Source organism: Carex rostrata, chromosome 10 (genome assembly GCF_964058835.1).
Source record: "Carex rostrata chromosome 10, lpCarRost1.2, whole genome shotgun sequence".
NCBI classification, from domain to species: domain Eukaryota; kingdom Viridiplantae; phylum Streptophyta; class Magnoliopsida; order Poales; family Cyperaceae; genus Carex; species Carex rostrata.
In genome coordinates, this window is record NC_135927.1 from 9,946,600 (window position 1) to 10,055,018 (window position 108,419).

The 108,419-nt window shown below is 32.6% G+C and overlaps 10 protein-coding genes and 1 long non-coding RNA gene across 18 annotated transcripts; 3 read left to right on the forward strand and 8 right to left on the reverse strand.

Annotated features, from left to right (window-relative positions):
* Window positions 1-844: 844 nt before the first annotated feature.
* On the reverse strand, window positions 845-2,888 carry LOC144561093 (flowering-promoting factor 1-like protein 4). Its single transcript, XM_078310312.1, has one exon. The coding sequence runs from the start codon at window positions 1,527-1,529 to the stop codon at window positions 1,194-1,196; it is 336 nt and encodes a 111-aa protein (XP_078166438.1). The 5' UTR covers window positions 1,530-2,888; the 3' UTR covers window positions 845-1,193.
* A 15,050-nt stretch (window positions 2,889-17,938) lies between these two features.
* On the forward strand, window positions 17,939-19,302 carry LOC144560702 (uncharacterized). The gene has a single exon (XM_078309950.1). The coding sequence runs from the start codon at window positions 18,120-18,122 to the stop codon at window positions 19,221-19,223; it is 1,104 nt and encodes a 367-aa protein (XP_078166076.1). The 5' UTR covers window positions 17,939-18,119; the 3' UTR covers window positions 19,224-19,302.
* A 1,634-nt stretch (window positions 19,303-20,936) lies between these two features.
* On the reverse strand, window positions 20,937-23,127 carry LOC144560918 (uncharacterized). Of its 3 annotated transcripts, none has more exons than XM_078310134.1 (3): window positions 22,589-23,127; window positions 21,699-21,921; window positions 20,937-21,221 (listed from the first exon to the last, which is right to left on the reverse strand). In XM_078310134.1, exons 1-2 carry the CDS (start codon window positions 23,021-23,023, stop codon window positions 21,703-21,705), a joined length of 654 nt encoding a protein of 217 aa, XP_078166260.1. In that variant the 5' UTR covers window positions 23,024-23,127; the 3' UTR covers window positions 20,937-21,221; window positions 21,699-21,702. The 3 variants fall into 3 exon arrangements, with proteins under 3 accessions (XP_078166260.1, XP_078166259.1, XP_078166261.1); XM_078310133.1 differs by having other exon boundaries at window positions 20,937-21,240; window positions 22,589-23,126; XM_078310135.1 differs by lacking the exon at window positions 20,937-21,221 and adding an exon at window positions 21,252-21,516.
* Window positions 23,128-24,330: 1,203 nt separating this feature from the next.
* On the reverse strand, window positions 24,331-26,663 carry LOC144560970 (uncharacterized). The gene is made up of 4 exons (XM_078310193.1): window positions 26,062-26,663; window positions 25,204-25,301; window positions 24,797-24,876; window positions 24,331-24,683 (listed from the first exon to the last, which is right to left on the reverse strand). Exons 1-3 carry the CDS (start codon window positions 26,462-26,464, stop codon window positions 24,814-24,816), a joined length of 564 nt encoding a protein of 187 aa, XP_078166319.1. The 5' UTR covers window positions 26,465-26,663; the 3' UTR covers window positions 24,331-24,683; window positions 24,797-24,813.
* A 21,762-nt stretch (window positions 26,664-48,425) lies between these two features.
* On the forward strand, window positions 48,426-55,447 carry LOC144560513 (homeobox-leucine zipper protein ROC8-like). The gene is made up of 11 exons (XM_078309730.1): window positions 48,426-48,498; window positions 49,553-49,697; window positions 49,797-49,914; window positions 51,491-51,679; window positions 52,581-53,030; window positions 53,133-53,231; window positions 53,577-53,786; window positions 53,890-54,070; window positions 54,158-54,414; window positions 54,525-54,614; window positions 54,713-55,447. Exons 2-11 carry the CDS (start codon window positions 49,597-49,599, stop codon window positions 55,085-55,087), a joined length of 2,070 nt encoding a protein of 689 aa, XP_078165856.1. The 5' UTR covers window positions 48,426-48,498; window positions 49,553-49,596; the 3' UTR covers window positions 55,088-55,447.
* A 5,172-nt stretch (window positions 55,448-60,619) lies between these two features.
* Window positions 60,620-65,774, reverse strand: LOC144560780 (N-acetylglucosaminyl transferase component family protein / Gpi1 family protein). The gene is made up of 9 exons (XM_078310030.1): window positions 65,466-65,774; window positions 64,389-64,691; window positions 64,095-64,235; window positions 63,908-64,011; window positions 63,450-63,662; window positions 62,705-63,202; window positions 61,461-61,795; window positions 61,267-61,360; window positions 60,620-61,036 (listed from the first exon to the last, which is right to left on the reverse strand). The coding sequence occupies exons 1-9, from the start codon at window positions 65,757-65,759 to the stop codon at window positions 60,901-60,903; spliced, it is 2,118 nt and encodes a 705-aa protein (XP_078166156.1). The 5' UTR covers window positions 65,760-65,774; the 3' UTR covers window positions 60,620-60,900.
* Window positions 65,775-69,443: 3,669 nt separating this feature from the next.
* LOC144561004 (uncharacterized) lies at window positions 69,444-71,773 on the forward strand. Of its 2 annotated transcripts, none has more exons than XR_013513546.1 (3): window positions 69,444-69,733; window positions 69,981-70,952; window positions 71,554-71,773. It is a non-coding gene; the product is annotated as an uncharacterized LOC144561004 (long non-coding RNA). The 2 variants fall into 2 exon arrangements; XR_013513545.1 differs by having other exon boundaries at window positions 69,984-70,952.
* A 5,451-nt stretch (window positions 71,774-77,224) lies between these two features.
* LOC144561072 (centromere protein O) lies at window positions 77,225-80,730 on the reverse strand. The gene is made up of 13 exons (XM_078310280.1): window positions 80,541-80,730; window positions 80,294-80,341; window positions 80,149-80,197; window positions 80,002-80,050; window positions 79,853-79,923; window positions 79,444-79,502; window positions 78,940-79,035; window positions 78,785-78,842; window positions 78,169-78,305; window positions 78,019-78,075; window positions 77,817-77,914; window positions 77,522-77,715; window positions 77,225-77,433 (listed from the first exon to the last, which is right to left on the reverse strand). Exons 1-13 carry the CDS (start codon window positions 80,598-80,600, stop codon window positions 77,363-77,365), a joined length of 1,047 nt encoding a protein of 348 aa, XP_078166406.1. The 5' UTR covers window positions 80,601-80,730; the 3' UTR covers window positions 77,225-77,362.
* A 689-nt stretch (window positions 80,731-81,419) lies between these two features.
* LOC144561073 (uncharacterized) lies at window positions 81,420-87,573 on the reverse strand. 3 transcript variants are annotated; one of them, XM_078310281.1, is made up of 7 exons: window positions 87,299-87,573; window positions 86,426-86,506; window positions 86,054-86,165; window positions 84,912-85,118; window positions 82,664-84,316; window positions 82,028-82,232; window positions 81,420-81,942 (listed from the first exon to the last, which is right to left on the reverse strand). In XM_078310281.1, exons 4-7 carry the CDS (start codon window positions 85,105-85,107, stop codon window positions 81,648-81,650), a joined length of 2,349 nt encoding a protein of 782 aa, XP_078166407.1. In that variant the 5' UTR covers window positions 85,108-85,118; window positions 86,054-86,165; window positions 86,426-86,506; window positions 87,299-87,573; the 3' UTR covers window positions 81,420-81,647. The 3 variants fall into 3 exon arrangements, with proteins under 3 accessions (XP_078166407.1, XP_078166408.1, XP_078166409.1); XM_078310282.1 differs by having other exon boundaries at window positions 86,054-86,168; window positions 87,299-87,568; XM_078310283.1 differs by having other exon boundaries at window positions 86,054-86,243; window positions 87,299-87,568.
* Window positions 87,574-94,703: 7,130 nt separating this feature from the next.
* LOC144560599 (calmodulin-binding protein-like protein) lies at window positions 94,704-96,936 on the reverse strand. Of its 3 annotated transcripts, XM_078309841.1 has the most exons (3): window positions 96,880-96,925; window positions 96,375-96,440; window positions 94,704-95,985 (listed from the first exon to the last, which is right to left on the reverse strand). In XM_078309841.1, the coding sequence occupies exon 3, from the start codon at window positions 95,966-95,968 to the stop codon at window positions 94,910-94,912; it is 1,059 nt and encodes a 352-aa protein (XP_078165967.1). In that variant the 5' UTR covers window positions 95,969-95,985; window positions 96,375-96,440; window positions 96,880-96,925; the 3' UTR covers window positions 94,704-94,909. The 3 variants fall into 3 exon arrangements, with proteins under 3 accessions (XP_078165967.1, XP_078165968.1, XP_078165966.1); XM_078309842.1 differs by lacking the exon at window positions 96,375-96,440 and having other exon boundaries at window positions 96,880-96,936; XM_078309840.1 differs by lacking the exon at window positions 96,880-96,925 and having other exon boundaries at window positions 96,375-96,859.
* Window positions 96,937-99,147: 2,211 nt separating this feature from the next.
* LOC144560598 (uncharacterized) lies at window positions 99,148-103,316 on the reverse strand. Its single transcript, XM_078309839.1, has 8 exons — window positions 103,070-103,316; window positions 102,643-102,871; window positions 102,490-102,554; window positions 102,333-102,397; window positions 101,859-101,945; window positions 101,081-101,211; window positions 100,363-100,468; window positions 99,148-99,835 (listed from the first exon to the last, which is right to left on the reverse strand). Exons 1-8 carry the CDS (start codon window positions 103,252-103,254, stop codon window positions 99,579-99,581), a joined length of 1,125 nt encoding a protein of 374 aa, XP_078165965.1. The 5' UTR covers window positions 103,255-103,316; the 3' UTR covers window positions 99,148-99,578.
* Between the last annotated feature and the right edge of the window lie 5,103 nt (window positions 103,317-108,419).

Genomic DNA, 108,419 nt, shown 5'->3' on the forward strand with positions numbered 1-108,419 from the left:
GCCATTGATTTCTAATTTGTAAGCCCCACAATCTCTCTCCATCGGATAATTGTCCCCTACCTTTGGAAACAAGAAACGGTAATAGATTCATGTATGTTGGTCCATAAGGTCAATATTAAAAACATCTTTCTTGATCATGCAATGCAATCTTTCTCAACAAAGTATACCACGGTCGCTAGCAAGGCACACTCAATCGTTATGAATATCGATCAGAATTCAAGTTAATTAACTCTAGTTAAGATTTGATTTGCTTATTGAGAGATCGAACTCCGGATACTTGGAACTCTTAGGTCAATTTGGATTTAATTATGTATTGTTTAAATTAACTAGAGTGCTGAATAACTAGAAGTAATTCTATTATATGGTGTAAATTATTTGATTAATTACCGATCAATTTAGCAAGTTTAGGGCTAAAAATTACCGACAAAATAACTTGAAACTAATTATTTTTCTATAATAAAATTATAGAAAAGATGTTTCATTTAGGGCTTAAAATATGAGTTTCTTATATTATATCATGAATAGAATGATCCTTCAAACTAAGCATCTTACTTAAATACATAGCTAGTTATGTTCTAGCTAAACTTCAGCAAGTCCTTCCATATATCTGTTCAAATTCTAACCCGAACTCAAATTAGCATAAAATCTTAATTCATTGAAACAAACATGAGCAAATCCTGAGCAAAGAACTAAACTTTGCGGTTCTATCGCCATCATCTTGAAATAACAAGAAAAGATGGAGGGAGAAAACATGCATGCACTAAAAAGGGGAATGGAAAAGGATTAACCTAAAATTTGTATCAAGAAAATCAAAGTCCAAATTATTAGATGAAGCAAAGCTATCTTCTTATTCAACTTAAAATTCAACTTAAAATATTTACAATCAAACCTTTTATACAATCACACCATTAATATTAGAGGCCACACTAGTGCACATTATATGCACTCAAAAAGAAATACAAGCAATCACACCAATAAAATAAGATTGAGATCTTAAGAGAAAAATAGTAGCCCATGTGCGGCAATTCAAGTATTACCACACTATTTGGCCGAAAAAAAGGAGTAATACCACACTAAAAAGGAAATATCACTCTCTTGCACACTCGAACTACTATATAACAAAAGAGGGTGACAAAAAAAATGAAAAAAATAGCTTAATTATGATAATAATTCAATCTATATTATTATCTTGTTCATGCATCGCGCACCTCGAATACATTCCTTGTCTTCACAACAATATCATACATGTGTACAAGGCGAAGGCGAGAGAAATCCCTTGGCAGAGAGATTAAATGCACCGACGACCTCTGGTGGAACTGTAAAAGGTCAGGATCATTTAGGTACCGCTCCCAGCCTAATGGAGCAAGTTTCCTTTCTAGCATGTCATAAGATGTCACAGTTTCATTGGTCGGTACATGGACCAACACCTTTCTCTTGTTGTTAGCATTGCCGCTACTATCGCCACCATCTCCACCGTTGTTACCGATGCAACGTACCACTCCATCCTTGAAAACCCAAACCCCTGACATTTGCAGAGAGATCAAGCTCAATTTTAAGATTTTAGTTTGATGAAAAATAATTGGTTATAATTGTTAAAAGGGGGTTTTGCAGGGAATGAGGAAAGAGGGGGGAAAGGAGGGGTTTATATACAACAGTGGGATGTGTAAATGAGAATATTTTTTGGTGTGTGAAAACAAAAACTGAGATGATGTACTCAAGAGGCCTCTGTGGCTAAGGTGGGCCCCAAGTGATCCACCTCTTATATCTTGATATACAGGCAGATGTTATTTGATTTTGGGAACTTTATATTGTTGGCAAAAAATATGATTCTATAGTGATCATACTACCAAAGGAAACAACAGTCAGAGTTTCAAATCAGGTTTATGCTGGATTTGTGCCAAAGTGGTCTCAGGTCAGGATCAACTTTACTACTTTTAAGTACTTAATTATGTGCTAAATCTAAATTTATTGTATTGACCATATACGCTAGCTAGTCAGAGACGTAGGAAACTAGGTTGTGCAAAGGTATCGTAGGTGATATAGATTCTCACCAAAAGTACAAATCAGTAAATTGAAGTTGTTGTCATATTCACCAAGTGTAGCACATAGGTATCTTGGTTTCCTCAGATTACATGATTAGTGTGTTCCTATCAAGCCTTGTTATCAGGTTTTTAAGCTAGCTTATTGACTTGTAGCTAGGTTCTTTAATGAGCAGAAAACAAATTGGTCAAAAGACAACTTCAGAGCTTCAGTATGTTAAGCACTTCATTTTCAATATAAACACTCTTAATTAATTGGCGGAGGTATATGCACTAACTAGGATGGAAAACAAACCATGCCAGATCATGCTAGACGACTTTGGCACATGAATATAACGAGTCGAGCTTAACTGAACTTAACTTTAGTTTGAGCTTCGTGATCGATTCGTTGCTAAGTGAGCCGAACCAAGCAGCTCGTTAAGAGCTTGTTGTGCTGTGAGCCGCACATAAATCAATGAATTGTGTCGAGTTGGTGCGGTGTGTCGCACATAGACCACATATTGACCTCTTCTCTCTGTGATGATGATGCCTAGTCGCTCTCTCCCTCTCTTCCTTTTCTTGTGATGGAGATTGAATCTTCTTGTTGAATAGAGCTTCATCAGCTCTCGCTCGGCTGTATTAGTCCAATTTAGGATTTGATTGAGAAGGGAAGGGGAAGAAGGAAGCTTTGGGTGAGTGTAATTGGAACTGTCAAAATCAGAGTTCGAAGGAGGCCTGAGTCGGAGGCTGTCTAGCAGGAGAAGGGGTAGAGAGTAACAGAAATGATAGGTCGGATAGCTGATGAGGTAACGATGGTGGCGGTGGAGGAGGTGATTTGGACTCACAAGCTTGAAAGAAGGCTCTTATGGTAGACACGAAGAAAAATAGTAGAGTCGGAGAAGAGCCAACTCATTAGCACCTCGAGCCTCAATCAAACGAGCTAATTAATTATGAGCCTTTTCCGGATCAATCTCGAATGAGTCACAAGCTATAATTAACAAGTACAAACCCCACCTTAAACATGTAGAACTTGACGACCAAAGTAATCTATTAATGATTCCGATCTCATCAAATTAGAAATAACTTTGGACATATTAAGGCAGTTAAAATGAACCAGAGATGAAGTTATTTTCAATTAAATGGAGAAGTCAGATTAATCATCTATTATTATACATTTTAGTATATGGCGATAATGTACGTTGACATGCATCTGTGTTATAACTAATTTATGTTAATGGAGATAAGCAATTGGAATTTTTATAGGGTGATAATGTGGGGACTCAATAATCCTGTGGTATTTGGAGTAATAATTTTGAGAGTTTAATTTGATGAATATCGATCGAGGCAATTTAATCCACAGTAGAAAATTGGATCGAATATGGCTTGAACTAGGTGTTTCACGGGCTGATAAGTGATAACACACTCCGGATGTGTATAATTAATGCACTAATATGTTACTGACTGGGTTGCAACCAAAGAACAAAAAAACAATGCAACCCAGATGCATTGACAACGCATGGGGGGCCAAAGTTGCACTTTTTCAGTTTTACTTTTCATTTGATCATATCCACTTCTTCATTGATCAAGACTAGTAAAAAGTAAAGTTAACTAGGCACACTAGAAATTTCAGGATTTGATGGTTAATTATTTTTTTTTTGTTTTTAGTATTATGGTATTTTTAAAATTTTCAGCTATATATTTTGAAAGCAGCTAACAGTCCTCCAACTCCAGTCCCTCAAAAATTCCTGGATATTTTCAACTAATTCTGTAAACATCAATACTAAATCCTATAAACATCAATACTAAATCATGTAAACTAATTCAACAAATCCTGTAAACATAAAAACGTGTGAAAGCTGTTAAAAACGAGTGAAAACTGTTAAAAACGAGTGAAAACTGTTAAAAATGCGTGACAGCTGTTGGGGACCACCTTCTGTGAACATACACATAACATCCTGTAAACATACACATATTATCCTGTAAACATACACATATTATCCTATAAACATACACATATAATTATGTAAACATACATATTGTACTTGAAATTATAGCAGTTGAAATTATGGCAGTTAAAAACGCGTCAGAACTAAGCTAAAAAAGATAGACTTTTATACACGGGGATTTTTGGGGGACTGTAGCCCGAGGGACATTACATTTTCTCATATATTTTCTCTTAATCATCTCTCTTGGAGTCTGAAAATACCCTGGCCACATCCTCTAAATGCGGATCCCTTTCCTAAGGACGCATCCCCTAGAAGCGGACCCAGATAGGGGGACCTCAGCTAGGCGATGCGACCTCATGATAATTTTCTCTAAAATACGTTATGGAGAGAGAAACTCATTTCTCACAACAACAACTCTCTCTCTCCTAGGTTAGAGCTTCTAAACTGTAAGTTGTTCTTTTCTCTCTTTTTCAATTTTTTATTTTTTTCAGTAGAATAGTAATTAATTTAGATAATTTGCAATTTTAAGTTTCTTTGTATACTCAGATCAAAATGGCTATTGTGGTATCTGTTTACACTGGTGGTGAGGTTTTAACAGGCCCTAATGGAATTTTTTACAGTATCGGACCTGTTTCTGTGATACTGATAATGCCGGGTACTTATTTGGTGGTTCTAAAATTGATTATCTGGGATTGAATTAAGGTCGGTATGATCTTGATATTCATGCCAAAATTAGCATGCCTACTGGTTCAACACATACCTGGTTCCAACTATTTCTTGTTTAGAATAATGGAGTCTGGTAGATACTGTACAACCAGATTATGAGTTTTCTTGGGGTGGGTACAAGGTAATTGAACTATATGTGGAGGTTAACTGAGTCCAGTGTCCCAATCCCTTTGCGAGGTTAATCCGAAGTGCTAATCGGGTTAACTCAACATCCTCAAGTCTGGTCCCTTTCCAAATTGACATGCATTCTAGTAGTGAAACCTCAGTTCAAAGGGACAAGCTGTCTAGTAGTCGCCCCCATCGTCGGTCCAGACCCCAGACTAACCAAAATGCTAGTAGTCAATCCCACCCCCAAGCAGACCATCGTTTTAGTAGCCGGACCGCTCATTGGGGTCATCCTTGTGATCCAAATGAAACCTGGATCCGAAAATACAAGAGGCAGAGGAAAATTGGAGGGATGTTGATCCTGAGTGCATGAGCGATCAAAGTGACCAGGAAGATATTAGGCCTGTACTCGGGCAGAGAAAATTCAAGGTGGATCACGGGTTTCGCATAATAAATGGCGAGTTTGAGCACCCGATTGTAGCTTTCAATGACATATCAGGATTTCAGGAAGCAAAAAAAAAAAAGGGGGGCGCATTGTATAGCTGAGGTCCCCTGTGCCGCATCTAGGGGAAGCGGCCCCCATTTATGACCTGCTTCTAGGGGATGCGGCCTGGGCATTTTTCGAATTTCCAGGTTTTGATGGTTATTTGATTTATTTATTTTTATTATGGTATTTAAAAAAAAAATCGGAGGGAGTAGTGGAGGCAATTTTATTCGAAACCATTTGATCCACATCAAGATTCGTACACAATTGATCTATGCGAATGTTAAAACTGTCCGCACAAATGTTAACGCAAATTGAACGGCTTTGATCAGACATCGCACCGTCCAATCTTAACTTGTCAAAAAAATGAACAGAGACCTCCAGTAACGAAGTATACACAAGACAAAAAGAGTATGTCTACAAGGAAACGCACTATGTGCAACTTTTCTAAAGCCAACGAATATAATTACGTATACGAGTGAAACAAGATTTTGTAGCTAGGCACCGATCAAACATAAAAGGAACGAAGAACAAAATTATTCTTACTTTCACGATCAAATGTAAAATGGACTGGATTTTATTAATTTATTACTGCATGCATATACATGCACCACTAGGGACGGACTCAAAATTTTCATCAAGGGGGCAAATAAATATCGCACCGGATTTAAATAGCTAATCAGGTTTAAATCCATTAACTAATTAGGTATTTGATAAAAAAATATTGCTTTAACTTGTACTTTCCTACACTGTGACTTGTAATTTCTGATTCTTTAACCTATAATTATAATTATCAATCATAATTTAAGAAATTTATTTTAATTTTAACTCTAAATTTATCCCAAATTACAATTCAAACATTCAGAGGAGGGCAAAAAAAATTTCAGGGGAGGGCAAAGTCCATCGGAACATCCCGAACTCCACTAAAACTCAAAATCCAAGGGGGGGCAGCTGCCCCTTGGAACACTGTGTTAGTTTTTAAAAATCTAGAAATCAATAATACGATAATTTTATCATATATATTTTGTTCATGAATTGGATGATTAATTATTTTGTTGCATTGAGTATTATTGCATTTATGAATCATTTCGAGTTAATGACTGAAATTGTAAAACTTCATAATATAGATGATATATACTCTTAAAAGTCTCTAATCAAGGTAATTAGCAGGAACACTAATTGAACACTACAAGGTTAGTATGTGGATTAAAAGATTGTCAAGTTTTATAGACCATGGACTAGAGAATAGAGATGTCATTTTAATCACATAGATATTTGTTCCAGGAACATGGTATTTGACAAACCCCGAATGAAACATTAAATGAAATTGTGTTCGTGTCATTAATGCTTTCATTCAGTGTTAAGTTCTACAGTATGAGGCATTCATCTTTCCTACTAAGAGATGTGTATGTGTGAGTGTTATCTAACGCTATCCATAAAAAGTAGCTATAACGGTAGCACTTCGGTATACATAACGGGTTATAATATCACTGGGCCCCTTGATAGAGCAAGGATTATCTGCTGGCGGTATGATTACAAGAGTAATCATATTTGATCATTTGCTCAAGATCAAGAAAAGATTAAGTTTGCAAGAATGACACACACATACCTTAAAACTGATCTGATAACTATGAGACAAAAGAATTAACACAAGTAAAATGGTTTACTGGATAGTGATATTGTACAGTACAGCATCATTTGTGTAATTGGATGGTCATGATGCATTTTGCTAGGTGCCTCTCATGATTATAGAAGTTAAAACAGTTTTAATTCTATTTACCAATATAACACAGATCCTATCGGGTCACACTGTATAGGAGCTACTCGGAGAATCTTGTTGATTAATTATAAGTTGATTATGATTAATAATAAGATGGTTATAATTAATTATATGTGATATAATTAAATTATAAATGTTATGTAAAAATGGCAAAGAAAAAACAAAAGGTTAATTTATAAGCGTACACGGTACGTTGTATAAAAGTTACTGAAACAACAACCGAGAGAAATATAATTGTTTAGAATGATTATATATATATGATTTGGATTTTAAATGTTAATTATGGATTTGAATTTTAGGCCAAAAGCCCATTAACAATTAAAGCCTTAATTAATAATTAAAGCTCAAATGCAAAAGCCCAAAACAATTCAAATTGATTTTGGGCCAAAGTGCAAAAAGTGAATTTTGCTTCTTCCTCTTGAAATCGCCATCTAGGGGTATTTTGGTAATTTCACAACCTCCTCAAATGCCTATAAATAGAGGGGTGAGGGTAAAGAGAAAATTACTAATTCACTTGATACGAATCGATTCGATAATCTATTTTCTCTCTTTCTCGGTTTTCTTTCGCGAATAGTGTTTCGATTAGAAATGAAAGTAATACGTAATCCACGTATAATATTTTGGGTTGGTGAGAAGTTTATTTGCGAGATTGGTGAATAGTGTTTTCCCAAATTTCGCAGTATTTCAATTTTTGCTTTTTAGTGAATCTGAATAACTGCAAGTTTGTGCTTACATGTTTTCGTCTTTTCTTGATAAATAGTGTTTTGTGAATACTGCGGTTTATAGTATTTCTGGCAATAGAAATAAACTACTCTTCGGCTAGTCCTAGTGGATAACCGATAGAAGCATCAAACCTCTGGTGCTCCGAGGCGAGTCGGTCTTCATTCCAATTGGAATTTGGAAACGATGTATAAATATTGAGGAGGGTTCAAATGCACCCAAATGCACCCTATATTTCAAATTCTTTTTCTCTGTTTTCAAAGTCTGAATAGTCAATCCGAACGTTAGATGCGATCTATATATTAAGATGTGCTTGGAGACCAAATTTTAGATTTTTTAGATTTTTTTTTTTACTATTTATTAAGCTACTTTGAAAATCGCTGATTTTACATTTTCTGGACCATTGGATCAGCGATTTTCAAAGTGGTTTAATAAATAGTAAAAAAATTCTAAAAAATATAAAATTTGGTCTTCAAGCACATCTTAATATATAGATCGCATCTAACGGTTCGGATTGACTATTTGAACTTTGAAAATGGAGAAAAAGGATTTGAAAGATAGGGTGAATTTGAGTGCATTTGAACCCTCCTCATAAATATTATATTAATTTATTTAATTATTAAATAGATTTAATATTTAGAAATCAAATAAGGAGTAGATCTGTAAAGGATTAAAGGGTCCTTGCAATGAAAGACTAGAGAGGGACACTTTCGGTGGTCTTTCCAGCATACCTCTTTAATCCTTAGCTTAAATTAGAAGTAAAAAATTTATTTTATGGTCTTTCCACAGCTTAAGCATAAACGGGTTTTGGCACCTCCGAAACCCAACACACTGTAGATCCGCCCCTGTGCACCACATCTTCTTTCAGATTTAGGGTTTATTAAGGACCGTACGTATATATGGTTCGCATCCCGCTGCTAAGCAGTATGAAGGGGTGAAAAAGGAGTGGATAACGGTGAAACTATATTTATATTCTTTTTTTATTTTTCGGATACAGATATGGATACAGATCGAATCGGATATTGATTAAAATAATATAAAAATATTAAAGTTCATAATGTTTATCTAATTATAATAATGAATAACATAATTTTCTCATAATATATATTAAAATATATGATATATATCTACTATTTGAAATCAGATATCAGATATATATCCACATCTAACTTTTCGAATACGAATCAGATATTATCCATACTGTTTCACCCGTAAGTATGAGTAGAGATATATCTTTAATTAGTATTTGTTTCACAAAGTATATATATACCACACTTCCCAAGCAAGAGCTATAGTATATATTTGGGGAATAAATAACAGCAGTGTTGAAGTCTTTAAAATTTGAACATGCAAGTTGGTGTTCCGTACAAGTGGCACATTATTTTCTCCTAATTTCTTTTTAAGAACGATGAAGCATATTCAAGTTATTAAACTCTAGTTATTTGTTGGCTTTACCAAAAAGTTTAATTAATCTGAGTTTCAACTATACAACTTTTTACACGAAAAATTGTCTTTGTCACTAGACTAAAAATTAGTTCTCATTTTGTCATTATTATTAATTCTTCTACTTGTTATTCAATTATTATCTGCTAAGAAAGATATGAAGTGGTACACTATGTTTGTGTGTGAGAGATTATAAGTTTAAAATCTGAATAAAAGAACTCATTGTAATTATGAAATAGTTGAATAGCTTGACTTCTAACTTGAAAATAAAAAATAAAACTTTCAAGCCGGAGTTTTCAAAATTCACTTGCTTAGCTAATAAAGCAACAAAAAAAAAAAAAAAAAAAAAAAAAGGGCAAACGGAGTTTGATTAATGAGGCGTCAGATAAGACTGATTCCAAACTTTGATGTAAATTACCTTCCATAAATTTATAAAGCGTTATAGACAGCCGAGACAAGGAGTTACTGATCATAGCGTTTGAAAGAACGAGCATGCAAAGATATTTAAATTTATTGCATTAAATGCATGTGACTTGCACAGAAGCGCGCACTAGATGTGTGATCTATACAACACAGGATTTGACAATGGCTTCAAATCAACAATAGTCAAGATTTAATATACAACACAGGATATTTAGGTTTATTTTAAACTAGTGGTGGAGAAGGGTCTATGTAAATGTAGAAGATGAAATCTGAATTTACCAGATCATTCGCTAACCCAGCTGTTCTCTGCACTGGTCTGGACCACCACAACAGGTGAGATTTCATGAAAAGACATATGATTCTCTGTGAGGTTAACTTGGTAGGACACCATTGTTTCCAATTTATGCTCCTATATTAGAACCTAAATTGCCGGCCGGAATCTTTTTTTAATCATTTTGATTTATTTTCATAAAATATTTATCTTACATATAATAAAATGAGTGAGTCTATGGTACTATGCATATCACGGGTTGTTACCGTGCTACGGCTCTATATTCGAGTTTCCAAATCCTAATAGTCGATCCGAACTGTTCATCTTGTTCTCCATATTAATATGTGTTTGGAGACCAAATTTTACATTTTTTGAAAAAATTTTACTATTTTTTTAGATATTTAGAAAATCACTTGATCCGAAAATTCTGGACCATCCAAAAACAGTGATTTTCAATAAATCTAAAAAAATAGTAAAAAAATTTCAAAAAATGTAAAATTTGGTTTCCAAACACATATTAATATGAAGAACAAGATGAACGGTTCGGATCAACCGTTAGGATTTGAAAACTCGAATATAGAACCGTAGCACGGTAACAAATCGTAATATGCATAGTACCATAGACTCACTCTAATAAAATTAACTAATATTATTTGGAGAGGAGGGTCCAACTGATTTCACTTTTTAGTATTTTGCTACACAAATATTAATTAATAGTATCTCTATTTTAGAACTTTAATAACTCAAAATATATAAATCTAATTCAAATATCAAAATGGAACCGTTAGGTGTGAATTTTTTTTTCTTTAATTTGCACATGTAAACTTGGATATTTCAATTTTATTTAATTGGTATCAAGATCTTCCAAAAATGTACTAGTTATTTTTTTATATGTTGATTAGCAATATAAATTTGTATGTACATACAGAAAAAAAAAAAAGATATATCACATATTTTATTTTGATATTTGAATTTTAAAATTTTATTATTAAAAATTAAAAATTAACGACATAATAGAAACACAAGTTTAAGGTAATTGAATCCTCTTTCAATTCTCACAAATCAAACTTACAATAATATCTAAATAAACGAAAACTAATACTTCTCTTTAGAGTGGAAAAATATCACGATGAAACCGATTTCGTCACAGAATGACTCGGTTACTGTATGAAACGGTACGGAACGGTACAGAACGTGTGTCATGTTATGTGTTGTGACTTACTCACGTGTTCTGTACGGTGGTCATCTTTTGAAAATTTGACACGGCACGCAAAAGATTTGATCACAGCACGGCGCATGGTCACGTGTAATTAGGACCATTAAATCTTGATCAAATGATAAATCTTGAATAACTTAACTTAAATTATGAAAAGAAAAGAAAAAGAGTTAAATGTGATCATATCTGACCAGTCATATTTAAACACGGTGTAACTATTCACGTACCGTACATGACCATTCCGTACTCATTATTTTGATCATAACACAATACGGCACTTGAAAAATTAACTTAATCACATCAAGATACATTTTCCACTTTACTTCTCTTTATATTGAATCCAACTAGCAAACGTAATTGATGAACAAACCAATTTGGGAACAGATTTTATCCTTTTATTGCTAGCTAGGTGAATTGATTCTAAATCAAATTTAGACGATTAGTACGTTTGTGTCAAGCAAATGGTCGGTGCATGGCTTCTGATCAAATATATGGAAGCAGTTAACAGTCATCGGCCCTCATTCCCTTAAAAATCTCCGGACTTTTTACACTAATCCTATAAATAAGTTCATTAGATCCAGTAAACTATGAAAACAATTCTATAAACAAGTTCAATGGATGTTCTGCAGATGAAACCGCGTGGTCCCAGATGAAAATGCGTGGTCAATGAACAAAGTACAATTGAAGTACAATCGACAGTTAAACTGGAGACCACCTTCTGTGAACATACACATATTATCCTGTGAACATACAAATATTATCCTGTGAACATACAAATATTATTCTGTGAGCATACATATTGTACTTGAAATTATAGCAGTTGAAAGTACGTCGTTGTCGGTTATGACAGTTGAAAGCGCGCGGCCGAAAAAGTATTCTGAAATCGTGTCGGAACTAAGCTAAAAAGGTAAGGTTCTTATACGCGGAAATTTTCGAAAGACTGTAGCCCGAAGGACGTTACCTTTTCTCCAAATATATATAGTAGTTGACATTATTGATTTATTGTCCCAGTCGATCTATATGGAAATGGGCAAACTCATGATCAAAGGTGATATAATTAGAGCATTTTCGTTATAAAATAACTGCAAAGAAAATATTATATATATGCTGACACGCTCAATGAAGCCAAGCTATACTTTTCAAAAGTCACAATTGGTATAATTTGTCATGGTTAGTCTAATCATAAATAACAAGTTGTATGAAATTAAGAATCTCGTCCTATTAGTTGGTAACTTCAAAGTTTGATGTGTGTGTGTATATATAAGAGTAGAACTAGAGTGTGTGTGTAGAATAGAACTAGAGTGTTCCTAATTAAGCTAGCTTATTAAAGAATTGGTAATTAATTTTAAAATCTATTGAAATAATTTTAAATAATAAATTCAAACTATTGAAAACGATTTACTTCACAAGTGACGCAATTGCATTTTAAATTTATACATTTTTAAATAAATTTAGTATAAAGTCAAGTGATAAAAAACTTATAAATTAAGTTTAGTACGTTCATTTTTCATTGTTTTTAACAGCTTAAGTTTATACTAAATTAATTTTAAAACTTATAAGTTTGATATTTAAACGCATTATTTGTGAAGTAGATTGATTTTAACAGTTCGAATTCTTTATATGAAATTAATTATATACAAAAATAATTTTGAAATTACATTTATAATAAGTTGAAGTGTCTTTATTTGTCTTCTCTATCATGCATCCAAATTAATTATATATAAAAATGATCTTGAAATTACATTTATAATAAGTTGAAGTGTCTTTATTTGTCTTCTCTATCATGCATCCACTAGTTTTCTAATAACAAACTGATAATTAACTCCACTTTCAATTTGTAATTAAAAAGAAATATCTCATACAATTTTTAATTAAAAAGAAATATCTCGGACAAAAGCATAATCCGGAGTTTGTTTACCACATTTATATGCAACTTAAATTTTTATTCACTTAAATAAATTGTTGGAAATATACTACACGTACGTGAATCAGCGACCTGCTGCGCAGTCCAACTTAGTGCTGCACAAAAAATTCGTAGTTCATGATTTGATTCCAGTTTGATATGAAAAAGTTTGTAAAAAATTCGATTTGAAATAGTTTGAAATTAATTCAAATCAAATTCAAACTGGACCTAATTCGTTCGAAATAGGTTCGCGAACTATTCTAGTTTGAAATTCAAAGTAACGTGAACCGTTGATTTCCGTTGATGACTTAAGTTAAACCATAAGGCTGCCCAGCCATAAATTATAACTCGTAAGTCATAACCTTCACTCTCAATTCTAAAACCCTAGATGACTTTCACCTCTCGCTTTCGGCGACTAGTTCCTTGTCGTAAAAAAGTTCGTAAAAAATTTGAAATTGAAGTAGTAAAAAATTCGATTAGAAATTAATTTAAACCAAACTCAAGATAAGTTCAATTCGGTTCAATTCATTTACAGCCGTAGTCGAACTAGAAGATTTAGATTGAGATACGTAAAATGCAATATGTAATATATATAGCTAAAATTTGAATTCAAGTTGCTACTATATATTACAAAATATAATTTTAAATACTAGACTACAAATACACTGAAATTTTACAAGGAAACTGATCAATATATAAATAAATAAATTGGACTATAAGTAGGGGTGTCAATGGCATCCTTTTACCTGTTTGCCCGATCCATATTGTATCTGATAAAACGGGTATGTGTAAGATTTTTTTCGTAAACTTATTAATTAGGTATTAGTACAGGTAAAGATTTTTTTTTCATTATCTAAACAGGCAAGGGTACGGATAAACCCTATTTCATACACATGTTATCCGATCAAGTAATTGTACGAAAAAATTATATATATTATATATATTTATAAGTATTGAAAGGAGTAATTTAATTAGTTTACTTGTGCTTAGTATGATCATAAAAAAAAATTTAATAAAGTACTATACATGTGTGAAATGAATGTATATGTTTTAATGTTTTATTTAATAAATAATTATTATATATGGTTGTTGTTGCTGCTGCTCTTCCTCCTTCTGCCTCCCCTCCTCTTTGTTCTCTTTCTCTCTACACTGGCGGCTCTTAATTGGAACCTCTGAGTGGTGACTATCCTGGTCTGGTTGATTCAGTTCCTGATCCAGTTTGATTCAGTGCCTTCATTGGAACTTCTGAGTGGTGACTATCATGGTACGGTTGATTCAGTTTCCAATCTGATTTGATTCAGTACCTCTACAATGTAGTCTGTCAGCAAGAACAAGACAATCTATGCGAACAAATGAAACAATCACTAGGCTTATATCATTACAGTCAAGCAAAGATGACCAAATTTGTGTCCACAAGATGCACGTATTCCCTGTGCGTTTTTAGTCTATTTATAGCTACATACTATCAAAGACACTCATTGTCTCATCTTATGTAATAGCTAATTTGTAACTCTTTGTATCAATAAAATTGTCTACGGGCTTTCAACCAAAAAAAAAAAAATTATTATTATTATTATTATTATTATTATTATTATTATTATTATTATTATTATTATTATTATTATTATTATCCATTATTTACTCGCTACTATTTTGTTATCTCACATAATGAATAAGAATAAAATACGAATAAGATAATTTATAACGAGTCCCTTATAAGCCGTTGAGACCCCTAACTGTAGGTCAGCCCCTCCTACTGGATAAACTATGTATCTCACTGTAATGTTGTCCGTTACACTGATACCTAGAAATATCAATCACCACTATTCGAGGAATTCATATCATCTGAGGTAACAAAACATTGTTGTTTATATCGAGACCATCCAATCAGAATTAGCACTAATATTAAAGAGACTCGTACATTCCGTCTCGCATTGGATTAGTCCTAATTCTAATCGGACGGTCTGATCTAAACAAACATATTCTTTGTTACCTCAGAGGATATTGGCGACTCCTTTTCAAGTCCTTGCTGAAATCCAGTCAGTTTGTTTTGGATCGGATGGACGAAAATCATACTTTCCTAATTGGGTATATCAACAATGCAAAATGAATCTCTCTTTCCCTGCGCTTACTGTTCTTTCAATAGCTTACCAGTGAAAATGACACTACTGCCCTGTCTCCTTCGTGTGATGTGTCAGTTATTAATTTGTTGATATCAGTGTTGCCCTCTGGTCCAGTAATAGCATGACAACCCTTTTCAGCATGGGTCCATTGAAAGGGCCCTTTGTTGCCACTTTCCAAGGATTGAAAATAACATACTGTAGTGCAAATTAATAGGAATTTTATACTTCGTTGTTAGTTTTCAACTTTTCATCCTCAAATTATTATTATTTTTTTTAAATAGACAATGAATATGTGTATTTTGTACTCTCTTTTTTTAAAAAGCATGTATTTTATACTTAGTGTTATTATAAAGTGTACATTGTACAATAATTATTTGGACGGTATACAATAATTAAGTATACATTTTATTACGGTCCTGACAATTAATGAATGACTGAGTATTCGTTGTGAAATAACAAAATTTCATATTTTGAAAAATCATATACAGTATCTGGAATATTGAGACAAGTTGTGATCAAAATGTGTTTTGATTTGATAAAAAAATATATAACAACTGTGAAACAAGTGTGTGTTAGCCTTGTCTGCATCATAAAATATCCAAATATGCATTCAAGATATATATAAAATATCCATGATGATAGTTTATGGATAGTCATCAGATCCAAAATAATATTTTAGTGACAACGAAAATAACACAAAACAACATTGGAATGCATGACCAAGTTGATATTGATTTGGATACGTACCCTGCTCGGTTAGAAGGTGCTAGGAACTTAGACAGCATAGTGTGGAAGAAGGTGGAAAGGGGAAAAAGCAACTGGTTAGAAGGTGCTAGGAACTTAGACAGCATAGTGTACCCTTACCAGGGGCGGATCTACTGTAGCACAGGGGGGGGTCAGCTGCCCCCGCTGGATTTTCAAAAATAGTGCTAAAAATCTGCTTTTCGGACCTCTGCCCCTCTCTGGAATTCAAATTGCCCCTGTAGCCCATTTTGGAATTCTAATAGACAGAACGGAGCCCATATAAACTCTGAGCGAAACAAATTAGCGGAGCTCAAATAGGCGCTGATCCCAAATAGCGAAAATTAGTTGAATCAAAATGTTTTTATTTTTTTTTTTTTTTTTAATTCAAAAGCAGAGGCTGTCAAGTTGAACCAAAATGTTGATTTCAAATTTCCTATAAATGTTGAATTGTTGATTTTTTTTCAAGTAATTTAGGATTTTTATTATATTGATTGGTATATTTTTTTGTTATGTTGAATTGTACCTAATAAGCTATTGGGTTTGAACCCGATAAGCTATTTGCATCCGATTATTGTCCCGTCCTGACAAAAATCCTGCGTCCGCCCTGACCCTTACAATAACTTCTTTTTTATTTTTAGAGAAAATTGGAGTTCTACTTGGATAAAGAGATTGAAGTGTTGGTTATTTTGATTTTATACAATGTATTAATCATTTTTTTTTGTTTTGACTTAATTATTTGTGTGCTAGCTATATGAAGGCAAATCAGTTTTGCCAACATCTTTATCCAGTCTAATCCTCAAAATTTAAATATCCATAAATGAACTTTTGTTTGGATTTTTACCTCATTATTTTTTACCACTAAATTAAAAACTAATTTTTACTGCCATTTGTTCCGTAAAGAGAATTTTCTCGTTCCTGATATTTGTTTCCTTTGTATCAGAGATTAAATATTTTAAATTTAGTTAGATAAAAAAAAGTTCGTAAATATTAAATATTTTGGTGATTTCATCTTCACTCAAAAAAACATTCCCATATATTCCAAAATAATGATTATTGAATATTATTTCGGAAAAGTGTGGGATTTTCTGAGGTAGATATCATCATAGCAATAAGGAGTTATATTCCTATAACAAAAGACAATAAAAAGTGGCATTTGAGATCTGAATAGTTTGGTCATAGACCCAAAAAGTTGGGCTTAGCCTTTGCCGAATTTTGTTATATTATTATAGAGGGCTAAGATTTCCTGCATAGCCCAATTAGGCCTATGGGCTATATTTTCATAACAAACAATCCCCAACCACTGCCTAAGAGAGAGAAGTAGAACTGTCAATGAAATATTTATCCAAATCCAATTCTTCAATCTGTATCCGCATGAAGGAATCTGGATATGAATTAAAAAATATATATATCTGATAGTTCATTGGATCTGTATATAAATATTGAAAAATTATCTAGATTTGCATTTCAATTTGCATGATCCGAATCTAAAATCCTCAAGGATCCATCAAGTAAGGATATTATCATATTTTTAAATATAATTTCAGTTGTTACAAAGCATATGTTTGAAGAAATTAAATCATAATTAGTCATATAAGTTAGTTTTATTAAACTCATTGTTTCTAAGTATAATCTTTTGAAAGAAAAAAATTTTAAGTACATATATAATATAAAATAATTAGATACTCATGTAATGAATATTTTTTATTATTTTAAACGAGTTAACTAAAACATTATATATGATCCAAATCTATTTGAAAATCCTTTACAATAATATATATGAATCCATATTTGAATCCTAAAAAGTATTGTTAAATATGAATTCATATATGAATCTTGCAACATCTTAATGAATTTACTTTTGAATTATACTCTGATTTCATAAAAAAAAATTGATCTATTGACAGCCATAGAGAAGTAATTCCTAATGCATATGTGCTAAACAGCATTTACCTGGTTGGAGCATTTTCCCAAAAATAGCTATCCTGATAAAACAAAAACACAAATCAAAATCTTACCTGATAATAATAGATGTAGAATGAAACAAGAAATCAACTGGTTGACTTGGTTTCAAACGGCTTTGCAGCTACAGCAACAACAACAAGGCATATTATCCATAAATTGAACCTAAATATAGAAATCTACAAACATATATTAATCCTCTGCATTCCCTCCATAACACCTCAGGAATCTCCCCCATTGTTTCATCTTCATATCACAATGGGGCCAACATCAATGATCCCTCTCTTTTGTTCTCTCCTAATCATCTCGGCCGGTGCCCTCGACATTCTTCAAATCCTCAAGTCCGATTCCAACGATTATAGCACATTTGCCAAGCTACTAACCGACACCAAGTTGGTCGATGAGATCAACAGCCGGCAAACAATCACCGTCCTGGCATTGAACAATGGAGCCGTCGGTGCCATCACATCCCTCCCTTCAAAGCTCCAAAAAGAAGTTCTTTCTCTCCATGTCATCCTCGACTACTATGACCCCGTCAAGCTTGACGCTCTCAAGCAAAAGACCGTTCTCCTCACAACCCTCTTCCAGTCATCCGGCCAAGCAACGGGCCAAATGGGCTTCCTGAACTACACCGAGCTACCGAACGAGAAACAAGTCTTCGGCTCCGCTGTTCCAGGCGCACCGTTGGATTCCAACTTGATTGGTGTTGTTGCGGCCCGTCCATACAACATTTCAGTCCTTCAAGTTTCTAAGGCGATTATCCCGCCTGGTCTCGATGGAGCCGGTAAGGCACCTCCACCTACTCCGTCGGCAAAATCCAATGCTACTAGCCCGACTCCTCCATCTAATGCTACCAGCCCGGCACCAGCAAATGCCGCCAAACCACCTACTGGATCTACAACTCCATCTTCGGGCAATGCTACTGCCCCGTCTAGTGGCAATGCCACTACCCCATCACCTAAGTCAGCACCGACACCTTCAGGTTCTACGGCTGCACCCGCACCGAAAGATTCTGCAGATGCACCAGCCAATAATGATGCAAGCCCACCGACAGATTCTAAGGCAACCCCACCAACTCAGGCAGCAAGCCCATCTTCTGACGAGGCAGCCCCACCTACCAGCGGAGACCAAACAAGCCCAACAGAAGCTCCTTCTGGCAGTGCCACTGAGGCTCCAACAACAGCAGAAGGCCCGGCAACTGATGCTTCATCACCTGTGTCAGCAGATGTATCTGACGCTCCTGCAGATGGGCCCACTGCTGGTGTCCCTGATTCAGATAAGACCTCAGCAGCTGGTAAGGTTGCGGCCCACTCCATCTTCGGGTTGGTAGCCATGGGTCTTGTGCTCATTGGTGCTTTGTAATATATTGATTGATAAATTGAATTGTATGTTCATGAATTATTTATCCGAGTGATCTGACTACTGTTTCTAAAGGAAAGGTGTTGACTGGGAAACTTGTCCAAGGAAAAGAAATGCAGAGAGATTTTTTGGTTGATGTAGTTTGTAGTATGGAAATGTTACAACAATAAAATTTATTCACTGATAAATTGTTATAAAGGATATGAAAATGAATTAGTCTAACAAATCAAATTTATAGTTTTCCGTTAGTACTGCATTAATAAATGAATTTAGTTTTGATCACCATAATATGCATGGTCTAACAGCATTTACTTTAAAAAAATCTTAACAAAATCCTTCAAATATCAAATTTCATTCTCACCCTTTAATCACACATCAATTACAATAATTTAAATAAATAGAATAGGATTTGACTTAACTAAGTTAAATCCACCGCATTTTACTTGATAAACAAGTGATGAAAGAGAGGTCAGATTCAATGCTTTAAGCAATTGTAACAGCCATGAAAAAATGGCCGACCCACACCTCTATATACAAATCCCTAGTAGATCTATAGCGTAACCTTTCAGCCAAAGCCAGATTAATATTCTATAACTTCAGAAATGACAAGGTAGTGAAATGTTTGTCTGGATATGTAACTTAAGCACCTTGATCAAGGCACAATAGAAAAACTATAGGTTATTACAAAAAAATAAACAAAAGGTTTAGCTCAAATGTTCCCATAACATGCAAATCATAAAACTTGAACTATCTCACAGGATTGAATTTGTGCTAGTTTTGCTTAGTCTCTTTTTATTTATTTACAAGAATATAATTTAGTTTATATTAGTAAAGTAGTCATCTTTCCCTTTTTCTTTTATTTTTTTGGTTCCTTTCGTATGCACTTATACATGTACTTTTTGCATGGTTTTGTACGATGTAAGATATAAATCTCCAGGTGGATCCATTAATGAGTTTCCGAACAAACATACCCGTTATCACCTTTGACCCATAATTTCATAACCTCATACACACTCCTCTTCATGTATAAAAGCCACCACCAAACCAAAAGCACTGAAGAAACAAATCATAAACTAAAATCAAATAAAGAAATCATGAAGGAAACAAAAAAGAGAGACATTCCTTCCACTAGTGAGGAGCTCATCAACGGATCCTCGAGGGGGTACTACCGAGATCAGGGCCGGGTTCCGTTCCAGTGGGAGTCAGAACCCGGTAAGCCCAAGAGCCCTGATAATGTTGAGTGGGTCCCACCACCAAGCCCCTCCCCTGCCATGCAAAGCGCACAGCTGACTCGTGAACAGAAGAAACAAAAGATAAGAGAGGAGCTCTGTTTGAGTAGACACAGGTCAGGTTCGTCTCTCATGCCAGTAGAGGGTTGTTTTTTAAACCCAGTAAGGGCAATCCTGTGCCGCACGGTTAAGAGGTGGGACTTGGTGCCGTTTTTCAGATCCGATTGATGATGCAATTATAGAACTGGTACCAATAAAATTTTCAATAGTTACAGAAGGGTTGTAAAGATTGGGTACATTAATTTGGATCATTATGTACTATTATGTTCACATAAAACATAAATCTGTATAATAATGTACTAAATTAATTCTTAACACTGTCTTTGTTATTGCTTGATCATTTGTATATTCTCCTTAGATTCATATGTACTAGTATGTTAATACAATAAAGAACCATTAAAATATACTTGCAAAGAGAAAAGTGAAAAAAGTTAAAGAGATCATAGATTGCCTGACTAATGCATAGTACATGTACACTTAATCTGATCATAGATAATAAGTGCCCACCGAACGAATGTTAATAATTTAATGCACTAATATCCAAAAATCATAAAAAGACCTATTTCTCCAGGAACAACTCCAATTAGAGCAAAAACCGATGCAGCAAAGTTAAGTCCAAAAGGAGCAGCTCTCTGAAAAAAAAGTTAAAGAGGCAGTTGGTAGTTCCTCTTGCCAGAGAATCTCAGAGTGAATGAAACATCCTTAACAAGAGCTGAAATTGTGAACAGGCCCTGCCAAAAAAAAAAATATGATAAAAATATCAAGAGAAAGAAAATAGAGATTTCAGTTCACTTCACTCGAAAAAATATTTGATAGAATAAACAAAAATGTTTTTGCTAATTAATGGAAAGAAAAAGAAGTACAGATTAGTAGGTTAGACAGATATATAAAAACATTTTTTATAGCTAACTTGTAATGTTGGGACTTACTCTATGTGCCAGTATCAGTAATAGGAACATGCCAGAAATGGACAGCCTCATTTAATGACAAATAAAAAACCTCTTTACCTGTATTGAACAGTCAGCAACAGTCAATCCAAAGACAATGTTAGTTGTGGCATCAGGACCAGGTCACTACCACTTGTTATATTAAGAAAGAAAAAACAATGATGAAACCTCTGCCTTATCAACCTGCAACTGGCTTTACATGGAGAATAAACAATAACAACGAAGTACAAATCTAACCATACCTTCTCATCGGTTGACCTCACTTGGCAATGGACGGTTAAATCCACCCCGTCGGTTCATGTATTGCCTTGGCTGGCGCTTGGTCACAGCGCGAACCCCGCTGATATCAGCATCTGGTACATGCTTCCCTTTTGTGGAGTCAAACCCTATAGGTATTCCCATCATCTTCATCATCTCCATTTCCTCTGCAGTCATGCCATCTATTTCATCTCCAGTTCGCCCCGCCTGACATTTCACAAAGGTCAGTTGCTTAGAATTTTAGAATAATTCAAAGGAAATATGAAAGTGATGCATAGTAATCAGGATGGTATTAGTAAGATTTAATTACTATTGAGTGCTACTATAGGTAGAATACAATCACTCCATCAAAGAAAAACAGCTAATTTGGGGGTACCAGCATGTAGCAATCAGTCTGGTCAAAAAAAGTTTACATCTTGTTCGGATTAGGTTGTCTAGTGTGCTGCCTTGTGGTTTTGGTACAATTTGGACTTTTAAAACATATATTTCCGTCCATTTTTCATCCCATATTAGCTCAATACTGGTACCATACCATACTGGTACAAACAATCATTGACAATTATACCTGCCAGGCCGTGGAACTGGTAAAATAAGGTTCGAAAGAAAATAAGGTTACTCTCAATTGAAGAACGCCAGTGAACTTGGCAAAATATTTCTCCCATCAACCAAATAAGAATTGTCTATTGTACCTTATCCCTCCCATTTTTATCCCTTAGTCAGAGTTATTCCGGCATTTCTAGCATTTGGGAATTATCCCAATACTACTACTTAGTAGGATTTTAGCCATCTCTCCTAATTCCTTAACAATATACTATCTATATAACTAATACATTATACAATTAAACAATCATATTGTGTCAGAAAAAATTCAAACCTCAGAGGCCTTATTATCTCCTCCTTCACTGACCGAAGGCGCTGCTTCACCACTGGTTTTCTTCTTCTTTTCATGGTCAGTGCTTTCCTCACGCCGGCTCCTCTTGTTCCGATCCCTATCCCAGTCCCTCTCTTGTGACCTCGACGCAGACCTCTTCCTCTCCCTTTCCTTCTCCCTCTCCCTTTCTTTATCTCTATCTCTATCCCTATCCCTGTCCCTACCCCTATCCCTATCCTTCTCTCTGTCCTTCTCTCTGTCTCGGTCTCGGTTTCGGTCTCGGTCAAGATCTCGGTTTCTATCTCGGTCGCGCTCGCGGTGGCGGTCAGGAGTAGAGGAGCGGCGCCGGTCTCGATCTCTGTCTCGGTCTAAGTCTCGTTCTTTGTCACGGTTTCGGTCACGGTCATCTCGGTCTCGATCGCGTCGTCTACTGGACATGGTTTCTCTTACTTCAACTGAGCTAAGGCGAAGAGAGAACAAAGGAGAGTTCAGAGTAGGGTTTAGCACGAACTTTGCCAAATTTTTGTTCTTTCAATTACCTGCGTGACCCTGAAAAGATTAAAAATATCGCGAAAACAGGGCTACGAAAGCAGAGTTCAGGTATCCGGTGAAATGAATTGCTTACCCGAACTTTTCGGGTAAATATTGAACAAAGCATATTTGGCTTCGTGCAGCGCATGAACCATTTGCAGCGTGGTTTTGATTCAATAGTTAGTGTGCTGCATGAAGTTAAAACATATCTATTAAAATCTTTACCCATTTTTTCTACATAACATAGAAAAAAAAATATATATACAGATCTGTATGGACTATGGACCAATTCATAAATTTTCCCAGCGGTTTCTCCCTGGCCCAGCCTTCTGGGAAAATCAGTGGTTTATAACTTTATATAATTTACACCGGGCTGGTCCAGTGGGAAACAGCTGGAAAAATCCACGGCAAAAGTTAATACATCTTGGAAATTTCTTTTATATTTTGATCAGCTCCTCAGCTTGATGTGTTTACTAGATATTAGCTGTCAAATTGAATTTTATGTATAGAATAATTTATTAGATGTGAATTGTTACTTAATTTTCCCAGAGACATAATATTGTTCTAAATTATGCCAGAGACAAAATACAAAACAACCTTCTACTATTTATCTTCAATGATATATGAATTTGTTCCTTTTAAGGTAACTCAAATTTTGAGTCTGAATCCGCACCGTCCGATCAGTTTTGACACAAATACTAATATGATCTTGGGAATTTTCAAATTAATCCAAAATTAATCCAAATTATGATGGAACGATTCAATTCTAACTCAAAATTTTATTTACCTTAGCAAATCCGGATCCCAAAATAGGATCTGGATCGACGAAAATTTACAGCGCAGGAGAAGATAAGTACGCATGATTCATTGGATTCCATTTGTTAACCATGAAATTTGCAGACAAACAAAAAAGAAAGACAAAAGATTTGGAAAGCGAACATGCACAAAAAGTAACACTAGGCCAAGTGGGCAACTATCAAGTTGTTTGCTACATTCAATTAATTCCTAATAGAAATCATTGATCTAACATCTATATACCCAAATCACAAACACAAATCATTGAGAGAAATCATTGCATACATCCTACACAAATTTCATTGATTTTATTTATTTAAAAGAGCCATTGCATGTATACGCTAATTTTTAAATTTTCATTGAAAAGTTTGATTTGAATCAAACATGCCAAATCTGTCAACTTAAAAAGGCTCAATACCTTTGAGCTCACTTAAAATTGTTTATATCACAAATTCATCACTATTACCAGATAACAGAATGGCACAAGTTCTACATGATCTAATATCAATATACATCAGATCAGAGAATATATTACCAAAACCCTTAAATGACAAATGCTGAACGCCATGTAAATGCTACTTATACAGAGTTAATGTAACTCCAGTTACATTACATGCTAGCAACAAAACAAGCTCTAGAAACTTTGCACTATTTTAACATTGTAAATAAAATTTCTCAAAACCCCTCTTAGTCCTTTTAATTTGGATTTTCCCTTGACGAAGAGGAACTGTTGTTTTATCCAGCAGCTGGAGCTGCATGAAAATTGAGCAACCTGATATAAAAATTAAATAAAATAAAACAAAGCATTCTCATCAGTAATAGATAGTATGAATTCAGCACCTGACTAGTATAATACCAAAATGGGATTACACAAAAATCACTTACTGTTGCAACTCTGAAAATTAGACAGCTTGACCTTTACTAATGACATCCTTTGTCTTACTTCCTTTTATTGTTTCCATCTCCTACAATTATAAAAAATTTAACAAAATTTTAAAAATGTAAAATAAATTGCACAAGCCAAGTTCTGATTTGTATTTAACAAATATAGCTTCATTACCGCCTCATGCTAGAGCAGCATAAGCTTTTCTAATTCAATTCAGGCAGGTCTACTGTGTTGAATCCCACTAAAAATTAGTTTCAGGTTCTTTTATGTTTTATTATTTGTCAGATGAACCAATAATTATTGAAAGCATGAAATCTAAACAAACAAAACACCAGAAGGGAAAGAAGCACTTAAAAAGTGAGCACCCAAAAAGAAGATAATCATAAAAGCTAGGCAAGGAAAGAACCTTAGAGTTGGTCTCATAGTAATCATTAAGGGCCCATTGATACTTTGATTGGTCCAGCCCGAACCAATTCGCCAAGTACTCGTCCAAACTTGAGTGGGCTACAAAAAATATTATTATAATTTAATTTATAAACATGAACTTTGCAAGTATATATTCAGTGAGCAACAAGGAAAAGAAAGTGACATATCAATGCAATTCATGCACCTACCAAGTTTCCAACAAGAGTGAAGTAGTAAAGATAGTTTAAATTTAACCAGTAGCAATGTCTCGATATAACAAGAAATGCACAATTAGCCAAGTTTGGTCTTATATCAAATCAAGGATAATTGGTGCTAATCTTTTTCCAATTCTAGATGAAAACCTACATTCACAAATAATGTCATGTTCCACTAATAGTATAATTCATCAGTTATTATCCATATAACAGACAAATTTACCTAATTACCATTTTGCCCTTCTATTTCTATTACCTAATTGACACAAAAATCATACTTGTCACTTGTCAGGATAAATTATTCACATAGAGAAAATGAAAATAAAAGAATCCACCCATGTTTCTACTTGATAAAATAAAGAAGTTATCTTTTTTTCCCCCTTTTTCAAAATAAATGATGCTGAGCAACTTTTTTTCCATTTCGTTGCAGAAATTACAAAAGGATTACTTTGAAAAACAATGCCCAAATCACCGAATTCAGGAGTCAGGCCACTGAGTAAAAAAGGGATTTAAGGACCCTTTTAATGTTTCTATTGGTAATGCCAAATGCAGTAAAAATCAAGGATAAAAAAGATAATCTACAGGACTTCGCACAATTTACCAGAAACAGAAAGGACCAAATTATAATTAATACTCGCTCCTACCTTCTTGTACTCTGGCGACAGCATCCCAGAAGAATCCAAATGCCGATCCGTGCGAATTTACATCTTTGCCCTTCTCGTACTGTTTAGGCGGCACTTGAACTGGCGGTGGAGCTACAAAAACCTTCTCCTTCACCGGCGAGGACAAATTTGTCTTTTCCGGTTTGCTCACTGGACTCTCTCTCGGACTCGGACTCAATTTCGGACTCGGACACGGACTCGGACTTGGTGTCAGATTTACTTTCGGACTCGCGCTTGGACTTAGACTAGATTTCGGAGTCGGGCTTGGAGACAACGTCGGATTCGGGCTGAGGTTCGGGTTCCGTTTCGGACTGGGTGTGATGAAAACGGTAAGGTTACCGGCCTTGCCGATGAAGGGAGGAGGCGTGGCCTCACGTGAGGCCATGAGGGAAAGAAGGAAAGGTCACGTGAGAGGAGGTGGAGAGAGAGAGTTCAACGGAGGGGTTTCTAGGGTTTAGTTTTGGCGCTTGGAGAGGGAATGGGGACAGGAAAGGACACAAACCATTGAGAAGGAGCGGAGCAGCGGGGAGTGTGAAAAAAACAGCCCTTTGGTATTTTCCTGTTTGAAAGTTGGAAAAAGGAACGGAGAGAAAGACAGATGGGGGTACATATTCTTAGGTGCATGGATAGATTTGGTCTACGGTTAAGGTTGTAGACTATTATGTGATAAGGGTTTTACACTTCAGTAGTGGGAAAATTAGGGATGAGGTTCAAAATTAAAAATTAAAAAAATTTGTTTATTAATATATGATAATTTTGTTATCATTTGGTACATATATCTTGAATCATATAAATTAAATAGATGACTTCTTCTTTGTGTATTAAGATAATTTTTTCATGCAGTTTATCATCATAAGCATAAAAAATTTGCGCACAAACAAAATTAGAAAGTTGAGTGTTTTCTAGACATACATATAACTTAATAAGATAAGACAATGATGTAAAAGCAAATTCTTACCTTTGCATAAAAAATTAAAAATTAAAAATAACAATAACAACAACAACAACAACAACAATTATTATTATTATTATTATTATTATTATTATTATTATTATTATTATTATTATTATTATTATTATTATTACATAAAGTTGTAAATTTACTTTGAAAATTTGCCGGTCACATATTCCTATCGATCTAATACTATATTTAATATATTATTTATGAGGAGGGTTCCAATGCCTCATGTCTTTCATACCTCATTATACCTCATATTTTATTTCTTTGTATTCAAAGTTTAAATTGTTGATCCGAACCATTCAACACATAGTGACAAGATACCCGAATTATACCCGTTTAATTCTTTTTTGGGGTGATGCCGAACAGAACGTCGAATTATTCGGTTGACCGAATTAAACCTGAATAATTCCCGAATTTTACGAACTTTTCCCGAATTTTTCCAAGAACAAATTTTTTTTGGTTTTTTTTTTTTGCTCCCTTGTAGGACTGAGATTTCTGATCCGAATAATTCCGAATCATTCCCGAATTATACCCGAATTATTTTCGAATCACGAATTTTTGATCTCGTCGAACCGAACTCGAATAATTCATTTGTCACTATGATTCAACATGATGTATATACTAAAATATAGTTAGGGATGAAATTTTATATTTTTTTGAAATTTTCTACTTTTGTTAAGATGGGTAGAAAATCCCTTTTTTTTTAACGGTTCAAAAATAATGATTTTGTAGCTATCTTAAAAAATAGTAAAAAAAATTTAAAAATATAAAATTTCATCTCAATGCATATTTTAGTATAACTGTTATGTTGAACGGTTCGGATCGATAATTTAGACTTTCAAAATGAAGATATAAAATATGAGGTATGATGAGATATCAAAAATATGAGGCATTGGAACCCTCCTCATTATTTATATAGTGTATGCATAGTATAACTTTAAAAGGAGGATTGTAAGTAATTACCATCATATTATAATTTCTCTAGAATCAACATGCATTGTAAATATTTGTGTTGCTACTGAAGTAATATTAAAAAAATTCAGATTATGATATTAATATTATTACTATTAATGCATACCAGCGTTGTACTAAATGTGATCTAATTTCCAATTCTCATGACTAATCTCATCTGTTCCAAAAAAACAAGTATGAACCATGTGTTTGATAGTTTTGCTTTCATCTAATTTTTTCATTTTTAAAATACATCGATCCAAAGGACCTTTGTCTTCATGACTTCTGTTTGCACACGGACCACACTTCGACACCTACATAATTTGGACCCCACCGTTGCACCTAAACACTGTTTACTCGATCTACAATAGACCAGGTCTATACAATCATCCACCGTCCAAAGGACCTTTGTCACTCCGGATTCGCCGTTTCGAAAGATTCGTCCAGTTGAGCGTAAAGCAAATAAATTCCATAATTACCCCTCAAGATCTGAGTTATAGCGGGAATGTCACTGCACAGTGACCCCCATTGCGCACATTTAGCTTCCCGGAACAATTGACAGTCAGAATAGTAAGGTTAATTTGGTAAATTAAAGTACATCAGTAAAAACTGTAACTGGAGAAATACCGTAGATCCTCTGCAGCTCTGCTTTCTTTTATGTTTTATCGAGTTGTTCTTTGAACTTTGAACCCGATTGTTCTCGTATAGTCATATGAGTAGAACTAGGGTGCTCTTAAGCTCACCAAAGTGTTTGGTGAGCTTGACTCTAAAATTCATCAAATCAATTTCAAATGACGAATCTGAACTGTTGAAACATGCCTACCTTACGTGTGATGCGTCTACATGTGAAATTTTTAAACATTCGAATTAATTTAGTATAAAATCAAGCGGTCAAAATTAGAAGGTTAATAAATTAAGTCATATGACTAAATCTTAAACGGAAACGAGTCGTTATACAGTGAAATTGTTTATACCGGACACAGAAGATCAGATAACTCGCTTCTAGGCTCTGTGCACTACGGTCTACAGTTCTACACTGACCGACTTCGTCCTTGGTAACCTGAACACTAAGATCAGATCGGCAAGGGATCTTCTGTGTCATCTTATTGGGTGTTCAAATGAAATGTATTATTTCAGTATTATAATATGTAGATGAGGGACTCTGAAGTAGTTTAATTAAGCAGCATTGCACGTGAAACAAGGAATAAAGACAAGGATTAGTTCGGTACGGTCCATTGTCCAATGTGAGCAACTTCAAAAATGTTTTCCTTTCCAAAACGCACATCCCGATCTGTTTTTTAATATTTAGTCGAAGATAAGTAGGAATGTAGGATGTCGGCGTGTACGGTTGGGTCCGACGATGCCATTTCATAATGCATATTAAACTTTTTTTTTTCTATTAAAGCCCTTAGGCACTCACACAAAATACTCGCACGACTCAAATTCATGTTCTTCTGTGAGAGAACGGATGCTTTATCCAACTGCTCTAGAAAGTGAAAAGTTAATCCTGTGCGGAGTTTTTCCTTGCAGAGCTGTGCAGAGTTTTTAATGTGATCTATTCGTTTCGAATCGGACGGATCAGATTAGATCTTGTTCGAATTTTAAAAAAACTCAAAATTTGCGGAACTCTTAATTTAGTCCGTCCAATTCGAAACGAACGTACCAGATTAAAAGCTTCGCACGGAAAAACTCCGCAGAGGATATCATTTCCTAGAAAGTGTTGGCAATTTAAACAGTTATCTGAACCGTTAAATATTATTTATTTATTTTTTTTGTATATCAGAAAGAATGAAGAGTACGAAATGAAATGAGCAAGAGGAAGGAATTAACAAAATCTGCTCAAAATTTCAGATTATGAGTTGTTGAATGAAATCAGAATCATTGTTTCTAATTTATTATTTCTCGTTTTATTCTCTACCAGACCAACGGAAGTTAAAACCTCCTAAAATTTTTCTAATTTCAGCCTAATTAGCAAAAATGAGAAGTTTTTTGTTGTTCATCTCTGCCACGATGTTCGCTCGATCAGAGAGGAAGGTGAGGTTAGTGAAATCGGCACGATCCGATCGGCAATAGGATTCGTAACGAACATTTTAAGATCCACGCATATTAAGGAATTCATATCCTCTGAGATATCTCAAACTTTGCGAGACTTTATAAAAAATCCCAACCGTTTAACTATGTTCTGCACGAATCTCAAAGCAGAGATAATACTGACCCCTACATCACCCCCGAATAGGCACCGGACACGTCGGTCACGCAAAAGTTGAGATATCTCAGAGGATACGCACTCCATATTAAAGTATGTATGAAGAGTGAGTCTATGGTACTATGCATATTACGATTTGGCACCGTGCTATGGCTCTATATTTGAGTTTTCAAATCCTAATGGTCGATCTGAACCGTTCATCTTGTCCTCCATATTAATATGTGTTTGGAGACCAAATTTTACATTTTTTGAAATTTGTTTACTATTTTTTTAGATTTATTAAAAATCACTGTTTTTGGATGGTCCAGAATTTTCAGATCAAGTGATTTTCTAAATATCTAAAAAAATAGTAAAAAAATTCCAAAAAATGTAAAATTTGATCTCCAAACACATATTAATATGGAGAACAAGATAAACGATTCGGATTGACCGTTAGGATTTGAAAACTCGAATATAGAGCCATAGCACGGTAACAACCCGTGATATGCATAGTACCATAGACTCACTCATGTATGAATATTGATGTGAATTGAACAGTTCCAATCAAATATTAGATCGAATTCCGTGTACCAAAACCATTCGATCAGCATCACAATTGTATAAAAAGCATGATGAATAATGATGCAGATTGAATCGGACTGCCTTGGAGGCAAGGCCTGCTGCACTGAGTGACAATTGATGCACCGCAGATGCATTTTGCGTTTTCAGTTTTTTGGTAGAAGCGAACATGGGCTGTGAAACAATCGGAGATGGGAATCATAGTAAATTGTCCTCCGCGGTTTAAATTTTTTTCAGAATTTTTTTTAGAGAGTTGGTTTGTTATTATCAACTACAAACTTATATATTTATTTTTAAAATTTAAATATTCAATCTGAACCTTTCAATATCAATTTCATATTAAAATTACTTGGAGATTAAATTTTATATCTTTTTAGATTTTTTTTTATTATTGTTTAGATATGTATCTAGGGGTGAAAACGGAGCCGGATTATCCGACAGATATCCGCTCCGTATCCGAGAATTATCCGAATCCGAATTCGGATAATTTCCGAATACGGATTCGGATAATTATCGGAAATCCATATAAGATTTGGATTTAGATACAGAGTCCTAAACGGAGTGGATATTCAGATTCGGATAGTTTGGCTGGACCCATATAAAAGATGAATTAAAATTTGCCATAGGTGGGATTTGAACCCTTGTCCTCTCATCTCAAAATCTTTGAATTAAGCTTCAAACCACTAGACCACAACATCTTTTGTTACTATTCATTTATTTGATATATATATTATATGAATAGATTATCTCTCATCTCTTATAAGTTCATTAATATTTATATTTAATGTTTTAATTAATATTTGTATCTTAGAAGTTCATATATCTTAATTATCCGACCATTATTCGTTTTATATCCGTATTCGAATCCGTATCCGTGGACAATCCGTTCCGTATCCGTTTAAGGCGAATTTGGTTTTGAATTTTGATATCCGTTTACTATCTGTATCCGTATTCGTATCCGCTCATTACCCGACGGATGCGGATATGATATCAGCATTATCCGCTCCGTTTTCACCCCTATATGTATCACTGTTGTTGAATTGTTCAAAATTTTCAAATCAAGTAAATTTTTGACGCAATACTGACTTCTGGTGCTATTAGCGTCAATTAAATATACCATCCATTGGAGATGGTGCGGTAGCACTGTTAGTTAGGAAAAAATTGTTTTATAATTATGGCTATCAAAAAATAAAAAATTCAAATCCCGCTTACAACTTCATAGTCTCTGCGAAGATTTCAAAAAAAATATACCATCCATAATATCTTCTAATTGCAATATACCTGATACGTCCTATCCGGAAGCGGATTAAGACGTCTATTCGGTTTATGGAATCATTTTGTTCTATTTTTTATTATGTTTTGCTCATTTTGGTTTGAAGATTTTATATCGTGGAATTTGATTCTTTTGAAGAATAAAATCTCTTTTTGTTTGAGAGAAAGGGATGAAAAGGATTTTGATATTTCAACCAATTTTTCAGAAATATCTGTGTATGGATATACAAAAGTTATGGTATAATAAAAAAAAATACTTCTTCACCATCCATATTTTTTTGCAAAAAAAGGCATAAAATGAATAAATAAAATATTCTTTTTTCTGAAAAAAAAAGGAGGAAAAAAATGAAAAAAGAAATACTATGCTCGTTTCTATTCGGTTTATGGAATCATTTTGTTCTATTTTTTATTATATTTTGCTCATTTTGATTTGAAGATTTTATATCGTGAAATTTGATTCTTTTGAAGAAGAAAATCTCAAAAAGAGTCTTTATGAGACTTTTGTACATGGCCTTATCAATACCATTAAGCAAAAATTACGCTATGTAATTCTACCTCATCAAATTCTTTTTACTGGTGCTGTGACGGCTTTTTCTTTTCTCTCTCACTTGTGAATGCAATTAATTTTTAATAAAACCGAGGAACAGCTAAGCATGCACGATGCATGAATCATCAACAGTTTTCTAGATCTGACGGTAAATTATAATAGAAAGACCTACATAATTGAGACCAGACAAATCTGACATTATGTAATTAGGAAGCTTGTAGAGGTAGATAAAAAGTTTCGGCACTGTATATTGAAGCGAGGCCCAGCCTGGAGATAAGAAGGGAGAAAGAGCACTAAGGATTAAGGAAGAGGCCCCACGTTGTCAGATTTCTTTCTCACTGAATTAACTTACATGGCAACTGGTCAGGGACCCACAGCACCATGTCTCCAGACTCTAGTAATGGAGTAAGAGATGATAAAAAGAAAATCTGCGAAAGAATGGAGAGGACGTAATGGAGGAGGAACAATATAATATGTTATAATAGATTAATTAGAATTTCTTTAAATTGTAGAATTGTGAAATAATTTTCATTAATATTTTGTTGTGGGGGAATGAAATCAATAATCGTTGTTTCTTCTCATGCAATATGCTTCCTGGTCGGTGGAAGGGGAAATGGGGAATAAGAAATGTTTTACATGGTATGTCTGTGGAATTCATATCATCTAAGGTAACTCAAACTTTAAGTTTTGATTTGAACCGTCAGATCTTCTTTGGCACGAATATTAAAGGTTACCATACATTCCACCTCGAGCTGGCTTGGCCGGGATTAGGATCGACCGTCCAGATCTAAATTCAAAATTTCAATTGCCTCAGATGATGCGGATCCTTATCTGTGAGACGGGAGTGGTCAGGGGAGATGGATAGGCATCCTCGGCATTATCGTACCGTTTGCGTTTATTTCTAAACCGTGCGATCAGAATCCAAGAAAACCCAGCCCTCGACTGTAGCGTGCGGGGCCCTTTCATATTTGTGAGGATTTCAATCCACAGTCTAGATCTAAACTCAATATTTCAGTTAACTCAGAGGATAAGAATTTGGTTAGATGTAGGATGGAAAGGCCTGCGCTGAGTAACTCTAAATGGGCCAAGTTCAGGGAATTTTTTTGCTGGGCCCAAGAAGCATTTTGCATTTTCAATCTATTTATTAGAAACCTTACATGGGCCTAAATATAGATTTTTGGAACCAACTCAAATTTTTTTAAATTAAACCAGGACCGTCGACAAAATCACACCGATTTTAAAGCTGTTTATTTATTTTTATTAAAACTGGTTCGACATTTATCAATGATAAATTCGTTGCATCAGATAAAAAATAACTGATCTCTGAAATGATATTTAATTTAGAGTGAGTCTATGGTACTATGCATATTACGATTTGGCACCGTGCTACGGCTCTATATTCGAGTTTTCAAATCCTAACGGTCGATCCGAACCGTTCATCTTGTTCTCCATATTAATATTTATTTGGATACCAAATTTTACATTTTTTGAAATTTTTTTACTATCTTTTTAAATTTATTGAAAATCACTGTTTTTGGATGGTCCAGAATTTTCAGATCAAGTGATTTTCTAAATATCTAAAAAAATAGTAAATTTTTTTAAAAAAATGTAAAATTTGGTCTCCAAACACATATTAATATGGAGAACAAGATGAACGGTTCGGATAAACCGTTAGGATTTAAAAACTCAAATATAGAGCCATAGCACGGTGCCAAATCGTAATATGCATAGTACCATAGACTCACTCTTTAATTTATCTTACATGAAACACAATCAACTGTTCGATGGCAGGAAACCTCCAATTATTACATAATATAATTTAAGAATTTTAAGTAAGAACAGTATGGAATAGTTGCTCTGTCTCATACTCTCATTTGTGCCCTCTGTCCCCACAAAGTATTGAATTTCACAGATCTTTTTGTCGGAACAAGACCAAATGAAATTAATAGGAGCTAAATTTAATAATTTTTTAAGTCCATTTCTGCCCATCTAATTTTAAAAATGTAACAATTAGAGGAAAATCGTCACAAGTTAAGAAAATCTGTAGTTTAAATATCTGCATGATAGTTGATTAATTGACAGTTGGTGGCAACAATAATTTAATGATAGTATTTAAATTATTCTTTCATGTTTCTTTTAGAGATTAATTGAAGGGGAATTAAGGATTTGGACTGGTATTTATATGGTATTATCAATAAATGAATGCTCTCTGTTTGTAGTCAAGTCTTTATCATTAAATTATTATGTTTTATTTGTCGAATTTTAAATTTTAATTTTTTTTTTAATTATTAAGATAATCAAACAAATCTATTATTATTGAATTACCACTCAATTATAATACCTATTCTTTTAAACTAAATCCAAGTCCAACATCTTAATGCCCCTCAAAAGCGATAAGAAAAGCACTAGAAAAATTTCTTTATTTTATTTCGTCGATTATTTTGGATTTAACTCAAATCCAACAAAACAAGGAAAACGCTGGTTCTAAGGTTCAAAGGCGATAACAAATTAAATGCTGCCATTTTGAAAAAAAAAAAAAAAATTAAAAGTATACATTACATAAACTCAATATATTGAGGACTAAGAAGTAGGAAGTGTCAAAATCATGTCATCTAAAGTTTCTTCCTCAGTTTAGAGTTTTTATTTTATTTACTACCAAATTAACAGGTAGCAATATAGAATCAAATGAAATTTTACATGACATTTTTGTATGGAGAAACAGTGCAAATTTGATGTATATATAGTGAGAGCATAAATCTTATACAAATTTAAATTTATATGGAATTCATACTCAATAACCATCAATCACATTCAAAAATAGGTCCTGACAAGTGGGGACCATATACAAATTCAAAAATTTTATAGGGTTATAATTAATAAGAAAAATGTACAGGCTAACACTTAGTCTGTTTATTAAGTTCCAATTCTATAAAAATTTAAATTTGTACATATATATTTCGTACTGCTAATCATTTGACATTTCAAAACTGCACTGACATATATATATATATATATATATATCAAAATTTGTGCTAGCAGACCACAGTTGAACAATGTGAAGTTGATTAAAATTATTATTTCAAAAAATATAGATATATATGGAACAATTCCGTGTAAGTACAATATATTTATTGCTGCCATCAAATTATTTTTCCTTTGCAACAACAGGTCCATATACGCATCAATGTCCCACATTATTATTATTATTAATGCATAACAACAATTGTTGTCAGATAATTAAATGTTTTTCATAAATATATATATATATATATAACCACGTTGGGATTCTATATTATTATTTTTCCTAATATATTACTTATATTAATAATTACAAGTTTGAAATTTAAATGATGAAATACATAATTCATCCTCAAAGCCCAGGATTCAATTAAGTTAGCTAGAATCCTATTTCCTGGTTTTTTATATTTAAGCAAGGCATTCCTAATTTTGATAATTAAGTATAAAAAAATAACACTTTGAATTTAAGTAGGCTGCTAACAATTAATTGCTGTCATCCAGTTTAATTATATATTAAAATGTAAGAAAAAACTAGTCAAAACACTTTAAATATGATTTTTTTAACACTTAAAATAAAAAAATGGCTCATATTTCAATCAACTTATTTAAAATCCAAATCGAAAACAATTGTTATAAAACTAGGCCAATTATATTATATTTGGAAAATGATTTGGCTAATGGAAAAAGTTCCACCTGAGCTTGTCAGTCAATGGAACATATTCTAAGACACAAACAAATCAGAAAATTTCAAAATTTTATCAAACTTATCAGTATAATTTATATGAAATTCTTATTTCATTTTGTTACATTATGCCCCCTTTTTAAATATCATATTATAAATTGTAAGTTAACCATATATAGCACACCAGTTGGCCCACTAATCTTTTCTTAATTAATTATGGAAGCTTACAGATAACCGAAATATAAAAAACAAAGCGAAAAACCAAACAGGAAAAACAAAACGGAAGAAACCAACGAAAAAAAAGAAACAAAAGATAGCATTCTACATCCATTTAATTCTGTTTGGTAGAGTACTTTTAAAAACTGGGATTTGAACTTATCATTTAATTTTTGTTCAATTTCTAATGTCATAATATGTAATGTGGATTGAAAATCATGCGAAACCAAGAAAGACGGCGCTTACTAAAATTAAAGTTTGATTCTGTTTTTGCATGTTTTCTCCTTTTTAGCCAGAATAAAGAAACCAATCAATTTCTTATTCTTTCTCTCTTCACACATTATCAATGAAATTATTTTATAACATCTAACCTTCTATAGTATTTTAGAGGGGCGAAGCCACAAGATTAAATTTTAGAGGGTAAGAGAATGAATATAATTTTATTTTAAGAGTGGCTAGTGTATATTATTATATATTATGATATCATTGTTTTTTCACCCGTAGTCACACTGACTTCAAAATTTACTATAAAAGCTTTAAATAACAAATTCAAATCATTCAAACTGACCTACTTTATGAGTAATTCATTTACCTACAAATTTTATAAAAATTTTGAATTCATTTAGTTTGAAGTCTATGATAAAAAAAATGAATGCATTATTATTAACTTAAAAACAATCTTTTTTTACCGCTTAACTTCATAGAAAATGAATTTGAAATCCATAAATTTTGCATGAAAAATGCATCACTCACAAGGTAGATTTATTTGAAGGTTTAGATTTGTTTTTTTGAAACCTATTTGATGGATTTTGGAGTTCCTGTCACTACGGTTGAAATAACACTGATATCATAGTAGTAGGGGTGAAAACGGTATGGATAATATCCGATCCTTATTCAAAAAATTAGATATGGATGTCCGATATCTAAATATTCGTGTGGATATCAATACTGATATAATTTTACATGGTTTTATGTTTCAATTATCTGTATCCGAATAATAGATATATAATATATATTTTAATATATATTATGATAAAATTATGTTATTCACCATTATAATTAGACAACTATTATAAATTTTAATATTTTTTAACAAATTTTTATATTATTTTAATAAATATTCGATCTAATATGTATTCGTATCCTCTGATATATGCTCCCTATTTGTATCCAGAAAAAAAAATATGAATTTAATTTACCACTATCCGCTCCGCTCCGTTTTCACCCCTACATAGTAGCCATACTCTTTATTTTATTAATGTGGCGCGGAATATGTGTATTTCCAAAAAATTATAAACTTTGATTTCTGTTCTCATATCACAGTCATATTATAAATTAAAATGATAAAAGTTTAGAAAGTAGAATAGCAAATTAGCCTATTTTAAAGATATTACAAACCCTCTAATGATATTCACGTTCACCTTGTGCAATTATTTTCATTTTAAATAGAGTGCTATATATGCTATTTATATTCCGCTAATTGTGAAATGAGTCTTTTATGTTGATTTAGTTAGAAATAAAATATAAATAAAAAAAATAAGATTTAATTTGGATTCATCTCTCTTAAAAAATTAACGGTTCACATTTGACCTTTGATTTTATATTTCGAAATATTAATGCTCTAAAAGTTATGATAATTTGTGGCTTGAAAAATAGTGAATCCTCCAGAACAAAATTATATTACGCATTAAAATATGGATATCTAATTTTTATATACAACCATTTGATATCTTACAAAATTATTCAAGTTTAAAAATTAAAATTAAAGATATATTCTTTATTTCTTAATTTAAATGTGAACTTATTTGATAGACGGTTAGCCTCCCACCAAACCATTTTAAATTAAAAAATTAAATATATACTAAATTTGTCCTCATATATTGTGTCAGTGTAGTTAGTATTGCCATAATTCTTGTTCTAGAAATTTAAACCCTGAACAACATTACATTTTTACTGCATGGGAAATCATAATGCAAAATTACAAAATAGCAACAATAAAACACAACAATTCAATTACAATCCAGGTGTCAAAATTTGAATGGATTCATGTAAATATCCAACAATAGATCTCAGCCTTTTCCTACAGTAGATATATTTTTTTTGTTCAACTGCATGATAATACCTTCTGACAAATTTATAACCAAGCTGTTGAAATTGCAATAATTAATTTTTCAATGCCATTAGATGCTCCTTGAAGTTAGCGTTTTTCCAGAAACAATAAGTTCATCTTTAATTGAACGAGTTTGAATTTTGAAACATGGCGCAGGAGTAAATTTTGCTTGTATCTATCTAACTAATTATGAAGCATCCAAGGAAATTAAAGAACTGAAGAACCATGTTTGCAAATTCAGAAAGTTATTGAATTTTGACGCGCATCTTTTATTGTAGCATAGTATAGTTGTTTATTGTAGCATAGTATAGTTGTTGTGGGAATTAAAATAGCATTACTTTATATTAATTTCATCATCATATCTATTAAATGTAAGGTTCCAGTAAATAAATTTATTATATTTCGCTTGGTTCTAATTAATTATGATGCATTCCAAAGAGCTGGTGTTACGGGTGCAAACGGATCGGATATTATCCGTTTGCATCCGAATCCATATTCAACAAAATTAGACACTGATATTCAAATATTCATGTGGATACATATTCGAATATAATTTTAAATTTTAATTATCTTTATTCGAATAGTAGATATATACCATATAATTTAATATATATTATAAAAACATTATGTTATTCACCATTATAATTAGATAAATATTATGATTTATGATATTTTTTAATAATATTTACTTTTTTAATATATAATAATATTGAAAAATGGATTAATTGATCTGTATTTGTTTAATATCAAATCTTTTTCAGTATCCGTCTAATATCTGATCCGTATCCATATCTAAAAAATTAAAACATACATATGATTTTATCACTATCTGATCTGTATTCGATCGTTCACTATCTGATCATGTTTGAGGGTTTGTCAGGAATTAGAATGAACTTGGACAAAACTGAACTGTTCCCCATTAACATTTCTCCTGCTGTTGCTTCTGATTTGGCTAGCATTTTTAGATGTCAACTCTCTAATTTCCCTTTTAAATATCTGGGTGTTCCTTTGCATAAGAAAAAATTGTGAATCAAAGATTGGGGATTTATTATTGACAAAATTAGTCATAAGTTACAAAATTGGAAATGTCAACTTTTATCTCTGGGTGGTAGATTAACACCAGTCGATGCTGTTTTATCAGCAGTTCCTTTGTATGTTTTGTCTTTGTACTAGATGCCTAAAACTGTTATTAGACAAATAGATAAAATTAGAAGGTCTTTTGTCTGGCAAGGGAATCTATAGAAGATATCATTGTCTTTGCATTTACTCTTCCAAAAAAAAAAATCAAAAGTTGCATTCTTAACTGTGGTTTGTGCAGTGGTTTGGAGTCTGTGGAAGCATATGAATGATTTATACTTTAATAATACTAGAGTATACACAGCTAAAAACTTTATCTTTCGTATCTTATTGGACAGATAATGCTAAGGAAGATATCAAAGCTACTGTGCAGGATTGGATTTCTCAGGATATTGATGCAATTCCTCTTCAGGTTGTAGATCCAGATGATATGTTGATGCTGGAATGGGTGACTAACACTGAAAATAAAGCTTGATTGCTACTTTCCCTTTTATGTTCTTAAAAAACTTATCTGCAAGCTCAAATTTTGTTGTGTTATATGGAGCTTGATGCCAGTTTCTATTAGGGTTACTTTGTTGTGCCTGCGTGCCTATTTTGTTGCTTTTGTTATATCCCATTTGTTGGGATTGGTAGGGCTATCCCTCCGGGTAACAGAGATTGGCTCGTTGAACTCGTTTTGTAAGTTACCAGTTTCATATTAATGAAACGGGCATATGCCTTTTTTTAAAAAAAAAAATTTATTAATGGTCCAGGTGCATTGCCTCCACCGAGATTTGTTATTTTTACCTACTTACCCTTTTATGCCTCCACTAAGATTTTTTTTTTAACCCTCTATATATTCACAATTCTAGATGAGAGCCAAATTTAATAGCTAGCACTTAAAGACTAAAATTTTACATAAATATTAATTTTGAGAACCATTGTATTATAAAATTTATGTCACTGCTATAGTTGCAATTTTGTTGTGATTAAAATTTTCTATACTATATATATAGCACGTAATCCGAATTTTCATTAATTGTTCAAACCGAATCGAACCAATGCAAATTTTATTCATGTTGCATAAAAATAAGTTAAATTGATCAAATAATCCAATCAACCAAATTATAAATTGTAGTTTAATTATATTTACTATAAAGATTGACTCAATTTTGGTGTAAATCTAGAGATGATGATTCATTCTCTAAATTAAATTTTATATTGCCTTTTAATGTTAAGAATCTTTCAGATCTCCTTCTGCTGGAAGAGGAAAGAAGCTTAGACACAACCCAAACTTTGGACCTCCTGGTGCATGGTACTGGGGATGGCAATCCCCCATATCCAATGTTTGGCGTCAAGAAAGGGGATGAAGACTTATTAGATTTGTAGTACTTAGTTTTATGTATGTTATGATATTTTTGTATTTTCCTAGAATTGTTGTCCTTCTTGTGTTCTGGACATGGTAAGATGTTTTGGTTTTTTCTATTGTTTCTGCTTATGTTTTGAACAGCTGTAAATACTTGACATATTTGGTTTTGGTACCAATTTTAGATACTAGGTCAAATATGCTATGGTTCTTGATTTCAATGAAATCGGTGGTAAATGCCACTATTTTTCAAAAAAAAAAAAAATTTACTATGAAGAAAACTTTAACTTGTAACTAGTAATTAATACAATACTAAATGTTAATTAAGTATGTAATCTTACAATACTAACATAGTATTTACTGACCTTTCGATTTATTTGATTCGTGCATTTAAATTATAAATCAAGCTATCAGAATTTTTAAACCTAACCGAATGAAAATGATCAGACAACCGAACCATTATTCAGAATAAAGTTAATTCAGTATACATGTAAATTGAAAGGCTTTATTTATATTGTGAATTGAAGCTAATGATAATTGATATTTTATTCCTTATTTTGAGAAAAAAAAAATACTTTCGTTGATGCTTGCCTTAATAATAAGATAAGGATGTAATAGATTTGCATTAATTATCCTTTCGTAGTACTCATTGATTTGTGTTTTTTGAAGACAGTAATAAATAGATTTGCAGAGGGGCGAAATAGAAAAATTAATGATAAAGGACTTGGCCTCAATTATCCAATCTACGTCTTTATAATATTAATAATAAAAATAACTAAGGAAAACAATGAAAGTAATTATAGTTTTAATATTAACTTTCTCAAAGTATGATCTACCTAGAGAAGTACTGCCTACACGTGTTAATTACTTTTAATTTATATATTGAGTGTTTTATTGGTAAATTTAAAGTGTATTTTTTTTATTGAGGGTTCAAATACCCATGTCTTTCATGTTCATCATGTCTCATATTTTTTTTTTAATCTCTATTTTCAAAATTCAATAGTCAATCAGAACTGCTCAACATGATATTCATGTTAAAATGTTTGGAGGCCAAATTTTATATTTTTTGGCAAACAAATTACTATTAATTTAGATAAATACAAAATCACTGTTTTTAGATAGTTCAGAAACACTGATTTTGTGTCTATCTAAATAAAAAGTAAAAAAATTCTAAAAAATAAATAATAAAATTTAGATTCTTAGCATATTATAATATAAAATTTATATTGAATGGTTCGAATCAATTATTTGAACCATGAAACAATAATAATTATAGGATGTGAGAGACATTTGAACCCTCTTTTTTTTTATTACACGAATCGTCAGTAATTGGTTATTATTTACATGAACTATGTTTTATTTAAATTTTAAATTATGCTAGCATTGTCAACGGTTGGTGAAAGATGAACCAATAACTAACCATATAAAGGATTGGTACTAAAAGGTGACGTCACCACAAGTTATTTAATAGGGGAATTTAGGAAGAAAATTCTATCAAATTTTTTTGTAAACAAAATTGGGACCAAACAAAAATTGAAGTCAATGCTTAACAAAAATACATCAACAATAAAATTCTGTATTAAAAAAAAAAATGGGACCAAACAAAATTCATCACGCGCTTAATTAATTGCACTACTTGATAGGTTTTGATTTTTTTGTAAGTTTCTTGATAGAAATGAAATTTAATATGAATTTATTTGAATAAATTTGATTTAGCATTGAGCTTTTTGATCAGCAATCTTTACCTGATGAGAAGAATTCAATGATGCATATTTCAAAAGTCCCATAAAATTCGTCAAATTTATTATATCATGCCATTAAAATACTAATTAGAGTTTGACGCAAACATACCGAATAAAAAGCAAAATTGAAAACAAAATTATAATTTTCTTTGATTCATGTATAAGTAAATTCAATGGCCCAAATTTTAACACAAGAAATGCAATTAAACAATTACTTTTAATCCATGTATAGGCGTAAATCTTAAAAATAAAATATATCATGGAAATTAGAATTGCGTCAAAGAAAAAAAAAAAAGCAAAATACACAAGAATTAACAATGTGGTCGTCCTTTCAGCCCACCCGAAATTTTTATTAATACCCAAAAAAATTATAAAATTACAAAATCTACCCAACTTTTCAGAGGAATTCGAAATGTGCCCCTTTTGGTAAATAAATAACATGACAAAGCTCATCTTTCCTGTTATTTAGTCACCGAACCCAGAAATTGAGACCGGTGACTAAATAACCGGTTTCAAGAAATTCATCCGGTTCCTAAATAACCGTTTTTTTTTTGTTTTTTTACAAAATAGAAAATTTTTAAATTTTTTTTATTTTTTGTATTAGAATATTAGAAATGTTGAATATATTTCTTTAAAAATAGATGAAATACAATATAATTTAATTTATTAGAAAGACTGTGACAAATAACTCAGATCAACATTTTTCAAGCCGGATTTTTCGCTGCTGTAAGAAAAATTAATATATTTCTTTATGCATTATTGGGAAAAAAAATAAATAAAAAATAAAATGTACTAGAAGGATCACAATATTTTCTGTATTACCTAGAAGTGACTTTTGAACCGCAATCAATAACTCACATTCAAAGCATATTCATTTTTTTTTTCCAATAACACATAAAAAAATATATTAATTTTTTCTTACAACCGTGAAAAATCCGGTCTGAAAAATATTGATCCAGATTATTTGTCGCAGTCTTTCTAATAAATCAAATTATATCATATTCCATCTATTTTTGAAAAAATATGTTCAACATTTATAATATTTCAATACAAAAAAAATTTAAAATTTTTTGTTTTGTAAAAAAAAAGGTTATTTAGTAACCAGATGAATTTCTTGAAATCGGTTATTTAGTCACTGGTCTCAATTTCTAGATCCGGTGACTAAATAACCGGAAAGAGGGATTTTGTCCGGTTATTTAGTCACCGAAAGTGGCAGATTTTGAAATCTCACGAAAACGTGGATAGATTGCGTAATTTTATAAAAGTTTTGGGTATTAATAAAAATTTCGGCAGCCCACGCTATCTAATTAAATATTGCTACAATTCCCAACTTAATTACAAAAAAATGCATTTAATTCTGATTCCTTCCGTGCTGCCATTAATTAATAACAATTATGAGCAGAATTATGACCGGGAAGGTGTGGGATATTTGGGAAAAATTCAAATGAAATAAGTACAAAATCGCTGGCGATTGTGTAGAGTGTGCATGGGTTGTGGGACCAAATATGCTCTACACAATAGCATTTTTTTAATTTTAGAAAATTTTTTTAAAGAACTAAAAATATGACGATATTTTTTCCTTCACATGGAAGGAATTGCTCATTTTGAAAATTTTCTAGTGTGGTTCCTGCCCCAGCGACCTAATAAACATAAACACATTAAAGATGAGGCACGCTAAGGTACCAAATCAAATATGCGGTTTCTTATTGTTATTGAAAAAAATTCGTTATTTTTGGTTCTTTAGAAAGTGTCTATTTCTTTTTTTGAAGATACAAACAACTGACACAACTGGTGCGCGTTTTACATAATAAAAGAGATGAATAGTAATAGATTATTTTTAAAAGTTCAATGTAAATTACTAAATTTGTGAATTTTAAACAGCTTCTTATGATAAAATAAAAATAAAAAGATTCTAAGAAAATAAGAACATGGTTTACTTGTAGGGGTGAAAACGGAGCGGATACGAAGCGGATCGTGATAAAATCATATCCATATCTCTCTCTTTTTTTTCTTTTCTTTTTTCATTTTCCAGATACAAATACGGAGCGGAAATCAAATGGGTACGGATAGGGGTCTGGATCAAATCGAATATTTATTAAAATAATATAAATAATATTACAAAATATTAAAGTTCATAATATTTATCTAATTATAATGGTGAATAACATGAATTTTTCAAAATTTATATTAAAATATATGGTATATATCTACTATTCGGATATGGATAATTGAAACGTAAAGCCATATCAATATCCTTATTCCAACGGATATTCAGATATCGAATATCCACATCTAAGTTTTTGAATACGGATTGGGTATGGATATGGACTGTATAAATATAGAAGAAAGATTCTTGATATTTGCAAAGATGTTTTATATGTAATGTTAAACATACATCTATACATATATAATTTATCAAATGATATACTTGTTATTTGTAATCTTAGCTTTCATTGGTCTATTTTGGCCTAATTTTTTAAAATAATGGAAATACATGTCTATTTTCAGGAGATCAACTTTTAGTTGACGGTGTTTCAAAATCTATTTAATACTTATTTATGTTTAAAGAAGTTTGCATTTTTATTGGAAAAAAGAGTGTGTCAAGTGTTCATTCTTTGTTAACTAAAATTAATAAGGTATTTGCTAAAGACAACTCTTTATCTTTTGTCAGATGAGTTCTTTAAATATTTAATTATTATCCTATAAAACTGTTAGACTAATTCATTAAAAGAAATTATAACAATGCATTCAGCAATCAAATTGATTACCACTAACAATCAGTTCATAAATGTTCATTCATTATGAGGAAACATTATTTTTTTTTTTCAATTACTGTTTATAACTACTTAAGACATTTAAAGGTAATGTATCATTAGATAATTAACTCTAACAAATTCGTAGTTATTTATTTTATTATAAGTACTATTTTAATCGTTATTGTTTTAAATTTTGCAATAAGATCCAATCAAGAAAAGTACTAGAAATGCAGTTTTTAATTAGCTAAATTTTTTAAGTTGGATTTTAATAAATGAAGTTAGTCCATTTGTCATTCATTTAAATTTGTGTACAAGTATAATTATTATTTAACTTTTTTTTTCTCCGTATATATATAATTTTTTTTCAAATTAGAACTGCAATCATAAATTCGCAGTCATCTTATATTCCACGGTATACTATACCATTTCCAAATTACAAGTACTAAGTACGCGTATTTTTAAGTATAATTGTTTCTTTGAAGTATTGCGGTGTTTTTTCATATATACTGATTTGAACTAGGTTTTTTTTTCATTTGAAATCAATCTGATAGATTTTAGAGTTGAGTTTACAAAATGACTTGATGAACTTAAGAACACCCTAGTTCTACTCTATATATATGAAAAAACACTGCAACTTCAAGTTGCAGACATTTCATTTATGTTTGCAACTTAAAATTGCAGCCGTGCCAAAAATAAAATTGTCACAAATTTATATTTTTTTTAGTTTATCTTTTTTACTTTTTGAATGAAAAAAAATAAAGTTTCGGTTCTCAATAACTTAAAATCCAACTTTTTTATATATATATATATATAGAAGAACTAGGGTGTTCTTAAGTTCATCAAGTTTTTTTGTGAACTTAACTCTAAAATCTATCAGATTAGTTTTAAATGACGAATCCAAACCGTTAAAATCATTCTACTTTATGAGTGATGTGTCTACATGTGAAAATTTTAAAATTTTAAAATAATTTTGTATATAGTCAAGTGGTCAAAAGGTGTTTAAAAAATGAATGCATTAAAATTAATTTAAACCTTTTAATTTTGACCACCGGACTTTATATTAAATTAATTCAAAACTTTAAAAATTTCACATGTAAATGCATCACTCACATAGTAGAAGGATTTCAACAATTTGGATTGATCATTTAAAGTCAATTCGATAGATTTTAGATTTAAGTTTACAAAGAAGTTTGATGAACTTAGAAACACCCTACTTCTAATTGCCTATATATTTTATGTGGCCCCCAAAAGTGGGTAGCTGACCAGAAGTCTATTTCAAATTGAAAGGTCAAAGTTGCTATAATTTTTTTTTGTTGTCCGCAACTTTAAGTTGCGAACACTCCATTTTTGTTCGCAATTTAAAGTTGTGGCCGTATTAAAAATGAAATTTCTTAAATCTCGTGATTTCTTTGTTTTTTTTTTATTGAATGGTAAAATAAAATTTTCGGCAATTGAGAATAGTCCATCAAATCTACTTTTGACTTCGATAGGCTCCATAATTGTTTGATATGTTTTAAGATCCGTACACACAAAAATTTGATACAAGCATATACAAATATTAAAGCGGAGTGCACAGATCTTAAAGTGAATCAGACGATCCTGAAGCTCATTAAGTCTAAAATCGTCCGATATTCATCATACCTACTTCGCAATCCAAGCTATTATTTAACATTCACAAAAGATAATTCATTCAAATTTTGAACTTACCATTTCTCATATGAAAATCATTTTCTTTGTAATTAGATCCAAAACTGATTGTTTTGGTTGTATATTTAAGCCATTTGTTATGCATTTTTTTTTTAAAAACAAAAATCAACTCGTTTGCCGACAAATTACCTGTTTTAAAGGATAAATAACAGGATCTTTGAATATAAACTCCTATACTAGACTACTAGCGTTTGAAAAGATGAAGTCAAATGCTAAAGTAGAAGAAACACAAATTTACATTATTTTATTCCAAACAATTCAATAACTCCAAACTGTATTTTTCCATACTACCTGGACTATAAACAGTAAATTCCTGTGGCACCTTATCTAAAATAATTATATATCCATATATATTTTCAAAATTAATCCTAAGTCCAGTCCAAATTTGTATTCATTTTAAATATTCGTATTGATTTCTTAAAACACAAGCTCACAACCTAATTAATCCAGTAATAATTAACACCACGTTGTGATTTGGTTTGTTTTGGGGTTGGATCTCAATAACCAAGAATCAAAATTTGAGGTGTGCTTTTAAATGCCATTATTATTCCTAGAGAATATAGATTTTGGGTTTGGATCCATACAGATCATGATCTCTTAATTGACTCCATTCAGGTTCCTAATGCAAGAAATTTTTGTTTTTGCATATTGTGAATTTTACTCAAAATAATACTACATTGTAAAATTAATTTTATTTTAAACAAGTCATAAAATAATATATGAAATTTTAACGCGTGTATTAAAAAAATACAATAAAAAATAAAGAAAATAAATAGCCACGTTCGAAACTATTGAAGTATATGTTCAAATAATATTTCATAAAATATATATCTTCAAATATAAAAAAATTACAATTATTTTTTACCAAGTGAAAAATATTGTTTCTCTTCGTTGTAAAACACCTGGTTAAACATAAAAACTATATAATAATAATAATAATAATAATAATAATCACGCAATGCTTCCATAAGTCAGATAGTCAAACTAGTGTCCCTCAGTTGTCTAACGGGTTAATAAATTAAGATCCAAGATCCGAACCCGAGAAGTTTTGCTTCGTGTCCCGCCTTAAATGGCTCCAGCTGTGTCACTCCAAAAAAGCCAAAATCAAGAAATAAACGGTAAATATTATTAAAGCAATTCATTTAAGTCTCCTTCAGTTATGCATCCTTTAAAAACCTCTCTTCTATTCTCTTTTTTCTGGCAATCAGACCACACTTCTCTCTTTCTCTCTGCCTCTCATTCCTACATCTCTCTCAATCATTTCCTTTTGGGTAAGTAATTAAATTCATTAACAATTTGTTTTCTCATGTTTTAAAGAGATTGTTGGTTATGCTTTTGGAGTATCAATTAAGACATTTCAGTTGAATATTTTTTTTTTTTTGTTTGACATTGGAAAGTAACAATGACGCTTCATTTTTCTTGTTGGGGATTTTGATTATTTCATTCCAACAATGGAATTTAATGTACTTTTTTTGCCTCCTAGTTCTTTTATTCTTCCCTACACCTATCATTTAGGAACTTCTTTTATAAATTTATTTGATAGTTTTTGTTCTCTCTTTCTTACTTGGGCATAATTATTTCTAGTTTAGCTTAACTGACAAAATTTGTTAAGAATGATAATGGCTAATTGTTTTCCATATTTATATAATACTTCTAAAATGAGAGCTTCTTTTCCATTCAATCAACCTAATGCCCATTCTAGCCAAATTTTGTTCTTCATTTATAAAGTTTTTGTTTCTTAAATAACAATATGCAAAAAGTTTTCATAGGAAATAACTTGTACACAATTTTTTGGCAATTTCTTCTTCAAAATATTTTCCTGTCTTATTCTTGCAATATATTATTTATAGTTTGCCTAGATTATTTCCCAAATTCTTTACTATCCCATGCATCCAAACAGAGATGGGCTTTTATTAATACTGTAGTTCAAATTTATGATTCCTACCTACCTACTGTAAAAGTACAACTATGGACATCTAAACAGCCTCTTTATTTCGATTTGTATTAAAGACAACCCATGTGAACTCTGGAGGCTTTAACATATCACAACCCATCTTATTATTCAAAGAAGTATATATATTGAATGAAATTAGAAATGGTAGGGTATAGCCCAATTTATCCAGTATTAATTATGCACTGGTATACATACTTGTAAATTTTGTATGAAAAAAGTTGAAGTTGGTCTTGTTAAAATAAGTTGTTAAGTTAGATATTTGGAATGAATTACTATAGGAAATATAAATCCTATTGTATATTTCATTTGCTGATATAGTAGACAGTATTATTTCTTGGGTCTGAAGATTTGATTCCATCTCTCTTCTCCAGTAATAGAGAGGCTTCTTCTTAGTTAGAATCTACCAGAAAAATAAATGATGGATTTCGGCGAAGAACCGGATAATTGGTCGAATGGAAATAAGAGGAAAAAACGTTATCACCGGCATACTCCCCGTCAAATTCAGCTACTCGAATCGTATATTTCTAGTCTTTTCATTTCAATACAATTTCTAATAATTTGTATGTATTTTTGTTCCTTTTGTTATTCACTGTTAATATTTTCTCATATTTATAGGATGTTTAAGGAATGTCCCCATCCAGACGAGAAACAGAGGTTGCATCTCAGCAGAGAAGTGGGTTTGGATCCTCGCCAGATCAAGTTCTGGTTCCAAAACAGAAGAACACAGATGAAGGTAACATCGGCTTTGCCCTTTCGATTCTACCCTTGTTTCTTACATTGTTAATTAATGCTAGGTATTATGAAAACGATTTTATTAGCAAAAATTATAGTTGGTTGCTTTATTTTTGGAATAAGGTTATGGTAATATGCATATTACTGATTAACCCGTGCTATGGACTCATATTTCTATTTTCAAAGTTCAAACAGTCGATCCGAACCGTTAAACACGATCTTCATATGAAAATAAACTTTAAGACCAAATTTTACATTTTTTTAGAAACTTTTTACTATTTTTTTGGATGGTCCAGAATTTTCAAAATCAAGTGATTTTCTACCTATCTAAAAAAATAGTAAAAAATTCTTAAAGAATGTAAAATTTACTCCGCGAGTACATTTTCATATGAAGAACATGTTGAACGGTTCAGATCGACTATTTGGACTTTAAAAATGAAGATATGAGTCCATAGTGCGGGCTATTATTGTGTAATATGCATATACCATAGCCTCACTCTTTATTTCATATCTATTTTGTTATTAGATACCACCTGCATAAATATTTCAGAACAACAAGGCCTAATTGAAAAATGATAATTTTCACAGTAGGGATTGTTGCTCCATTTTGTTCTGGTTTCTCTCTTTTTGCTCGACACAGAATCATAAAAATCATGATGTAGGGGTTGCTATTTACTAGTCAGTACTGGTATAAGACTGTACCTGTTCCATGAAAAAACCGATAAAACACTAAAATCAGAGACATTTTGTGTGATTCTAATATGTCTCTTAAAACAAGGAACAATGAACAAAATGAATTGAAATTTTTTCCGATATTTATGGCTTTTATCTTAAATTATAAACAGAACTAGTTTATATAAAAACAATGTTGATTTGTTCAGTCTGTGTTTTATCTTATTAGTACAAAATGGTATTAGACACGTACTATTAATCTTGTTCTTTTCATTGTATTTACTCTTTATGTGTTTAATTTGGTAGAATTTTGGGGTAATGGTTTTGTAATTTAGATATTTATGTTCTGCAAATTAGGCCTGATTCATCACCTTATGAATTATATGAATTATACAGTAACAGTGTACCAGCTATGTTTACTACTGACATGAACCGAGTAAATAATCCTTGTCTGAGCATACTTACTCAAAGCATGAACAGATATATTAATAGAGAAAAAGAGAGACTAAAACGTTACAAAAAAGAACTTCTCAAAGGGCTTGTTACTATTGGGGGTACTGTTAATCATGATTAACCATCCTAAATGACTGCCCCATTTTGAATTGTATCGGTAAATCAAATATTTTGTGTGATTAGCATTTATATATATCTATTGGGAAACACAATTAATGACAATCAGATAAATAACTTCCAATTTCTTGCCACCTAAAAACAGATAACAAACAAATTTTATTTTACATAAATCAATCGGTTATACCCATAATATCCTTGTAAAATATAAGAAATGGAAATTTGATGGCAAAATCAAAAGAAAATTTCCATTCTCTATACTGATCCCTTTTTATTTTGACTTATGTTTTATTTTCTTTTGTTCTTCTTTTACTCTGTACCTGAATTTTTCATAGACACAACATGAAAGAGCCGACAACTGCTTCCTTCGAGCAGAGAATGACAAAATCCGGTGCGAAAACATTGCCATGGGCGAGGCATTGAAGAAAGTATCATGTCCCCATTGCGGTTCTCCTCCCATCCCCGATGACTCCTACTTTGATGAGCAGAAGCTGCGAATGGAGAATACCCGACTGAAAGAAGAGGTTATGCATTTTTCTTATTTTAATTCTTAATTGGGGAAGTGAGTAGAACTAGGGTGCTCTTAAGATCACCAAGCCCTTTGGTGAGCTGTGTGCCTATCTCCAAAACCTATCCGAATGACTTCAAACAATGATCCAAATTGTTGAAACCGATCTACTTTACGAATGATGCGTTTTTATGTCAAATTTATAAATATTTGAATTAGTTTAGTATAAACTCAAGAGATAAAAGAAAAGAAGGTTTACAAGTTAATTTTAGTTCGTTCATTTTTCATCATTTTTTTAACCATTTGACTTTGTACTAAATTAATTTAAAAATTAATAAATTTGACATGTAAGCACATTACTTGTGAAGTAGATTAGTTTCAACGGTTTAGATTTGATGTTTGAAGTCAATTAGATAAGTTTTGGAGTTCTTGGGAAAGTAGAGTAAAGCTAGTATATGCTATGCTCACCAAGAGGTGTTGGTGAGCATAACTCCAAAATCCATCGGATTGTTTCAAACGACGAATGCAAACTTTTGAAACCGATTTACTTAATGTATGATGCGTGCACATGCAAAATTTATAAATTTTTGAGTTCATTTCGTAAAAAGTCTAGCGGTAAAAACTATGAAGAAAAATGAATGCAGTAAAGTAACTTGTAAACCTTCATTTTTTTTTTACCTCTTGACTTTATACTTAATAAATTCAAAACTATTAAAATTTTGCATATAAATGCATCACTCGTAAAGGAGATTGGTTTCAATGATTTAGATTTATGCTCACCAAGAGCTTGGTGAGTAGAGCACATCCTGGCTTTACTCGGCAAAGTAATTAGTTTATATCTTTTCTCCTTCTATGTATGAGTTTTTTTTTAGGAGATTCTTTGTATGAGTTTTAAACTTCATAATTCAAAAATGCAGTTGGATAGAGTCTCTAGCTTGACATCAAACTACATGGGGAGGCCAATGACGCAACTTCCACCGACATTGTCTTTTTCTTCATTGGAACTCACAGTAGGAGGCCTCCGGAACCTATCAGTGGGTCCATCCCTCGACCTTGATCTTCTCACCGGAGGTTCATCAAATATGGCATTTTCTTTCCCTACAGCCATTTCAGAGATGGAGAAGCCGATCATGGCTGAAATGGCCGCCGCGGCAATGGATGAGCTTGTCAAAATTGCTCAGAGCGAAGAGCCTTTGTGGGTTAACTTGGGAGAAGGAAGTGAAGTCCTTAGTCTAGATGTGTATGACAATCTGTTCCCAAAACATGGCAGTCAATTTCGGGGCCCCGATGTTCGAATTGAGGCCTCGAGAGATTCTGGGTTGGTCTGTATGAATGCCACTTCTTTGGTTGATGTGTTCTTGGATTCAGTAAATCTTTCTATTATTTTTTCAATATTTTGTATATATAGGTTATAAAATGTAAAATATGTGTAGCTGTCTTTCTTATTCTTGTATCTGTTGTATTTGCAGAGCAAGTGGATTGAGTTCTTCCCTACTATCGTCTCCAAGGCAAGAACGGTAGATATACTCGCTGACGGGTTGACTGGGAGGAGCGGGTCTTTGCATTTGGTATTAATTGAATTACTTAATTACTATCATCTCATCAGGGGTGCAAACGGATTGGATATTAGACGGATACGGATACGGATCGGATATTAAACGGATACGGATACTGCTTTTTATAATAATGAATTATATATAATGTTTTTATTAATACATGTTAAACTATATCATATATATCTAGTATTCGGATATGGATAATATTTAAAATCATATTCGTATCTGCACTGATATCCGTGTCTAATTTTCGGATACGGTCGGATAATATCTGGCCCTTGCACCCCTACATCTCATATTATCTTGCAATAAATGTTGAAAGAAAAATTATTTTGTGTTTGACATTTTTTAATGTAGATGTATGAAGAGTTGCATGTGCTTTCCCCAGTAGCGCCAACAAGGGAGTTATATTTCTTGCGCTATTGCCAGCAGATAGAGCAGGGTTTGTGGGCAATAGCTGATGTGTCAGTTGATTTATCGAGAGATAACCAGTTCGCAACCCCTTCCAGCACAAGACGGCTTCCCTCAGGCTGTCTCATTCAAGATATTCCCAATGGCTATTCCAAGGTGAAGCCACAAAACTTGCAATCTTATCAAACTCTACATGCTCGTTTGTTTATTAATTCTCATTATATTATTTATGTTGATTAATTTTCATTTTGTGATTTAGATTATTTGGGTGGAGCACATGGAGATTGAAGACAGAAATCTGGTTCATCAACTATACCGTGACCTTGTCATAAGTGGTGTGGCATTTGGTGCGCACCGGTGGCTTGTAACATTACAGAGAACTTGTGAATGGTTCTCTTGCCTTGCGGCTGTTGCAAATTCACCAAGAGACATTAGGGGAGGTAATTATTTCTTATTTAAAAGATTTTGAATTTTGAATTAGACATGATTATTTATTAATTTTAGCTTTAATTATGATTAATTTGCAGTGACTCCAGAAGGTAAGAGGAGCATGATGAAGCTGTCACAAAAAATGGTGAACAATTTTTGTGCCAGTTTGAGTGCCTCGCAAATGCACAGGTGGACAGCCATATCGGGTGTAAATGATGACAGTGTACTGGTTACAGTTCACCGGAGCTGTGGGCCCGGTCAACCCAGCGGTGTAGTTCTTTGTGCCGCCACCTCTATATGGCTTCCCGTTTCATGCGAAAGGGTCTTCAATTTCTTAAAAGACGAGCGTTCTCAGGTTTCCTACTTCAATACCCGTATCCAGTGTCACTTTTTTTACTTAAATCCTATTTAATAGTAATTAATTTGTGATAACATTGTTGACTTATTGTTTTGAATTTTTCATAGTGGGATGTTCTTTCTAGCGGCAACCCGGTGCATGAGGTCACTAGCATGGCATGTGGATCTAATGCAGGAAACTGCATTTCTCTCCTTCGTGTAAGTGTTGATAAAATTCAAATGCAAAACAAATAGTCTTGCATATATATGAAATTATTATACTTGTTATGTTTAATTCATGTTCTGCAAACAAATAGGGTTTGAATACAAGTCAGAACAGCATGTTAATTCTACAAGAGACATGCACCGATGCATCGGGTTCATTAGTAGTTTATTCACCAATTGAATTCAATTACATCAACATCGTGATGAGCGGTGAGGATCCATTGAACATCCCGCTTCAACCCTCATCGGGATTCACAATTTTGCCAGATGTGCGGGTCCCTGGATCAACCTATGGGGCCTCAACAAGCTCAAACTTAACAGGAAATACATATGGGTCTCTAGTAACGGTGGCGTTTCAGATATTGGTGAGCAGTTTACCATCAGCAAAGCTGAATGTCGAGTCGGTATCGACAGTGAACTCTCTCATAAACACCACAGTGCAACGGATAAAGGCAGCCTTGACTTGAATGGACCAAGTTGGTAATTAAATAACACCAATAAGTTGGAAGCATGCAAGGAGAGATGAGGTCTCTCTAAATTTGGCTTTTGATTTTGGTGCTGGAGTTCTGATGCATGAATTGCATGCAGTGTTTTATTACACCCAAGCTTCATTCCCTTTAGTTTTTCTTTTTATATGGAAAATGGGGAGTCAAGAACGCACCATCCATTTTCTTTCCTTGCTGCCATAATCCTCTCTCTCTCTCTCTCTCTCTCTCTCTCTCTCTCTCTCTCTCCAAGGAGCAAGGATGAATGGTTCGGGTATTGACTTCTTGTCCATTAATGTTGAATGTTTGAATCTTTTATTTAATTGAAGCAAGTATTATTTTCTTTTACTATATTTTAATGTCTTATACTGTTATTTATTTTTGTTATTGTATGTCTTCCTATCCTACTGGTAGTTCAGTGGCATTGAGTCTGATAGATGGATCTAAAGTTCTAAACAATTCCAATTTTTTTTAGTTACCACCTAAAAAAAAAAGAATATACAGAGTTAGACAGACCTAAAAAAAAGTACATAATTTTGAAATTTTAGAGGGATATGTATAAATTCCTCCTTTCAAAAAATTTCATTCTTATCCGGAACACTGTTATTATTTATGCACCCAAGCAATGACATGCATATATTATATGCGCGCACTCTCAAACTATATACCAACTATGATCAAATTCTACAAAAATTGTTGGGTAGATAATACATATATAACACATCTATGAGGTGTACAGATAATATCCGGAACGTAAAAATATATATATTTTTTTTAAATGACAACTCTGTATATATATTTTTTTAATGTTAATTAAAAAAATTCGGAAACAAGTCTATATAGTTGAAACTTGATAATGGAATTAACACTTACAGACATGCCACATTTTTAACTGTCTATATTTTTTGCACTCAGAATTATTTCTCAGCGTAAATTAAATTTAATATAATAAACTCGATCAATAGACCAACAAATACAGATCGAGAGTAACAAGCTCTAACTAAAGTACATTCACTATATATATTTTTGTCAATCTTAATTTGTATATACATAATATGATTTTTTTTTTTGTAATACAAAATATAGTAGATACTCAATCGATAAATTCAACATTTATTAATTGTACTGGGAAGGAACTAGAAATTTATGATAGGGGGAGCTAAAATTAAAATGAACAATATGTTGTTGTGGGAATTAAATTCAAGCTCTTTGCAATCACAAAATAAGCTCTAACTACTAAGTTAGAAGTAGACTTGTGATAATTTATAACCACTAGATTATAAAAAAAATTAAAAAAAAATGAAATTCAATTAAATTTCAGTATACATAATTAAAATTTTAAAATCATAGAGTGACTTAGTACGGTGAATGGAATGTAGATCCCCGTGCTGCCTCGCCAACTTACCTCAAACAGAAGTTGCATCAAATAAATCAACAACCATTGTAGTGAGCGCTTTTAAAGCTTGATGATCCTTGGCCAGTTTGTCCAGAATTGATTGGTCTATGTCGTCGCAATAAGTATTGCAGTCATCCACTGCACTGCAAACCGTAGTGACATCATTTCTGATGTCATTTATATATTGTTTGTTGATAATTTCATCAGGAACTGCATTTAGAACCATCAATGCACTACTATACGCTTGTTCACAGCAGCTATAATCCATCTTGATTTTACCATCCGTCGTGTTTCAACCTTCATCTTTCAATTGTGACACAACTGCTGTTAATTTTTTCAGAGCGAGTCTTATATATGGTGATGTCACGGAGTTCGGTTAAATTGGCTGATGCACTCTTTGGATCAGCTTGTAAGGTTGTTATGCAGAAATCTCTCTTTACTTGTGTATCGTGAGCAGATGCAATTTTACTACTTGTTGAAATGGAGAAGAGAAATAAACGATGCGAGAAGCAAGATAATAACTGAAGGAGAACGAAAATTCATGTTTGATGCCATCATTTTGTGAATTAGTTGAGTTTGCTGTTGGATATAATTAATTCAAATTAGTGTCAACGAAAATTCATGTTTGATGCACCCAAATTTTTGTGTACCCAAATGCACCCTATTTTTTTTCTTCATTTTCAAAGTCCAAATAGTCAATCCGAACCGTTAGATGCTATGTACATATTAAGATGTGCTTGGAGACCAAATTTTATATTTTTTGGAATTTGTTTACTATTTATTAAGCAACTTTGAAAATCGCTGATCCAATGGTCCAGAAAATGTAAAATCAGCAATTTTCAAAGTGGCTTAATAAATAGTAAACAAATTTCAAAAAATGTAAAATTTGGTCTCCAAGCACATCTTAATATGTAGATCGCATCTAACGGTTCGGATTGACTATTCGGACTTTGAAAACGGAGAAAAATGATTTGAAAGATAGAGTGCATTTGGATGCACAAAAATTTGAGTGCATTTGAACCCTCCTCATGTTATATATATAGTAAAAAAATTATAAAACTGATTGTGTTCTTCTTTCTATTTTTAGTTGACTTTGGTGAACAGAGGTGTTGGATGTGCCAATTATTTATGCAATTTTTTTAGACAATTTATTTGACCATTAGTTTTAAAATTCATAACAACACATATTCTAAAAATACTCTCAAAATTTAGAGTGTGCCAATAAGAACTCTCAATTTGTCGAAGTGAATGAAACATAATATATTTATATAGATACTCCTTTTATTGTCATATTGCAAAAAAAAAAATTGTGATTTTCAATAACTAAGTTTCATTCGATGTATCAAATATAGAATTCATTCTCTTAATTACTCGGTTTTACAATATTTATTTGTAATTATATGTCAATTCTGAAACTTAATTTGATGAATATGCAGTATGTAATGACACAATATATCTTTACCTCATCTGATCGAAAAAAATTACCATAATATTAAGGATGTAAGTGTAATTCAATTAATCCAAACAATCTATCCGACTCATCTGACATGATTTTAAAGTTTATGGATTTTATATTTGAAGGGTAAACAGTGATTTTTCAAATAGTAAAAAAATTCAAAAAATGTAAAATTTGGTCAACAAACACATTATAACATGGAGAACATGTTGAGTGCTTCAAATCGACTGTTTGAAATCGCAAAAATAACTTAGCCAAACTTGGATTTAATAAAATAAGTTTGATTAATTAATAACCAAGCCAATTTGAGACTTAGTATTTGGTCCAGTGACAAAGACAACGCCCTTCGAAATCCGGACGGAAATCCTATATGAATATTAAATGAGGGATCCAATTACATCATTTTTCGGTAACACCGGATTACACTCTATATTTTCGAAGTCCAAATAGTCGATCCAAATTGTTCAACATGATGGATATGTTAAAATGTCCTTGCAGATCAAATTTTACATTTTTTTGAATTTTTTTACTATTTATTAAGATGGGTACAAAAATTCAATGGTCTGAATATAGCGATTTTGTTAAATACTTAATAAATAGTAAAAAAAATTCAAAAAAAATATAAAATTTGATCTGTAAGCACATTTTAATATATCCATTATGTTGAACGGGTTAGATTGACTATTTGAACTTTGAATGAAAATTAAGAGTGTCATTCGGTGTCACTAAAAAAGATGTAATTGGATCCCTCCTCATATTAAATAGTTGGATAACTTAATTAGACCTCCAACGTTTACTCAAAATAATAATAATAATAATAATAATAATAATAATAATAATAATAATAATAATAATAAGAGGTGGGCTACGGTGAGTTGCGAAGTAAAACGCGTTTCTACTTCACGCCGTATTTTTATTTTGAAAGTCCAAATGACCGATCCGAACCGTTAGATGTTTAATCCATATTGAAATGTGCTTGGAGACCAAATTTTATATTTTTTGGAATTTTTTTACTATTTATTAAGCATTTTTGAAAATTGTTGTTTTGCTGTGAACAGTAAAAAAAAAGAGTAAAATATTCTGGACCATCAGATCAGCGACTTTCAAAATTGCTTAATAAATAGTAAAAAAATTCCAAAAAATGTAAAATTTGGTCTCCAAGCACATTTCAATATGGAGAACAAGATGAACGGTTCGGATTAACGTTTTGAACTTAAAAACCACAAAATATGAGCGTGAAGTAAAATAGTCGCTTTACTTCGCAACTCACCGTAGCCCACCTCTAATAATAATAATAATAAATATATATAAATAAATAAATAAATGAATGAATAAATAACCAAGCCAACCTGAATACAACATTTTCTTCAAGAAAATTTATTTTTATATAATGTAATGATATTATTTTGTATAAATATCGAGTCATCTTGTTTTGTTTAATTGTTTTTAGTAGTTATATTGTAGTCGGTAGAACTATGTTATACTTGAGTTAGGGAGGGGCAAGTGCGTATCCTCTAAGTCTCTGAGATATTTCATACTTTGCATACCACAAAACAAAACAAAACAAAACAAAAAAAAAAAAAAACAACAACAACAACACCCAAAACAGAGGAATTTCACATTTACTCAAGCCACAAAGTCAATCTAGTCTCACTTAGCGGGCCGCAGATTGGCTCTACGGTCCCCGCCAAATGGGGCCGCAGACTGAATAAATGTGGAATTTCCCAAAACGGAGGTGTTTTGGTTTATTTTCTTTTATTATGGTATATAAAAAAAATTTGGTGATCGATGTGTCCCGTACCTATTCGGGGATAACAGTATTATTTGAGCTTTGAGATTCGTGCATAATGTATTTGAACGGTTGAGATTTTCCAAAAAGTCCCGCAAAATATGTGATGTCTCAAAGGATGCCAATTCAGGAGGGGATGGGGGCAAGTCCCGATTCTTTTTGGTTTTTGAAAATGAAGTTCTAAACTAAATATTTACAAAAATATTATATTAATTTCAGAATTTAGGAGGGTTAATTAATTCTGATCCTAAACATTCGGACACAAACGAGAAAGAGAAAGACTAAAGTGATTAAAATTATGAACTACAACCAAACACACTATAAGTGAATACAAGGTGATTTTAAGCATAATATTAATTGTATATAACGAGTATGTTTATGAATATGCAATAGACAATTTAAAGTATATAATGAGACCTAAATTGAATAAAAACATGATCAGACAACCTCAAACACTATAAATACATTCAAGAAGAATTTTATTCATATGTAAAAAGACATAAGATATGATTTATCTATCAGTTTTGATGATCGTACAATTATATTAAAAAAAAAACGAAATTGATTAAAAAGATGAATAGGCACCAAAACAAACTGTAAGTAAAGTCAATGTGATTTTTATACACAATATTAGTGTTATCCATTTGATTTTACAAGAATAATTTATGAACATATAATAGACATAATTTAGAGTGTATAAATAAGTTTTGATGATCTTACATAAAAAATACAGTCTAAATTAATTAAAAATATGAACAGAAATTGTTATTATGTCAAAGACGTGTTGGAGTTTATTCTCAAAGAAATTGTTCATGAGTCCTCCAACCGTAAAATAAAATACAAGATGTCCATATATATGTGCACAATATATATGGTACATTCAGTTGTCTATACTGTAAAAATAATCTTAGGCCTTAACAAGGTAAGCTTTGAGTAAACAATCCAGAACAAAAAAAATGATATTAAAAACAACAATAATATTTGCATAATACATTTTGAAAAGTAATACTCAAAATAAACAAAGAACATAAAAGATAGAAGATATCCCCTGAAATAAAATGAAAAGAGAAGACAACTATCCCTAAATCGTCAATTTCCTAACTGACATCACATAAAGGAATGTATTAGAGTCAAAGTATGCTATGTTCTTCACTTCAGCAAGAACATTCTTTCTTTTGCACAGATCTCAATGCTAGAATTGAGCCATAACATAAATTCCAATATTCATTGAAACCTAATTTCATCCATGGATTGATGGGTGGCATTCTTGTGTTCAAATTTGAAGGTATTCTGTTTTAAAAAACCAATTAATTGCATTAAGGGGTGAGACAATGAAGAAGAAACAAATAAATACTTCTACATGTGATGTTCTTAAGTGAATCCCTTGAAGATGCCTATTTCACAATAAATCATCTTATAGATTAATTAATTTTGCAAATGAGTAATTCTGAAAAGTATAATCTTTGAATTTTTATTTTTTAATGATAAAAGGCAAGATTAAAATACTAGAAGTATGTTACCTATGACCAGTAAGCACACCAAACGCCATTGATTTAGCAAAAGATGAAGAAGCCCTAGAAAACATTTTCTTGTAGTGAGGTCCAATTAATTTCCCTGCAACAAATGCATACATGAATTATAAGAAAAATTTATCAAGAGTAAAAGGTATGTAATGAAATAAAATAAATAAACAAACAACAAATGAAAATATTACCTAGTTTTGCATGATTACTACGGAGAGAAGAAACCACAACCTCATCTGATAGAGATACATTTTTGAACCAAAAACCAGAAGGAAATCTCCTCTTGTTCATGACCCAGAGGAAGATTTCATAATAAGGGGTCACATACATAACAGAGATAAGTACCTCTATGAAGATGCACAGAAGGGTAATTATGGTACTTAAAATGGTGAAAAAGATGTAAAAAACAGATGAGGTGGGGAGAAGCAAAAGGAGGGGTGAAAATATCAAGGAGCCCACTACGTGCTGCTCAACAGTGTAATCATAGCTGTCTAACCTCTGTCTAAGCGGGTTCCATTTCCTCCCACTATAATACAAAAAAATTTAAAGACATATCAGCTTTAGAAGTTGGATCATCAAGTGTAACGTTTTTATGAAGGAGAAAAAGGACAGTTCTAATTTTATTCCTAAACTAAGAAAAAAAAAATCGCAAAGAAAGCCTGGAAATTTTTGGAAACTCATCTACTACAACTGTAAAGAAAAATTATGGAACAAAAATGAAGGCGGGGGGTGGAGGACTAGGATTTATCATTCTAAAACAGATGTTGGGATCAGAAACACGAGTAAGAAAGGAAACAATAAGGATTTGCACCTAGCTGAAAAGAGAGAGGCTATGGTACTTTGCAATGAGCACATCAAGCTGTACTATGGATTAATTTCTTCATTTTTAATGTCCAAACAATCGATCCGAACCGCTCAACATATGATCTTCATATGAAAATAACTTTGAGAATTTTTTTACATTTTTTAGAATCTTTTTACTATTTTTTTTAGATTGGTAGATCACCTGATCTATAGATTCCGGACCATAAGAAAGTAGTGATTTTCTATCTATCTAAAAAATAGTAAAATAATTTTAAAAAATATAAATTTTGGTCTCCAACTACACTTTCATATGGAGATCATGCTGAGTGGTTTAGACCGACTGTTTGAATTTTAAAAACAAAGATATGAATCCACAGTACCACTTGATATGTGCATTGCAAAGTACCATAGCCTCATTCACCTGAAAAAATGCAAGTAATTTTAGAGAAATTTCAGATGTAATTATTTCTCCAAATCTGAATACATTTCAGCCAAAATATTTGTATATTTGAAGCTTCAAAATGAAAATGAAAAAACAATAACATTATCCTACTTTTTTATTTTAGAAAATGAAGTCCTTTTAACATTACACTTGACTTTAGAATTTTCATAAGATCCAATACAGTATTACCTAAAAATGCGCCAGAGAGATGCCAAAGCCTGAATTTGCCCGGAGTATAAAACTGAGACCAACCAGTGAAGACTAGCCACATGTAATGTAGCAAGGTTAACTAAATCCACAAACAGTGAAAATTGCAAAGTTGCACCAAAAGTAACTCCCGTGATTACAAATGTTACAATTATATGCCCCAGAATACTAGTTCCAATAAAATACCAAATTGTCGAGTAAACTTGAATTGCATTTAGTGATGCCATGCCAAGAACCCTAGCCAATTCGGTATTTAACTTGAACCCAGCTGGTACACCCATCAGCCACACACAACCTGACCGTAGAACACTTTCGGTAAAAGTATGGGAAACTGAGAAGATCCATTTTGAAATTAATTTGGTATTTGTAAATAACAAAATTGAAAGCAGAATTCCAAAGGTAATATCTGTGGAAATGCTCGACCAAAGGATGTGCTTCTGCAATGAAGACCTATGGCTGAATTCTACATTTGGAAACAAACTGCACAAAAATAACAAATAATAATAAAAATATTAAGATAATACCAGTGCAAAGTAAAAGAATTATAATCTCACTTGGTATAATACCTGTATGAAATCAGCCAATTTGTCTTTTGATTTTTTTGAAAGTTGAAATCAGCCAATTTGTCTATGTTCAGTATTTTGTGTAAGATCATCTCAGACAATAACTAAAATCTGGTATAACATGTCTGACACCATATCTACAATAAGAGAGAGAATTATTATACCTAGAAGTCTTACTTTGTAGCAAAACTGGCCAATAGAGAAATTGACAGCTCCTAATGTGAACATTTTTGCAGGAGTAAGGAAACAATTTTCCTAGGAATAATAGTCCCTTCCCATAGCAAGTAAGAAGCTTGTGGGACCATTGAATGAAGAGGTATACAACAGTTGATATGGAAGCCACGCTTAAAGCCACACAATGCCAAACCACATCAGATCTGCATAGCATTCGAAAAAACAATAAGCATAGAGGAAAGAAAAACCAATAGTCTATTTTGGAATATCTGTATCATGTTTCTGGTACCTAACTCGTACCAGTCTTAATTTTGTCATGTACTATACTGTCTAGATATTGATATGCTGGTACCATGCCACACATGAACTACAGAGTCATAATTGTAGCCATGCACTATATATTTACAGATAAAAAGTATAAACAGGCATATTTGAGGAAAAAAATTACAATGTTACAAGGAAGGAATGTGGTACTGGTCTAGTGATCCGAGCTTGCTCCTCAATAGACAACTTAACATGGTTTGAACAATTAAGCGCCAAAATAACTGATTCCTTCACGGATGAACATAGAAAAGTGAAAATTCGCAATGAAAGCTAGGTTAATTTCTAATGAACAACAAAGATTGAAACCATACCAAATCGACAACTAGCGGTTTATTCTCAAGGTCTTTAATCCACCTTGGTTTTTTAAGAGCAGATCTCTTTTCTTGTGAAATTCCCCAAGGGTTCAGACTATAATGGCCTTTCCCCAATGCAGGAATTTCATAAAGTATAACCTGAAAAAATGTTTAATAAAATTAAACATTAAACAAAATAAAAAAGAGTAGACGTTCCCGTACTTAATTCATTCAATGAATAACAGAAGTATTAAAAATTAACATATAATTACACAAGTAAAAAATAGAAGAGAAGTTTCGTAACTTACATACGTGGAAATCACAATTTTCAAACAAAACAGCGCCTATTTGCAAATTGTGAACCACTGGCACAGTTATCGCACCTCCGTTGCCGAAAGATACACTTTTTGATTCACTGAGTAATATCTCGATCCAAAAACCACTGTTTATAAGAATACCCCTATGAAATTCTGAATAACCTTCTTTAACATCTCCATTTTGTTCCTTTTCTGATGCAAATGTGGTTTTTCGCATGGTGCAACAGCCAACAAGTGTGAACAATGCCTTATCTTGGAGCCGGTAAGGCATCTTCCCGTTTATCAAAGTAAGGGTTTCCTGAAATGTTAACAAGGAACTTTACACAAATTTCAAAAGAGAGTTAAAAACTATTTGTTACTAGTTCAACTGTTTACCAGCATCACAGCTGAGAGGTACAGGTACTGAAAAAAACCCAAAAGCTGAATTTTCTTTTTATAATTAAAAGTTGGGGGAGTTTCATGTATACCCCTCAAAAACTTTAAAAATACGTATTCCCCCCTCTAAAATTCATAATATCAATTTTACCTTTCTAAATTTCAAAAACCCACAAATTTACCCATTTTATTACCTATTCTGTTAAAACTCATTTTAAATTTATAAAATGCCCATTTTACCCTATTAAAAGATACAAAATATGTAGCCTATTTAAGAAAAATGTCCATCTTCATTGATCGGTTTCCGAGGCAAATGGTTTATTTCTCTATTTCTGATGTATACACAGCAACATTTAGGTATACTATGTCAGAAGTACAAAAATGAATCATTTTCCAATTTATTCAAAAAATATGATGCTGGTAACACAAAGGAGTGGTTACTAGGAAATCATTCCAACAGACCTCCATACAACACTAAGCTTGAAAGAGCATAAATGAAAGCAACAAGCTCGATTTCTACCAGAAAAGAACCCCTGGTTTTAAATCGATGTCTCCAATGATGCATTAGACTGGTGCCAGATCTAGGTTACAAATTATCCAAATGATTCCAGGGCGCGGCACTCTGATACAACTGGACCAGTAACCGGGAAACACATAAAAGAACTACAATTAAACTAAATGAGCATATAAAAATTACCTGAAGATCATCAAATCGGGGAAAAGATATTGAAACTCTACCCAAAGGAATGCGCGAAGCTACAACTAAATCGAGAGTATCTGCGCCATTAAAGCACCAACCGAACAAGAGGCTGTGAAGGGTGGTGGGAGAAGATCTGGGTTCGAGTCGCGATAACTGCTCTGGCCACCAGATTCGACACTTTTTCTTCTCATTTTTCTCACTACTACTATTCGCCATTTCAGATGCATGCCAAGATCGGGAAGTGGTATTAGACGTAGAAGTAGAGGAGAAGGAACTGAAGATGGGACCCATTGGCAATGGAAGCAATTAAATACGGGTTAGCGAAGTCGGGTCATGGTTGGGCCAGTTTTAATTAACTTCTAATTCGTTTGTTTTAGTAGTTATGGGCTTGGGCCTTGGGGCCACTATTTTAGGTTGAGCTGATTATAAAGGGTTGTGTTTGTTGGTGTTGTTTCAGCAGAAATTTTTTTAGTTACCACCTCATTAATTCAGAATTAATCACCACTCAAATTCATATAATATTGCAGTTACCAGTTACCACCCATAGGCATTTGCTAAACCCGGAACGGGTAGAACCCGTTTTGCCCGGCCCGTACCCGTTATCCGTGGTACCCGTACCCGTTGCCCGGGTACAAACGGGTAGACGGGTACGGGTAATAAACGGACCGGACAACCTAATTTGAAAAAAAACCCGTTATACCCGTACCCGTCTACCCGTCTACCCGTACCCGCCTACCCGTACCCATCTACCCGCATACCCGTACCCATCTACCCGCATACCCGTACCTGTTACCCGTACCCGACCCGTTTCACTTCAAAAAAATTTGAATTTTTTTGAAAAAAACAGAAAAAAAAAGGGAAAAAACAGAAAAAAAAAAAAAAAAAAAAAAAAAACGGGCGGACCGGACCCGTACCCGGATACCCGGATCCGTACCCGTCAACCCGCAACGGGTACGGGTAATAAACGGACCAGATAGAGGTTTTGGAAAAATTACCCGTCTACCCGTTACGGGTTTTACCCGTACCCGACCTACCCCTTTACCCGTCCTACCCGTTACCCGTAACGGGTAACCCGGAACGGGTCACGGGTAACCCGTTAGCAAATGTCTGGTCCACCCACATGCTCTCAGGGTGCACATCAAATCTGACTGGTGCGCATCCTAGGAGAGGGCACTAATTCGGTGCACACACTGGGGAGGCGCACCAATTGTTGCCCCAACTGAGAGTGCACACCAATTATTTTTTTTTTTGGGGTACAGGTACAATGAGTTATGTGTTAGTTGCAATGTTTTAATATTCAGTTTATATGTGATATGTAAAAAGCCACCGTATACCGCATATGCGGACTTTATATATATGGATTTTAAATGAGAATTCATATATAAAATCAAGTATACGGCAATATGTAGTATAAATCATTGTTAATATATTCTAAATTGATATTTTTATCACTGTTAATATACTTTATATCGGTAATATACTCTAAACCGGTAATATGTGGTATATAAACCATTGTTATTATACTCTAAACCGGTATTTTATCACTGTTAACATATTCTAAACCGGCAATATGCTCTAAACAGTATATTTGGACCGTATATAGATTTTCTATTCAAATTGCAACCGAATAGAAATATTCGACCGAATAAATCAAATATTACTATACTGGTTAGTTGATATTTTTTTTTTTGTCTCCCAGTTAGATTGAGGAATCCGACTAAAGAACATAATAGACTATCTTCTTTTTTTATTTCATTTGAACGTGGCAATGAGTGAGCGAGAAACGTGACAATTAAAAAAAAAAATCGATCTTAATGAAATGCAAATTTTGGTCAAAATGTGCCTGTGAGATACAAATTTTTTTAGAAACGTCAAACGTGGCAATCCAAAAAAAATGGTGCGCACCCAGCTGAGATATCAAGCGGTGCTCTTTTTTAAGACCGCGCATTAAATTGGTGTCCTCTCTCAGAATGTACACCAGATTTGATATGCGAATTGAGAGAGCGTGGGTGGTATTTTTTAAATTATGTTGATTAGAGTGGTGTTTAATTAATTTTAAATTAATGAAATAGTAACTAAAAAAAATTTCGGTTGTTTCAGAGTATGAACTATATATACTTGCAGCCAAGCTAAGGTCGAAAATAAAAAAAGACTATCGAGAACTATGAAAATGATGAATGCTAATATAAAAGTATCACTAATATTATTATTATTAGAGAAATTTAGATATTTCTATCGTAACTTCTTTAAATAGATATTCTTTCTTTCAAATTTAACTCTTTTGGTACTAATTATTACTATTAATATTGTTGTTATTAGTACTATTTGTTGAAAACAAATTAGTTAAAAAAAATTACATTTTTTTACAATAAATAATTGAATTTATTAAATGGCCGTCAATAATTTTCTTACAAAAGGCAATTTCAATATCAAATAAAAGGGAAATATATACCGGAATTTTTATTAATATCCAAAAAGAAATGAAATTTTAGAAACTATCCAGGTTTTCAGATTTTTTTTTAAATCTACCCAAACTGCAAAAAAAATTTGCAGTTTAAAAAAAGAAGAAGAAGAAACCGCAATATTTTTTACGGTTCCAAACCAATATGAATTTTTGTATTTTTTGATATTATTTTTGAATTAAATATAAATATTTATAATTTATTTATTTTTTGTATTGAAATATTAGAAATATTTTATATATTTCTTTGAAAATAGTTGAAATACTATATAATTGATTTATTAGAAATACTGCTACAAATAACTCTGGATCAACATTTTCATGCCAGATTTTTTGCGGTTGTAAGAAAAATTAATATATTTCTTTATGAGTAATTAGAAAAAAAAATGCTTAGATTGTGAGTTATTGATCCCGATTTAAAAGTGACTTCTAAGTAATAAAGAAAATATTGTGATCCTTCTAGTACATTTAATTTTGAAAAAGTTGTATCTATTTTGAGAATTCTTTTTTAATAACAATCATTAAATAACTTAATTTTTTTTCAAAAATAGATACAACTTTGTAGAAATTGAATTTACTAGAAGGATGACAAAATTTTACTTAGAAGTGGCTTTTGAACCGGGATCAATAACTCAAAATCCAAGCATTTTTATTTTGTTTCCAATAACTCATAAAAAAATATTAATTTTTCTTACAGCCGCCAGCATGGAAAATGTTGATCCGGATTATTTGTAGTAGTCTTTCTAATAAATCAAATTATATAGTATTCCATCTATTTTTAAAGAAATATATAAAATATTTCTAATATTTCAATACAAAAAATAAATAAATTATAAATATTTCTATTTAATTCAAAAAATAATATGAAAAATACAAAAAAATTAATATTGGTTTGGAATCGCAAAAAAATATTGGGGTTTCTTCTTCGTCCTTTTTTTTTGAAATCGCAAAAATATTTACGGTTTTGAATTTCAAAACCTCAAAAAAAAATTTACGGTAATTCAGTTTAAAACCATAAAAAAATTTACGTTTTGGATAGATTTTGAAAAAACATGAAAACCTGAAAAGTTTCTGAAATTTCGTATGTTTATTGGAATGTAAAACCATATCTAATTTGTCGAATATGGATCGAATATTATACGATGTTCTTTTTTTTGCTCAGAAAGATTATGCCTGTGGTATTTCTTAAAAAAAATTACACATGTTCAAAATATGAATTTTCATTTGCATTTTTTTTAGCATGTAGATTAATTAATTGATTAAATAAATTAGTTTTCTACAAATTAATTTATTATTTGAACAAATTTCAATCAATATAAAATAACGGCAAACCCTTATCCTTTCTTTAAAAAAAATAATTTAACCGGAATTCCTCCCCAATTCTCTGATCCTTTCGCTGGAGTGGTCCCAAAACGGATCGGACGGTCCGGAATCATTCAGAGATAGGAATTCTCATTTATACTCCTCCCATTCCCACAGTAGCAGCGACACTAACGTTTTTTCTCAAACCCTCTCTCTTCTTCGGTCTCAAACGTCTTGCGGCGGTTGATCGAAAGGCCTAAGAAAGATCTGTGATTCGATCAAACCCAGATCAGCCTTTCTCTTACCAATTCTTACCAATTTCCTCTAGCCTTGAATTGATATCCTTAATTTTGGAACCAATCTCATGAGCAAATAACGGGTTGCGGAAGCAAGCGTGCAAGAGAACAAACGACGGCGGCCACAACGATAATTTGAAGAGGAACAGGAACTGGAGCCAGCAGAGGTCGGTGATGTCATCCAGTGACGGATCTACAATAATTTGGTAAGACCCCAGCCAAGAAAACGATGGTTAATTGTAGAAAGCAATGAATTTCTGTACCAACAAAGTAAAGAATGAAAGATATGGGTGCCCACATTGCACAAAGCAAAAGCATTTGTTCACCATTTCCTTGTTTTCCAATTATGTAATCTTTGATCCTAGTTGAATTAATTAAAGAAATCTAGTTTGTGAACCACATTCTCCAACTATACTCATTCCAATCTCTCTTTCCTCTTATGCTGAGATTTAGCAGAGCAACAGCAGTGCCATCAAGCGGTGGCTCATGCAGCTCAAGGATATCATGTATGATGCCGATGACGTCATCGACCTATGTCAGATCAAGGCAAAGGAACACCTTGCTGGCTCCAGTTCCCATTCCTTTTTAAATTCACGTTGTGGCTTTCGTTTGTTCTCTTGCACTCTTGCTTTAGCAATCCGTTCTTTGCTCATGAGATTGGTTCCAAAATCAAGAATATCAATTCGAGGCTAGAGGTAATTGCCAAGAGAAAGGCTGATCTGGGTTTGACCGAATCACAAATCTTCCTAGGTCTTCCGATTGAGTTTATCGAGTGGACTCGATCATCAGCTGCAAAACTGATCCCTCTATTGTGCTAGATGACATTGTGGGAGAGAAGTTTGAAGAAGATACTGAGCTGGTAGTCAACTGGCTGATCGAAGAAGAGAAGGGTTTGAGAGAAAACGTTGGTGTTGCTGCTAATTCACCTTCCTAATTGGTTGAATTTGGGAGCAGCTCTTCCAAATTTGAGATTTATTCAGATAATTAATTGTGCTTGCTTTGAGGGGCTTGCCCCGTATGCCAACTCCCCAATTTGGATTGTCTTCCCATAAATGATGCATATTCAATTGTGAGTGTGGGAGAAGATTTCTTTTGGGAGGGTATCCAAGGTAGAGATACAATGGCAACGAGTATGCCATGCCCGCATTTCCAAAATTGAGTGAACTAGGTTTTACAAATGTTCAATTGGAAAGAGTGGCAGTGGAGTAAGTGACAACCAGAATACTTGACGGTGACAATTCCACAAAAGCTAAGAATTGAGTGTAGTGAGGAGTTATTTCTGAAGATGGCAAACCAAGAAGAAAGTGGTTCTGAGTGGAACAGATTCAAGCACATTCCTAAGGTGAAGATTAGCACATGGGATGAATCTTTCTATGCTACTTACCAGAAGACACCATTCAGTTTCACTACCAATATAGGCACAAGGTCAGTAGCTATTTAAATAATTTATAATTACAAAACACACATATGCAACCAAATTGGTACCATATCAGTACGGTCGTGGGTTCTTCTTTGGTTTAATTAATTGAGGCTTTATTTAAAAAGAGCGAAAACCATTTAGGGATGGCTATCTGAAGGAGCAACCTGTTTTGATTATCTAAATCATAACATGGATAGGAAACTTCTATCATTCTTTGTATTAACTAACAAAGTGACGAACTGATAAGTGTTCAATAAAAAACTGAGAGATTGGTCTTTTTAAGCTTTAATTTTAAACATTTGCAGTAGTTGGGAACTTGGGATGCATGAATTCTGATTTCTGTCAAAAACATGTTATTAGATTAGTGTTGTTTACTCATTAGTTATTACCATGCCTGCATTCTGTTGAGGTAAGTAGACCACATAAATTGGGAATCTAGAGCTATCTAACATAAGTATAATGATTCAGCAAACAAATATAAATATAGGACAAGAAACTACAGAAATATTAATTTGAAAACCTGCGAGCAATCCTTGGTTTATGGATTAGTGTGCAGTATATTCTATACTAAAAAGCTGATTTATCTTTCCTGTTTGTGCTTTGTAGGTTTAGCTAAACGCATCAAGGTTGAGATTTGCAAATGAGCAGTATTAAAGGTAAAATAAACCGTTGGAAAGGGGATTTCTGCAAAAGGGTGCTTTTATTTCTAATTTTATATCAAATCTGGTTACACGTGTTGTTTTGTGGTTATTTCTCCTTGGTTGTATCTCTGTAATTTCAGATAGCACAATTGGCTCTGTATAGCACTATTTATTTTTGGTTTTGGTGGTTGTTGGATTTTAATTTTTATCAATAATTGATAGTATAAAATTAACCCGTTATAATATCCAGAAAAATTGACAATGACAGTGATTTAAATTCTTTCTGCACAGCTCAGGTAAATCGATACCTAATTATGGTTAATTAAAAATTGTAGACCATAATTGATGTTGAATCAGTTAAATTTCGAGGAACTTAGAGGCATCATGTGCCAGTAAAGCATTTACCAGCAACTAAAATAGACTACCAGTATACGGATGCAAAGCTTGTATCAATCAAAGTTAAAGGATGTGATGATTTGATTTATAGTCAAAAAGGTTGAAATGATTTGATGAAACTTTGTTCCCAAAATGATCTGCGCGGCGAAAACAATATACTTTCATAGACATACGAACTAGTCAGATTTAGATCATTCATTATAAATGAAAGAGGAGTGGAATCATTCATTATAAGATTAAGTAAATGATTTGCATAATTGTATTAGTTAATTTGGAATTTAGGATCACCAGAATAGCTGCATGAAGCACTACATGCATAATGTCACACCTGACCGTTCACTGAACACGACACATAAATTTACTTCATCTTAATCCAAAACAAAAATTAAAAATTTTATATATACGGAACAGATTATCGTATTGTTATTTTAAAAAAAAACATGAATAAGAATTAAACAGAGAGAAAAGGGAATGGATCCAGCCGTAGCTTCAAGTGTAAGGCTTGGATGTTATGAATAGCATAAGGTCTTCCGTACTATGGCTTCAAAAATTTATCGTATAAATTTCAAACTTCAAATTAAATAGTTTAATAATTAGTTATATAATAAGCTTGTAAGTTACTAATTTTTACTATTTTTGAATTTTTTTTACTATTTTTATGATTTATGAAAGATGGCTTAAAAATCAAAGAAAATTGTCAACATTTTAAGCTATTTTTTGCCATCTTTCATAAATCATAAAAAATAGTAAAGAAAATTTCAAAAATAATAAAAATTAGTATTCTACAAGTTTATTATAAAACCAATTTATTGAGCTACTTAAATCAAAATTTGAAGTTTATATAATAAGTTTTGAAGCGGTAGCATGAATGACCTTATGCTATCCATAGCACCCAAACCTTACTTTTTTTTGGTTAAAAAGACCATTGGTCCAGTTTCATTAAGAAACAGAGTTAATTTATACAAGCTACTACCATAGCCAAAAGGCACCATATAGTTGCCAGCAACGAAATATCTATCTAACATGCTTACAAGCATAAAGCTTGTGCACCAGAAGACTAACAACTGTCATAAAGGCAAAAACCTAAGTCTGAACTGACTACCCTAGATAACTGCATATGGACTAATTCCGTTGACCAACAGCACCCTGTGCAACTCTTTTTGTCATTCGGAGTGAGCTTCACCAGAGCGGTACGGTACCAGTTGATCATCGCCAGGCCACCAAATCCGGAGGGGTATGGCATCCAGCATCTCCTCTGTAGGCATCCAGAGCCGAGCCGCCTCCTGAGTTTGCCCCTTCATTGTCTTCTTGCCTAACCAGTATTGAATTAGAGAAACAATTAGGAAAATAATACTACGGCTGGTTCTTGGTGTAACATGTTGAAAGCAAAGTTCATTTCGGTGTTTCCAAATTGTCCAACAAATAGCACTAAAAATTATTAAGAATGCAATTTGATCATATTTGGTTAAAGTCAATGCAAATTTTAGAACATCTTCTATGGTGTGCCAGACACTAAAGTGGTTTTGACTCTATCCCATCCAGAACTAGACTTGTTTGACAAAGGGACACGCAAAAAACAGATGGTTGGCTGTTTCTATTTGATTACAGAACTGACAGGTAATGGGTCCGGTCATGCCTCTAATATGAAGTACATCTTTTGTCAAAATTTTATGTTGGCATGTAATCCACATAAAAATTTGAATTTTATGTGGAATTGGGAGAGACCACCATAGCATAGCATTTTCAACTAATATGCCTCGAAAATTTAATATGCTATAGAGAGATTTGACTGAAAATTGTCCTAATGATTCCCATCGCCATGCCACCTTATCGTGGGAGTGAGTAAATGAGATGGTGCTAATCAGGTGTAAAATAGACCCCCACTCTTGTTGATTTACCCCTGTCAGAGTCCTTCTAAAGGATACACACTCTTCCTGAGAGTACACTACATCTGTTAATAGGATTTGTTGATTCCAGCAGATGTCAATAAACCTTACTCTAGCTTCAATTTTCAATAAACGGCTGAGATAATTAAGTTGTATTAGATATCATAGCAAACAAATCTGACGCAACATCTCAACGCACCCAGAATCAGCTGTATAATTTCGATCCATCATGAAATTAGAGGACCATTTCAATCCAACCAAAAAACGGTTGTTTTAGTTAGTGACGTAAATTTGTGTTGTCATGACACATGTCATATGTTGTGCTGCTATCAAGTCAGATTTTTATATGTCACGATGAATAATAAATTGTATTTTTTTTCTCTCGCGGAGCTATAAAAACTGTATAAATTGTTGTTTTATGATTTTATTAACAATTAAGAAAACCTATGAAAGCTCGCACTAATTAAATGATAACATTAGATAAATCTTTTTCATTATGCACCACCAATTTAGCTATGAAATCTCAGGTCACAATCAAAATCCTAATCCCAAAATAAAGTCGACTAAATATTTTAACATAGTAGCTTTGGCTTCATGCAGCGCACTAACAATAGAATTAAAAAAGGCAATGCATACGGTTTGTGCGCTGCATGAAGTTAAAACTGCTATGTTAAAATCGTTACCAACAAAGTCCGGCACCATTTCTCTTTTTTTGAAAATCTTCGCAGAAGCTATGAAGTTGTGAGAGGGAATTAAACTCTCGACCTTTGGGTATAACAATTATAGGACTTTTTCCTAGCCAATTGCGCTACCTCCCCTTTCTCAAGTTCGGCACCATCTCGGTGGAGTCCGACGCGTGGCATTGTGGGCCCAAGGCGTGCTTGACCAACCTTGACATGTCTTGGACCTCTTGGTGGGTTGCGATGATGATCTAAAATTCCAAATTCCTACATTAATTATTTTCATTCGTTCGAAAAAGACGAATCTTTATATATTTCAAAAATAAATTCTGTACGAATTTTAATTTGTATGAATCTTGATATATAGTTTTTTTGGACCTCAAAAGAGAATTAGTTTCGAAAAATACAGATTTACTAAGACTATGATGCTCTGTAATTTACATCTATCTAGTCATTTAGTATATTTCGATCAGGGTTCTAAATATCTAATTATAGCTACACAATAGCTGTACTATAGTTTTTTCGGACCTCAAAAGCTATAACGCTATTAATCGTTTTTCTTTTATAATGATTATAAATAGCTAGCTATGGTTGTGCTATAGTTTTTTTGGATCTTAAAAGCTATAGTGCTATAATCGCTATTTAAAACCTTGATTTCGATACAACACGCGTTGAATTTGTGTTAATATATCCATTGGATAAAAAAATCAAAGCACATCCAACGATTGCAGATGTTCAAAGTTAGTCAAGCATGAGGGTAATTTAGTGTAACTAGTTTAAATAAATTAAATTTAGTTTTATTATTATTAGAAAAGATTAAAATAAACTAAATTGTCCTGGCCCGCATATTCTAGTGTAATTTAGTGTAATTTATTTCATTCTAATTTAGTTTAATACTATTAACTTCATTGTCAATATAATTATTTTAATCTAGTATAATTTAGTGTAATTTAGTTTCTTGAGTAGAACTAGGATGTTTTTAAGTTCACTAAAATTCTTTATAAACTAAACTCTAATATCTATTAAATTGGTTTAAATTTTTAAAATGATGAATCCAAACTGTTGAAATGGATCCATTTTACAAGTGATACATCCACATACAAAAAAAAAATTAAATTGTAGAATTAATTTAGTAAAAACTCAAGTAGTCAAAATTGAAAGATTTATAAACTGATTTTAATGCATTCATTATTTGAATATTTTTTGAAAACTTAACTATATACAAAATTAATTCGAAAATTTAAAATTTTCACGTGTAAACACAGAACTTATGTCATAAGGTAGATATGACCAAGTCAAAATTAGGATTATAAATTTATTGGAAAAATCTATTTTTTTTAGGAGGCTGATAATTAACCCCACACCTCCCACCCCGCAATTAACCCCGCACAAAATGCCAAAAAACTCCAGCTGTCATTTTTTTTTCCATAAGGTATTAATACTTACGTACAGAAGTATTTATCTCTAAGAACGAAAGTATTTATCTCTAAGTACGAAAGTATTTAAGGGACCATGCACATTTTTTTCATGGAGGGTGGGGGAATCTCAAATCACATGGGGGGACCATGCACGTTTTTAGAGGTGGGTTTTTTTATCTCATTTCAATCTCGTCCACATTTCTCACAATCTATGAAAAATTTTGCGAATCTAAAACCACGAACGTTTTCTACGTAATTTTCTCTTTCAAATGAGATCCATGATGATATACTTTCGAGCAAGTCGTTACAGAAGTATTTATCTCTCATCGTGTAAGTATTTATATCTATACTTGAAAGTATTTTTTTGCATATAATACTTATAATACATGATATTAATACTTTCATATATCAGTATAAAAACTTATAATACATGATATTAATACTTTCATATGTCAGTATAAATACTTATAATAATTGATATTAATACTTTCATATGTCAGTATAAATACTTATAATAATTGATAGTAATACTTTCATATGTCAGTATAAATACTTATAATACATGATATTAATACTTTCATATGTCAGTATAAATACTTATAATACATGATATTAATACTTTCATATGTCAGTATAAATACTTATAATAATTTATAGTAATATTTTTCATATGTCTGTATAGATATAAATACTTTCATGATGAGGGATAAATACTTCTGTAACGAGTTGTCCGAAAGTATGTCATCATGGATCTCATTTGAAAGAGAAAATTACGTAGAAAACGTTCGTGATTTTAGATTCGCAAAATTTTTCATAAATCGTGAGAAATACGAACGAGATCGAAATGAGATCAAACTAATTTGAAGAGAGATAGAGTGGGGGGATGGTGGGGGGATGGAATGGGGGGGAGTAATATAATTGTTCTTTTTTTTAACGACACGAATTTACATTTCTAGTGAGCATATCAACAACTTTGGTAAAACTTCAACTTTAATGGTTCTTTCGGAAAAACCTAATTTTTTTTTCCATATTAACATCTTTAGGAATAACTTGAGCATTTAATGCTTTCGCATCGGAAAAACTCTAATCCTGTTATTTTTTATACGTCTTGCAAGGTTGTAACCAGAACTTACAAACCATATACTCGGGTTTCAATAAAGAATAAAATATCTCCATTCCACTGCATTTCTATTTTTAATTTTAGGGAACAAAACAGAACTGAAGAAGACCTCCATGCAAATTCAAAGGTGAAATTAGCCAGGTAACAAATCTACGCTCTGATTAGAAGTGTTGAGAAAGAAGTAAGAAATATATACTAATTATACAAATAAAAGGATACAAGGAAACCAGAAAAAGAAAAGTAAAACAAAGTACAAGAAATGCATCAAAATCATTTAATCCCTCGGTATATATGGATAGACCTGTCTTATTGCACGCTGTAGATTTAGCACGATCTCTGCATAAGCTGCATACAGAAAAATAACAGTAACATAAGAGGAATTAATTAGCATAGAAATATTAGCACATTCAAGAAAAAAAAGATTTAAATGTACCTTCAGGTAAGCTCATGGTAGTGAGCGCCTCCTCTGCATAAGTCAGGCGTGAAGGAGAGGAATTGACATGACTGCCTCCATTTTCTCCCAAAATGGAGATCTTCTTGGTGGGATGAATTGGCCATGCTAAAACCCTAGCTCTACTTGGCAGTGTAGATACAAGCTCCGCATATCTGACACTTACAGTTACTTTGCTGCATAATAGGGAAATGAAGTACAAAATTAAGAAAAAAATATATATAATATATTACACAGAGAAAATGAATATATATACTACATAAAATAGTGCAGATACCAGTAATAGTCTTCTAATACAAATTCAATCATGTTATAGGGAAGGCTGTGAAAGAGCTCCGTAATTTGGTGTCCGTATAGCTCCTTTACAAGACACACCTACATATATCAACATAAAAATACAGCTTGAAATTATTTTAACCATGAGATTTGTCTATGATGTTTTTCCTAATATTAAAAAAATGTATACAAGTAATAATTACCTGCTCTCTTCTATCAACATAGGCTTGCAACATATCCCCAACACAATCAATGAATTTCTGAAATCATAAACTAATAACATCAGAACTGAGGACATTGTTTCCAAATATGTTGTCCAAAATTTAGAGGTTTTTTTAAGTCGGTGCAAGTACAATTGCATTAGATGATAAGAAATTGGTTTCGGCCTCTTTGATAGGGAGGAAGAATGGAACTGTGTGTTCTAATACTGTCATTTTCTCGAGAAATGATTTACTCTCTAGCACACAATGGTATGGCTCAAATGGCTCTCCTGTGAAACCAAAATAAACAAATATATAAGATACCAAAAGAAATGCATTAATTATTTAATTAACAGAACAATTGTTCTATGTACAAGTATAAAGTGAAAGATACATTTCATGCTTATCCTACACAAGATTAAAACATTCCATGTTTTTCCAACATTATCTTTTTTAACCCCCAACTACTTATCCTCTATTACTGGTTTATATAAAGAGAGCAAAGAGTACAAATGTACAATGGGTACTTTCCCTTTTTTTCTTTAAAACAAATAGGGGTGTAAATGAAATGTTTCTGCAACATTTCCCATGGGGAACATGAACATTTCAATATTTTTACGAAAAAATGGGAATTTTCTCATTTTGAAGGGAATTCCAAACATTATGTTTAGCATAGATAAATTTTCATTTCTTTAATAAATGCCTCAATATTTCTTAATAAGCATGCATATTTCAGCACTCATATCTAATTCAAAAAACCTTTGCATACCAGCAAAAAAAGTCTCATATAGTATGCCAATTCTTGCGCCATCCAAACAATATATGACCTATTGCACACATATAGACACCAAACTCAGTTCATAAAAGCAATACTAAAAAAATCAAATTCCTACAAAGAAAAATGAATATTTTAGAAAACGGTACCTTGTTCTTAATTCTATAAGCAGTCCTTATTTGCTGTTGATCTGCTGGTACACTTGTCATGCCTCGCAAAGCCTTCCTATCAGCCTCAATATGAACCTAATTTATTAAATAGTGTAGAACTGTGGCTGAGAACCAATTAAGGCCTAATTGCACAAAAATGAGTACAAAATTCTTATGATAATGAAGTTTTATTTCAACAGTTGTATTAACTCGATAAGAGGATGTTTAATTGGGGATAATTACCCAAATGGGAATAAAAGAATGGATTTATCTGATGGCTAGATTTACATAACAAAAACCCTATTTGACTTGATCAAAGCTTAACTGAAAAATCTATAAACATTATTTGGAAAGGATTGAACTACTACATTGCACATCGCTTGAAACCAAATTGCAGTTTAATTTGGAAAGGTTTAAATTTTTATAAAGATTTACATAAAATGGAGGTTCCACTTCAAGTTGCATGCTTGCATTCGGTATATTTGCAAAATAAAAAATTAATACCTTCTCACGAATGGTGGCAATAAGACCATCGTTCCATTGCTCTTCATCTAAACATATCTCTACAAAGTTTCAGACACAGCACAGTTAGAATTACCATATTGTTATATGCTACTAATGTAGTTACATAGCATACCAATTAGGGTTTCCAGTTGGCCCACAACGGCCAACTAGCTGTAAAGTATCAGCATACAAGTCTGGTCCTAATAATACCAGCCTGATAGAGTCAGTAAATAAATCCCAGACTTCAATTACAAATTATACCTCTAACTTATTTAAGACATGCACCCACAAAACATGCAAGTTTTATCGTATTGACCTAAGGATTGCAATTAAAAAAAAAAAAAAAAATACAAGAGACCTTATAAAAGTCATATTATCGGACATTTAGTGTACCTCCTAAAAAACATACCTTCGGCATTGGAAACTCTAGCAGCGGAAAATTCTCTTTGCAATCGCTCAAATATTATCTTATCTGAATCCCTGTTTAAATAAAGATATTGCATAAGAAACTTAATCTGGTGTCAGGTTATTGTAGATAGTGATCAAAGGCGCAGTTACCTTGAAAGGCGTTCTTTCAAGTTTTCGTGTCTTTTCAAAAGAGCTGACACTGCAAGTGACAAAAATTACTTATTTAGCCCAAACTTTACTATAAAATAAAAACAATTGTAAAACGGTCATTAGAAGCATGCTTAGATGAATATATACATCGTGCCCGTGTTGCGTCCAATCGTGTATCCTCTTCTTTGAATAAAACCTAAACAAGAAAAATAAAATCAACACAGCAAATCAATTTCAAGATTATTATTATTTTTAAAATAAATCATAGTAAAAGAAATATGATTTTAATTACCATTTCACTGGATTGTGGATGAGACTTCCTCCTAAACTGTTCAGCATGCTGAAATTGTATTATAAAAAAGAAGTCACTAAAATATAAAAATTGTAGTTTCACCCTTGGATGAACTAAATTAGCAGTCAAGCAGGAATACATTAAACTAACCTATAAACGTTCACTAAAAGAATTCCTTTCACAATATTGAACGGGAAATTTGAAGCAAGAAAAAAAAAAGGAAAAAAAAATGTAAAGAACAGGAAACCTCTAAAGGACTAGTTCTAGCCATGGTTGGCTCCGTGGAAATTTTCTCTGTCGACGCCATCAGCGAATCACCGGAGCCTCTAACCCTAACCCCTCCCTCCCTCTCCCTTTGGCTCTCTCTCTCTCAATTTTCGTTACCTTGCTGTTTTCGCGGTACCCTCTCTTCCTTCCAAGTGAGGTGCTACCCCTTCTTTGATTTCTTTTTTGTCGGATCCTCTCAGGAAAAGGATCCTCTGAGGTAACTGATATTTTTAGTTTCAATCACGGACCGTCCTATCAGAATCCGGGCCAATTTGCCCGAGACTGTAATGCACTGGTCTCATGTGCTAGTGCTACAGTGCTAGTATATAATGAACTGACAGGATTCAAACTCAAAAATTCTGTTACCTCAGGTGATATAGTAAACAGATCATGGACGGTCTCAGCTGGATCCAAGCCATCCATTTTAGATCTGAACATTCATATCAAGTCTGATGTGCCACTGGCCGTATTACTTGGTGACCAACATTCGGGATTAATTTGGGCCATTTGTTCTGTAATAAACGTCCAAGATCTACCGGGACGGTCCAAAAGGAATCCACCCAGTTGGAGAGAATCCAACCCGTCTAGATTAAAACTTCGGACTTCTAAATCGGAAGATATGGTAACGGATCTCGTCAGATCCGGCCCGTTTAAGTGATAGACATTTGATATATTTTTTTTTCGTCTACATCTAGCCCGTTTCAGTGATATATATTATTAGTTTCCTTTGATTTGTTATAATTTATAAATGATCTAAAAATGAATTATTGAAAATGTGGGTTGGGATAAATATGAATTTCAGCTTCCTATAAAAATTCTCCAAATTACATCATACTGCAATAAACAAAGAACAACGGACAACACACAAACATACAATAACAGAGAAATACAATAGAATAAATAATGAAGTAGAAAATTATCTGACATCATCAATGCACTAATAAACAATAACGAAGCATATGAAACACATCTGCCAGTACAAGTCTTTAAACTAAAGAAACCCTACTACCGCCATATAAAGCACCTCCCTATCCTCTCTTATTGTACAAAAAAAAAAAAAATCAAATATTTTAGAATCAAGTCTAATCTAAGTTTCCATCTTCATGCAATTCACAGGGGTAACAACCAGTGGCTTATTGCCTCCGGTTGAACCATCTCCAGTCGTACCAGTAGTTGTAGTAGTGGTAGTGATATGTTCTTCCATACTGTCAGAACCTACCTCTTGATCATCTGCAGCTGTTGGAGATACTGGAGGATCCAGTGAATCCCAGCTCAGGTGTTCTCCAGTTAGAACTCCTGGCTCTTCACTTATCCACTCGTCAAGCAGGTCAATGTTGTCAAGGCTTATTGGATCTGACTGCTCTTTATTTTTCCTCATAAACCTAAACAATGTACACATATTCTGCATCATATGTTTCTTTTATCGTACAATTTTTTTTTTTGTATATATTCATGAAAAAAGAGAACCTTTCACGAAGCTTGAGGTTGTACCGAACAAAAACTAAATCTTCGAGCCGCTTATATTCAATATGATTTTGTTTTTTCGAGATGAGGAATTGGAAAGCATTCCAGTTCCTCTCTCTCCCAGAGGCACTACAGCATTGACTCAATACACGGATTGCAAATCTCTGAAGCTCTGGTGTATCATTTCCAAATTGTTCCCACCATGCAACTACATAAAATTTATTGTAATCAAAATAATAATTATAAGGATGATGGTATGAAAATCAAATAAGAAGGTATGCAAGTTTGAAATTTTGTTGCTGCTTATTTAATTGTAGCTATCAACAGACCAACACCAGTAGTACCAGTTCTTCACATATTTTCTGCTGGAACTGTAACAGTATATTTTCTCCTAAATTATCAGCACCAAAAAGTACCAACAGATGCCAGTAGAGATAACCATTGTCATTGTTATAGTTCTGGTACTAATCAAAGCAAGAAATACAATGACAAATTCATGGTAAGAATGACAACTACCATAATCCCAAAAGCACTTCTGGTACGAGCATGAGAATAATGACTGGCACAAGACTTTGACATGACTTTACAGTACTTGAAACAATACCAGTATTCCAAAATATACCATCCAAGACTACCTACCAGGATTCAGCTTCTCTCTCTGCCGTACCGCAATAGGCAGCCCGAAATCCCCAGCCGAATCCTTGTATTCCTCCAATTGAGCGCTAATCATATCTTGCACCTCATAATCCTGTACTAATCTGCTAATAGTCATGAGCAAACCTCTGGTAACCTCCTGCTTAGCAAATCCAGGCCTGAAATATATACCGGGGTTTAAAAAGCATCCAGCAGCATGCAAAGGGCTACTCAGTTGCTTGTCCCACCATGTGTCAATTACCCTCAGGTATGGCCCACACAAGGAAGCTTTGTTTTTCATCCTGAGGCGAATTGATTCTTTTGCCCCTTCCATGGCCTCAAACAGGTATCCCATTGAGGGTCTCTCATCCGAGTCCACCAGCCGTAAAACTCTGATCAGGGGTTCGGTAACTTTTACTATGTGCTGGCACTGAGTCCAGAAATCTTTATCCTGCAAAACAATTCTTGAAATCTCAGTTCCCAAACTGCTTTTCCCGAATTCTGACTCCAACCATTTGTTGCAAGTGAACATTTGCTTGAGCTCCTTTTTGAATCTTAACAAACACTGGAGGGTTAAAAAATGGGTAGCAAATCGGCTCAAAGAGGGGCGGGTTAAGTCACGGCCGTTAGTGAAATCCCGCCGCATAAGAGATAATACCCACGCACGGTTGTATATAAAGTTTGTTATTTTACGTGCCTTTTTTAGGGTTTCATCAATGTTAGAAAAATATCTCGGGTCAGAGAGATTCTCAAGCATTAGGTCAATACAGTTAGCTGCACAAGGAGACCAGAAGAAGGTACCGTACCGGTCCTGTACAGCCTTGCCTGCTGCCTTGAAATCTTTATCAGTATCAGTAATGAACTGAACCACATTCTCAGGGCCCACATCCCGTACCACCTCGTCAAAAATATCAACCAGGCCGGCCTCATTTTTCATACTGGTAGTGGAAGAAACATCAACTGATTTGAGAAACACTGTACCTCTCGCAGAAAACACAAGAAAATTAATTATCTGAGTTTTCCCATTATTCACCAAACGGTCCACCATTATAGAGCACCCATATATCCTCCAAATATTCCTTATTCCAAATAAATATTCCTTTATTTCGTCATAAACATCCTTTAAAAGTGGGCCCCGCAAGTCATGATAAGACGGGCCTTCAAACCCAGGACCTGCATCTGTTAATGAATCAACCATCTCTTGATAATACCTTGATCTGGCACCATCAAATGGTACCTTTGCATCGTACCACCACCTTGCCATGGCAAGCCTGGCAGCTCTTACCGGGTCTCGCAAACCCGACCCGTTTCGACTAATTGGGGTGACAACTTGTGGAGTGAGGTAGCTTGCATAGCGTTGTTTCTTAGAACGCACCCTACCACCAGTATGTGGTGAAATTACAAAATCGTCCCCATGCTCGTCTTCTTCGGTCTCTTCTCCTGCATCCTCTTGGTCTGGATCCGGGTCAAAAATTGGCGGTTCCACCTGAATTGGCATCTGTGGGTCCGCTTCAAATCTGACAATCTCATACAGGCTCTTTCGTTTCCTCTTTCTCTTATTTTTGTTCTCCATTGAAGAGAGGCTCTCGACTAGCTTTTTCATGTGGTTTCTTATGTCTTCTGGAACCTTCTGACAGATTTCAACCTGTCCCCTGATACCTGGTATGGTATAGTATAGCAGGATCATCAGGTGAGATCTTGAATTTTGCATTTTAAAGTTGGAACGACATGAAATAAGAAAAAATCGGAATTTCATAACATAGTTTTTGAACTAAGCAGATCAGTATTAGGTATTTGTAAATAATATGGTACAGAACCAGTTAATACTATTACCAGAGTAATTGTATTTGAAACAGACCAGTACTGAGGTATCAGAATGAAATCACGTCCGACACAACAGATGCCAAAATGAGAAAGACATCCTCAATAAACAAGTAGAAGTTAATTTGATCTTTTCACTTTCATGTAAATGAGCAACAAATCAAACCACCATTGATGCAGTAAGGCATGATTGCTTTGATTTAGCGTTAGTCACAAGGTATAAAAAAGATGCCTTGTAAACAGCATGGCAGCACTAACACTGGCACCAGCAACAGTACCAGTAAGTAACTGACTGGAATGGTACCGTATGATATCAAATCCAAGAGTAGAAGCTTTAGCAGAAATATGGATCGACCTTTAAAAAACTTTTTAACTTAACCAGAACCAAGTATTAAACTATTAAAACTGGTAAAGTTTTAATAAAGGACTGTACCAGAGAGGTGGTACTTAAAGCGGGTAATGCCACCACCACTGATCTTCTTGCCGCAGTGAAGGCAGATCATGCTGTTTCGTATTCCTGGGATGGGCTCCGCATGGACCCATGCAGGGTCATTCTGCTTTGGTTTTCTGTGCACTGGTGTCACGTTGACCACTGTGGTGTCACCTGTTGATGAGTTGTCAGCTGCCATTGTCACTGGATCTGAAATGAGAGAGAGAGAGAGAGAGATTAGCTTAGCATTTAAAAAAAAAACCAGAGAGAGAGAGAGATTAGTTTGAACTAATTTATAGAAAAAATAAAAGAAAATTTTACGCACTGAGAATTAATGGAAATAAAAAAAAGAAAAAAAAAAGAGAAGTGTTATAAAGCAAAAAACAGATTTTTTTTTTTTTTTATTTACAATGATTATCCTGCCAACGTTACCGGACATTCACTGGAGAGAAACATAACAACAACAACAAAAAAAAATCTACAATAGGAAGTTACAAAATATCGTGCAAAATAATTGCAGTGCTCCAACAACACTTGAGACAAACAGAACAAACAAATAGAACATACAAGGCTTTTACAGGCCTGGTTGCTAATGCAAGGACCAGATAATTAGATACAAACAAAAATGAAAATTCAAGATAAACCCAGCAAGAACAAATATTTGTAAATTTCCTTATATGCACACATCTCAAACTCTATTATCTATATTCAAGCCCTGGAGGCTGATATCTGTGCAGGTGCCTCACCATTGGTACATTGTAAAATCAACATTTTACTGTATGACAGCAAATGAGTTTCACATTTTATCAGTATAAATAATTCAATTTTCAAAGATAGAACTTATCTAACATTCTATGAAGATTATAACAATCAATGAAAAACAGTAATAAGAATCGTGTGAATTGTAGCCATATTGGCGCATTACTAGCAGCAAACCATGCAAAGTTTAATTTGAAGTAATTGGACAGGGAAGCAATTGAACTACTATCCAATATCCACCAGTAACTAGCCACATCATTTGGTACTAATTTTTGGGCTAAAATACAACAAAAGAAAATCACTACATTAATTTTCTAATGAGAAAGAAATGCCTAGATTATATGCAACAACTATTTTCAATAGAAAACAAAAATTGAAACTATTACCTTGAACTGTGGTGATTACTAAGAAAGCGAGAGAGACTGAGAGTGTGCCCCACTTGTCAATGGCAAACAGATACAGAGAAAGAAGAGGATAAATAACTACCAGGATGAATCACTGCTACATAATATAAGATGGGTTCATTAGTCTCCAGTTCAAATATTTATCACACCAGTCAGAAGCTTGGTATCATCTCTGTACCATTGTTATTGAAAACAAAAAAGGATGAAATTTGATACCTAATTTGGTAGTACACACTAGTACCAATGCCAACTGGTACAGTACTAAACCTCACATGAACATCATGGGTATGTTAAGGACAACTAGAATTGAAGGGATCAGAAAATGTAACAGCAATTAATAAAAAGATTTACTACCTAAAAAAATAACAGAGTTTAGTGAGTTTTATAGCGCTGAGCTGGCTGCTTGTCAGAAGCCAACCTGTAAATCCAGTACACCTAAAAGCAAAAGTAGTAATCAATAAAATTAATCAAGAGAAGATAAAATAGAAGTCTTTGGACAAATTGCCTAAAGAGCTTAATATTTATAATGAGAAAAGGCCGGTTATTGTGGATGCACTCTTCTTTGCACAATTCAACAATGCTGAACCAATGAGATTGAGAAAAACATAGAATGTGAATTGATTTAAAAGCACAAATATTTGAAAACACCTTGACAAAAGAAAGAGAGATATATATTTGAATTGCCATGATTCTTAAGTTAATTATGAGAAACAATCATATATCTGGTGCAACCAGGCAAGGTATTCTGGCAGATTAGCAATGTGAATTTCGATTCCAAATTTATGAGGTAAAAGTAAAACGAGGTAAAACAAAACTTAGTTGGAAACTAGTGTTAAAGAACATGTTTGGAAAGCTAACGCTTTTTACATCCCAATTTCCACAGCATTTTTAAGGCAATTTTTCCTCTCTTCTTCTATCAAATTGAGAACAGATCTCATGGATTGGATCTTTTTTTTAAATTCCATCCAAATATCGTATAATCAAGTCCAGGTATTCCAGCGATGATTTCGCGACTATCATATCTCTGGTGGGTTTTATCAGTAATTCGCGAACTTTTCAGGGGCATTGATCAGAACACATATTTTCACGGGCAAAATCGGAAAACAACAAACCCAATTAAAAACCATCGAAAAGAAGACCGAAATAACAACAGAACCGACAATGTAGCCACAGATGCAATAAACAAAAATTCAAAGCAAAATCGTGAATAGAAGAGGGAGGGTTTACCAAAGCTATAACGTGAGCCGCGAGTAGAAAAACGACGATAATAGGCGCAGCTTCGCTGATCTCCATTGCTAGGGTTTCTCTCCTTCTATACTTTTTCTCTCGCCTCTTCAGATCAATTCCTGCATCTGTGTGTGTTATTCAATGCAAGTTGTAAGCTGTGCCGCTTGGTGCTGTGCTCTGTGGTTCGCTCGGAGGAAGAAAGAAAGTACAAAAAAAAAAAAAAGGGGGACCAAATAGGAAATTTTGATTAATTCTTCCCCTTTTTCTTATGTGGCAAATAATTAATATATTAAATGTAAGCCTCAATTCAATTCCCTAAGTTCGTGAATACTTAGGTAACTCAAATTTTGAGTTTATATTTAGAGTGTCCGATCATAATTCGGGTCAATCTGGGCCGAGAAAAAAATGCCCGTGTTGCTTTAATATTCGTGCAAAAGAAGATTGGACGGTCTTAATCTAAAACAAAATTTTGAGTTACCTCAGGTGATATTAATTCCGTAAGGAGTGACTCCATTTTGATCTTGGACGAATCTTAAAGTATTTCCGTGTACTTAAATCTGGTTCGTTTTAATTAGGCTTGGCTGGTGCTAATCTTATCAATCTGTTTTTATTGGGTTTATGGGCTGGGCTGGGCTGGGCTGGGCTGTACTAGGGATTTTACACTTGACACCCTGTAATTAAGTATTTCCGTTATAACAATTATAAGAATACAATTTTCTATCATATTAATCATTTTAGTACTTATTTGTTTAGTTACTTTAAACCCTCTCCATTTCCTCAATACATTCTAATTTTAATTTATAGTTTAGTATTTTTTTTTTTTGTAATTTTTTTTTTCAAAGAGTTGGAATTACTTTACGTCATTATCTTCATTTCAAAGTTTAAATAGCCGATTTGAACCGTTAAACATGACCTCGTTTTTTATTGTATTTGGAAACCAAATTCTATAGTTCTTAGAATTTGTTTACTATTTATTTAGATAAGTAGAATATTACTGTTTTTGGATGGTCCAGTGAATCAATGGATTTTCTACATATCTAAAAGATAGTAAAAATATTCTAAAAATATATCTCCGTATATATCTTAATCATATTTAACTGTTCGGATCGACTATTTACTTTGAAAGCGAAGATATAAACGTAAAGTAAAATATGGCATGTGATACATAAAATAGTTGAAGATGTTGATGTATCATTTTAGTAAAATTGTGTAAATTATTAGTCCATATCAGTGCAGTTAAAAATTATAAGTACCAAATCAACATTTGTCATTCCTTGTAATATGAAGATGTTTTACGATTCAGATAATTAATGCAGATTGGGCTGGATTGAGACGAAAACCAACCCATCAAATCCTTTGGGTGGCCCACATGTCATGTCATGTTAGGATTAATGAAATCTAGAGAGGGACCTCCTTTCTAAATACTGTACTGATGTTGTAAATAAAACAATATTATATATGGTTCGCATCAGGGGCGGATCTAGAATTTTTATCAAGGTAGGGCACTAATTGGATTCAAATAGTTAATCGGGTTCAAATCCATTAACTTATCGGGTATAATATTATATTCAAAATAAATGTCTCAATTTTATTATACAATAAAAGCATACAAAAATTATAAGTACATTGCAATTTCCAATATTACACAACAAATAATGTTACATACTTGACAAAATAAAATAACATTTAAGAAGCAAAGAAAATATTTTTTTGTTAATAATAGAAACCGAACCAAAATATCAATAATATACCATTTTACAGTGGCTCAGAGTTAATATTTGAATGGAATTCCAATTGAGCTTGTGGTGAATATATACATGTATACTTGTAGAATGCCAATTGGGCTTTCGGTGAATAGATAAGATGAAATATATAAAATGGAATGCTAACAGGAAGGTAGACACATAGACAACATGCACATATAGTCACTAAATATTTGGGCTTTCGGTGAGCCCAATTAATTTGAAATCTGAAAAGTTAAATGTCATATATAATAAATCAATGGGTTCCATTGTCAGACTTGTCTTCTTCAGTTTTCTCTTATTTTCTTTATAATTTCTGTTCTACAGCCAATTTTGATCAAAGCAAAGGTATTTATTTTAAATCATATTTTTTCACAAAATAGTGACTAAGTCAAAGCAAAGATATTTTTGAACCAGGGATAGGCACTCCACCAAATTAGGGGTGGGCATAGAAAAAGATTAGTACTAATTCTATAAGAAAAAAAATTCAAATCTAGGGGTAGGCACTTGCCTACCCCTAGGCTTTCATAGATCCGCCCCTGGTTGGCATGGAAATGTTGATTGTGTTTTCTATAGTGCCCAAGAAACTGTTGCCCTTTTATTTCTTCTTTATAGACTTGTATTATCCGACACGGATACACAGGACCAAGACAGCTCACTGCTGGATTCTGCCGAGGACCCTGGTCTTGTTTTAGAAAGGTTGGTTCTAGCTGATCATTTGAGTGACCGTGCAGTTTCTGATGCTATTGATCGTGTTGCTGGCCTTCTGCTTACTATTTCTTTCTCATCAGCTAGTGCCTCCTCTTCTTGTGATATAGCCATTTTTGATCTCATTTAGTATTACTATTTGATGTCATGTTCATATGTTTTTTTTAGACTATGCTGTTAGATGTTGATGGACTGTATGCTCGTTTTTTTTCTAGACCTGTTGTATGAACTCTTTTGTTTTGTAATGAAACTGGTGATAATACCACTTTTATCAAAAAAATATATATATATTATCTGAAGAGATCATGTATTACATTAATTGGATTTTGATTTTCTATATTGGACATGTTTCTTTATTGAAAATATAATGGAATCAAGGTAAATCATTTAACATTCATAAACTTTATTGCATTTGCTTTTTGTCCGTTTGATCTTCTTCTCTGATTATTTGTACGGTCTAATGGTTCACATTTTTTTCTGTTGGATTATAAAATAATAAAATAATTATTTTCATGGATTGTTATATTTTAGTCCCTAAATTAATTTATGCATTCAATTATTATATTATGTGATTCTTATTTAAATTAATTCATCAATCTGCTCTGTCTTAATTTAAATTCCAATTTTTTTCCCCAGTTAGTTGTTAATTGCTCACTAAAATGACAAATTACCATGCATTGAATTATTTATGTAGTTGTTCCAAATATTGCATCAAAATTGACCAACGGCTATTAATTTTAAAACAGTAATAAACAAGAAGTTCTGAAAATTTGTTGAATATTAAGGTAAAATTATAGTAAATTTATCACATAATGAGATATTTTTACTTAACTATTCAAGCGGTATGAATTAAAACTTTACATTCTGAGGGAGATGTAATATCTAAATTACAATTACCAGTTTTTTTAATTTACCAATGCAGAATTTGGGTAAATATTATTGTTGTTGTTGTTGTTATTATCATTATTATTATTAGAGGAGGGTTCAAATGCACCCAAATTTTTGTGCACCTAAATGCACCCTATCTTTGAAGTCATTTTTCTCCATTTTCAAAGTCCGAATAGTCAATCCGAACCGTTAGATGTGATCTATATATTAAGATGTGCTTGGAGACCAAATTTTACATTTTTTGGAATTTTTTTACTATTTATTAAGCCATTTTGAAAATCGCTGAATTTACATTTTCTGGACCATTGGATCAGCGATTTTTCAAAGTGGCTTAATAAATAGTAAAAAAATTCCAAAAAATGTAAAATTTGGTCTCCAAGCACATCTTAATATATAGATCACATCTAACGGTTCGGATTGACTATTCGGACTTTGAAAACGGAGAAAAAGGATAGGGTGCATTTGGGTGCACAAAAATTTGGGTGCATTTGAACCCTCCTCTTATTATTATTATGTAATATAATCGCAAGTGTGTGACCACAATTTACTATTTTATATGAAATATCGAGTTCAATCTATCAAATCCGTATTAACTACATGTAAGGAGATTTGGATAATTATCTTCGCCTATTTATTGCTCTAAAAGCTCAAAAGTGCCGAAGTTAACTGTAATTTGCTATTTTGTAAGGTCAATAAACAAATTCCCAATTATTGCTTATACACAAATTATTGTGTTCTTAAGCCCACTTAGGTATAATTGGAATGGAAACATAATAATAATTCAATTCATTTCAATAGAATATAGTTTTAAAACAAAGATTTGGAATTGAATGTTTAAGATTGAAATGGTTAAATTAAAAGTAATTTGAAAGCAAATGAAACAAGTTATAATTTATTTTAACAAAATTACAGCAGTTACTATTAAAAAAATTCCATCTTTTTTCTCATTCACATTAATTCTCTCCCCTCTCTCTTTTTGTTTCCCTCTCCATTGCTCTCCAGTCCCAATACAACTATTTTTTCCTTTAAGTTGCTCTCCACCTCAACATCCATTTCAGATCAATTTTTCTTTTAAGTCACTCCATATATAAACAGAGTCCAAAATTTAAGTCACCTCAATATAATTGAACAGAGTCCAAAATTTATAAAACTTTAATAACTCAAAATTTAAAACTTAAGAGTCAAAATAAAATCGTTAGATGTGATCTATGTTATTTTCTCTATGTGCTCATAAAAAACTATCACATTTTAATTTTGTTTTTATGTGAATCAATAAGTTCAAAAATCAACGTCTAGAAATCATCCATATTAATGCATTTTTTACAAGCTCTTGATGACAATCAAAATAAAATTGAAATGACATTAAGTTAGTTATTAAGAAGGGAGCAAAAAGCGTGCGATGAAATACGAAGTGCATGTAGAAAGAAAGTAAATGAGTGATTATGCATTGTATATGTGTGACAAATAGTCTTTTTTTACTTGATGCACTTAAGACAACATTATCTTGCATGAATTGTAGATGAAAAGAACTTACAGATAATTATCTATTAACAAATAAAATTTTGATAGCATTATTTTCTAGTTAAGTGTCTCGCATTGCTTCAACACATGTATTTCTTTTCTTGTAAAAAAAGTAAATTAATAATTTTAGTGTACATGCAAATATATTAATATCTAATTTTATAGTGCATTTGGCTAAATTTTTAATCATGAGGATTATAGTAATTTTTTAACCACTAATGGAGCTGTTAAACATGAGGAATTTAATAAAAAAATTCTATCACTAATAAAGCTATACCCGGCATTCAGTTCATTGGTTTTGGGAATAAAAAAAGAAACTTTTGTATTAAATGTACACAATTGATAGATGAACAGGAATTTAGCAGACAAGATTTAAGGCACAATTCATTATTAAAATCAAGGGTTGTAAATTTTAAATCTAGTAGACTGGTAGCAAGGTTTATTGCAAAAATAATGTCTCTTTTATCTGCATAATTGAATAGTTGTTGTGCTGAATCAATTATCAATAAGAGGAGATGCATGCTTCTACTTTAACAGTTCATAAATTTAATTGTGCACACCAATCACGATGCATATCAAACGGTCTATATCAAGCATCGAAAGCACCCTGTGTGCCCTGAATTCGCATCCTCTGAGATATCTCATATTTTGCGTAACTTTTTTCGGAAAATCTCAACTGTTCAAATACGTTAATTTCAAAGCTCAAATGATGCTGCTCCCTACACTATTCTTGAATTGGCACCAGACACGTCGGTCACGCAAAATATGAGATATCTCATAGGATACACACTCGTGTTCGTATCCTCTGCATTAACTCAAAAGATTCTCTTTTGAGTTAATGAATCTCAGCCGTCTGATTTTAAACAGAGCTAATTTGATTTCTACTTATAATATAAGGGTCTTTTAATATTAGTGCGGATCTAATTTATACGAATTTTAAAACAGATCGAACGGTGGAGATTCATTAATTAAAAAGATTCCCTTTAGAGTTAATGCAGAGGATACGAATTCGTTCCCCTTCACATAAGCTCACTTTTCAAGGCAAAACAACATTCCAAGTAGAATATGGCCAAGTGAATACCAGTTTCAGTTTTTAGGCAAAACAACGTAAGACATGTTATTGTTTTAAAAATCTATCATATTGACTTGAAACTATAAATTTAATTTATTAAAATTATTTTACTTCGTCATTGATGCTTTTACATATAAAATAAAATTTATACTATTTTGAGTTCATTTAGTATAAAATTAAGTGGTAAAATAAAAATAAAAATTAAATGTATTAAAATTAACTTTAAAAAAATCATTTTCATTTTTCATGAGTCACGCCTCCGATGTTTTTATGAATTCGGATCCGAACCGTCCATTTTCATCTGACACCACTTGAAATGATTTCGTGTATTTAGAGCTGGTATGTTTTAACTCGACTCTTTTTTTGAAAACTTGGTAGTAACTACTAAGGTTCGTGAGGGGGAATCGACCTCTCGGCCTTTGGGTATAACAACTCTAGGATATTTTTCTAGCCAATTGTGCTACCTCCCCTTTCTCCTGTTTTAACTCGACTCAGCTGGAGCTAATCTTATCACTCTGCTTGTATTGGGTTTATGGGCTGGGGATTTTACACATAACACCCAGTAATTAAATATATCCGTCATTACATTTATAAAATATAATTGTTTCTATCCGTCATTACATTCATGAATTGAATTATTATATTATGTTATCTTACCTATTTACATTAATTCATCAATTACCTATCTCAATTTAAATATCCATCTTTTTTGCTACAGTTAGTTGTAATTGTTCACAAAATTGACAAACGACTCTGCTCTTTTACATATTATGTACTGCAAAACATTTCATCAAAATTGACCACTTTACAACTATTAAATTACAAAAGTAAAATAAACAAGAAGTTCTGGAATTTTGCTGAATATTAAGGTAAAGATATAGAAAGTATATAACGTAACGAGATTTTTAAACTCATAAAATTATTATTATGTAAATATAAAATAATAGCAAGTCCATTTTAATATCAATACTACTTCTCATGTGCGGCCAAAATTTACTATTTTATATGAAAAAAGTAAGAGATATCGTATTAAAAATAAATTATTAATAATTGTTCATTAATTAAAATATTGTGATGATCCACAATATCTTCGCCTATTTATTGTTCTAAAACTCAAAAGTGCCCAAGTTAACTGAAATTTACTATTTTATAAGGTCATACCCAAATTTAATAATTAATAATTTACTAGTTGTATAAACCTCATCCTTTTATCCAAAAGAGGAAAAGCTCTTGGCATGAAATATGAAATTCCACAAATTTTAACCAATCATTTGGTCACAATTATATAAGGAAACTTATTTGACTTCAGAAACTTTTTAACAATGATTGGCTTCAGAAGACAGTTTTGCATTTTACCACAGCTCCATGTATTCATAGTTATAGAACTAGAACTCAAAAAGTTTTAACATCATTAATTCACCAAAAAAAAAAACAGATAAAAGAACTTCAAAAACCATGCTTGACAGGTGGTTCAGTTAGAACTTGGGAAAAAGACTGATTATTAATTAGCTCATGGTTACAAACAATGGTAATGCATATTTTGCAATATTCAACAATGTCAAGGTAACACTCAGAAAAAAAATTTATACAAAACAATTAAAAACCGCCATTTAAGCCGGCTTCTCTAACTTTTCCACCTCGTCCCTTTTCCCCTTGCTTTCACCATTTTGACCGGTTTGATTAATCAGTTGACATCACACTTTCAAAGGCACCCACCAAGGCCAAGACTTTACTTTTTCTCTCTCCAAAGAGCTTGCTTCGTGTCACCTCTATTGCAGAATTACTGATCACAGCTTCTTTCTTCCCTTGTGCCAGAACTGGTACAGCTGGCGCTGGTACGATTGGCACTGGTGCATCAGGCACTGTTACAGCAGGTTCTGGTATGGTTGGTACTGATACCAGTTCAGCTGTTACTGTCACTGGTATCACTTCCTCTATCGCCTCTTTCTCCTCTTTCTTCACCTCAGTTTCTGCATTTGTTTCAATTTGATCCTCATGTTCTCCTCTTATTTCTATTAGCCCCTCCTTTTCTTCTTCTTCTTCCACCGACAATGGTACTGGTATCAGCTCGGTTTCTTCATGCTTTTGTTCTAAATTAGGGCTCAAATTCACATCCTTTTCTTCTTCCATTGGCACCTCAGTCTCTTCCTCTCTGTGTAAATCAACCACTTCTTTTATTAGATTGGGTGCACTATTAACCCTTGATAAGGAAGGCTTGGTACCAGTTTTGGCACCTATACTGGGACTCCTTTTGCTTGTTGGCTTAGCGGTACCTCCAATCTTGGTACTAGTTTTGGTACCAGTTCCTGCAACTGGGCTCCGCCCCCTAATCGGTGCACTAGTATTTGCAACTTTCGTACCGGTTCTGATACCGCTACTTGATCGAGTAATACCAGTTTCAGTTTTCATTTTAGGAGATGGAAGTTTTGCAGATTGAACACTCTCTTTATGAGATTTCTTTGGTGGTGTTATGACAGGGGTGGGATTTTTTTTAGGTTTTGGGGAAATCTTTGCATGAGAGGTGCTAGTAGTAGTAACGGGTTTTGAGAAAGGGGCGGGGGTTGATCGTTTAGTGGTGGAAGGAGAGAGCGGCAAAGGTGCATTATGGTTTCTTCTCGTGTTGGTAGGGTCAGGTTTTCGAATGGATGGTATGGTGGGTCCGGCCGGTGGAGATGTTCTTGGTCTAAGGTTAGGCGCCCTTTTCGGTGCAGTGTCTATTGTAGGCCTTGATGTTGCCATACTTATAGATTTTTAATCTGCAAAAAATATGAAACAAAATAACAGAATACTTAAATATATTTCTGGTACATAACAGCTGGTATCAAAGTAACTGGTTCATTTTTTTTATTGATACAAAAGGTGAAACTAACCATTAGGTGATTACAAATTATACAATCACAAAACTAACCTAATGTCTAGGTAAACAAAATATGCAATGAAGATTTCGGTCAAATTGAAATCTTTTCAAAGGCATTTGAACAAACAGCAATTTTGCAAGGGGTACAGATGCAAAATAGGAAACCTTAAGGATTCAAATAAAATCTGATCCAAGCTACTAACATAGAAATTACTTGCGCAATCAGTGAAATAACATATTCAAACATAAGAAAATGACATAGGAAGAGAAAATTTCTCCTTTGATCACCTTGATTTGCAAAAGAAAAGTACAAAATCAATCCAGTATTGGTAAAATCTGGTCTTATTCAAGGGCCTGATTGGGAGGGGGAAAAGAGAAAGAGAGAGAATTAATTACAAGGTGATGGCATTACAAGAATGCCAACACAAAATTGCAATGAAGCTAGTGAATCCCGAGATTATAGACAGGAAAATTAATGCTTTATCTATTACACAGGTAGGCGTGCACAAGTTGATCCAAATTTAGAAAAAAAGAAAGAAAAAGATTCTGTGCTCCTGTGTGAGACACCTTTCTAAAATATGCAAAAAACCCAAGATCAAGCAAAATACATTAAAGAATTTTGCTTTCCTTTTTTTTTTTTTTGAATAAACAAATGTGACTAGAGTGCTAAAAACAAAATGTGCAAAATAATACGGTAACCAAACCAAACCGCCAAATTACAAACAGAACCTAATATTCGCTTTCGAACGGTACGAAATTGAAAATAGTACGAAAATGAAGAGAAAGCTTTAACCTTTTCGACGCGAGAAATCAGCTCAAATTGAGGAAACAAAGGTTAGAGAGAGAATTTTGTTTCGTGCTAAGGCTGGAGAGAGAGGAGCGTGTTAAATGCAATTAGTATTCCTGAGTTAACGCAAATTTTGAGTTTAGATCGGACCGTCTGATTTGAGTGCGGACGCATATTAAAGATACCGTGCATTACAGACGTGGGTCTTATTGTTTCAGATTCTGATCGGACGGTCAGGATATCAAATCAAAATTTGAGTTAACTCAGAGAATCGGAGTCGTATTTAAGGATGGTAGTTTGTTTGGGGTGGTGGTTGGTTAGAGAATTGGTGACAGGAATTTACGAATAATTAATAAAAAAATTGTGCAATTAGGAAAGACAAAGAATCTTGGATTTAGTGTATAATTTAATGGATTAGGATATGATTGAGGAGTCAATTGATAATTAACTAATGCACATCTGGGGTCCTGGGGCCACAATCTGACAAGGATAGGAATCAAATTAATTGTGTTATTTATTTCATCTTCTTATGTTAATGAAATCATATTAATCACTACTATATGTATATATCTATATTAACCAAACAAACGATGTTATGAAGGAATCATATTTCTAACACTATAATTAATATAATAATGATTAAAAAGTTTTTTTTTTTAAGCTTTCATTATTTTCGACATTTTATAAATTTATGTTGCAAAAAAGTAAAATATTAATCTCTGCGTAAAGAGATGAATTCTCTCATCCTTTGTGCTGAGTTTGTGATTTAATTAAGTATTATTTATATTTTTTTTTGGAATGTCAAATTATTTTAACTTGAATTTTTTATTCCATAATTACCGTAGTTTGGAAATTTAAATACAAATGCTTTCAGATGCCTAATATAATTATGTTAGCCAAAACTAGGGGTGTCAATGAGTACGATATGAGTAGAGTGAAACTATTTTCATACCCATACTCATTAAGAATTGACCTTATCCATACCCTATACATATTCGTTAAGAAAATGTAAAATTTGGTCTCCAAACACATATTAATATGGAGAACAAGATGAACGGTTCGGATCGACCGTTAGGATTTGAAAACTCGAATATAGAACTGTAGCACGGTAACAAATCGTAATATGCATAGTACCATAGAGGCATAGACTCACTCTAATAATTTTATTATTTTTACAAATAAACCATCAAAACTTATCATGTCATACACATGCAATCACAATTACTAATATAAAATTAAAATATAAATATGCAATTAATTCTAAGTAATATTTTTTTTTATTATAGTATCATGATCCAATATAGACAGCGCATTACACACTGCCTGTGTTGTGTTCAATACCGCATGATATCTATAATGATAAGCGCAAGATATGAAAGTATCATTCTTGCCATCTTATCAATTATGTTTCTTGATTTGCGAGTGCTATTATATCCACGCTTCGCTAGTGAACAGCCATATATAATGCACCTTTATCAAGGGACCTAACAGATATCATCGCTTATGCATCATATGCGCATAAGGGATATTTGTCTTCTTGACATAAGCGAACTTCTCAACATAAGTCCTACACAAAGAGATGATGTCATTATAGCTCCTTGTTACAGAGAGCGGTAGACACCAACCACTGATGTGCATTCCTTAAGTAAGAAAATCAAATGTCTCAGACATAAGACCAACACCACATGAACTATTAATGACACAAACATAGAATCCAGACAAGGTTTAAATAACGTTTATTGCGTCATAGCGGACTGGCTAAAAAAACAGCGCTATGCTCAAATAGCGGCGCTATAGCGTTGATAGCGCCATAGCTTTTATGATCCAAAAACGCTATAGTTCGTTATTTAGAACCTTGAATCCATATATTATTCATGTGTGGTCAATCCAATGCCATATAAACACTTGTATGCATCAATGAGATTAAATCGACAACCTGGTTGCTATGATTTGTGAAACTTGATCATCTTAATTTAATCCTCACACTGATCTTACATGCAATTAGAGTTCCTTGCTAATTACTTCGATCGGGGATATTTTAAAATTTGTTATTTATGATAGTGTTTCACAATCCAAGTCCGTAATCTGATGAACTATCGCGTAACTAAATTGAACAAGTCAACCATTCTATGATCAATATCAAAAGCAACATAAACATGTTTGCTCTAAGACACTAATTTCTTCAAAGTCATCTCAACTGATTAGGATCCAAAATCAATTTAAACTTTGTACGAAAACAGAGAGAAAGCTTATGAGAGTTAGTAGGAAGCTATATAATGGATAGTCAGTAGTGACTTGTGCTTAATTATAATCAATGATAAAAAGTTACAATGGTTGGTTATTGCTATAGGTAAATAATACATAATCAAACAAAAATTAACAACAAAATTAAATTAATATAAAATTATATCATATTGCTTCTTCATGGGATGTCCTTGTGTGCTTTTATTCCAACTCTCCTAAGAGCAAGATGTCAAACTTCACACCTATTGGCAATTTGCAACATCCTTCGCATACTATCACTTAAATTGTACCAGTTTTGTCATGTATCAGTGACAGTGACAGTACAAATTAAACAAAAACCTCATCTGAAATTTCCCTGAGAAAATCATACATGGGTCTTCATAGTCTATACCAATCAAGGCTATCAAAAAAAATGTGAAGTACAATTTTCCTATGCCAACAAGTAGTCTATACTGATATATCTATTTCTCACTATTCAATCCGTTATTGTTTTGGAACTCAATTGTCGTCTCATTTGAGAGTGAGGGAGACAAATTTGAATTGGTTTGACTAAAACTTCCCCAGATTAGATTCACAAACTCTGGATGGTCTATGAAGGGGTTCCTGTTATGTTGAAATTTGCTGCACACTCTTTCATTTCTTATTTTTTCTGATTTTGATGGTGGATCGAGCTCATTCCATTTTAAAAGTGAAGAGAGAAGTCCCATTTCATGCCTTCCTACAAAAGGAAATTACTTCTCTAAACAAATTTTACATTCAACATGATCTGTACCGTTCATCGTGATCACCATAAAAATGCACTTGTAGATCAAATTTTACATTTTTTACAATTCTTTTACTAATTATTAAATAGATAAAAAATCACTTGATCTAAAAATTCTAGACCATTCAAAAGTAGTGATTTTCTAGCTATCTAAAAAAAAGGAAAGAAATTTAAAAAAATGTAAAATTTAGTCTGCAAGTATATTTTCAAATGGAAATCATTTTGAAAACAGAGATATTGATCCATAGTACTGACCAATCCGCGCTATGCATGGTACCATAGCCTCATTCATTATATTTTTGTATTATTCAGGGCTGCATTCTCATGCAAATCTATATGCAACATTTGAAACTCAAACCAAGGTTCAAAACTGGAACTTAAAAATTGTCATATATCAAAATTTACATTTAGAACCTTACAATTTTGGAAAAGGAAAAATTATGTCTGATGAAACTTTTTTTTTTTTTTTTTTTGGAACTTACCAAGACTAGGTGAATTTGAAAGTTGCAGATAAGGCGTACCATCTGACTCATTAAATCCATAACATATAGCCATGTACATTAATGACCGCGCTATATCACCCCTTACCTATATTCAGAATTTTAAGATTACAAATTTTCTCAAAAAAACTCAAAAGAAATTGGAGCTCAAAATACCAGTAGCGGTCCTCATCTATACTGTATTTGTACCTGATGCCTAACTTCTTCACTGTACTGTTTGTCATATAGGTCAAAATATGAAAAAATCTAGATCTCAGATATGCAATAGGTGTTGTTGTTACGCGAGTGAGGCTACGGTAATATGCATAGCGTGGATTGGTCCGTACTATGGATAAATATCTTTGTTTTCAAATTTTAAATAGTGATCTAAACCGTGTAATATGATCTCCATATAAATATGTACTTGCAGACTAAATTCTACATTTTTTAGAATTTTTACTATTTTTATAGATAGTAGATAATCACTACTTTTGGATGGTCTAGAATTTTTAGAAGAAGTGATTTTCTACCTATCTAAAAAAATAGTAGATTTTTTGTAAAAAATATAAAATTTAATCTACAAGTACATTTTCATATAGAGATGAACGGTTCGGATCAACTGTTTGGACTTTGAAACAGAAATTTTATCCATAGTACGGACCATTCCGCACTATGCATAATACCATAAACCAAAGTAAATACTTTATTTTTTGAAATAAACCTGAGTAGGTGGAGCCCATTTGTGATGGTCAGATTCAGTGTCAGATGCGGCTTCACGGGTAGCAGGCCTTAGACAGCGTGTGGATGTGGTATTACACTCCCCATAGTACTTGTTCCCTCTTGCAGAGTTCACTAATAATTATTTGACATGTCAGAATTAATTGATCATGTGTACTATACAATCACTGGAAAACAATGACATAAGTCAATTGGAATTTTGCTGAAAAGGCACAAGATATGTAAAATTTGGAAGAAAAAGGACCCACAAGTACCATGAGGACTGATTCCGTGATTCGGCATTGAAAAAATAAGTAAAATAACAACAATATTAGAAACAATTAAACAACTTAGAGTCAACCTTATTTCAACCACCTCTGATTAAAGCACATTAGACCTCACTGTGGTCAACATAATTTTATCGTATGAATCAAATTCTTCACCTCTTAAGTTCTCCTATGAATCCTGAATCACTTGCTTATAGTGGTTTTGGAAAAAATGGCAGAAGGTAATTTCAAAGAAAAACAAAATTAAAAGATACTCTTTATACAAGTAAAGGGTTCTCATTTTTTTTTTTTTTGAAGGTCAGTTAGCAAGCGCTTACCAACTATTCCATTAAAGAAATAAAAAGTGTTGTACATAAATATTTACACCACCGGACTCAGCAAATGTAATTTAAAACATTTACAGAGTAAAGGGTTCTCATTTTTATGGATAGATAACTCGTAAAATATATTTTTTTTCATTAAAAGAAGCTGTTTTAATAGGGGTAAAACATATACCATTCACATCAGCTGGCCGAATGTTATGTAAATCAGTACGAGCTGAGCCTTTCTGTAGGCCATATGACCTAGGCCACAGGTGCTCTCCTGCATTATATACATTCAAGCTTCTGTATAAATTAATATCTCATTTCTGAATCATGTAAATAATTGTTGTAGTAAGTAATATCAGTAATGTACATGTATACTACAGACTTCTTAAGGAAAAACCCTACTATCTGATGAGGTACAAAACACATTGTACCAGAGAAGTGGTCCCAATTTCAATACACTGGTTATGGTACATTTGGAACCAGCCGAGACAAGGAGATACGTTCTTTTGTAAAGCATTTATTCAAATTAAATAACACCATACATAGGAATAGAAGAATGTGCATGATTTTTAAAAGCAAATTAATCACCATACACACAGATACAGTATAGTCTTTTACTGATAATCCAACTGATACTAGTGGTTTCAGATTTAGAACTCACTATTCCATCCTTCTGGTTTTCCTGCTAATTGCTTTGAGACAACTCGTTGTGAATAAATCTCTATCCTACAAATATCAGACAAATTATGAAGGGCAAAAAATTACACGTACAGAGAATTATACAATAAAATATTGAAATAATTTAATATCTCTCTAACACTTCATGGGAGGTCTCAGGATGCTTGAAATCAGCTGCATCTAGAATTTTTATTGCTTCCCAGACCTGTTTATAAAAAATAAAAATAAAATCCATATACTCCAATGAAATTTAGCTTATTTTACATGATCAATGCAATACATAAAACACTTACCTCTTTGTAAGAAATAGAATGATGTGGAGAAACAATGGAGTTTAGCCTCTTTGCTAGATCAACACCTTCTAATCCTTCTAAATCTTTGTAGTATGTACCAACTTCTTCACATGGGTATTTGGATATAGCTTTGGATTTCTCAATTGCATAGGCTATATCATTTACATGTAGAGAAGAAAGCACAAAGGCACCAGAAATAAGCAAATGACACCAATTCTGTAAAGAAAATCTACAGAAACAAACCCATTAGTAGCTAATTTTGATTGTTAAGGTTAAGCCATGTTAGTTGCCACTTCAATTCCAGTTTGAAATGGATAGAGAGTACAGCTTTGCACATATGCCCTCAGAACAGTAACTATTAGGAGAAATTCCATTCTCTAATAGGTAAACCCAGAAAAATAAAAATCATATTCTCAGTAAATTTTACTTGAGAAGACCAGAATTTGGGGCGAAGGAAGGAGAGGCTGATGTCTCTTTTCTGTTTGGAGAGAAGGAAAAAATGAAGTTGACTGAGGAGCTAAATAGGGAATTATCAACTCTAATTTCTCTTCTTTTTTGTTGAAGTTTTGCAAATTGAGGTGGAGAATATACAAGAGAATTGGTAAAGAACATATCTGTTTCGTTTGGTGTCTCGTTTCTTCGGAGCCAATGGAGAAATAAAAACTTAAATGTTGCTCGGAAGCGTATCCTCTGCGGAGGTTTTACCGAGCTGTGCGGTGGTTTTGATCTGGTCCGTTCGTTTCGAATCGGACGGACCAGATCAGATCTTGCCCGAATTTTAAAAAAACTCAAAATTTGGTGAATCCTTAATCCAGCTCGTCCGATCTGAAACGAACGGACCAGATCAAAACCACCGCACAGCATCGCAGGTAAAACCTCTGCAGAGGATAGCGTTTCATGTTGCTCGGCCTCCATTTCCCAAATGAATGGAGTAAAAATTGTTCTTATTTTACTATCATTTTATAGGGAGAATTTCATGTATGCCCTTCAATAATTTTCAAATTGCGTACCTCTCCTTCTAAAGTTCATAATATTATATTTTCCTTTCTAAATTTAAAAAAACACACAATTTTTTCATTATTATTTTCTTATTAAAGCTTATTTTAAATTTAGAAAGTTTTCATTTTATTCTTTATTAAAAATATAAAAAATATGTAGCATGTAAGAAAAATGTCCAATTTTATAATAGGTCGGTTTGCGAGGAAAAATGGTTCATTTTGTTCTTGTGCCATGCACAAGTAAAAATTTAATATTTTATTAAATAATAAAATAGAAAGTTTATAAATTAAAAATGAGTTTTTTAAAAATAAAATTGAATAAATGTGTGAGTTCTTAAAATTTAGAAGAGTAAATATAATATTATGAAGGAGGAATTTCACGTATACCCCTCAAAAACTTTAAAATTACGTATTTCTCCTCTAAATTTTGAAATTACATATCCCCATCTAAACTTAAAAAACTCACATATTTACCCATTTTATCCGACAATTTTATTAATATCCAACTTTAAATATATTTTACCACTTCTATCCAGGCTTTTGGATTTTTTGATCGGATTTTTATTCATATCCGAATCGGAATTTTTTTCAAAAAATATAAAAAATTTCAATCCTCTATATTATCTTGCGGATTGGGAAAACTTTTTTTAATTAATTAGAATAATTGGAATGTTTTAGCTATATATTATATTATTTTATGGTTATTTTTCACCGAAGACCGTGGAAGTTTAATTGCTGATAGTCCTAAATTAATTTTTACTACAAAGAAGTCCAATTACATATATTTTAATTTATTTTCTGGTTATTTTTCACCGAAGACCCTAGAAGTTTAATTGCTGATAGACCTAAATTAATTTTTATTACAAAGAAGTCCAATTACATATATTTTATTATATTTCGTGGTTATTTTCACCGAAGACTCTAAAAGTTTAATCGCTGATATATCAAACTCTCTAAAATTAAAATGTAGACAATTATCTCTTCGCGGTGGATATATAAACTGTTACATATTGTCAATAGAGACGGAGCCAGACTTTCTAGCTACAGAGTCAAATACAAATAGAGATCAATCATATAAAATTTTCATATTACAAATGGAAATCAATTTTATAATATTCATAACAGTTTGCTCTAAATTATATAAACATTCATGCAAAAGTATGAATATTTTTAATAGGATTAATTGGTCTCCATTCACTACGAGTGAATTCGTCCCTGATTGTCAGTATTTAATACCTAGGAAAGTATTTATTTAACATGGTGAATATTGTACAAAACTACAGACGATTCATACGAGATCCTTTTGCTGCGATAATGACGAAACAGTTAGGGGTAAAAATGGGTTAGATAGGGAGCATATAGTGGTAAAATACGAATACAAATCGGATATTTATTAAAAGATACCAATAATATTTATCTGATTATAATAATAAATAATATAACTTTTTTATAATATATATTAAACTACATTATATATGTAAATACAAATAATTAAAATTTAAAATTATATCTATATCAACATCCGTATGCATATTATATCTTATGAATATATATCTGATATTCATATCTAATTAATTTTTAAGTACGAATTGAATATTATCCGTTCTAATTAATATCATTCGGAGAAAAATGAGTAGAGAATAGAGAGCTCTTTTTTTTTCTTTTTTTTTTGTTCGTACACGTCCCGTGGGCCCAAATTACATTGCTTCATCCGAAAATTCTTCTAAACCACTGCTGCTATTTCTATTTAAGCCAGTAACCCGCGCCATGTTTGCCAGAATATGTCCTTTCCTGATTCCATTATCTTCCTTGTTGCAATAAACACACTGAACCGTCCCGCATCTCTTTGCTCTAAGTTTCAAGCCTGCCAAATCTCCATGTATGATCTCCAATCAATTATTGCTGGTATATAATTCATTTTGTACCGATACTATATCATCCTGAGTTTCTGCCTGAGAGGGATTAGCAAATCCCCACTGGCATTGAGAACCATTCAATCACCCTCCCTTCCTTGAGTAGATATATAGTCTAATTCCAGCTTGAACCATTTGAGACCACCATACATCTACATAGCTTACAAACATCTGACAGACCCCTGATTTTCGCTGCCAATACCGATTGAACCAGTACCGCATTCCATGGACATCTCTGAAGAAAAACCCTGAGCTTTGGGAGGAGCGATTTCTCATTCCATATTCCCAGCAAAAATCCTTGTCAGCGTTGTCATTCGAACCCAATTTTAGCTTCTGATAACATTTCTTGACTGAGAATCAGCCATTCTTGGCGTAGGTAAACAAGAGACAATATGTTCCTGGTGGTGGTACTGGTCTGATTTCTTCAGCCAAAATTCTTGTGCAAAGCTTGTATATATATATATATATATCTCCATTTCTCCATTCTATTATTATGCACGTTGGGTGTCCGATCCGCCAACGGCTATGATTGAGAGATGAAATTTCGAATTTGATCTCAGCTCTCCAATTACATAATTTGTCTTCTTTTGATTAAATGCATCTCTTTTATGTATAGAAGTCTAAATTTAGTTAAAAACATACCCACCACATGTGCTGCCACACGATACGTTACAATTTAAAATGAATAAATTCTGAAATATAGCTATATATTTATTTGTTTCCTTATTCCTTTATTTCCATATTTTTTTCCTCTTCAATTGAGAAGACTCCACCTTCCATTTTTTTATTTATTGTTTCCTTACTTCTTCGTTTCTATACGAATCACAATGGAAATCATTTTTTTTAATTTCCTTATTTTTCTTTTTTTGTTTCTATACATATTGGTGTGGGCAATTTAGAATATATTTCCAATATATAATATATCAATGTGTGTGTATTCTAAATTGGAAACAAAGAAGAATATAAATTGGAACATGTGTGTGAATATATATTTTTCTTATAATATGTGTGTGTGTGTGTGTGTGTATATCCTATACATACAAACGATAACACTTTTTATTTATGTTTTTTGATATCATATTATATGTTGATATTGAATTGTTGTATGATATTTGATATTATATTCGAATCGAACTATTATTTGATATCATATTATATGTTGATATTGAATTGTTGTATGATATTTGATATTAGATTCGAATCGAGCTATTATTTGATATCATTGGTACTTAAAAATAAAGAATCATCACATCATCAAATTGTTATCAGAGATCACGATTAAAGTTAATTAAAAATACATAATCATATAAATTTTCTATTAACATGTGTTTTAATTTTTAGATAATTATTATTTTCATTGATATATTTGTTTCTTATAATATGTCGCCGTTGCAACGCACGGGTATGATACTAGTATGTATATATATATATATATATATATATATAGTCCGGCTAAATTGCTGCTGACAGCAGTTCTGCCCAAGTGCTGTCGGGGCTATATTTAGCAGTGTGATGTCCAAACAACAAATCCAAACCGTTAGATGTTTAATCTATATTATAATCTACTTGGAGACCAAATTTTACATTTCTTGGAATTTTTTTACTATTTATTAAGCTGGTTTGAAAACCGCTGTTTTCATTAAATTTCTGCAGCATTGAAAACAGCGGTTTTCAAACCAGCTTAATAAATAGTAAAAAAATTCCAACAAATATAAAATTTGGTCTCTAAGTAGATTATAATATAGATTAAACATCTAACGGTTTGGATTTGTTGTTTGGATATCACACGGCTAAATATAGCCCCGGCAGCACTTGAGCAGAACTGCTGCCAGCAGCAATTTAGCCGGACTCTATATATATATATATATATTTTTCTGTATATGTAACATATTACAAGTCTGAAATTGAGCACTGAAAGTGAAATAAAAAACTTTTTTTAGCCCTCATCCGGACTAAAACAAAAAATGAGTGTTCAATTTAACTGTCAAATTAAAATTGAATGTTTAATTTAAAGTACAGTCATATATTTAAAGAAGAAAGTATCGTAATGGATGGTTTGAATGTTTTCAATTCGAATGCTTGTACAAGACTATTTCAATTGACAATTGTGAAAATTGTAAATATATTTAAATTCAATTTTATAATTGATTATTATGTATATGAAAAATATGATAAATCTTGCCGTATGTTTTATGGTTCATCGAATTATTACAAGTTTTTAACAGTTTGAGTCTAATGTTTAATTAATAAGACACTTTAAATTCAATATCACTTGAGACATTATCAATCAAACTCCAATGGTATAACATATTTATATTTGTTTTGTCAGGAAAATCACTTGATATATGGCATTGAGTGATACATGATGAGAATTGATTTCACCGTAAATCAAGTGTTTAAATTATTAACAATACTTGATGCATCATACAAAACAGATTATTTAAATTTCGTGAAATTTGATATTTAATTATTTAGACTAGCTACCAATATGTCGAATAACATACCTATTAAGTTTTTTCACTTTCAATTTCATTGGAACTTTCTTAAAATCCATTTTGAAGTGATCCCTCGTTTTTTTAACTAAATATTCTATTTAAATTTTAGTAAAGCAGTTGGCTTGACAAAAATTGAACGTTGTCAAATATGTCACTATCAAGGCCATCTTCCCAAAAAGAAAAAAAATAGTGCGAGTTTTCCAAATTTTTTTTTTTTTTGTGTGTGTGTGTGTGGTTGTTTGTACGATAATGTTATTCCCATTGGAGAGAAAGGCGATGGATTTATTAGAGGCATCTTCGAAGTAAATACTATGAAATATTTATGTAAGACCAACTGCGGTCCGCCTCTGGCTCGAAAATACAATCGCACG

What these genes read in the sequence shown, in the direction of transcription:
- LOC144561093 (XM_078310312.1), bottom strand. Translation starts at nt 1,529, where the DNA reads ATGTCAGGGGTTTGGGTTTTCAAGGATGGAGTGGTACGTTGCATCGGT.
- LOC144560702 (XM_078309950.1), top strand. Translation starts at nt 18,120, where the DNA reads ATGGGGCCAACATCAATGATCCCTCTCTTTTGTTCTCTCCTAATCATC.
- LOC144560918 (XM_078310134.1), bottom strand. Translation starts at nt 23,023, where the DNA reads ATGTCCAGTAGACGACGCGATCGAGACCGAGATGACCGTGACCGAAAC. An exon ending in GAGATAATAAGGCCTCTGAG is followed by an intron (nt 21,922 to 22,588) that starts GTTTGAATTTTT and finishes GTGAAATGTCAG; the next exon opens with GCGGGGCGAACTGGAGATGA.
- LOC144560970 (XM_078310193.1), bottom strand. Translation starts at nt 26,464, where the DNA reads ATGGCCTCACGTGAGGCCACGCCTCCTCCCTTCATCGGCAAGGCCGGT. An exon ending in TGTCGCCAGAGTACAAGAAG is followed by an intron (nt 25,302 to 26,061) that starts GTAGGAGCGAGT and finishes TATTTTTTGTAG; the next exon opens with CCCACTCAAGTTTGGACGAG. An exon ending in ACTATGAGACCAACTCTAAG is followed by an intron (nt 24,877 to 25,203) that starts GTTCTTTCCTTG and finishes TTATAATTGTAG; the next exon opens with GAGATGGAAACAATAAAAGG.
- LOC144560513 (XM_078309730.1), top strand. Translation starts at nt 49,597, where the DNA reads ATGATGGATTTCGGCGAAGAACCGGATAATTGGTCGAATGGAAATAAG. An exon ending in TTGATGTGTTCTTGGATTCA is followed by an intron (nt 53,031 to 53,132) that starts GTAAATCTTTCT and finishes TTGTATTTGCAG; the next exon opens with AGCAAGTGGATTGAGTTCTT. An exon ending in TAAAAGACGAGCGTTCTCAG is followed by an intron (nt 54,415 to 54,524) that starts GTTTCCTACTTC and finishes AATTTTTCATAG; the next exon opens with TGGGATGTTCTTTCTAGCGG.
- LOC144560780 (XM_078310030.1), bottom strand. Translation starts at nt 65,759, where the DNA reads ATGGGTCCCATCTTCAGTTCCTTCTCCTCTACTTCTACGTCTAATACC. An exon ending in AACCGCTAGTTGTCGATTTG is followed by an intron (nt 64,012 to 64,094) that starts GTATGGTTTCAA and finishes TCATCCGTGAAG; the next exon opens with GAATCAGTTATTTTGGCGCT. An exon ending in TAGTAATCATGCAAAACTAG is followed by an intron (nt 61,361 to 61,460) that starts GTAATATTTTCA and finishes CATTTGTTGCAG; the next exon opens with GGAAATTAATTGGACCTCAC.
- LOC144561072 (XM_078310280.1), bottom strand. Translation starts at nt 80,600, where the DNA reads ATGGCGTCGACAGAGAAAATTTCCACGGAGCCAACCATGGCTAGAACT. An exon ending in CTAGAACTAGTCCTTTAGAG is followed by an intron (nt 80,342 to 80,540) that starts GTTTCCTGTTCT and finishes ATACAATTTCAG; the next exon opens with CATGCTGAACAGTTTAGGAG. An exon ending in ATCCACAATCCAGTGAAATG is followed by an intron (nt 80,198 to 80,293) that starts GTAATTAAAATC and finishes TTTCTTGTTTAG; the next exon opens with GTTTTATTCAAAGAAGAGGA.
- LOC144561073 (XM_078310281.1), bottom strand. Translation starts at nt 85,107, where the DNA reads ATGGCAGCTGACAACTCATCAACAGGTGACACCACAGTGGTCAACGTG. An exon ending in CTTTAAGTACCACCTCTCTG is followed by an intron (nt 84,317 to 84,911) that starts GTACAGTCCTTT and finishes ATACCATACCAG; the next exon opens with GTATCAGGGGACAGGTTGAA. An exon ending in GAGAGAGAAGCTGAATCCTG is followed by an intron (nt 82,233 to 82,663) that starts GTAGGTAGTCTT and finishes AATTTTATGTAG; the next exon opens with TTGCATGGTGGGAACAATTT.
- LOC144560599 (XM_078309842.1), bottom strand. Translation starts at nt 95,968, where the DNA reads ATGGCAACATCAAGGCCTACAATAGACACTGCACCGAAAAGGGCGCCT.
- LOC144560598 (XM_078309839.1), bottom strand. Translation starts at nt 103,254, where the DNA reads ATGTTCTTTACCAATTCTCTTGTATATTCTCCACCTCAATTTGCAAAA. An exon ending in TCGGCCAGCTGATGTGAATG is followed by an intron (nt 101,212 to 101,858) that starts GTATATGTTTTA and finishes AATAATTATTAG; the next exon opens with TGAACTCTGCAAGAGGGAAC. An exon ending in AATGGGCTCCACCTACTCAG is followed by an intron (nt 100,469 to 101,080) that starts GTTTATTTCAAA and finishes TTCTGAATATAG; the next exon opens with GTAAGGGGTGATATAGCGCG.